At 41.2% G+C, this 144179-nt stretch overlaps 7 protein-coding genes across 13 annotated transcripts in view; 5 read left to right on the plus strand and 2 right to left on the minus strand.

Moving 5' to 3' along the window:
* The first annotated feature begins 9636 nt into the window (after positions 1-9636).
* LOC306939287 (ubiquitin-conjugating enzyme E2 G1-like) lies at positions 9637-15870 on the plus strand. Of its 3 annotated transcripts, XR_013791866.1 has the most exons (7): positions 9639-9938; positions 10758-10860; positions 10964-11061; positions 12205-12383; positions 13160-13268; positions 14717-15118; positions 15158-15870. XR_013791866.1 is itself a non-coding variant. In XM_079523866.1 (6 exons), exons 1-5 carry the CDS (start codon positions 9893-9895, stop codon positions 13244-13246), a joined length of 513 nt encoding a protein of 170 aa, XP_079379992.1. In that variant the 5' UTR covers positions 9637-9892; the 3' UTR covers positions 13247-13268; positions 14713-15870. The 3 variants fall into 3 exon arrangements, 2 of the variants coding, with proteins under 2 accessions (XP_079379992.1, XP_079379991.1); XM_079523866.1 differs by having other exon boundaries at positions 9637-9938; positions 14713-15870; XM_079523865.1 differs by having other exon boundaries at positions 14717-15870.
* A 608-nt stretch (positions 15871-16478) lies between these two features.
* Positions 16479-20369, minus strand: arpc3 (actin related protein 2/3 complex, subunit 3). Its single transcript, XM_079523863.1, has 7 exons — positions 20245-20369; positions 19817-19916; positions 19264-19340; positions 18556-18624; positions 17457-17583; positions 17161-17255; positions 16479-16728 (listed from the first exon to the last, which is right to left on the minus strand). Exons 1-7 carry the CDS (start codon positions 20248-20250, stop codon positions 16666-16668), a joined length of 537 nt encoding a protein of 178 aa, XP_079379989.1. The 5' UTR covers positions 20251-20369; the 3' UTR covers positions 16479-16665.
* A 594-nt stretch (positions 20370-20963) lies between these two features.
* On the plus strand, positions 20964-29706 carry rnf170 (ring finger protein 170). The gene is made up of 7 exons (XM_079524461.1): positions 20964-21153; positions 22391-22552; positions 23739-23814; positions 24305-24419; positions 25610-25683; positions 26142-26273; positions 26956-29706. The coding sequence occupies exons 2-7, from the start codon at positions 22413-22415 to the stop codon at positions 27223-27225; spliced, it is 807 nt and encodes a 268-aa protein (XP_079380587.1). The 5' UTR covers positions 20964-21153; positions 22391-22412; the 3' UTR covers positions 27226-29706.
* A 1033-nt stretch (positions 29707-30739) lies between these two features.
* On the plus strand, positions 30740-75192 carry hook3 (hook microtubule-tethering protein 3; the record flags this gene model as incomplete). Of its 4 annotated transcripts, XM_079525210.1 has the most annotated exons (26): positions 30740-30913; positions 41441-41526; positions 44032-44104; positions 44303-44353; positions 45348-45480; positions 45928-45995; positions 46784-46846; positions 48056-48139; positions 48755-48817; positions 51586-51749; positions 52204-52344; positions 52506-52593; positions 54182-54295; positions 54470-54580; positions 55600-55690; positions 57042-57111; positions 59478-59618; positions 60245-60332; positions 63951-64025; positions 65068-65102; positions 65395-65477; positions 66124-66224; positions 67214-67318; positions 67910-67981; positions 69521-69657; positions 69874-75192. In XM_079525210.1, the coding sequence occupies exons 1-26, from the start codon at positions 30854-30856 to the stop codon at positions 69884-69886; spliced, it is 2310 nt and encodes a 769-aa protein (XP_079381336.1). In that variant the 5' UTR covers positions 30740-30853. The 4 variants fall into 4 exon arrangements, with proteins under 4 accessions (XP_079381336.1, XP_079381337.1, XP_079381338.1 ...); XM_079525211.1 differs by lacking the exon at positions 48755-48817 and having other exon boundaries at positions 72067-75192; XM_079525212.1 differs by lacking the exons at positions 48755-48817; positions 63951-64025 and having other exon boundaries at positions 72067-75192.
* A 369-nt stretch (positions 75193-75561) lies between these two features.
* paqr3b (progestin and adipoQ receptor family member IIIb) lies at positions 75562-86182 on the plus strand. 2 transcript variants are annotated; one of them, XM_079524514.1, is made up of 7 exons: positions 75562-75695; positions 76318-76579; positions 78758-78920; positions 82293-82448; positions 83241-83438; positions 85392-85482; positions 86033-86182. In XM_079524514.1, exons 2-7 carry the CDS (start codon positions 76383-76385, stop codon positions 86173-86175), a joined length of 948 nt encoding a protein of 315 aa, XP_079380640.1. In that variant the 5' UTR covers positions 75562-75695; positions 76318-76382; the 3' UTR covers positions 86176-86182. The 2 variants fall into 2 exon arrangements, with proteins under 2 accessions (XP_079380640.1, XP_079380641.1); XM_079524515.1 differs by lacking the exon at positions 82293-82448.
* Positions 86183-98664: 12482 nt separating this feature from the next.
* slc26a1 (solute carrier family 26 member 1) lies at positions 98665-108938 on the minus strand (the record flags this gene model as incomplete). The annotated part of the gene is made up of 7 exons (XM_079525349.1): positions 98665-99249; positions 99411-99698; positions 102596-102779; positions 103894-104125; positions 105390-105636; positions 107860-108054; positions 108525-108938. The coding sequence occupies 7 exons, from the start codon at positions 108936-108938 to the stop codon at positions 98665-98667; spliced, it is 2145 nt and encodes a 714-aa protein (XP_079381475.1).
* Positions 108939-131308: 22370 nt separating this feature from the next.
* unc13bb (unc-13 homolog Bb (C. elegans)) overlaps positions 131309-144179 on the plus strand; it is a 124744-nt gene continuing 111873 nt past the window's right edge. The window contains exon 1 of the mRNA XM_079524548.1: positions 131309-131527. Coding sequence (XP_079380674.1) covers positions 131506-131527 — 22 coding nt within the window. The 5' untranslated portion in view covers positions 131309-131505. The remainder of the gene's footprint in view (positions 131528-144179) is intronic.

Genomic DNA, 144179 nt, shown 5'->3' on the forward strand with positions numbered 1-144179 from the left:
GATAATCAGAAAAGACCGTGACCATCAACAATCAGTTCAAAACCATGGACAGCGCATTAGTTTCAGAGGAAAAAATAAGAGTGCAAAGGCCGCAAATACCTAATGTGGTTGGTCATACAGACACGGTGCAGGCGGGGCCCTAGCAACGGTGCACACAACCTGATCGGTTAAAAATGGAAAATAGCAAGACAATGTTATAGCAATATCAAATGCCTCAAGACTTCCAAAACAAGTCAACAAGATACTGCACTTGATTGAGGTACTGACGTAATTCCATTGCTGACACACTGCAAAGGACAGGTCTGGGTTGCTATAGGTGTTCCATTGTGCAGAGAGGAAGCTTCTTTTGGGTCAAACAACAGTAGTGTGTTGCCGTTAGAGGCCCATTGGCACTGTGTCACTCCATTTGATGATGTTTGGCTGTAACTCCAATCTATGTATTGGGAATTGAAGTCCCCTGCATAGAAGGCAGGTGCTGGTACCTGTGGGAGTGAGCGAATTCACATCATCATATGTCTTCTGCAGATCAGCTTCCACCAACATGGAAGAATGTGGTGTTAGGAGGTGGTGTTAGGACATGTTAGTAGAAGGTGGTATTAGAAGAAGGTGGTATTAGGAGGTGGTATTAGAAGAAGTTGGTGGAAGCTGATCTCCAGAAGACATGATAATGTGAATTAATTCACTCCTGCTAGTACTTGCTCCTGCAATATATACAGGTCCATCTCAATGAATTAGAATATTGTAAAGGCGCTATATAAATTAAAGTTATTATTATTATTATAATAGTGTGTAAAAGTTCATTTTGTCTCCCCCACTATAATTCAAAAAGTGAAATTTTCATATATTCTCAATTCATTGTGCATAAAGTGAAGTATTTAAAACCTTTTTTGTTTTAATCTTGATGATTATGGCGTACAGCTCATGAAAATAAAAAAATCCTATCACAACAAATTATAATATTTTACGAGACCACTAAAAAAAATGTTTTTTTAAACAAGAAATGTCGGCCATCTGAAAAGTATACTAATGTGTAGAGAGAGCGCTTTGTCTGACGATGTGCATTTTATTATTTAACAGTTTGCAAAAAAAATAGACGGTAGCACATGCTGTTGACTGCCTGTTTCATGGAGGCTCTTGATAATAATGGAGGATTTATATAGCACTTTTCTAAGTAGGCCTCCTCAAAGACGCTTTACATGTTATGTATTGGATTGGTGCTTAAATCCTTTTAATGGGCAGCGACGAGTTGTGATGCGAGTCTAAACTTCACCACTAAACTATGCCCCCCAAATATTTGCAGCTTGGTTAAAAGCTTGGTTAAAAGCACTCGAAATAAAAAATAACCTTTGAGCACCCAAGGTTCTTCCATTAAAACGATAGTTTGGACTATATATAGCTTGAAAATCTGTGCCGAAGCTCGAATCCTAAAAACAGGGCTTGGGGACAGCCTTACGTTACACCCCTAGTCATGATACACCATAAGCCTTGGTGGCTTGGATTGCAGCCTTATGAAGTTTTATGAATTTTTCCAGAAAACTATGGGGAAAATAAATCGACTTTCAATCTGTGGCACTACAAAATGGTCGTCACTAGGCTGTGATGCTATGCTTTATCATTCAAGATGGAAGCCAAAAGCGGACGTGCGTCATAGTGGAATAGTCTAAAAAATAAACAGCACCCAAGCGCCATACCACCTTCGTCCAACAGGCGGCACTCATTGTGTTAACCATACATTGTATTCATATTCGACAAGGTAACTTTTACACAAAACCTGTCTGTCGTTTGATCAGTCACGCCACCATATATGGCCGTCAGTCCCTCACTGTACACTCAAGACACTGTGCATAAACAAACCCACACACTCCCTAAGCCCCCACTGCCACCCTTAGATCTCCATATATCGACCTGTTCTGACATACCATATGTTGATCTGACTTCATCAAACCCTGTACACTCAAGACATGCTCCATATATGCGCCAGTACAGAATAAATAAAAAAAGTACAATTTGTTTTTTTTTCTACTTAACACTTAACTTTTATAGCAACTGTAGGTCACAGTTTCCTACTATGAAAACCTCCAGTCAGTCTGTGAGTCAATTCATTCCATATGTTGATCTGACCTCATCAAATCCGAAGTAAAAGAATAAATACTGCAATATAGAAATACTATGTTAAGTAAAAGTCCGGAATTCAAAATGTACTCTAGTAAAAGTAGCTACAAAAGTATTGACATTAATGTACTTAAAGTACCAAGCATAAAAGTACTCATTATGCAGAATGTCCCATTTCAACTTTTCAAATGCATGCAAATCTTTTGAAAATAGATCTACAGATAAAAATATGGCAAACCAAAAGCACAAAGTAAGTAACCACAGCAAATAAAATCCAAAACACGCAATAATAATATTAATGAATGGCCCAGTATACACCTATATGTCCTCAAACCTATTATTGGCACAAAACTCAATCTCAAATATACATGAAATATGGCACGGGTGGGAAAAACAGTGAATGGTTAGTTAGTCCTACAATAAATCACAAATAAAACATAATGGTTTAGCCCTCCATACATCCTCAATCATCCCAGCAACATTGACAAAAATACAAAACAACAAAATATACGGTACTCAAGGCTCCCTCTGATAGACAATATACAATGTTATAACCCAGGAACGGACGGTATCCAGAGAACTGGCCAGTTTACCAAGTCGGCATAATTTAGTGAATTTTAGTTTTACTTCACCTTCATTTAAATTGCATTGAATTGAGAGAGAGAGAGGATATAGTTGTTTAAAGTTAACACTAGAGAAACTAGGAATGCTAAAAGTACTGAAACAATGTAATTCATTAGTAAACAATTCCTGAAATGGTAGGCCATCATTGGTATTCACATACTCACCTTTTTATCATCATCTAGCTGACCATTTAATTCCACAAAATAATTTGATCACTTTGGAAATGAACTATAACATCTGCGAGTTTGACATACTACACTGATGAAGACAGCATGTTAGCATAACGATGAAGACATTGATGAAGAATTTCCGCAGTGGCGACTCCGGTATCCAAACGGACCTGGAGGCTCTGGAGATACAGCATGCCTAGAATTTTGAAGATTATCAAAAATCCTCATAAAACCTATCCTCCCTACCCTGTATTGATGCCAGTGTCCCAGCTCTGCAAAATAAAACTCTATAGGCTAACAGGGAATATAGTATGCCACCAATTCCAAACATATCCCCATATTGCCAAAATGAATGATGAAAGCATCAACATTATTTGCTCCAGGTTCTCTCACCCTTAGGTTGGTCTTCCAAACAAACACCCAAATCAGGCTTCTGGCAAACAGAAGGCCTCAAACCATGGCCACCCCTTTTATGCACTCCCCTTAAAGGGGCAGCAAGTGCTGTCTTAATGGGTTATGTTGTGTCATTTAGTGTTAAGAGTGATCCTATTGTGTGGCCTGTAAATCTAAGGGGCAAACACTTTAAATGGTGTACTTCAGTGTTCTGGAAACAAATATTAACACAAAATGTACACCTGTGATCTGTTACGGAAAGTCTGAGGACATGGACACCAAGCTTACATTTCCAAACCGACTAAATATAATAAGATTGTAGTCTACTAAATCTACAGTAGATTTTGTGTGACGCGTTGTGAGCTTGTAGATCTGCTATTTTCAGCATGCAACCAAGTGTAAAATGACTTATACTGGATCTCTTGTTGACTAGTCCCTTCCTAACATTTTAGTCTAGTTTTTATTTGTTGACGAAATTGTCAATATATTTAGTCTTAGTTTAGTCATCATAGCTTAGTTTTCATTTAGCTTCCATTTAGTTTTCGTCAGTGAAAAAAGGTAGCAAAGGTAGACTAACATTTTTCGTCTTAGTATTTGTCGACAAAATCAACACTGATCTCCACTCCACACCAGGCCCACATGCAGAGGGGGTGGCTTTTGGGGCTTGAGAACCTGCTTATTTAATTATTAATTAATTATTTTATATTTATAAGTGAATAATGTAAGTCTGAACCAAGACCTTAAATTAAAATATGTACAAGCTCACAACGTGACATGGTGTGACACGTTGTGAGTGTTTGTTTGGATGCGTGAGTGCATACATGTGTCTCACCGTGATCAGATGTAAGAAGGAACCTCCCTTGAGTCCCTTCCAACTCCAAGGAGAAAAAAAAGGCTCAGAATCACTAACATTTCTGAGTGCGTGAGTGAGATCTTTGTGCTCACTGACTGTATAGCTTGTGGATTTCTGATAGGCAGAGACCATTTTTCCAGGAGAACATGAGAACTGCTATAGCGATCAGCCTGTGCTAGCTGAAATCCGCAATGACTCAGCATTTAATGGACTCAGTAATTGAGGGCAGAGTGTAAATGCCTTGCCGATTCAATTAACCCTATAACAGTGGGCAGGGTGTTTTTTCTTTTCTTTTGTTTTTTCTTTCATTCTTTTTTTTTTAGATGTTGGTGTGTCATGTGTGTGTGTGTGTGTGTGTGCGTGCGTGCGTGCGTGCGTGCGTGCGTTCGTGCGTGCGTGCGTGCGTGCGTGCGTGCGCATGCACGTGCGTATGGAAGGGGGTGTTAGGAATATCAAGAGTCAACACTACCAGATGTTAGCCTTCCTTTACCACTGACAGTCTGACACTCACAGACCTGTCATGGCCCTGAAGCTTAGATGAACCCCCATGAACATAGAAATACTTTATGGAGCACATATATCTCTTGAGACAGACTTTGGTTCACACAATTTCCAAATGCTTCTGCCGAATGGTCTGTAGTAGGCTATGGAAATGAGTAGAAAATAAAGTGGATAAGGCTTTTGTTAACTAGTCCAGCAGAGCCAGTGTATCTGCTGCATGGCTATCCAACCTTTGATGAATTGAACATGGTGGACCCTGTTGTAAACAAGTGTAATGCTTAATTGGGTCGTCCACTCACAGTTAACAGCCTTTGTATTGAGTTTGTGCTTGAAATGTACTGTAATTCTGCAAACTGTTAATAGAATTTTCAATCAATCAATCAAACCACCTAACCAGCTTGACCGTCTTACCAGCCGGGCTTCGCTGGTTTGTCCAGCAGACCAGCAGACTCCAGCTTTGCTTACTGGGTGACCAGCCATATAAGTTGACCAATACTGACAAACCAGCAAAACCAACCTGGCCCAGCTTTTCCAGCCTGGTAAAAAAAAAAGAAGAATAAGCCTAACACCAGCTAAAATAAGCAAGCATCCTCAACGCTGGCCTATGCTGTTTTTATTTTACTTTGGCCCCTTTTCCACCGGTTGGGAACCGGTTCAGTTCAGAACCAGTTTTTAGTCCATGAGCCAGACCTTCGAAATTGGAACGTTAATTATTAATTGAGTGGGCAAAACCATATTAAATTGTTTATAGGATCAACTTAAGTAAATAATATATGATAACCCTTCCAACAGGAGTAGCTTTTTCATATTTATCACACATTTTGTAATTTTCACCTATAGGCTACAGTAGGCCTATATGTGATAGGTGACAGGTAAAAAAATATATGTATCACCATGAAACGTCCCCAGTTGATTACTTACACGAAGACAATGATTTATTGTATTACACATTTTCTGAAATTGCACATTTAAATATGCAAATTAGGCATTATGTAGGAAAATATGCAAAAACGTTAATTAACTTATAATGACAATTTAATATCGGTATGGTTTGGCATAATTAACGTTCCAATTTTGGAGGTCTGGCTCATGGACTAAAATCTGGTTCTGAACTGAACCGGTTCCCAACCGGTGGAAAAGGGGTCTTTGAGCATAATGTATGCACCCCAACCCCCCCCCCCCCCCCCCCCCCACCCCCGCCATTGTGACATCATGTGGCAGCAAGTCAATGGCAAAATGGCAAAATAAACCTGTACTGTATGTTTGTCCATTTTTACATGGGCGGAATTACAGTACCATTCAACGATTATGGAAGAGATATCGTCTGGCTTGAGAGACGATAGAGAACTTGGCTGCTCAAGTGCAAAATGTGGAGATAATAATAGATCAGTTCCATTTCGCTAGATGCCTCGGGTAAAGCAGCGGTGGAGAAATGTCATCTTACTAATACAGCTAATGAGAGCGTGAGTGCCTCAAGAGGCCATAACAAACCAGTGTCTAGCCTGCTGAACAAAACAATCAGAAGACCCATAATAGCTCTAAGAGCCCATTTCCAATTAGGGATATTTAGCACCGCACTCTTGGAAGCACTTAATACTAAGCCACATACAGTAGCTATGGATATTATTATTAATGCAAGTGTCCTAAGTCCTCGTAGACCATAACTGTAACTCCTTTGGAAAATATATTCCCACTCCACATTTCCCTGGCTGTCTGGAGGGATGCATTTGGGGGTTTAAACCAGGGTTACTCAGTACAAGGTTCTGACTCATGACCACATGTGCTTGATTGATTGAACATTTTATTTCACAGTATGTAGAATGATATGGCTACATTTCAAACGAAAGCACAGGTCAATACAAAAACTGTTACTCTGGACACACCATGATTAAAGGACCACTTCACCACTTTTCAACCTATCTTCATATAGCTCCTCACTAATAATCATGATAAAATGGCACAATTTTTGTCTACTCAGTCTGTGTCTCATAGGAGGGCTGTGGGCAGTTCAGAAACCTGTCCACCAGCGACATCATCGTTAGGCAGGTTTTTTTTTAATTATTTTTTACAAAAAGGTTTAGATTTGTATTATTGTGAGAACGATGGCTTCCATTTTCGCATTGCAACTTTTCGGGACTAGAAAGCCTGCCGTTTCTATTCGCTTGGATTCCCCATCGATGATGTCACTGCGGTGGACAGGTTTCTGAACTGGCCACATCCCTCCTATGAGACACAGACTGAGTAGAAAACAATTGTGCCATTTTATCATAATTATTAGTGAGGACCTATTATTCATATAGATAGGTTGAAAAGTGGTGAAGTGGTCCTTTAAGCACTCACACTTGTTTACAACATGCAGCTCGTAAGACTTTGTTTTGCGACTCATATACAGTAGATCCAGAATAAGCAAAGAGAATTCTGTCAAGTTGTATGTTGACCCTGGAATTACATTGTTTTCCAGAGTCTAGATCTTCTCCAGATAGTTTTCATTAAAATAATAATGATAATAATAAAACAATCAGGGGTTGTGAGAATGTTGTGTTAAGCTACAACTAGCTGGATGGTTAGAATATGTTTTTGTTTGATCAATTATTAACCACCTCCACATAACGTATTCCACTAGCTCTCATTAGCTCTAATCAATGGCTATAACTGTGACCCCACAAATACTTTTTTACTCAAATGAGTGATGTTGCAACATGGGCTCTTCTTCTTATATAGCCTATAGGAAGTGGCTATTTTGATCTCACTGACAGCATGATAGAAGAATACCCTATTAAAGGTCTACTCTGTGGCTTGCACTGCCATCTACTGCATGGTTCTGTCAAGCACACACACACACACTTGTGAACATACCTGTATTTATATTTCAAGGTTTAGTACTTCTACCACTGTTATACACCTACATTTATAGTAGATTACTATCACTAGTTCTCCATTGTATGAAATTACAGACATAGACGCTACTGAATATTACCAACTAATGTATATCATGCATACAGTATCTAATCACACCTTATTCTGGACGGGAATCCCTTTTGGTGTTTTAAGCATTATGTTATACATTAGCTATTGAAAAATAGCAGATCTACAAGCTCACTTGGTGCCGCGCTACAAGCTTGTAGGTCTGCTATTTTTTTTTATCGTGACAATGTGGCGCAAATCTTTGAATATATATTCTTTCAGAGCGAACATTTTTAATTCAAATCTTTGCTTTTGGGGGGGGGGGGGGGGGGGGGGGGGGGGTCCCTGGAACAACATATTTTCAGATGGGGGTCTGCGGGTCTGCAGCCAAATATATATAATTCTGGGGGTCCTAGACATGAAAAGTTGAGAACCACTGACATAGAAAACTGTCAGGATTCAGGAGATATTTGTAGAATCGATGGTAGGTCTAAATGGGTTAATGCGGCATGCAGGTTAATATCAGAATACTGATATATTAATTAATTTCAGCGGTCACAATTACAAAAATGAAAACATTACTCGCTTTCATGACTTCAGTCTATATATTAGTAGCTAGTTATTACACTTTTATTTGTCTTTTTTGTGTCCAATGTATAGTTTGTAGTTAAGTTCAAAAAGTTAGCATAAGTAGCCTATAACTAAACGATAAAAAAAAATCACTTTTCAGGATTCCACTTCAAAAATAGCAAAAAAAATAATTCAGGATTCTAATTCAAAAAGCCCTTTAGGGCGAGGACCGAGGTCGCTTCTTGCCCTCAGGCGTCTTACTGGTATACTGTATATAGCTCCAAAGAAAAGGAGGGTTGGCAAACCCATCAGTTGATTTTAGGAATCTTCCAGGTGTCCTATGGGTATTGCCACTGAATAAACTGGTGACAACTTGCTAATAGGACAGATTGCAAAACAAAAGGGCATAAGGTCTCAGCTCCACTATGTGACACATTTGAACCATTCTTCTGGGACACTTCTTCTGCTCAATCCATATGAGCTCAACACCTTTTCATGAGAAGAACGACCATAACAGCAGCATATCTTACATGTTTTAAATTAATGATATAGATAGGCATATGGCCAATGCTGTGAGAAGATATGCTATATGGTATGGTCATTTATGGTTAGATTTGCTATTTTATGGCCTGGGCCGTGGCTCAGCAGTCCAGGCACCTTGGCTGCATGGTATTCTGAGTCTGGCAGTGTGCCGTGGGTTCGACTCCCGATCCCGACGGCCTTTAATGCATGTCACCCCCCCATCTCTGTCCCCCATTTCCTGTCAGCCTACTGTCTGTCCCTCTATAAAAAAATATTAAAAAAAAATCACACCTGTGTGAAGTGAGGGGCGCTAATATATTAAAGTCTAACTCATATTGCTATGGTTAGATGATGTAAAACAAACAATGTCAAAATGATGCATGAATTAAGAGAATGGCAGATCGAGTGGCAAAGTGAGTGACAAAGTGAATTTAATGTTGTTTAAAGTCATTTAATGCAATCAGATAGGACTTTTCTGTTTGGATGTATGGGTTGTCAACTCAAGGTTTGCCACTCAGTAGACTTTCCCGCATAACTTCCGGGTATGATGATGATGTCAAACGCATACCCTCTATTCTCTTCATTGTCAATGGCGTTTTTAAAAACAGACATTGAACTAAAACCTGGAGGGCCCTCAATAAAGGCGAAAGCTATATTATTAGGCCTATAGAATTTTCTTCATTTCCCCCACAAATTCATAAAATAGCTGATGTGTACAATGTTCACGAATGTGACACACTGTGAGCTTGTAGATCTGCAATTTTAGTTTTTTGTGGTGGTTGAGAATAACAACAGGGCTCCTTGACAAGACAACCAAGACAGACTGGGAAGGAAGAGACGGCAGACTGCAGTGATATCTGTGAAGTTGCTTCACAAGGAGGATAACCCATATAGAGCCATAGGACCACCTGACCTCTCCTCGTTCAATGTACTCCTTGGCAAGCACCCGGAAGCACTGCTTGAACGTGCGCATGCGCGCTTTGTTTGTTTCAGCTTGAGTTCTTCACACACACACACACACACACACACGCACACAACAACAGTGTGTTAACCTCAGTCTCTCTCTGGTAACTTGAGTTGTTTGCAGAGATTACAGCACCAGCCAACAACAGCAGGGCCTGCAACAAACGTGTTCGACACTGCTGCTGCGGATAGCAACGTTTAGCTCTTTAGTATAACTGGAGGGACATTACTTTAATTTAAAACACGCCTATAACGCTGCTATAGAGAGTCACACAACAACATGGCCAATGATCAATCATCACTGTTACTTCGTAAACAACTTTCAGGTAAGAAGTTCTCTAAATCTCTATTATTAAAGTGTTCATTTTGGCAACAGCTGCCTGCGATGTCATTGTTGTTTTCCTAAAGACGTAGGTAGATCCGTAATGAACTATATGCGAAGTCATAATGCTAAATGTTTGTTAGCCAGTCGTTGCTCAATGCTGTATTTCAGCACTCCCATGTGTCCATTAATGATATTTATAACGTCACGACTGAGCAGCTCTGAGTCGGATATATCCTTTTAGAAGACACGTGTTTCCTCTTCTGACATCGACCGAGACACACTCTTAAACAATGTCAGGTTGGAAGCTCGGACATGATATGGGATTAAACATTGTTTTTGTTGTTTTCAGTTGATAACTCCTGTATAGCATGGTTAATTTCGGACCAAGCCGATTTATGGACAAAATCAAATATCAGGATTTATTTCGACCTCTATCTATATTGGTGTATATTAAAAAATATATAATAATAATAAAAGATATGCTCTACACTACAAGCTTAAGTGGTTAAAATGATTAGACAACAATGTCTTTCACAACATTACAATGTATTACAATATCTCAACTCTCAATATCTAGGCTGTATATGAGCAATATAAAATCCTAAACCAAGTGTTTTGTTCCAGAGTTAGGAAAAGAAAAGAGGAGGCCTTCGTAACCTGAGAAGAAGGCCCCTGAGGCTGAAAACATATTGTTTTCAGCTCGTTGTCAATACATTTGTTTGGGAGCTTTTCTTTTCTTTTCCTAGTTACTTTTTTGGATTCTGCACCCATTGAAATTTGTGGATGTGCGTGCACCTCTTCTTGACCATTGTTGTTCCAGAGTTAAACAAGAACCCTGTGGAGGGCTTCTCTGCTGGTCTCATAGATGACGACGACATCTACCAGTGGGAAGTGGTCATCATCGGTCCACAAGATACAATGTTGTGAGTTGAAATGAAACGGCTGTGAACGATATACTCTGCTATTTCACTGACACTGCTCGCCCTTGTCCTTGGTTACTGTGATCAGTCGTCTTGTCATTTGCAGTGAGGGAGGTTTCTTCAAAGCAAACCTGATCTTCCCCCATGAATACCCTTCGAGACCTCCCAAGATGAAGTTCATCACAGAACTCTGGCATCCCAATGGTAAACCCGGCCTATCCTTCCCTGGCTAGACCATTATGTCATATCCTTCATATGTTAAAAAATATGTTATTGGTTATAACATTAAGACAGCCCACACATAGCTCCCATCCATCACACTAAAGGTGGTTGCACACTGGACGCGTTTTTCGGAAAGCCGATGGAGAAATGCTGCTAAAAATCAGAAAAACGCGCTCTGTGTGCAGGGACCTGCAGGGAGTCTAATAAAATATAAATGTGAAATAAACCCGTAACTTTCCAGGAACACACTGAAGTCGCAATCTGTTCAAGTAATTATCGAGGTTTAATGTGATCATATGAGAGTTATACATTACAGAGACAATCAGGTCTCAGCAGTCTGTCTGTGAAATATATAGTGGTTTACAGCTCCTGTAGTGGTTGGGTATCAAGCAAGTAAGCTGGATTCATGATTCATGGGACATATCCTGAAAACTAGTGAACAGATTGTCTTGAAATATACTGTGCAGTGTGTCCCCTAATCATAACCTCTCTTGTGGCCCAAAATGTAATGAACAACACACATTTTCTCCGCCTAGAAACGAACTTACTAAAAGTCAGGATATCCACTAGGCAGGGAGACATTTGGACAGAAGTTTGGACCGATTTGACTACTGACGCATGCATATCAGAACACATGAGAAATCCTATAGGGAAAGAGAAATGGGCGGAGTTTGGGCAGAGCCTACCTTAGAAGGACTCGTTCTGGGCACCATGTTGTTTGTTGGCTTGCTCTGAGGCTACACAGTGTTTAGTACAGCTAGCGACCAGTGACACCATTGAAAGCTAGACCAAACAATATCGCTGTTAACGTTTTATTTTATTTTGGCTACATAAACACTACAGGGTTCATTTCAAGTACTGATTATTATCATGGGATTATTATCCATGCAGGAGTCACTGAATAAGTAAACGGGACATGAGCTGTCTCATGAGCCACTGTCGTGTAAACAAAGGCTAGAACCACGTTATATGTAAACAGCGTGTAGCATTAACGTTTGGATTCTAACTTACCTGTTTGAAAATGCCATAAACACACAAAAATGTTGTTGAAAGTTATGTTCCAAGCCATACGATACGACGTTTCTTTGATAACACGTCTGATTTTTCCATTTTGCTTGCTATCAGTGGCAAAGAATGGCGACGTATGCATCTCAATTCTGCATGAGCCTGGAGTGGACAAATATGGCTATGAGAAACCAGAGGAGCGTTGGCTGCCAATCCATACAGTGGAGACCATCATGATCAGCGTTATATCCATGTTGGCAGACCCCAATGATGAATCTCCTGCCAATGTAGACGCAGCTGTAAGTGCCTTTTTATGGTTTTTTATTTGGATGCTATGTATGCTGGGGTTAGTCCTGATGTAAAATATCTGCAATTAACCCATTTAGGCCTGACGTCGAAATAAAAAAAAACGTTCGCTCTGAAATAATATATATTCAAAGATTTGTGCCGCATTTTTACGATTTAAAAAAAAATAGCAGACCTACAAGCTCGTAGCGTGCCACTCGGTGGCGCGCTATGAGCTTGTAGATCTGCTATTTTTTTCAATAGCTAAAGTGTAACATAATGCTTAATTAAAACACCATAAGGGGTTCCCGTCCAGAATGGGTTAAAACACAGTGAAATGCCTATAATTCAATTGCGTTGGACACTATACTTTATTTGAAGTGGATTATAAACTATACAAAAAAAGCATTATTCCTTCAACATACTATATTGATGGCACCTTCATAATTGATATGTTGTCACTGTCGGGCAGAAACCTTGTATCTCCATTTTGATCCGTTTCCTGTTTCTTTGTAAATGAATTCCCTTTTCTATACTTGTATATTAGTGTCGCTTTAATGTAGCAAAAATAGCAGATCTACAAGCTCATGTGTCGCATTGCGATGTGTTGGGAGCTTGTAGATCTGTTTTACACTGTGTTTTAAACATTTTGTCTACGATGACATTCCCGTCGTAGGGACGCCAGGTTGAAAGCAGTTTGTTTTGTGGGTTTTTAGAAATATGTAGCCTATGAAAAGAAAAGTGCTTGTGACAACATATCTTTGGGTTTTTTTTGTGCTCTGCTCTGCAGAAAGAATGGAGGGAGGATCCCAGGGGAGAGTTCAAGAAGAAAGTTGCACGCTGTGTACGGAAAAGTCAGGAGATGGCTTTTGACTAGGTTTTCTAATTAACTTGGGAGTGTGAGTACCACCACTTGTCAGGCGATTTGTGTTGACTGATGACATGATGTTCCTGTGAGTTCAGGGTGTTCCACAAGTGAATACAGTCAGTGTCTAGCTGGGTGGAAATGGTAGCCAGTCGAAAACCGGGGTGGGGAAAAGGATAACGGTTGGGTGGATGGGCCCATAATGGATAAAATGGTTTATCACACACTTTAAGGGCCAATTCATACTCCTATTTTACCGCTGTTTCGGCGCTGTAGTGCCGAAATGATTTCGGCTCGTCAGAAACTTTCAGTAGCACCGAAGAGCCGACTTTAGGAAGGTCCCCGCCCCCCCGAACCTCAAATGACGTCACATTGTAGGCTCTACTGAGCCGAACCGACTTTTATTCGGCTCTAAAATAGGAGTATGAATCGGCCCTTAGGCTGGCAGGCGACCATAACCAAATTATAAACACAAGTCTTATTGAACTTTGAGCAGCTTAGATGGAAGGCATATTAGGGTAAGTAAGTAGCTCATAGCAATAAGCGAATAATGTAAAGCCTCGTTTCCATTTTGGTCCGCTGTGTTCTGTTGTAGTGGGGGAAAAAAATGAATGTTTTAACCAGCACAAAAATGCTTTACCTGGTAAATCATTTGACTATCTTTGAGCTCTACTCTATACAAGTGACAGGCACACACAAACAAGCAATGTGTAACGGTTGATCTTTCATTTGTAATTAGTTGGATGCGCGTTGATCCTCAGACGATCAGTCGAGATGAAGCTCGTGAGAAAGAAGAGAAGTAAATAATAAGTAGATGGAAATGTTTAAATACTCTTGCTATTCAGCCGATGCTTGTGGAACACCCTGTGAGTTGCGAAGGGAGTATGAATTTGCATGATCTGTCTTTTGTAAGATTATCTTTGTATAATCTTTTTATCTATGTGGTCATTTTAAATGGTAAATATACAAGTTACCTGGAATGTCTTGGGTAATTTGAGTGGATGATATGTCGTGATCTGGCTTCAGTCAGTCCACATTTTATTCAACGATGCAGAGCGAAGTGTGAATGGATATTGTCCGTACAACCGTCACTCCCAGGAAGTACAAACGTTGACGGATGATAAACTCGCAAGGTTATGATCACAAAACCCAAATTACAGGAAGAAAGAATTGCAATGAATTGACAAGAAATTTCAAATATTTTGTTTACTCGTTTTTACTGGTGATAGTGGATTGCAGACTACACACAATGCACACATCATATTCATCATATTACCCACCCCTACATGAACACGATGTCTTCATGAGGGCAAAGGTTTGCTTTCGAACCACATCAATATTTGGCATTGCATTAACTCATCATAATATTTGGATAAATCAAAATGGTCATTTCAGTATTACCGTATGGAGGCTTTTTCAATATGTAACCAACCAAAATATTTGTTACTGTGATTGATGTTTGTTTTGTTTTTTCCCAGATAGGAATTGAAGGGGACTGAAGTAGTGGTTACACTGAAAGCTCAACCGTTGAATAATAAGATTGCCGGGCAGGACTCAGGGTCCTTACTTTTTGAACATGCGCTTACAGTATGGTCCAGTATAGCAACAAATTAGTTGTTGTCCCTGCCCTCCCCCTTCCCCCTTTTTTATGTTTAAAAAATGTTTGTATGCAGACAAAACTGTACAATGATAAATACATTAGATGGTGGCAGTAGTATGGTCTGATTATGGTGGATTTCTAAACTATTAAAACAATATGTATGGAATTCTGCATAGTATACTACAGTTGTTTTATGGACTGCTGCTAATCGTTGTCCCAAGCCTTTGTGATACAGTAAACTGGTAAACCTTGACACTTGCAAGCAGGGGTGGCTCATTTAAAGGGTATATCTCGTGGCAAAACAAGACACGATAAAAGAAAAGGAAAATCCTTATGTGATTGTTTCCTTATTAAACTTAAATACTTGCTAAGGAACTGACAATCAGAAATCAATGAGGTTATACTAAATCACCCATCTATTACATTGACATTTTAATTGGTTGGAGGCACACCATCCAGAGCTATTAAACAAACATTTAGGAAACAAAATGGAAAAAGTTGACTGGTTTGTTTGGGTTTCTGAACAAAATCAGCACCAGCCGCTACTATCCCACAGGCTTGGCTGCAACAGAGGGAGTTGCCTATCATTTTTGATGTGATCATTTGTAAAACAATCTAGAGAAACGTATACCCACTTATTCTACCTAATTGTCTTGGTGAGTTTACTTTTCATTTATTTTGTTTATATAGCTGCATGTTCTATCTTTTTGAAGATATTTTCATTCAACCTGCAACACTGAGCCATTTACCTTTACAGTGTCCTCACTTATGCAATTTCAGGTTTGCAACATTTGTAGCTTTGAGTGTGATGGAGAGACAAATAAGTGCTCGGCAGTGAAAGTGTTCCTTCTCATCGGGGGGGGAAAACATCACAACACTGCCTTAATTTATCTCCTTGTAAGCAAAAGAAAGTTTACGTGAAACCTGTCAGGATGCTTCCACTTTTTTTTTTGCTCAATGTATTTTTGAGAAACCAAAAATCAAGCATGAGACATGAAGCAGATATTTTTTGTAATATTAAAAGATCTCAGCCCTAGTGTTTGTGTACCGTATGTAAATATGAAGAATTGTATAGAAACGAAGTTACCTGCCTTTGTATTCCCTTGGGGAAGCTCGTGTTTGTTTCTGCAATGTACGATACCATTCAGGTGAATCGTGAATGGTCAAGGTCAGTGGGTCCCAAACGGTGCGAGACACATTTCAATCTAAATTTACTATAACGGTAGTCATTTCTTAATACAGAGGCAAAATCAATATACATAAACAAAGATCTTGCTGTGCACAATTTGGGCATGTTAATCTTGCACAACTGCTAGTATGAATAGTCATGCCATGATATTTTAACTTGCCCATTGATGTGTTTTAGGCAAACGTTTGAAAACCACTGATCTAGGTGATGTCATGTAACGCTCCTTGTATGATATTTTTAGTCTTTAGGTGTGCAATTTCAACCATTTAAAGGGTTTGTGTACATTCTTACAAGCAATAAAGTTCAGTGTGGATATTCACTAACATCGTTACATTTCTATATAAACTATTTAATGACAGTGCTGCATTAAATATGTATTTCCTTAATCAGTTGAAAAACATGATTATACAGTATGACCAACTTTATTATTCACAGGATTAAATATGACAGATTAATTTCCGATCTCTATGATTGCTTTATTAAGCACCAGACAAGTTGAAACATATCCTTGGCCTTGTATTCAATATAAAAATCACATTGACCACACAATCCCAGAAGCACAAAAGATATATATATATTTAAAAAAAAAAAAAAATCCACCCATCTTAATGTGCAGAGTACAAAGTGGACATCATAAGTTGTTTACTGTCCAGGAGCCGACAGACTTTTGTTCATGAACTGCTTCTTGACAAAGCACACCCACCACTGAGAAGAAATAAATCAGAAATATAGAAAGAAGCCACTGTTAAAGACAACTTTCAGCCAGGTCATTCACTGCATTGGTCTGTTAAAAAAGTATGACACAAAAGTATGACACGACTATTTGGAATTTGTACGTTGTATGTTAAGACTAGCTGTTTGTATAGTGTTTCATCAATTCAACAGCTGAGCAGATGGAGAATGTACACTATTTCTTACAAATCACTGATGCAGTATTTTAGAACCAAACCTCAACTAAAAACTCATGTCACTCATTTTGTATATTGATGTAGTGCATGTGCCGATTACTGATCCGATTGTTATTTTTTAAATCGGAAGACAGAATTTTGATTTATGCAGTTATGCAATGCAGTAGAACAACTATTTAGACTTTAGAGGCTTTATTTTATCAATGTTCTGTGTCCAACAATTTCTCACCTTGCTAGGTTTGTCTGTCTGAGGGTCAAACACACGGTCACAGAGCCTCAAACCAGTCTCCTGGCGGATCTGCTGGAGATACGCCCTCATGATTTCTGAAATGAGGAAAAACAGTCATGTTGGCATTATTACGCACCACACCATGACTGTCAAACTTACCTTCAAGACTTCAGAGCTCACAACAGAACAACAATTAACAGCATTTTTGGCTCATAACTTATATACTACAGTACTGTAGTATATCATTCTGCAGAGTGCAGAACAGAAAGGGACAGTGAATATCAAGTTTTACGTACCCTCCTCCTGCTTGTTTACAGGCTTGGCATACATAGCATTGAGGGGGAAACCAGGTTCTCCAGGGATGGGAAAGTTAGTTATGCCCAGAGTATACATCTCCTTCTCTCCCTGGCCCCTGGAGCTGCACTGGAAAGATCAAAGCACCGCAATACGTGAGTGATATCACTAAACAATGTGACTCATTTATTGATTTTTTAAATTTAATTAATTTCTATTCCTAAACTAAGGGTGTATTCACTGCAGTGATTCATAAATTTGCTTTGCACATTCGCCAAATAAGAGGCAATATGCGGTTATTCGAATGCGGTTCATCACAATTGAAGTCCGCAATAGAGCGTTGCAGTCCCGACCCAGACGAAAATTTCCAATTCATTTTTCCCATAGACGTTTCAGAAGGTATTTATTTAAATACCTGTAAGCCACGAACTTACAGGTCTTTAAATAAATACCTTCTGAAACGTCTATGGGAAAGATGAATGGGAAGAGTATATTGCATGGGATCACAGTCACACAATAGAGGGTATGCACGTGACATCATCATCATACCCGGAAGTTATGCGGGAACACCTACAGAGTGGCAAAAAACTACTTTTCTGGCCTTGACAGCCCATGCATCCACACAGAAAAGTCCCATCTGATTGCATTAAACAACGTTAAACGACATTAAACTCACTTTGCCACTCGATATCCCATTCACTTCATGCATGCACATACCCTCTATACAAATTCCACACAATGTAATTCCACTTTACCAGCCCAAGGAGAGCCCAAGGACAAGGAGGCTAATGAACACCCAAGACCTTAACGATAACCCACCAGTTTATTTATTTTAATTCACTATTTAATAACACTTATCAGTCACATTATATTTATTGTACCAATACTTGAAAACGGTGTCCCCCGTTTGGATTATACACATCTTCCTGTTTTGTTTGTTCTGCTAACATATTTTAATTTAGTGTACCAGTAAATTGGACAGATGCATTTGGGTAAATATTTACACACACTCAGAGTTAAATAAACACAGTATTGTGCTGGAAGTAAAATATACTAGGTTCATTGTATACTTATACGTAGATGGATACGTGCGTAGTTTACCTTCTGTAGCTTCTTTAGGCATTCAGATATGTACAATGTGACATAGATCAATGTCCTGTCTGCCTCATTCTGAAACAAAAAACACACTACCGGTTAAAAATCAAGTATTTTGTCCACTGTGTACTCCCTGCAAACTATGACATGAACATGCTTCAAGTGCAGTTCCCATCATGTCTTAACTTCTACAAAACTATGAGAAGATTGCATTGCTGAGGGCAGAATCAAGTTGAGACATGTAGAGAAAGAGCAGAGAAACAGTCTGAGCAAAAGGCGACACCAAGTGGCAGGGTTATGACAAAAGGAAAAAAATAGTGAGAATTCATGACATTGAATGCTAACAGCTACATTCAGTAAAGGGACTGGCAGCAGGTCAGGTGCAACTGCGAGGACACTTCCCTAAACAATGCTCAGAAAAAGCATTGTGCCTCTTTATGGGAAATAATCTTCATTTTAGATTTTTGCATTGGCTATTCAATAATAGCAGATATACACGCTCAAATCGTGTCACTTTGTGCCACGCTGCAAGCTTCTACATCTGCTATTTTTGAAAAACATTTGAAAGTGTGAGAACTACTGATTTAGAATACATTTGGGTTCATGTTTAAAGCGGCTGATATAGGCCTGTTAGGCCCCAGTCAGTCACTTCCCTAAAACATATTGTCACACCAAGTCCACCAATTGCATTGGAACCAAGATTATTGTTCTCACCTTAATTTCATAATTCTTAAAGAAGACATTGGCTTTGAAGTAATAGATAGCCTCATCGATGATATCCTGGTCTTTGGCTGAAATGACAAAACAAGTCATTGAGTGCCAAGAATAACCTTAGAACAGGACTTAAAGTGACACCTTGCAAATCTGTGATCGGTCACCACCTTTAGTGGTCATTATCAAGGAACACGCATTCCTGTTTGCTGATTTGCTGCCCTGTGTGTTAACCCCCCCCCCCCCCCCCCACACACACACACACACACACACACACACACACACACACACTTTGACAGCTCGACATAAAAACTGATGGACTGTGGACACATCAGACCATATATGGAAATAACATCAGCAAACTCCTGTGGCCTCGGACTGTCCAATGACCCAATTCCTGTATTATAGTACAGTACTTATACAGTACTATTATACGTACCAGTGATGTGCACGCATTACTTGACACATGTAGTTGACAGTGACAGCTAGTGGTTTGTTCTCTTTGAATACGAAATATATTAAATAGTTGAATATGAAACGTAGTACAGAAACATACTTTCTTTGGGACCAGGTCCCTTGAACTGTGTCTTGAGTGGAAGCATAGCCATGTTTCCGATCATTTTGGTGTCTGCATCCAACAAGCTGGAATGGTACGCCTGGAACAAAATGCTCAATTTAAATAACGTTACACAGCCCAAGCCACCCATGTATACAACTCGGCCAGTGTACACATGTAAACCCGATTAATTTGTGTTTACATTTGTGAGTCTACAGTTGATAAATAATCCACACATCCTAACGTTAGTTAGTTGGTAAGCTAACCAGGATAGCAAGAGGGCTCGAGTCATTTATTTGCCCACAGTTTATCCAATGTTGCTGCATCATCGACATCCACAGATAGTTAGTTTCAATAAGAATATTATCCCCCCCACCAAATCTCACGGCAAAAACGATGCTTGTTTAGATTTTGAGGCTTTTACTCACCGGCATCTTGAATGATAAATACAAGCGTTTGTGCTCAGTCAGTGAAAGAGAAATGTCTACTCTGCTTCCGCCTCTCCTCCTCCGCCCTAAATAAAATGTAAAGCAGGAAGTATACGGACGTGCAATGCTCTGTAAGAGCCACAGGGCGGCGACATATGACTGATTTATGCATGTCTTCTTACTGAGATTGATTGATTGATTGAACTTGACTTGACTTGACATAAAACTGTTAACTGTGAGTGGACGACCAATAAAGCACTAGACTTGCATACAAGAGGGCCCACCTTGTTCAATTCATCATGACATTTAGACTGAGACATACAAATATACACTTATATATAGCCAAAAAAAAACAGGAAATCATATATGTACCAAGTAGACCGCTGGACCTTGCAGATGATGTAATCTTTATCTTAAATCTGAGTTTTCTGTATACTATTTAAATAGTCCTGAGAAAAATGCTGCCATTTGTCCCAAAGTGACTGCAAAAAAACAAAAAAAAGCTTTATACCCTGTTATAACATGTACATAACGATGCAATGTGACATAGCTCTGTTTACAAAATGCTGTACCCCCTCCAACTGTATATATTTCCCCCGTTTTCAACTGTTTTTAACTTTTTATTGTATTTGTGACACTTGCTTTGGCAATGTAAACGTTTTTTTCCTCATGCCAATAAAGCTCAGTTGAATTGAATTGAGATTACTCCGTAGAGCGATTTGTGGACTCTCCCACAATGCATTGCATTGCATGAGTGCGGAAAACAGTAGCTCCATCGAGTGTTTTGGTTTCGATCCCGATATGTTTTTGTCTTATTCTTCTAAAGTAAACTCTGGTGTGATCGTGTTGTTGTAGAGACAGTACCAAGACAGGTGGTACTGACTGACAGGTGGGCAGCAAGGCTACAAGGTACCGTTAACATTATCACTATAACAACGTGTACGTGACAACATGCCAAACAAATTTCGTGTCGTGTCGTCAATTAATTGGCGTCACTTGCAATCGATAATCTACTGTTGGTCTGATATGAAGGATACAGTATGCTAACATTAGCCCGGGGACCGTGTGTGAGCGTGTAGCGTTCATTAATACTGTCTGTCTGTATTTGACAAAATACAATCAATAGTGAACGCTAATTTCTAACTTGACAATAGTATGGTCGGTTTTAAGATCTTGGTTGGTTGTCCGACGCACTGTTGAATCGATGACAACCAATAACTTCCAAGTTATGCCAAGTTAACTGCTGGAGTGCGGGTTCATTTGGTTATTATTGTGATAATTGTGTAAATTACCTGCCTGTTCAAATAGATTGCTAGATTTCAAAAGACAGTTCTTTTGGCAAGAGCTGTGCACTTATGTAACCGTTCGATGTGTTGTTTCGAAATAATATTATATAATTCACTAAACTTTCTCAGCCACATTGGCTGAGAAATTAATAGTGAAAAAGAGCTTGGAAATAATGTGCAGTATGACGGATACTACACTAGTAATAACAAAATAATATGCACATTGCACATGTGCTGGTCGACCAATGATTCGCAACTCCTTGCAATGTTGCAAGCATTGGTGTGGAAACTGGAGATAGAGAAGAGGCCTGGAAACGGTTATGTTGCAAACTTGCAATGAGTTGTGACTAGTACAGGGGTTGACACTAATGGCTGCCTGACTGCCCGTGGCAAGTAAATAAAACGTTCGAGCAAGTGGAGTTTGCTTCCAGGTTGCCCGACAGGCAAGTGACTGTCGCCACTCAACAGTTATCAATTGGATTTAACATAATGTCTTTTCTAGAAGAGCAAATTTTCCCTATTTTTTATAATGGAAAATATACTTTTTGGGCAAGTGGGCATGAACTTTGGGCAAGTAGAACATGACCTGTACTTGCCCGGCTGGCAAGTGGTTCTGAGACCTTAGTGTCAACCCCTGTAGTAGTTGCATTGGTGTGGACTGGCCTTTAAGTATTGTCAACGTCTGTCCCGGATCTATAAGCTCCAAAATGTATCATAGATAGACTATCTGAATTGTAGACTTTGCATGGGCTTCTGCCATATGTATTTAAACAACTTTATTTGATAGGCCACTATGTTTGTGAAATTGCTTACATTCAGTGCATTTGATTAATATTTGTGTTTGTCCTTTACTGTTGTAGGCTATGAGTGACTGTGTGTGTGATGGAGGAGAGTCACTGCGGGGATTTGGACTACATGATCCAAGATGAGGACACAATCATTGAGGGAGTCAGCAACCAGGTTCTGTTTGTGGTGGTGCTCAGTGTTGCCTTCTTGGGAGGCTTACTGACCCTTCTCTGCAGGTATTGACTTAGATCTATTGCTCTCGCCCACATATAAACAATATTAAAGTTTAAGCATTGATTTTTCTTTTACAAGGAGCTTGTCACAAAGAGCTCGTAGTGATATTATCGCAGAATGCTCACCTATTATGACATTATTATTATTCTCTCAGGCTTATGGCACATATATATTATATATTTCTTTTTCATTGTTTTGTATTAAAGAAAGCGTCCTTGGGCTTATGAAAGGTGCTATATAAATTCAAGCTATCGTTATTAATATGCCCAGGCCCAAGGTGGCCCATGTGGTTAATTGGGAAAGAAATCCCTGTAGTATTGCACAGGACCTCTCATGAGTAGCAATGGGAATAGTGTTGGCAATCCAAGTACTAAAGGGATATTTCACTTTCAAAAATACTTTTGGTCATTTCATCATCTATTCAGGCTTATGTGAACATCCCAGACAGTTTTTAAGTTGCTTCAGTCAGTATTTAGATGTTTGATATTCATTTTAGCTGCCCCGCCCCCTTCCTATACAAATCCATTATAACTAAAAACTCAATTTTAACCATGATAGATTCATCAAAAACACCCAACCTATTTTCTGTTGACTGATATTGTCCTTCTAATACGTGCGGGGGCCGTGGTTTGTCATTTACTGTTTTAATTTATTTTTAATAATTATTTTTGATTTTGTGAGGAGGAGGAGCTGGAGCTTGAGGAGGTTATTTTCCAAAATAAATATTAAAAATAAATGAAAACAGTAAATGACAAACCACGGCCCCCTCACTTATTAGAAGGACAATATCAGTCAACAGAAAAAAGTTTAGGTGTTTTTGATGAATCTATCATGGTTAAAATGGAGTTTTAAGTTATAATGGGTTTGTATAGGAAGGGGGCGGGGCAGCTAAAATGAATATCAAATATCTAATTACTGAATCAAGCAAATTAAGAATGTTAAAATGACCAAACGTTTTTATGAAAGTGAAATTTCCCTTTTATAGTGTCAAAGCAGACATTTGCAGTATAGTTCTGTTTGCTGCTGTGTAAGTCTGCACTGTGGGACAAAAAGTATTGTTTGATAGCAGAGTTTAAATCAAAATGGTATTTGACTAATTACATCAGTATTGTGAGTTTGTTGGCATTCAATTCAGATAGGGAATGAATGCATGCATGCATAATAATCTCTTTCATTTAACCTTTGTAGAGATGACACGCAGAACATTCATCCTGAGAACCAGGAACATGTCCGAGCTGTCCGACAGCAGCTCCAGTCAGAGCAGGTAAGCAGTGACTTAAAACCTTATCCAGGAAAATATAGTAGACTTAAGGCCTAATTCATACTCCAGTTTTAGGTGATAAGGTGACCACCGTTTGGGTTAGTAAAAACAGAGAGATGTGTTTAGGTGAGCGGTGAGTCACTTATCACCGTGGCGTGACCGTGACATCATGTATTTTTATCAACCACCGCGGTGGTCACCTTATCACCTGAAACTGGAGTATGAACAGGCCTTTACTGTAGCTAGGTGGTTATATTATCCTGTCTGGACAAGGCTATGACAAACTTGCAAACTTTGCACGTTACTGTTTTTGTAGTGTGTATATTGGAAAATCCAAATCCGTCCCATATCACCCATGTCGAATAATGTTTAGGGACCAACTAATTCCTATTGTCATGAATTTCTTGTCAGAAGTACTAAACAGATATTTCTAGTACTGTAACCTATACATTAAATGCTCGTATGCATGTTTTTTTCCCCTCCTTCATCCCAGGATGAAAGCACTCCATCAGAGGCTAGACAACAATTTTATACAGACATGTCCTGCCCCGTATGTCTACAGCAGGCTGTGTTGCCGGTGGAGACTAATTGTGGACACCTGTTTTGTGGTAAGACACTACTAGGCTGGACAACACAAATAACCTAAGTTAACCACTTAAACTCTCAGCGCAATACATACTCATTCTGACGTCAGGGTTCGGACAGGCGTTAGGAAGTTCTATAGTTTGGAGAGTCAGGACATCTGGAGGCGCACAGGTTACGAGGAAAGGCTTGAGACCGCCAATCTGAAGTTCGGACAGAACTGTTTGGACGTCGGAAGAAGCATCTATTGGCCTTACAACTGTACTTCGACTGCTTTCTTCCGTCTACCCTACAGGGCCTACATCAAATCCCTTTCGGCAAAAATAGCCGTTCTATTTTTGAAGAAATGTTGGGTGAAAAGCTCACAACGCTTCGCAATGTGACGTGCTGTCACTGCTTTGAGCTTGTACATCACCAATTCGGCACAGAGTTTTGGTGTATTGGGTAAAAAGGAGAAGACCTAGTATAGAATTCTAAGTTCTGGGCGACTCAACAAAGTGACCCAATGCCTCCCTGCTTGGCACTCGGCATCAATGGGTTGGATGGTGGGTCAAATCAACTAATGATTCCCGAGCACGGCGCGTGGCTGCGGCTCACCGCTCCAAAGAGATGGGTCAAATGCGGAGAACAAATGTCACTGCGGTGACGTGTGTGACTAATTGTACGACTTTGACTTTGGGATCGGAATTATCGATTAATTCATTCATCGATAACCTTATCGATCGATTAACCGGTTAGTTGGCATTTTTAAAACAAAATCTGAGAATCTTAATTTCCCTCAATGTCTAACACAAATCTACATTTTGCTGATATACAGAAAGAATACAAAATTAATATTATATTCCTTAATCACATATTTATTTGACCATTTGAGATACAGGGCCAGGCAATGGCATTTCTTTAACCGGCCCACATGTACGTTTCTCGGCTCACCGTGCAGACAGCACTACATTCACAGAAAACCGCCCAATGATAGAACCGCAGAATTTGCGAATTATTAACTGTTAAGTTTAACATCCCTAGTAGGATGATAATTCTTTAAACTACTTCCATTCTAACCAATCACAGAGCAGCCATTCATAAGCACAGAGTTATTTCTATTCACAAAATAATCACCATCTTAGACCTATAAACACATTCCAAATGATGTGAGTATGAACATAGTTTATTTAAGAATACGTTTACTTTAATGGAAACTAATTGTCTTTTTCTACAGGGTCTTGTATTGTAGCGTATTGGAGATTTGGATCTTGGCTGGGAGCTATTAACTGCCCCATCTGCAGACAAATGGTGAGACTACAAGAGTAGAAGTTATTTTGTAGTAAAGCCAAATGTATTTCTTTCCAACCTTGTTTGATTCATCTATGTAACACTGAACAGTGAGTGATTATATTACAAAAGCAAAGTGACAAGTGTTATCACTACAAACCTTGAAAATAGGCCCCTAACTGTAAAACAAAAGTAAGACCATACTAAAGGAGCTTGCAGTGTGAAATTATGTATGTATGTATGTATGTATGTATGTATGTATGTATGTATGTATGTATGTATGTATGTATGTATGTATGTATGTATGTATGTATGTATGTATGCGCCTTTCAACGCAGTTCTGAGCTATACAGCTTGTAAAATATGTAAATTTGTGCTGGGTTTGTACTGCTGAAAAATATTATGTAGGATGCCAACTTTGATATAGATATCCCTGTTATTATTAGTAATAACACTTTTCTAATCATTCTTAATTCCAGGTGACGTTGCTCTTCCCTCTCTTCCATGAGCATGCCGACCCACAGCGTGTCCAGGATGGTGAGGCACAGCCACTACTCATCCTTAGAGACCTCAATGACTACAACCGCAGGTTCTCTGGACAGCCACGATCTGTGAGTGTACTTTTGCCAATTTAAAATGATGTCTGCTTCATTGGCCTGTAGTGTACATCGGGGGAGACTGGGAAGAGAGTAGAGATCCACTATTTAACTTTGCTAATCGATAGTTAGAGCTGTAATTATTCACAATAGTTGCTTGCAGCCCTAATGTTCATCACAAGAGTTCTTTCAGTTGACAGTTATTGTTTACAGGAACGATTGTAGTGTTAATTTAATCCCCAGTGTTTTCAGGACAAAAAGTTCCAGAATTGCCTATATCTCAGGTACTACTATTATATCTATATCTATATATATATAGATTTTTACTAGTAATAGTACATATTTTACTTGGCCAAGGATAATTCAGTTAGTGGGCCTCTTATTACATGGAGCTTGCTCCTCTTCATGTTCTCCTTTCCTTGCCGATCCACACCAAATGCTGTCAGTTCCATCGTGATGATTCTAAACTAAAGGCTCATACTGTACATAGTCTGTATTTTCGGTGGTTAGGTGACCACCGAACTACAACATGACGTCACGAGCCGCGGTGAAGAGCAAACCACCGCCACCCCTACAGCCCTTCTCTCTGTTTTTACTCACCACCGCTCAACGTTATTTCAGCTCCGGTGGTCAGCTCACCACCGGAAATCCAGACTATGAATAGGCCTTAAGTGTTTGTGTCTCCTGTTCCCTCCAGGTGATGGACAGGCTCCGAGATGTTCCCACCCTGCTCCGTCATGCCTTCAGGGAGATGTTTTCAGTGGGCGGGTTGTTCTGGATGTTCAGGATCCGGATCCTCCTGTGTCTGGTCGGTGCACTCACCTACCTAGCTTCACCGCTTGACTTCGTGCCTGAGGCGCTCTTCGGCCTACTGGGCTTCTTGGACGACTTCTTCGTCATCCTTCTCCTGTTTATTTACATCTCCATCATGTATAGAGAGGTGGTAACGCAGAGACTCAATGGCTAACTAATAAAATGTGGACACTTTTTAACTCTTATCAGGACAAAGAGACTCTGGAAGAAGGAGGTGGGCACTGGGCAGTTGATTGATACGTTTATTTGTTCCTCAAATAATTAGTTTTTACAGTCTGGCCATCATTTATGAGTTAAAAGGGGAAAGTCCAATGCTTTTGTATCTTGCACTGTTAATTTTGGTATAGATTGACATAAGACAGTTCCAAGTCTAAGTGGACAAGATATCAAAGAATTACTTGTAAAAGGTTTGGAAACGTAACTTTGGTCCATTGTTTCTCCACTTTAATAATACCAATTGATATTGTATGTTAAATTAGATTAGTTTACAACAAGGTATAGCTTGTAAGGATCGGGTGTTCGTGGGATGAGCAACACAGCTTAAACTTGTGGGTAGCGCCTCCAAGAAAATTACCAAAATCCTTGCTTTGAATTGCTTAGTGGATTGGATGATTGCACTCTCGCACAGTAATAAGGAAAAAAACAATACATATTGGCTATTTTTACACTTTATTAATTTTACACTCAGTGTTAGGGAATTCAGTAGCGGGTGGAATATCCAAACGCAGCTGCGACAGCTTGGCATCACCTCATGCTGGTCACCAACCTAGCCACATTTTGCTGTGGGATGGTTTTGTTGCAAGTCAGCCAATGTGGTTCTGTTTGTCACTAGCATGTGCCCAAGCTGATCCCACAAGTGTTCAATTGGGTTGAGGTCTGGACTCGAGGCAGACCATTCTATCCTCTCCACTCCCAAATTCTGGAGGTAAGTGATGATCTGTGTGTGATGATCTCTGTGGGGGCGAGCGTTTCTGAAGATATGGGATTGCCACTGGTTCCAGAATCTCATCCCTTCAATGATGACAAGTTCTGTCTTGCCTGTGAGAGAGATACTGCCCCATACTAAGCCTATGTGGCTGCGTATGAATGTTCCAGACGCTACTGATTTCCCTAACACTGAGTGTAAAATTAATGTCAAAATGGCCAATATGTGTTGTTTTTTACCTTATTACTGTGTGAGTGCAATCATCCAATCCACTAAGAAACTCAAAGCAAGGGTGAATACCAACCCCTTTCCCATTTTGCCAATTTTTTTTGGAGGTGTTACCCACACGTTTTGCTGTGTTTCTCATCCCACGGACGCCGGATCCTTACAAGCTATACCTCGTTGTAAAGGTGACTAATCACCGATTAAAAGGATATAAAATATAATACCAATTGGTATTACTAAAGTGGAGAAATAATGGACCAAACTTCCGAACCAGTTTATTTTAGATATCCACTTGCTGGGGACAACTTGTGGACAAATGCACTACTGCTCACTGTCCAGGTGTTTTCAGCTAAATAGCTGGCATTTCAAACAGTCTTCATTATTTAATACAAGAACAAACAAAAAGCCAGATGTGTATATTTTCAATTACAAATATAAATGTTATGCTGAATAGAATCTGATATATATCATCAGTTTGGACAATAATCCGACACTCTTTGTCAACTTTTAAAAATGGACCGTCATGAATGTATCACTACAGCCATGTCTTTCCTCAAGCTGGATCTATCGGGGTCATTCATATCTCAAATGTGCATATAATTGTGTGAGGAACTCACGTAGTATGTAAAAGTATACATTATAGTACCTTGTGTATAGGTATTTAAATCTAATGAAAGGTCTCATCAACCTCTCACAAAAATAATTTCTTAAAGGAGCATTCAGTGATTTGGGTGATTTGGAAAACCACCCAGTCCGCCCAGGTAACAAAATGTGCACATGCACGCTCTACAGTGGGGGGAAGTGCAACAGGCCAACAGCATGTGCACCCCACTCGATCATGATTGGAGGAAGGCCCCTCTCATGCTGATTGGATGAAGGCTTTGCCACCCGCCACCAAAACTGAAACTAGGGTTTTTTGACCCCAGGGGCTCACTGGGGACAGGGAGGAACTCACTTTATATGGTCAGCACACTCTATAGTAGGGAGGATTATCCAGAAAAAATAAGTGATATTTGAATTAAGTCAAATCACTGAATATACCTTTAAATAAAGATAAACCTATTGAATCTTCAGGCCCCTTTGACACTTTGGTGGTACTGCTTATGGCTCTCCTCGTCCTCTTTCCTTCCAATGCTCAAATATCTGAAGGCTCTGGCAAAAGAATTGGACTGAGAAGCCCTGCAACGAACCATTTCGGAGACACCTCACTCTTTATTACGTCTGCTGTCAGTTCTGCATACTTGGAAGAGCTTTCAAATATTCCCTTTTCAGTTATGTGAATTATTTATTTTTCAACCACTGGATGGAGACATGCACAGCAGCAGAATTTACAACTGGGGATGCAGCGTTATGGTTACACTTTAAAGCTTGATTGGTTTATTGACATCTTTACTGACAAGAGGCATATACTGTACATAAACATTTTGTACATATCTGTCAAAATGATGAAATGATAATAAAGCACGAAAGCTAATTACCATCATGGACCCTTGTGTTTGTGTGTGTAAACTGTGGTTTGTGCTGGGAGTGGCAGAGATAATTACCGTATTACCTATTATATTATTATTTACATAAGTCGTTTTCTTTTCATGTATAAGATGAGTTTTTAAGCCTAAGTTAATAGCAATACATATTTCCTACTGTTTACACCACTTTAATATCAAGACAATAACAATGTGCTATAATATATATTTTTTTCTTTATTCTTTTTTGGAGCGGTGCCTCCGCTCCATTGCGGAGCTATGTGTGTCCCCGTGTCCGAGCACGGAAAGCTGCATTTCTCGACCGTTTCGGACACGGCGGCGGGAAGGCTCGCCGGAACGGGGCCGGCCCCCATGAGTGCGTTCCTGGGGGTCTGGATGTTCCGCGGACCGCCTAGGGACCCCCCACACGGTAACTGTCATTTCTCAAAGATCTTTTCCAAAAATAATCAAAGTACAGTATTAATATATTCTTTGGGGTTTTATTGATAGGACATTGTGGAGAGAGACAGGAAACAGGGTAGGGAGAGAGAGACGGAATGACACGCAGCAAGGGTCGTGTGCCTAGCCCTATATGTGGTATGCGCCTGGACCGCAAGGCCAGCGGGCGCCCCTGCGATCATGCCCAATGTGCTATATTACAGTTATATTAAAATTAAGGAATTTAACATCAAATAAATTATTATTTAGTAAACACCTTTGAACTCCTTTCAGCTCACTTTTGAGGGGCGCTATATACAGGTTTAATGTTTGTTTTTTGTTCAACATTTGTTTTAAAAACGCCATTGACAATGAAGGGAAAATGTACGTCAAATTGTCCATTACGTCATATTGTCTCTTTATTGTTAATGGCATTTCATGTTTGTGTTGGCACCGTTTGTTTTACATCACCAGTCCATTTATACATCACCTAATCAACATGAGTTAGACTTTAATATATTAGCGCCCCTCACTTCACACGGGTGTGATTTCTAAATCCAACGTAGACTCCGCCTGTTACCAGAGCCAGGCCCCGCCTCCTCTCTACGTCACAATGTTACCAGAGCCGAACAGAACAGAATCATATCGTAGAAAGAAACACCGCATCAGAGCCAGTGGATAAAGCTCTTTCCCCCAAAAAAAATCCCTTTTAGAGTTTACGTGAAGTTACAATGACTACCACGTCGGAGTCTTTGGATCGAATGGAGCTGTGTGAGAGCCTCTTGACATGGGTAAGTTACGAAGATCAGAACATGTTTATGTTGATTTTGTTTGACACATAGTTTTGTCGGGGCGCCCCCGTTGAGCGATGCTAGCATACCAGGCTAAAGTTAGCCTGTATGGGCTACATTAGCCGTTGGGGGCAGACAGACGGATGACCATAAAAAACAACATCAATACTAACAACAATAACAAAAACACTAGCCCACCACGTCCACTATTTTGTCCAGGCCGGGGTCAGTTTTGTGGTGTTGTGGCCTGATGACGTGCTGTTACCATGCCTGCTTTAGCAGTTTAGGAGAAACCAAAGCCTGTTTGCTTTTTTTTGGACTGTTGATACGTTAGCTGTTTAACTTCCCCAGCAAGCAAATGCCACATCTTTTTGTACAGATAGAGAGAGGCGTCGTGGAGACGTCGCGACTTGATCGGCCCTGTCTGTCTGGAGATTATTGTTGACGTATCGGACAATCGCTTTCCTTATCATTGTTGTTTCATAATATGCCCACCTCCATTCCTTTTATCTTTGGTAACTAACAGGCTTGACAACTTACCCCCTCCTTGCCTAAGTTGCCTTGCTAAAATCTCAGCACTCTGAGTAATATGCAGTAATGTGCATGTTGTCTCTTGCCACTGTACTAGTGGCATGAGATGATGAGACAACATGAATCATACTACACAGTTAGCCCCTAGCTGGCTTTCGGGACCCTTGGGACGTTTTCTGTATTTGGGACGTCGCAGAACAGGTTTTGATTGAAGTATTTATTAACAGTTTGCAGAATTACAGTACATTTCAAGCACAACTCGATACAAAAAACTGTTTTGTGACGACCCAATAAAGCACTACACTTGTTTACAAGAGGGTCCACCTTGTTCAATTCATCATAACATTTAGAGACATACAAATATACACTTCTATATAGCCAAAAAACAGGAAATCATCATAAAGGAGGTAACAAGGGAAAAGAAAACCTATACAGTGAGGGGAAAAGGGGGTGGATGGGTAACCAAGGGTCAGAGTGCGCTATAGCATATTATTAAGCGACTAGAGCAGCATAAAACTGCCATTATAAAACATGTAATTTTCGACTGTCTATTAACCAGAGTAATATAGTAAGAGAGTGGCGACACTAGCGTTGACTCCCATTGTAACAATGGAATGTGGAAGTGCTCATTCTATCTCAATGGGATAGTTCCAGCCATAGGAGCAATGTTTGGAACTATAGCCCATACTACCCATATGCACCCGCTTTGCGGCGAGATCAAAGCGTGTCGCTACTCTACACTCTGCTATTAACCACCCAAAGTAGACTGTCTCTTTCAAATAATGTAGAATGAGGTCAAACAGAAGTAGAAATCATGAGAGTGTATATCATTCCAGCAATGTATGTATTTATTTAACACTATACTGAAGAATAGCTCATCCTGTTGCAGCATGTGCTTGTATTGTTTCTGTGTGAACCTTCTGCTCAGAACACAATTATCTCTTTCAGAGGCTAAATGGATATTATATGGAGGGGTGGTACTTATGACAAAGATGTCAGTCCCTTTGACCAGAGTCAGAGATGAGATCCATTCTGTTATGCCACAGTTCATTGCTGATGGAAGTTTGACATAATGGAATGATGTAGGCTGAGTGGAATAAGTGTGCACTACTGCACTTGGGTCTCAACCCCAGTGATTATCAGCTGTCTCTTATTATCGTCAGCACTCTGCGGCTCCGTGCCTGCCTACAAGGGTCACTGATGTGCAGCACAACAGTACTACTCCCTCAGGTGTGGTCTTTTACTTGAAAATAATACGAATTGCGTTATAGCAGGGTAAAGTACCCGGTATAACTATAATGAATTACTGTAACTTTAAGTGTTGTCCTCAGCTCTGAAAGCCCTTGAAATAATAGACATTTCAAGGGCTCATTTAGCACAACTGACATTGCAGTTGAGGTACTGGCCTGGGGTGCAGTGTAGCTCTGGTCCATAGCCTTCTACTGCTTCTACGATTCTGCCCTGCAGTATAAGGCTATGGGACTTTCAGTTTTAAATCTCAAATGGAAATCAGACCAGCCTCTCTTTTGTGGAAATCTCACGAACGTTTGACCTACTCACCAATACAAAGACGGGTTGTGTCAATAGAAAGCCTACTTTCCTTAGTGGACGCAATCTGAGCCCCCCACCACGTACGTATAAACGGTACTTTTTGGCCAGAAAGGGATTTTTTTCACCGGAGGAAAAATATTCTCTATGAGGCAGTTCTCTGGGCAATATCGGTAGAGGGCGCAGCGGAGTAACTAAAAATATTTTTTTTTCGGTGGAAACAAAATCCCTTTTTGGCCAAAAAGTACCGTTTATACGCGTGGTGGGGGGCTCAGAGTGCGTCCACTAAGGAAAGTAGGCTTTCTATTGACACAACCCGTCTTTGTATTGGTGAGTAGGTCAAACGTTCGTGAGATTTCCACAAAAGAGGAGAGGCTGGTCTGATTTCCATTTGAGATTTAAAACTGAAAGTCCCATAGCCTTACGGCCGGGCTCCACCGGGCGCGTCAGCGTCGCGTCTCCGTCACCGTCAGGGAATGTTCCCTTTTTAATCAATGGAGGGTGGCTCCACTGCCCGCGTTGCGTTGCGTTGACGGAGACGCGACGCGTGCATTAAAATTGAACCGGTGCGTTTTTTGACGCACGCGACGGAGACGCAACGCGTCCGGTGGAGCCCTGGCGTTATACTGCAGGGCAGAATCGTAGAAGCAGTAGAAGGCTATGGACCAGAGCTAGGTGCAGTGTAGTATCTTGAGTAGTGTAAACCTTAGACTTTCTGATTTGTTGCATATGAACATATTGATTACTTAAAAAATAAAAACGGAACAAAGCAAACAAAAAACTCCTGACTGCCCCCTTTTCTTTTATCTTGCACTAACTTGAATGAGAAAACTAAAACTAACTTTCCTCAATCCTCACATACCTGTTTTGAATGACTTATTGTGGTGGAGACACTGATGAAACAGAATACCTACTATTTAGTTGCTTTAGGGATGCACCGAATACCGAATATAGGAAACGGTTGGCTGAATAGCCGAATATGATTAATATTATATATCTTCTTTTTTGTACCATTGCTGTCATGGCCGTACCTTAAAGCTACCGAATTATGGAAAAAGACATGATTATGGCAAAACTTAACTATTATCACTATTATGGGTGGGTCCATGAAACATTTATTCAGCACTTTTGAATGCATACATTAATTCCAGACTGACTGCTGAAACATTGTAACAATATCTGTGATATTTGGAAATATTTCCAAGCCGCAGAAGACTGTGACATGGTGAGGCAGCCACGTATATCAACCTACAACATGGTTGATATGTCGATACGTGTTTTGCCAGCCAGGCATGTGTGCTCGGTGCGCCATGCTTTTAGACTTAAAGTTTAGGTTACGTAGTAACTCCGTGTTTTGACTATTCAGTGGTTTCTTTTGCACTGAATGCATTATGAATAGATTTGCACTGCATGCATTTGCATTAAATGCACCTTTAGCCATTTTCGGCCGAATATTTTCTGTGTCCAGACCAGAGTATTCGGTGCATCGCTTTACAGATTGTGGCATACCCAGATTGGAATCAGCTTTTATCAGGTTTGAACAGCAAAAAAAAACAAAAAGAAAGCCCACATGAAACAACATTTTGCTGATCAGTTTTAAACCACACAGCCTGCCTTCTCCGCTGTCACCGGGTTCTGCACTGTGGCTAGAAAGTGTATATGGCATTATTATGTGATATGTAGGGCCAGACCAATATGTCTGCCGAGCTGATATCTATCGGCCATTATTTGACACCCCTGTGTTGGGGCTCTTGCGGTAGCAGGTGGTTAACCTGCTGTTTCCATGGTTTTCAATGGTTTTCAACCATTTTCAATGGTAACACAACAGTCACGTTGCCAGCATTTCAGCCACAACAGGGAGAAGGCAACTGCTATACACAGATAACTGGATGTAGTAACTCATAGTAATTCTCGTAGTAATTCATTTCCATAGGCTGAATTGAACTCATTTGAGGCGCAGATATGACTCCCTGGGACACTTGCTTTAGACAGATGGGAACAACAAGGTTAGGGTTAGAGTTTTGTAAGTCTGTACTTTTTGGGGGTTGCTGGAATCCAGCCATTGATTCAAATTGCTTTAAAGTCAATCTGGTTGATACATTCATGAAAGACTCACCACTGTGGCAGGTGGCCAATACAGTTGACGATGTACCTTGTCAATAATTTTTGGTAAATGGGGCAAGTACTATATATTAATTATGATGAAAGCCTAACGATCAAGTGAATGGACCAAGTGAATGGAGAGAGTCGGAAACTTGAACTGTGCTTAACCTTTAGTCACATGCACTGCGGTGGGAGCTATACTTGCATTAGTAGTTAACGGCTGTTTTTGTGCAAACTGTGAATAAAGGTTTATTTAATTAAGGTGAATAAAGGTTTATTTAATAAAGGCAAAGTTGTTCTTAACTAATCTTGTGATTACAAAAATGATGTAATCTTGAAAGCATGCTACTGTTGTACAGCATACAGTAACTCAGTGCTGTGCTGATTATATAAGATTAATCATCATTAATTCATTTCTCTGAGTCTTTCTTCAACTATCTCTCGCTGTCACTCTGCCATTCCATTCACAGGCCATGCCATGGTCACACAAGCAGGCAAAGGTTGTGTAACTGCATGTGCGAGCTAAATTTAAATCGCCACACTACTGTGGCCAGTCAGCAAGCAGTCTTAAATCTATGGCCCTCAGTGTTTAAAAAAAATGGGTGACGACAAACTAAGGTATACAAAAAGAAAGTCAATCACATTGTCAGACAGTCACGGACTTTGTCACTGTTTAATTACATTGTAATAAAACTATATATATATATATATATATATATATATATATATATTTGCCAGGGAGATCTACAGGAAGCTGTACAAGCTCACAACGCATCACAACATGTTGTGAGCGTGTAGATGTTGTGAGCGTGTAGTTTGACTAGTTCCAAATTGCTGTGTGTGTTCAGTTCACATGGTCTCTAGTCGCTTATTTTAATTGGGCTTATTTTCGTAGACATGGCCACTTGTTTCTTTTACACAATCTGAATCTGGCAACACTGGTGCCATGATGTGTCACAGATCTAGCACGATGATCTTGAGAAGCGGATTCCGTAAAATTACTTATCATTTACTCACCCCACAATCAACCCATGGGAACCCATGGCATTCGGGTTGTTTTTTTTCCTCTGGGGGTACCACCACCTCCTTCTCGGTTTGCCTAGCTAAATCCTTTCATTCATAGTCAACTTCCTCCTGGGTGCTTCTCAATCTGTGTTTATTCCTAGTTCCTACTAACAACAACAACATTGCATGTTTTAGGTCAGTGGTGTGAGAGAGATTGTTGAGAGATTATACTCACTCCATGATGCCTTGAATTCCTTATTTTTTCCTCACATGTCTTCATGCCACGGTTAATGAAGAATCCAAAAACGGGATAAACGGTCTCATACATACACTGTGTGTGTGTGTGTGTGTGTGTGTGTGTGTGTGTGTGTGTGTGTGTGTGTGTGTGTGTGTGTGTGTGTGTGTGTGTGTGTGTGTGTGTGTGTGTGTGTGTGTGTGTGTGTGTGTGTGTGTGTGTGTGTGTGTGTGTGTGTGTGTGTGTGTGTGTGTGTGTGTGTGTGTGTGCGCGCGTGTGAGAGTGTGTGAGAGGTTTTGTAAAGTTTGAGTGAAAATGTGTGTTTTTGAAGTACCTGAGCACACGACTAGATGCATGACAGGTGGGTTATGCTGTGAAAGAAAGTTGTGTGAGAATTTCTAAACGGATGTTTATATATTTAATTATAATTTCTCAAATATTTTCTCTTGTTTTTGGATTCTTCATCATTCCCATAGAGGCATGCCTTAACAGGAACCTAGCATCTACATATCCAGTTGTCCAGAACCGCGGCTAATCCAAACGATATGCCCATATAATATAACCTCTAGTACGGGTGGTAATCATAATAAGCTGACTCATGGGAGATGAATACGATGACACAGGGCCCAGGGGCATGACTAAGAGAAACATCTAACTTATAGGCAAAGCCTGGAAGTTTGTTTGTACCCTATACCCTTCTGCCAAACCCAGAACTATACTGTCGGCAGAATGGGGAAGCCCCGGTGACTTGGGGGCCATGAGGTGTGACTAGAAATTGAATCGGCCAGTAAAACGACAGCCAGGCCAGCAGTTGGGATGTGGGCTTCTAACTTCCTTCCTTTAGTTGCTTTCCCATTAGTCACCGCTTGCAATTTTGCAAGGATGGCAGGGTGCCCTCGGCTAGAGCTGAATTGTAGCCTTTTTTTGCAAACGGTTGGTGTATTCCAAAGCTCTGAATCCATTGTAATTTTACTACTCATTGTCGGAAACAAAGTCTTATGCATACCTGATCGGCTCAGAGTCGGGTGCGTAGGAGGCAGGGATCAACGTATTCAAAACAATGCATGACCCACACACACAACATCTGCATTTGCAATTTGACCACTTTTATTTAAGCAAAGTTTCAGTCAAAGACATTATTCAGGCATCTCTACTATACTCATTGTCGAAATCAGAAAGGTCTCAATAGTTCTCATTGGTCCTGTTTCATGTTCTCCTGCAACATAGAATTTCAAACCTGTTCTTTCTCAGAGAACAGTTTGTGAATTGAAAAATCACACCCGTGTGAACTGAGTGGTGCAATTCCCCCCCCCCCCCCCCCCCCCCCCCCCCCCTCTCTCTGTCTCTCATTAGCAGGCAACAGTGCAGCACTGTCTCTCTCTCTGTTTCTGGCACAACAGCGCCACCTTTTCCCCTACTGCTACTCATAGTCACATAGGTGAACGAACACGGACATTGCTGTTCCTTGGAGTGGTTGCACCACTCAAAAAGGTGTAAAGGCAATATAATTATCAGTTGAATTTCTGGTTAACAACAATTGAACTGACTGGTATTACAGGCAACATGACAAGCACCTATCATAAAACATACATTATTGTTTACCACTTAAACAGTATATACTTAGTTGATCAGAGCCCCCCAGGACCTTACTAGACCCCCTCATCTTTCCACTCTACAGCAACTATCTTTGGTGAAAATCGCTGATCGTGTGAGCTTGTAGATCTGCTATTTTCACCAAATGTTTGTCCAAGAAGAGGGACGCTATTGTACAAGTGGCTATGGACAGGTTATACAAAATTGTAGTACTTGGGGAAAACAGTGAAAACACCTGTCTTGGCCCAGATCCTGGCCTGTGTACTTGCTATCTATATGTCTGTCAGTGTGGTGTGTACTAGTGTGTTTGTGTATTTGCATCTATATGTCTGTCAGTGTGGTGTGTACTAGTGTTGCATCTATATGTCTGACACTGTGGTGTGTACTAGTGTTGCATCTATATGTCTGTCAGTGTGGTGTGTACTAGTGTTGCATCTATTTGTCTGACAGTGTGGTGTGTACTAGTGTTGCATCTATATGTCTGTCAGTGTGGTGTGTACTAGTGTTGCATCTACATGTCTGACAGTGTGGTGTGTACTAGTGTTGCATCTATATGTCTGTCAGTGTGGTGTGTACTAGTGTTGCATCTATATGTCTGTCAGTGTGGTGTGTACTAGTGTTGCATCTATATGTCTGACACTGTGGTGTGTACTAGTGTTGCATCTATATGTCTGTCAGTGTGGTGTGTACTAGTGTTGCATCTATATGTCTGTCAGTGTGGTGTGTACTAGTGTGTTTGTGTAATGGGGTTATTTTGTCTACATCGATTCGATTCCTCCCACTTCCTTTCCGCTAAAGGAAATGGAGCAAACCAAATCTTGTATGGATGGAGACTAACGCCAGGGCTCCACCGGACGCGTTGCGTCTCCGTCGCGTGCGTCAAAAACGCACCGGTTCAATTTTAATGCACGCGTCTCCGTCAACGCAACGCAACGCGGGCAGTGGAGCCACCCTTCATTGATTAAAAAGGGAACATTCCCTGACGGTGACGGAGACGCGACGCTGACGTGCCCGGTGGAGCCCTGGTGTTACAGAGTCAAGTCTTAGAGTCATGACTCATGACTCTGACATGTACAGTACAGTGACACGCACGCACACACACACGTGCGCTAGGCCTATAGTAATAGTTTTAATCTTAGCTTATTGTTATTTTACTGATTTTCTTATTTTCTCTTTTGAAATGTACTAATTTGTATGCTGTCCTCTCGTGTCTTGTTATGTCAGTATTGTTTAGTGTTCAATGTCGGTGGACTACGGATGGAAATTAGCATCTCTGCTAAATCCGCTGTATTTACTCTCCTCGTATTTACTCCCTCCTCGCTTTTTCAATTTCTCTTTATACTACTGTATGTCAATTTATCCATTCTCTCCAACTTCCATTCCAATTTGTCCTATTGGCCACAGTCCAACAAAGGTCCCTGTGTATGCGTTTGTGTACATGCATCTAACTGGGGAAAGTCTCTCGCTCTCTCTTCCTCTCATTGAAATGGTGTTGCATAACATAGTATTGTTTTGGTCTGACCGTAATGACCAGACTGGCCTGCTAAAATACAGAAGAACTCTTGCTGGTGGTTTGACAGACTGAAGGCCTGAAGAAGGTCCGCAGGGACCGAAACGTTGCTTCATTAAATAAGAAAATACTCATGTACCGAGCAAATACACAGTGTGCGGGTGTAGTCTATTGCTTTCACAGACTGAAGGCCTAAAAGATTTGCTGATTGAAATGAGCATGATAGCACAGAGTTGACTATTTGGGTGTATTGATGCTTTTAAATTATACATTTAAAGTATTCATAATCATATCGACCCCACTAGCTAGACTGCTGAAGGGAGGTTTCCGTTTTTTTTCTCTAGGCCAGGGTGCCGGTGCCATATGAGCTATAACCAGCCCTGTGGATAAATATTGTAGTTAATATAATTGCTATTGGTGCAGCAATGCCAATTGACACATCATCATACATTTACTATTGGTAGGCAGACGGCTGGTATACCAGTGAACAGAAACCTTGCTATTACCCATCTTCTGTTCTCAACTGGATTTTGCTCACCCTCACTTCACACAATCTGGGAAACTGGGAAAAGAACACTTTAACACCTGATGAACTTCCTCTTTTTTTCTTTTTACAATAATAATAATATAATTTGTGATACAAAGCTGGAAAATAACCAAAAAGACCATAGTTTATTCTACTATTATTCTGTTCTACATCACCTGTAATCTCAAATAGCAGACAGTTCATTAGGGGGCTGCAACAAATAATTTAGATCCATACATTCCATTAGCTTTGCTTGTTAATTTACAACAGAATCTGAAATTATTCAATAAATCAAAGACAAAAAGGCAAATCAATAATTATAATAACCCTGGTGAGCAGTATGGGTTAGCCGTTAGCGCCCCAGCCTGTGTCCTCCGTGAGGAGGAAGCCCAACAAACCCTCGGTGAGGCCTTTTAGGAGGGCCATTCAAGCCATAAGCGGAGCCTTCGAGAGACCCGAAACCCCGATGACCTTGGGATACATCACTGAGGATAAGTCCCAGATGCATCCATGCCATGTTTTTTGTTATAGTTATAAATTAAATTAATTTCAATTGAGGAAAACACATGAGCAGGCACCACCGTCTCCCCATCACGCCCCAACATTCCTTCTCCCTTCAGTCTCCTCCTACTCTGGCATGCTGGTGCTTCAACGGAAAATAATTCCCTTCTGTCTGTCTTTACGAGAGTCTTTCAGAATAGTCTAGGGACTGATGTGCAGAGAGAGAGGGAGGTTGCAAGGGAAAGACAGAGGACAGATGGAGAAGAACGCCCTGTGTAGTGAAATGGTTGCACTGAGATGAGAATAGTTTGAGTGAGAGAAGAGAAGAGTTATTGGCAAAATAAGGATACAATTCCTTTTGTTAGAGAATCCAGGCCAAGAAAACGGTCTAAAAATGGCCTCAATGCAATCCTGTGTGAAGTTCTTCTTGAGCAAACATTTAGTGTATAAAGTACAAAGGCAACAGCTCATTGATATTCCACAATAGAGGTATCACAGAATGCACACACAATCCAGCCAGTTTAGATCCACAAAACACAGTTAAACAGGTATTGTTTCCACACCTTGAGAACTACGCATGCCTTACATAAGCAATGTTATTCTTTTAGGACTTGGCTTTTAAAAAAAAAAAACATAATAGTTTTATGATAAAGTTCTAAACACTGACATGCACCTCACCATGTATGTGTTGATCTGCTATACTTCCTGCCTCCTGGTAATTCGGTGTTGTTGTGTTGTGGGCCTGGCAGACTTTTAGTGCTACCAAGATAAAGCAAAGTTAAAAACCAAACTATGCTTTTGTATAAACATGACTTGTGTGGTTTATCTTTCTCGTGTCTTTGTTGTGTATCTCCCAAACAAATCACTGCCAGTGCAGTCTTCAGGTCGTGGCTGTGACATGTTACAATCTTCTTGTTCTTTTCACTGCTTTATTCTGCACCCACAACTAACTAATGTATCTGTTTTGTTGTTTAGATCCAGACATTTGGAGTGGAGGCTCCCTGCAAAATAGTAGAAGACCTTACCACTGGTGTCGTCATGGCCCAAACTCTACAGAAAATGTATGTTATTTTTATTTGTTTTGTCCAATGTGTCTGGAAACTAAGTTAACAGGATTTGCATGTTTATGTGCACATTTGAGGTTGACTTACACTGACTGCGATGTTATAAGATGCTTTTTATTAGTGTCGAGTCGGTCAGACCCACGGTTGTCCAGAAACGCCCCAAAACGCCTCTGCCTGGGTCAGGACAGGGCCCCTGCCCAGTGTCCATATATGGAGCTGGCCCTGTTCTGACATCATTCTGACGTCTGCATATAGACTCCATATTTGGTTATGCCTGACAAAGAACTCCATAAAAGGGACACAGACATATCTGGCATTTCCAACTTGCATCGTTCCAAGTAGGCCAGTGCCCGACGGGCACCGCTGTAGAGGCCCCACGGGCACCGTTCTAGTATTATATCAATGACACTAATAGTCGAAGTGGCAATACTTATATTTCCACAAATTGGTACCACCCAACTTGACAAAACCAGTTTGCATCCCTGATTAATGTTTTCATGTTTACCCTATTAATATTATGGTAATGTGTGGCCAGTCTAACATTAGGTAAAAGTATAAAATAAGGTAAAAGTACATTTATCTGTTGAGTAATGTAACTGGTCAAGTTGTCAATACCGTCTATTGATGATCATCTGCAAAATAATTCCCTTTGTACTTTGTTGTCAATCCGGTCTTTTCAGGGAAGCTGTAACTTTACTCCTGCTGTCCCTTCCTGTTTCATTCACTGTAATTCCCATGTAGCTGTAATTGTAGGCTTTGATGTAAAATGCACTTGGCTAGCTCCACTTCTCCCATCTGTCTATATGCAGTCGAATAGACCTTCGCAGTCCCGCCCCCTCCCGAGGACCAGAAGTGAATTCCCCGTTCATTTTCCTCATAGACTTTTCAAAATGTATAGACGTTTACACCGCGGACAAAGCCAACTCGAGTTGTGACGACAAATTATATTAACACAATGTTTTGGGCCGATCAAATAATTTGTAAGAAGAAATACATGGCAGGAATCAGGATACAACACTTTTTGTTTTGTTTTTCTTCTTACAAATTATTTGATCAGCGAAAAACATTGTGTTTATTGTCATGATGTGTCACAACTCGAGTTGGCTTTGTCCGTGGCGTAATCGTCTTTAAATAAATACTTTTTAAAAAGTCTATGAGGAAAATGAATGAGGAATTCACTTCTGGTTCCAGCGTCGTCATGAAAGGGGGCGGGACTGCGATGCTCTATAGAGCCCGACTGATAGTAGTTCCATACAGATCTTGGTACAGCAGCTGGACTGATATTTTGTGGAAAAAGTGCACTATTTTCTAATGATCTAATTGATTAAAAAAAACATACATGGAAAAACATTATGGTATTAATGCCGTTTGTTTCAGTAGAGCTTAGGGGGAAATCACCTTCAAAGCTATTACCAATTATATGGGAATATTTTACCACCACAACAACAACGTAATCCAATGTAGCTTTAATTTCTACCTCTAAAAAACCAAAACAATTTCCTCAGTACTTATTGTATGAGAAATGGTCAGTCATCAACTTTCTTAAGGTGCGTTCAGACTTTAATTTAAATATTCAAATCAAATCAAACTTTATTTATAAAGCACGTTTTAGAAACAAGAAACACAATCAGAAATGATGACATGATGCAGGGAACAAATATACGGTAAGCAAGAAAGGTTAAAATAAGCAAAAAAAAGAGAAAAGCTAAGATAAAACAAACGCTAAATGGACTCAACAGCCAGGGAGAAAAGATGAGTCTTAAGGTGAGACTTAAAAACATTAATAGACGGGGCAGATCTAATATAAAGGGGCAGGCTCTTCCAGAGCCTGGGAGCTGCTGCTGCAAAAGAGCATGCGCCCCGCCCCCTAGTGCTCTTCTTGGTTATTATATATAAAGAGCATGCGCCCCTAGTGCTCTTCTTGGTTATTATATATAAAGAGCATGTGCCCCTAGTGCTCTTCTTGGTTATTATATATAAAGAGCATGCGCCCCTAGTGCTCTTCTTGGTTATTATATATAAAGAGCATGCGCCCCTAGTGCTCTTCTTGGTTATTATATATAAAGAGCATGCGCCCCTAGTGCTCTTCTTGGTTATTATATATAAAGAGCATGCGCCCCTAGTGCTCTTCTTGGTTATTATATATAAAGAGCATGCGCCCCTAGTGCTCCTCTTGGTTATTATATATAAAGAGCATGCGCCCCTAGTGCTCTTCTTGGTTATTATATATAAAGAGCATGCGCCCCTAGTGCTCTTCTTGGTTATTCGGCCCTCTAGCAGCATTCGCCTCGGTTCGTCCCGTTTGTGCTGCGCCAGGGCGCTCGCGCAACTTCTCGTCTTTGCATTGACTTTGTATGTAATCGCGTCGCTCTAACCATAAAAGTCTGAACGTACCTTTTTCATCCAGAGTGTTCTTGGGAAATACAGAGCACATGTGTCTATTCTTCTATTCATACGTACAGTGGTTTTTTGTTAATATTCTTGTTTTATTGTATTTTCCAGAGATGCAGTATATTTTAACGACAGTTGGATCACTAGGGTGAAGCCTGAGGTTGGAGACAACTGGAGGTTAAAGGTGAGAATCACATATATAGACAATGTCTAGTGTCTGTGCTATCACAATCAGTACTTAAAGCCGACATGTACTCTGTCTCTAGCTAGTCACTTGAAACAGTTGCAATCTATTCTGGGAATGATTTATTTCTTGTGTTTCGAAATGGGTGGTGTTGGTAATATACAATGTCCTAAATAACCATCTCTCTCCTAATTTCAGATCAGCAATCTAAAGAAAGTTTTGAAAGGTATTTTAGACTATAACCAAGAGGTAAGAATAAACTGTTCTATTCATTTAGAAATGTATATCGGCTTGCACATGTTCAAGAACATGATGCGTTGTTGTCAAGTTGCCGGTGTTTTTAATGACAATCTGGACCTGTTCTTCTACGGTCCCCGTCTCTATCCGAAACAAATGTACTGATCTTATTAATGTTACGTTTTCACAACTCTGTTGCAAGTCAAGGGCTTTGCAGCGGCCTAGTATAGTATTTGCTTTGAACCTTTAAAGGTATATTCAGTGATTTCACTTAATTCAAATATCACTTATTATTTCTTATTTTTTGGATAATCCTCCCTACTATAAAGTGTGCTGACCATATAAGGAGTTCCTCCCTGTCCCCAGTGAGCCCCTGGGGTCAAAAAACCCTAGTTTCGGTTTGGGCTTTGGGTGGCAAAGCCTTCATCCAATCAGGATGAGAGGGGCCTTCCTCCAATCATGATCGAGTGGGGCGGGCATTGGTGCACGTGCTGTTGGTCTGTTGTACTTCCCCCACTGTAGAGCGTGTGCATGTGCACATCTTGTTACCGGGTGGACCGGGTTTTTTTCCAAATCACCCAAATCACTGAATGCTCCTTTAACAAAAACCTTGGTTTGCATCCATTATTAACTTGGACAAAATTGACTTTAATGATCACAGTCCTTTTTGCTCTTGTGTCATACTCTTGCGTCACCCCACCATCAACCGTCCCCACATAAACTAAACCATACTGCATTATGAAAAAGCAAATGTAGCATGTGTTTGAAGCTTTCATGAACATCTAGATAGCTAAATGACTGTCCTTATTAGGTTATATTCTTTTTTTTTTTACCATACTCAATTCCTCTCATATTCAAAAACACACCGCAAGACTTTGTTAAAAGAAACGTGTCTTATATAACCAAATGGTACATTTGTATGGTAAAGTTGCTGCAACATACTCATTTTGCAAGCTGTGATGCACCATATTATAATGACATGCATTGTCCCTCTTACTTTGTGTAGGTCCTAGGCCAGCAGATAAATGACTTCACACTGCCAGATGTTAATCTTATTGGGGAACACTCGGATGCAGCAGAGCTCGGCAGGATGCTACAACTCATACTCGGCTGTGCCGTTAACTGCGAACAGAAACAAGGTGTGTGCTGTCTGTCTGTCTGTATCTGGTAGTGTAGGGCAGGCGTGGGCAACTTTGTTGCCGTGAAAATCTTCTCTTATGGGTGTCCCTGGCATATCTTTTCAATTGGGGGTCCGTGGGCAAATTGGTGTCAATTTGGGGGTACCTTCCTTGACATGAAAATGTTTGGGAAACACTGCCCTAGAGTATGACAGAGGACAATTTCACCATAAATTAAGATCTCTTCGATACGATTATTATGCCCTCCCTAATCTGTGCACATAATATGTTGGATCAGAAGTTCTGATCCAACATATTATGTGCACAGATTAGGGAGGGCACAATAATTACAAAAACTATCAATTGTTCTGATTCAGAACAAGTTTTTGTAACTAAATACTGGCCTGTAACACAACACTGCCTTATTTATTCACTGCTCATTTGTCTCTTTTTTTGTTGTTGCTCCAGAGTACATCCAGACCATAATGATGATGGAGGAATCGGTGCAACATGTCGTCATGACAGCCATCCAAGAGGCATGCCAATAGTTGCAGATCTGACTTGTATTTGCATATACTTTTTAGGGCTACTTTTACATGGGGGTGCATAGGGTTCCCATCTTAAATCCCAGAACATTTCAACATCTCCGGTTTCGGATATAGGACAGGAGGACTAGAGTGTTCTAATAAAAAAGCATAATTAATAATAACAATGAGTGACTCCACCATTAATTAACGTGACTGGAGTCCCCCAGGGGTTTAAACTAGGCCCCCTCCTGTTTTCCCTCTACACAATAGCTTCACCGAAATTCTTGCTGAATGTTCACCCATAGAACAGGGATGCTAGGGCTCATGTGGTTTAAGTATTTCTCGAGTTATAAACTAAATTAGGTTGCGTAACTTGCGTTGGTCTAGTGACAAGTCTGTAAAACCCTATAACGACTTGGCTTTTCAAGCTAAAATGCAGTCCAACTAGTCCGACGTTGAAGCACTCTGCCCTAGCTGGGACTGCAGGCGGGCCCCTTCATTTACCACGAGGAACATGGTATAACATTGAGCACTTCCGCATTTTGGACACCACATTTTGGTGTCCAAAATTGTCCAAATGTTGGTGTTCCATCAGGGGTAGTTAGGCGGTTCTTGCTCAAGGACTATGATGACACACAGCCAGGAGGAGCCAGGGATTGAACCGATTCCAAGACGGCCACTCTATCGCCTTAGCCACTGACGCCCCTCATGTTAGATTACATTTATTTTAATGATTTTTCATACATTTTTCGTAAAGAAACATTTTAGAAACTATTTTCTGTGGGGTTTTTTTCTAGCTGATGAGTAAAGAAACTCCAGTCACAGGAACAACTGAATCGTATGTGGATCTGGACAGACAGGTATGTAAATAAAATATATAAAATGTGTATTTTCTTGCAATAGAACTATATAATGCAAATGTCTCAGGTTTCCCATTGTCAGTATATTACTGACACTTTTGTGTTCGGGTTAGGCTGATCACAGCTAAACAGCTGAAATATGACCCTAAAGGTGTTTGCACACTGGTGTGTTTTTTCGGACGAATATCGGAACAAATTTCGGAGGACGTTAAAAAAAAATCGACCTGACTTCATGTCAATCACGTTTGCACACTGCCGCCGAATATTTCGTTTTTTCGGACCGGGGTTGATTTTATACATTTTCCCGCAGCTGTCTAGTGGGGTGTTGGTGACAGGCTGATATCTAGTGATATCCTACTACTTTCGGATCCGCAAATCACAGCAAAGAAACGCACGCAGTGTGCAACCACCTTAAAAGGATCCCTGGCTAATGAGACAAATATGCCTTAAAACATTATACTTGCCCTCTACAACTAAAATAAATAAATAAATAAAAACACCATAAATAAAGAATCTTTCACTCAATAGGAACTGCTCCTGTCACAAGTTGATGATGTCATATGTCCATAATATGGTCTAGCTAGCCCAAGCCCCCAGCAAGGCTGGCCGGTGTTGAAGCTGCGAGACATAGTGGTGAGAGTTGGTACTGCAGGCGGGCCCCTGAATTTATGACGCAGAAACACTGTGTAGCTGGGGTTAAACTCGTTTGCACTTCCGCATTTGACCACCAAAATTTGGAGGTCAAAGGCCAAAGTAGACCGTTCTTCCGGGTGCTTCAAAACGCCACTGAGCAACTTCCACTGAAATGAATAGCGGGGTGTGGGGCTGTCGCTCCGGTCCTCCCTCTATCCTTGTATTACTCTATGGTCTAGCCCTAGGGAATGCATATGCTAATAAAAAACAACTTAATACTTCCTAGAAATCCTTCCTAGCAATATTATAAATACCTTTTATTAGCACGTGCGTTCCATACATTCCATAGGGCTGGACCACACATGGACATAATGACATATCATCAACTTGCGGCGGGAATAGTTCCTGTTGAGTAAAAGATTCTCTATTTATGAAAGAAATAAAATAAAATACATTAGCCAGGGATTTTAGTGTAAATACAGTATGTTTTATCGTTAGGGAAACAGAGCTTGGTCACCCATTCTGCAGTATAATGTTAACCGCCTTGTGTTCATGTGTTGATTCCTGTGTTCTCAGCTAAAGAAGACTGTGGAGGAGCTCAGTGAGGCTTTGTCCACAAAGGATGAGATCTCTCAGAGATGCCGTGAGCTAGATATGCAGGTTGGTACTGGTGTGTATACAGACGAGATGATCCTGTGGGGTTATTTTTTGTTTTTGTTAGATGTTGTTAATGTAAAATTTGAAACCATGACTCATGCGAAACCTTAATATAGATTTGAACTTTCCTTAGTGAACGATATGTTATTTTGAACCTGTTGTCAGGTAGGAACACTGGTTGACGAGAGGTATTGCAGGAAGCTCGGAAGCAAAGAAATAACTGAGATTTTTGCAGTTGGTTCACCTTAAGTTGAAAAACAAAAAATTCTTCTTAATACAGAAAACTCTGTTGCATCGTCTGCATCTCTCATACAGTTTGCTCTTAACTAATTATTGGTATTTGATTTGATTTACGAAGTCAGTTCTCTCTGATGGAGCCCGACCGATGTATTGGTTTGGCTGTTAACATCTGCCACTATTTTACTTTTTGACACCATCGGTGTCTGCAATAATTCAGCCCATGCGTCCCAAATGTCAAGCATTTCCAAGCTGATGCCCCTATTTAGGTGAAAATGTTCAAAATCCAGATTCCCGAGCCAAACCTATGGCATCGGACGGGGCTCTAATCTTTCTAATGCTCTGACTGATTCTTTCAATACTGTGTGCCTTGCTTTGAAGGCCCTCCAAGTCCAAGAGGAACGAGATAGACTGAGGTTAGAGTTTAATGAACTAGAAGAAAGGGTAAATCTACTTTTCTTTTTTGTTTTTCTTTGTTCCTTTCCATCTGTCGTGTGTGGCGTGTGTAATGAGCCCCTGGATCTTTTGCACTTTTGCTTGCAACAGCATCCCTTTTCTGGAATCCAGACTCCCCTCTCCCAAACTGTGTGTCGCGTGCGTGTGCACGCTTGTCACCACCACACACACATGCACATGGTGTGGACACGACAGCCACCCCCCAGCACCAGCAGTACTGTGTGTGTGTGTGTGTATGGCGTGACGTGGGTGTCCGTCCTGACTCCTCAGTGGTTCTCAACCTTTTCAGGCCGCGACCCCCCCCCCCCCCTCCAAAATAAGCTCATTTTAACTGGGGGACCCTCCCACCTCATGCATTTGGAATTGTAGGAGTTGAGGTATTGCATTTAGTTTGACTCGGTTCCACACAGATAAAAACCTTGTGATGCAGATTGGCTATTTTTTTTTTATATAATTTTTTTATCCCACAACCCATTTTTCACCCCTGTGTCAATTATCTAATGTGATCCTGGGCTCTACACACCCTCCACCAACCTGGGGTGCGGACTGACCTCATTCCTTCTATGCATGAGGAGTCCAAGCTGCTTCTTTTCACCTGACAGGGAGGATTTTCCCTGGTTGGACGTAGCGCGTGGAAGGAACACGTTATTCCAACCAGTTCCTTTCCCCTCCATCAGGCGCCCCGGCTGGCCAGGACGAGGCAGTTTAGAGACCAGGATTACTGCATGTTTTTTTTGTGAGGGTATACCTACCCTAGGGGACACAGGGAGAACATGCAAACTCCACACAGAAAGGCCATTTCGCCATATTGGCTATTTTAAAGTTTTTGTCTCTTATTTGACAATTTGGCCAATGTTTGACCAGATTTTATAATCACGTAGGGACTGACCCACAGATTGAGAACCACTGCTTTAACTAATAACGTCCTGCCTTGTTAACCCTAGTGTGTTTCATAATGGTTTCCCAAAATTCCCATTGGCAGCAGTAGACAGGAAGGGGATGAGCTTGGCTTTTAGACCCAGGAAGTAGCCACCAGAAAAGCCATATTTGCTGCAGACAGATAGGACAAAAGGATAGTTAAAATATTTCCCATAATTTGAAAAAAAACAAACATGAGGACCTTTCTGCCATCTTGTGAATGGCGTTGCGGTTTGTCAATGGGCCAGGAGAAGAATCAAGCACATGTACTAAGTATTTCAAATATTATTTTCAAACATTCTCTAAAAGGCTTTTGGTAGGGAACTAAGAGCCGATTCATACTCCTATTTTAGAGCCGAATAAAAGTCGGTTCGGCTCTGTAGAGCTTACAATGTGATGTCATTTGAGGTTCGGGGGGGGGGGGGGGCGGGTATCGTCCTAAAGTCGGCTCTTCGGTGCTACTGAAAACATCTGACGAGCCGAAATCATTTCGGCACTAGAGCGCCGAAACAGCGGTAAAATAGGAGTATGAATCGGCCCTAATTGTCAGCAGCTGAGAAACACGACTTTTTATTGTTGAATGCTCAAGGCCTCACTGCCCGTTGGACCGGTAGAGATTTCATGCTTTTTTTTTAATACCCAGATGTGAGGCTTTTTAAACGCATTACCAATCCTATCCATTATAGTTTTGCACATTTTCCTTGTGAGAAGATGACTTCAGATAAACCTAGTAGCTTTCATAAAGATAATAGATTACATTATACATCAGCTACATTCCAGACTGTTTAAAGGGATATTAAAAGGAGGTTAATCTTTTTATTCAGGACTAAGAAACCCTTTGACAAATTACTATATTCTTCACATTGTCTGCCTAAGTCTTATTGATCATTCATTGCTACAGTGTTTACATGGTCTTTGGTTATCTCTTGTGTGCCAGTCACCAAGATAATAATGATTGTGCAAATCTCCAGAGATGTTGTTCAACAATTGGGAGGAAATAAATACTATTGAAAGGAGTTGTTAATCATACATTTTTAACACGTGGTAAACTCACTTCTCATGGTTTTATTGTACATTTAACATATCACTGTTTATCAAAAAAAAAAGCTGCTGCTTTGCTTTGTGTGAAAGTTTGACATTCTGCCCATCGTGTTGAAAAGGCCACGTCAAACAGCATGTAGCCCTGTCGGCTATGTCAGAGTTTGTTGGTTTGCTTTGTTGAAGTGTGATGATGTGTCTTTGTTTGGTTACGCACTTGGATTACCCTGCGATTGATTGTGAACACCTAATGAATTGGAGTTAAAACTCTTTGAAAACGCTTTTGGAAACTACATGGAAGATTAAAGTCACCTCCTAATACACATTTTTCTTCTTCATGTCTCCTCTTTGTTCAATCATATCCCTCCTCCCTCCTTCGGTGTGTTCTTCCCTGCTCCTCCTGTACTCTGTCCTACAACCACCATGTCTCCCTCCTTCGGTGTGTTCTTCCCTGCTCCTCCTGTACTCTGTCCTACAACCACCATGTCTCCCTGCTCCTCCTGTACTCTGTCCTACAACCACCATGTCTCCCTGCTCCTCCTGTACTCTGTCCTACAACCACCATGTCTCCATGCCACACCTTTCCTTCTCTTTCGCTCCACTTCCCGTTCTCTCTGAAAACCCTTTCTGCCCCGTCTTCTTCCATTCTCTTCTCCATTTTGGCTTCTTTCCTTCTCTCCCGAATGCTTTTCACACCTGCACCCCATCATTCTATTCCTCTTGTCCTCTCTGCCCCATCCTTTTTCCCCGCCCGTTCTTCTTTCTTGTCTTGCTACTGTGTTTGACCTTTCACCGTCTAGGTGGCAGCCCTTCAGGAGGAAAAGGGCAGTTTGCTATGTGAGAACCAGATCCTTATGGAAAGACTCAACCAGTCTGACTCAATAGAAGATGTCAATAGCCCAGCTGGACGCAGACACCTCCAGCTGCAGACACAACTTGAGCAGCTACAGGAAGAGACTTTCAGGTGAGGGGTGGAAAGGAGGAATGAATGATTTGGTATTGATGAGTGACGATTCATAACCCATAACCCCTATCTTAAGCTGATCCAGAGAATGACAATATCTCCCCGTATTCACCTATATCTACACACTGAAAGGGTTGAGAGCCCGCCTGGGACGTAGAAGGTCTCGGTTTCGATTCCCGGCCCCCGGCAATGTGTCGATGTTCTCCCCGAGCAAACCCCACCCCAATAACATAACTATACATATACAAGTTGTTTGTCCCACTAACGTGATATCTGAGGCCATGGAAAGCTAGAAGCACACTGCCCATTCACATTCCTGTAACATGTCAATGATTCACACCCTCATTGCAATTTGTATGCTTTAATCGTGCATGTATGCCGTAGAATGCCTAGATATAGATAGTTGTCATGGTTCCTTTTTAGTTTGAAAACTGATGTTTGGCGTTTCCTCTAGGCTGGAGGCGGCTAAGGATGACTACCGTATCCGTTGCGAGGAACTGGACAAAGAGCTTGTAGATGTCCGGTCTCAGAATGAAGAGCTCACATCATTGGCTGAAGAAGCACAGTCCCTCAAAGATGAGATGGATGTCCTAAGGTTTGATACATTGCTGAGTCCTAGATACAAACTCCAAGTATCTCCAATGCAAATATTAGTGTCACAGAGACCAGATCAGACCAGTTTTAACAATTTTGTTTCAGATGGCAGTTAAAGAGCCCTACAGGTTTATAAACCTGTGTGTTGTCCCCTTCATTCAGGCATTCATCAGACAAAGTGTCAAAGCTAGAAGGCATGGTGGAATACTATAAGAAAAAATTAGAGGACCTGGGAATTCTTCGGAAGCAGGTACAGACACACACACACACACACACACACACACACACACACACACACACACACACCGATTGTTTGTGCCTACCTTGTTATGTGTAACACTGGATAGGTACAGTAACTTTAATAAAACACTGGGCAATATATTTAAATTATATCGACAATGTGATATGAGAAATATATTGTATTGTCTAGGAATTTGGATAACGTGATACCGTGGTATGGCAAAAGTGTTCTTTTCCTGGTTTTAATCACTCAAGGCCTATACGTTTGAGCTTGTAGATCGACTATTTTGTGAAAATTAAGAAACATACATACATTTTTAGACTATCCTCACAATATGATATTGTTGTCTGGTTGTGGATATCAAAGTATTTGGCCATAAATATGGTGATATTTGACCGCCCACACATTCTAAACATATAGTCCCCATATTCGCCAAATTCTGTCCTCGTGCTGCACTCTTTGTTCAGAGGGTTTCAGCAGTATTGTTGCTAGGAGAACCCTGTGGAAACCTTTGTCAGCGTCCAGTCAGCTGTTTGACAACCATGAAAGCATAGACAGCGTCTGCATTGCTGAAAACAACCTCGGCTCGTAAAAGATTCATACGAAATCAGACGTTTTTTTGTCTGCAAACTGGCATTCTTTCTGATACTGTAGTTTGTTATTTCCTATGGCAATGGTTAAACGCAAATGCTCACAAAGGCTGGAATGTTCAGGACAGCAGTGTAATTGTTTACAGCCTCAAAAAAAGAACAGTTGAAGAAAATAAATGTTCCCAATAGGTCAGAGAACACAAATAGCAGAATGTTGGAATCCGTGTAATTGTAATGGACTGAACAAGAAATGTATTGGCTACAGCCATGCTAACCCAACATGCACTAAAACAAGCAGTACTATGAACACAAAAAAGGCTTGGTATAGCAGCTGCTCAATCGCATTTCAAGTTTGGTGCTCTTTCTCTATATCGAGGACCATCCACACCAAGAACTATAACGATAACCAGATATGTATTGTTTTAAAAATCGCTAAAACTCAAGTGAATTATTTGGAGTCCACACACTACAACTATAACAACAATGACTGACATCGGGGGACAATATCTTATTTTCAAAGCGATTTGATGAATGATGGAAAAAGTGACAGCCAATCAAATTCCATCTGAATTCACACTTCAATTTGTCATGTTCAACACTATCTCATCATGGTTATAGAACGTTATTGTTAATCAGACCCTTTATCCATTCAGGACGGGAACCCCTTTTGGTGTTTTAAGCATTATGTTATACTTTAGCTATTGAAAAATAGAAGATCTATAAGCTCATAGTCCACTTGATCTGCTATTATTGAAAATGTTGCACAAATCCTTTAATATATTCTTTCAGAGCGAACGTTTTTAACTCAAATCTTTGCTTCTGGGGGGGTCCCTGGAACAACATATTTTCAGATGGTAGCCAATTTCATATAGCTTTTGGCTTTTGAGAACGACTGACATAGAAACATAGTTTTTTTTTTCTTCTTCAGAATACTGTCATGATTTAGAAGACATTTTGTAGAATCTGGTCTCGGGTTTAAATGGGTTAAATGTCCGATCTTGTTCCAGGTAAAGCTCCTGGAAGAAAAGAACAATGTGTACATGGAAAACACAGTTAGTCTGGAGGAGGAGCTACGTAAAGCTAACGCTGCCAAGGGACAGCTGGAGACGTACAAGCGACAGGTAGTCCATTCATAAACACTTGACGGTCACCAAGCGGTTGTTTGGTGGCTGTTTATTCGAAAACATCATGAGCGCACGCACGGGCACACACACACACACACGCTCACTCACACACGCTCACACTCATGTTAACATGTCCAGTCCTGCTCAACCTGTCCTTTCTCCCTTCCACAGGTTGTTGAACTTCAAAACAAGCTGTCAGAAGAGTCTAAAAAGGCAGACAAGATGGAGTTTGAGTACAAACGTGTCAAAGAGAAAGTGGACTCTCTGCAAAAAGAAAAAGATGTAAACTTAACTCTTATTAATTCATTTGTAAATTGATCAGGAATGCAGCTTTTCTTTTTATGTACAATTCACTCTTCAGTTTAGACCTGGTTTACATTGGGGTTTTTTCTTCTGCTCTCCACGTCTGCTGCTCTTGCTTCTATTACTGTCTTTGTTTTGTTCAAAGTAATCCCTTGTGAGTTTGCCCATTATCTAAAATGAAAGAATATACAAGTTTAAAACATGATGCATCCCAGTAGTAAGAGAAATCTATGAAAATCTGGGAACTAAATCGTTACCAAGAAATTTCTTCACCAATGTGTTTCTAAAGGTGTCTAATAACATGTACTAAAAGTTTGAAATTCAACTCCCGTGGGAAAATTGAGTTATTAGCATAATATGTGACCATACCCATAACATCCTATATAAGGCAAAAAAGTCCAAATTTCATCATTCTTTAAGTAGCATGTGACATATGAAACTAGGGTGATTTCATGATTCTGAATCCATTCCAAGCATTAGTTTTGCACAAAAAACACTCCTTGGGAGGAAAACGGCCACACAAACGTGATGAGGTCAGCACATTTGGTCAACTGGATATGGCCTAATTTAGCGCAAGGAGTGTTTTTTGTGCAAAACTAATGCTTGGAATGGATTCAGAATCATGAAATCACCCTAGTTTCATATGTCACATGCTACTTAAAGAATGATGAAATTTGGACTTTTTTGCCTTATATAGGATGTTATGGGTATGGTCACATATTATGCTAATAACTCAATTTTCCCACGGGAGTTGAATTTCAAACTTTTAGTACATGTTATTAGACACCTTTAGAAACACATTGGTGAAGACATTTCTTGGTAATGATTTAGTTCCCAGATTTGGTCAAATACCTGATAAAATGCCCTTACTACAGTGCAATGTGGGCAGGAAAAAAAATACTTTCCCGCCAAATTTTATAAAACAATGTATTTTATAATGGATTAATAATGATTAGTTAACTGTTGGAACCCTAATCTTAGTGTCTCTGTATTCATAGCGTATGAGGACCGAGAGAGACTCTCTGAAGGAGACCATCGAGGAGCTCCATTGTGTTCAGGCCCAGGAAGGACTCGGAGGTCTAACCTCAGGTAACATTAATGTGGCCCATCATGGAACTGAGATTGGGCTGTTCCTGTTGATGCTCATAAATGATAAAATCTCAGAATTTGAGGGGTCACGGTGGCACAGTCGGTAGTGCTGTCGCCTCACAGCTAGAAGGTCCTGGGTTCGATTCCCGCCTGGGGACGCTGGGGGCGTGTTCCCTCCTCCGTGTCATCAGTGCCCATACCCGAGGCGGGGTTGGCGAAAGGGCCTTTCTGTGTGGAGTTTGCATGTTCTCCCTGTGCCCTTTCTGTGTGGAGTTTGCATGTTCTCCCCGTGTACCCTAGGGTAGGTACCCTCACAAAAACATGCAGTAATCCTGGTCTCTAAACTACCTCCCCCTGGCCAGCCGGGGCGCCTAATGGAGGGGAAAGGAACTGGTCGGAATAACGTGTTCCTTCCACTCACTACGTTCGGCCGGGGAAACTCTCCCCTGTCAGGTGAAAAGAAGCAGCTTGGACTACTCATGCATAGAAGGAAGCATGAGGTCAGTCTGCTGCCCCCCCAGGTTGGCAGAGGAAGTGTAGTGCCCAGGATTACATTAGATAATTGACACTGGGTGAAAAAATGGGTTACAAAATTGTGGGATAAAAAAATAATAAAAAAAAAAAGAAAGAAAAAAATCTCAGAATTTGGAGGTTAAATTACTTGCACACCAAATCATTACATGACAAAATATGTCATTAGGTCAATATGTGCCTTAAAATGCAAGCAAACTGCTTTTTGAATAGATGCCAGGGAATTGTCCAAGGCACTGGCATCCAGACTCCGTCGGCATAACGGTGCTTTTATCCAGTGCCACCCAGCCAGGGTATTGAACTTGGGTTCAAAAATGTATAAAAATATGAAAAACTGTAAAATAAAGTTTATAAAAAATATATATGTTATTATGATAGCAGTAAAGTGTCTCAGTCGGATCGACCAACTTAATAACGGTCTAGGTAAAGCCTCAGGCTTGTTCCCTTGTTCTCTCCACCTGTTGTTTCTTGTTTACTTAACATATCCGATTAACTGGTTTGTCATTGAGTAGAGTTAAATTAATTAGAACTGATATGTTCGCGTAGTGTGACGAGTGTGCGAGTGCATTGAAAGAAAAGACAAAACTGTGTTGGATTGTTGTTGGTGGACTGAATATGCCGTAATATAACCAACATTCCAGCAGAGTGATTCATCCGGTCGGCTCACCTGTTATCTACACAGCCTGGAAATGTATATTATCAGTGAAAACATTAGACCGTTTGTCCCTAGGAAAACACGTGTCAGCATTCCGATCAAATATGTCTTATCTGCCCTGCACATTTTGTTTCCCTTCTAATGCAACTGTCTCTATTTGACCAGGTATTTTCCCAATGGTTGGTACCGAGGGCTCTGATTCCCTGGCTGCTGAGATCACCACTCCTGAGATTCGGTATGTATCTGTTGACTTCATTAAAAAACTGAGGGAGTGGTAGGGGTTATTGGCTGATCCCAATTTTGCTTGATTCTTCCCAAATGTCATTCTTTCCTCAAGCACCTATTTGATAAAAGGTTGCTTTTTCGCATCACAAAGTGCATAACAAATGCTCTTCTTCAGAAACAAAACGACAAGGATCAAAGCGGAAAGCTATGAGGCTGTACTCGTGTCTTTTATTTATAAGGATAAGAAAGAAAATCAGAGATAAGAAAGTATAGATCAGCCGCACATGCGAGTGATACACTTAACAGACCTACACTCTCTCTTTCCATTCCTCCTCTCTTCCAGCAGTCTATAATTCACATTCTGTTCCTTCTGTAGCCCATGATTTCAAATTTCAATGTCAGTTGTGAATAGACGATCACATGTATTGATGCCGGAATGGTCCTGTGAGGTTGGTTACGAAACCTTGAGTTGTTTTCAAAGTTTTCTGCTTGACCATAACGCAGGTAATTAGACAGCATGTTCTCTCCAGACTGTTGCTGCGTACACTGTGTACGCTGTCAGGCTGTAACTCCTCATTCCGAAAGCTTCCAGCCTCTCCCTGTTTTTCTGCCTCCACTGTGCTTTAAAGTCAGCTGAGAAATCTGGCAAGCGTGCCGAGTGTGTGTCATGTGTGCATGTGGGTTATGTAACAGTCAGACTCCAGATGCTTGAGTTGCATCAGCCAAGCCGTAGCGTTCCAGAGGTAGCTGTTTTTCTACTGGTATCGCAGCACAGCAGAATATCTTAAGACAAGCCATGAGTGCATAGGCCTACAGTAGTGTCCGTGCACTATTGAAACCTGCACAGTGAAGTTGTAAGTAGTGGGATTTGACCCTCTAACCTTCAAGAAGGCTTAAAGTAGAACATTCTTCACATTCACTTCGGCAAGCGAAGCGACATATGGCCTAACTTATAGCAGACTCAGGGCTCCATTTTCGTCACCGCTAAACCCCTTCTTTGCCTTTTTTTTTTTTTTTTACTATTTTGCAAAACATTTTTGAATAGTTAAAATGGCCAGTCTACAAGCTCACAAAGTGTCAATGTAAATTGGCTAGTTGAACTATTCAAAAATGTTTTTCAAAATAGTACAAAAAAAGGCAAAGAAGTTTAGGGATAAGGGGTTTAGTGGTGATGGAAATGGAGCCCTCAGTCTTTCATAGGTCTGTTAAGTTGCGGCCTACACAAGCTCAGCGTGTGCTAGTGTAGTTAGCAACAGAGAGTACTATATGTCTGGAAAAAGTTACATTAGTTGGTGAGCCCCACCCTTAAAGGGAGAGCACTGAACACAACAATGGAAACTCTTGGTATCTTTTCTAATTATGTTAGAAAAGTTATGTTCGTTGTATCTACACACATACTGTACATCTGCAGTCATTTCTAGACCCAAGATTTCACATTGTGGAATATTTAAGAATGCTTTGCCTCAGTCAGTTCAGTACACTCTCTTGACTTTGTCTTCAACCATTGCAATGAAAAGTGCACTTTTAATTTTGCATTTACACCGAACACCACAGAGAACTATTCTAGTATTAATAATATGTGATGTACTGTATATCTTTGCCATGTTCTTCTACTGTACATTGTGTCTAGTACAAAGTAGGAAACTTTTGAAGCGTAACCACTTAAATCATAGCCTACACTTAGTTGGTCTATAGTTGGTCCGCTCCTTTTTTCCCCCTCAACACCAAATCTCTTTGGTGTGTAGAGGGATATCCACTCTAAGCTTACATGCATTGTGAGCTTGTAAATCTGTTATTCTTGTAGAATGTTCACCCCACAATTGGGACTCCTATACACTGACACCACGGCGTAAACAGCGCCTCAAACTGTGACTCCGCCCACAAACGGGGGAAGTTGTGATTTTCGCTCGTTCACTGCAATGCAATTTGCGGCATTTTCAAAACAATATTGAGCAGAGTAGCGATTATCAAACGTATTTGCAATGCCATACGTTGAAAGATCTGTTGCCCGTGGACAAGGCACGCTACCTCCGCAAGTTAGATAGCATCGGCATAGATGTTTGTCCGTATGTGATTAAGGATTGGACCAAGTTGCATTGGCAGCCATAGGGTAAATTCTTACCCCGGATGTGACGTTTTTGGGCGTTCTTGTCTAGCGTGGTGTCAGTTACATAGGGTTCAAGTAGTTAATGAAGTCTTGGACGAATATATCCATGATGGTGGATCCAATTTCTTTTGAAATGCTGAACGGAACTGTATCATTTTCAGATTTAGAAATAAATGAATGATTTGCTTATGAAACCCTATATGGACGCTAAAGCACTGTGCCAATCCAGATGAAATGCAACCCTGTGACTGTCCTCTTCTTCATTTCAGAGAGCATTTGATCCGTCTTCAGCATGAGAACAAGATGTTGAAGCTAGCTCAGGAGGGATCCGACAATGAAAAGATTGCTCTGCTCCAGAGTCTATTGGAAGATGCCAACCGCAGGAAGAATGAACTTGAGACAGAGAATAGGTCTGAATTATCTCACTCACACACACACACACACACACACACTCACACTCACACACTCACACACTCACACACACACTCTCTCTCTCTCTCTCTCTGTCTCTCTCTCTCACACTATCATGACAGATTTGGACAGATTACATGAATTTCAGTGAAACATCGTTCATTTCTTTTGAGAAACGTGGTTTGTAAGTGTACATTAGCCTGAAGCGTTGATGGGCACACAGGATGTGAGTCTGCCAATTGATACCTGTTGATATGATGGTGTTTTACCAAGTGGGAAGCTGTCTGAAAAGTGAAGCCAGTGCGGAAATAACGCAAACCTCCTTTCAATCTAATGGCCACCAGGGGCAACTTCAGTCATTGCAAATGTTACCCTAATAAACTATGTGTTACCTCAGTAAACATTTTGTGTTTACTGTAGTCGCTAGTTTCAAGTATTGTTCAATACAACATGATGTACATATTGTATTAATGGTCCCCTTTTAGAGCAAATAGACAAAGTAGGGTATGTTTTGATCGATATGGCACTACTATAGATTAGAACAGCGAGCAGGATATTAGAGACAACAATGTGTCTCCCCGGCTCCTTTATCCGAATATGATCATTTCCAGTTCTGTTTTAATAGGTTAATAAACCAACGTGTGATGGAGGGACAGGGCCAGGTAGAGGAGCTACAGAAAAGCCTTCAAGAGGAGGGAACCAAATCAGAAGATGTGAGTAGTCTGGCTCACTATATATGTGCTCTTTACCGTTTACCAGTGTTGTTTTCGTCGACTACCTTTTTTCACTGAGGAAAACTAAATGAAAACTAAGCTATGGTGAGTAAAACTATGACTAAATATACTGTTGATTTTGTCAACAAATAAAAACTAGACCTAAAATGTTATGAAGGGACTAGTGGAGTAGTGGACAAGAGATCCAGTACAAGTCATTTTACACTTGGTTGCATGCTGAAAATGGCAGATCGGCTATTTTCAGCAAGTGTAAAATCTGCCATTATGACGTCAAGGCCCGCCAAAATACATTTTAGTCGACTCAATCAACTGTAGATTTAGTCGACAAAAATCGTATGGTATTTAGTTGACTAAAACTAGACTAAACACAAACATTCCAAGTAACTACAATGTGACTAAAACTAAATGCAAACGTTTCAAGGGACTATGACTAAAACTAAAATAGAAATTTGCTACCAAAAACAACACTGCGGTTTACTTTGTGTGCATGTTTTGGTATAGGTTGATCATGTACCATGGGTCAGCACCAACACCAATCCGACCACTTGTCGGATTGGTGTTGGACCACTTATCGGATTCATCTCACCCAGGTCACCACCTGCTGCAACTTATGCCCTCAGGGGGGCGCTATAAGGTCATCAATGCAAGGACGAACAGATATAGCTTTTTTAAACACTGACACTTGAACTCTGACACTTGACACTTTATGGACTAAAGGGACTATGTCTTAATGTATGTTTTTTTTTTTATATAGAGTAGTATTATGTGTTTTTGTTTTAAATTGCAAATCAATTTCGTTGTCTTGTACAATGACAATAAAGATATTCTGATTTTGGATCAGAATGAGGATTTTGGCACAGCGGTGCGCATGATAGGAGCAATTATTCTAGAATAAATTATACATGTTGTTTTATATAGGCCTAATGTACGTATATTTAAATATGATCAATATATAAATACAATCAGATAGAAACACTTAATCTAGCTATATATTGTCTTACAATTGTTTATAAGAACATGTTTGCTTAACAACAGACAATTGCTACCATAGTTTGCTCTCTAGGCTCTGGCCGATACGACATTAAGCCTCTCCGACCTACTAATATCAAAGACTACATTAAATATTAATAGCCGTTACTGAGCTAAATTAAAATAGTTCATGCCTAGACCAAGATCCCTAGTTGTTAATTGGAGCCGTTATGAACCTTTCTCAGAACCATTGTGCCATGGAAAAGCTCTATTTAAAGGAGACGTCCATGCTAGAAGGCTTTCTTACCTTTATTTGTAGTTGTTACGTCCCCACCAAAGAGAGTCCAGGTGTTATTTTGTGCAAAAGTGCATTATTGGCCCTAATATTAGTCCCCAATGGGGGTTGGGTTTTTGTGCTAATTTGCTTATTTCCATCTAAATAAGTAGTAAAGTGTGCCGCTGGATACTATTTACATTATGAAGAGAGGATATATACAAAAAAAATAATTGAGCGATGGAAATAAGCAAATTAGCACAACACCCCAATGCCCCATTCAATGCAATTCAATTCATTGCCAATGCCCCATTCAATGCAATTCAATTCATTGAGGGCTTATGGTAGGAGAAATGGCCAATAATGTGCTTTTGCACAAAATATCACCTGGACCTCTTTGGTGGGGACGTAACGACTACAAATAAAGGTAAGAAAGCCTTCTAGTATGGAATTATCCTTTTAATACAAGACAGTGGTGATAAACAAAAGAAACCTAGTGGACAGTAGGGCCTTTACTTTGACTTTCTTTACTTACTATACCGTTCCTATTCTAGATGCCTGTTTGTTGTGAGATGTCTTGACTAACTCATTCTGACACTAACCCTAACACCCATGTCATGTCATCCATGTTGTGGTGATCCTCTTCTGTGTTTTCTCCTTCTGTGTGCATGGGTATTTGTGTTACAGTTGGGTGCCACCGATATTGTCCCTTATCATTTGACCCATTTAGGCCTGACCTCAAAACTTTTAAAAATCCTTCTAAATCCTGAAAAAATCCTTCTAAATTGTCACGATTTTTCAAAAATAGCAGACCTACAAGCTCGTAGCGCGCCACTCGGTGGCGCGCTATGAGCTTGTAGATCTGCTATTTTTCAATAGCTAAATTATAACATAATGTTTAAAACACCAAAAGGGGTTCCCGCCCAAAATGGGTTAACTGTCCTTTTGCGCAGATCACGCAAACCTCAGCAAAAAGAAAAGGACAATATCGATGGCCTCCAACTGTATGTCACTTGTGTGTTTCTAGCCTTGGATAGGTAGTTGTTTTCTTATGATGGCTACAAGGCCTTGTTTGTTGAAGACCTCCCGGGGATTTGGGTGGCCTCAAATCAACGATGACATTGCCAGGAAGTAGCCATATTTGTCATGGCATCACCATGGGTGCGTCCCCCAAACCTTAAAAAAATCACTTCTCCCTTACCTGTGCTCTACCGCCTATTTTTTCTGTGACCTTGAGAATTATGTTTATGCCACCATGATACCTGCTGGTTAAATAGTGGAAGGTTAGTACTTAAAGCCTCTCCTGTAGTTTAATTTCATGGTGGTCTATCTCCTAAATTACTGTATATGTGTGGCCACAATCACCTGATAGAAGTTTGTAAACTTTACACGTTTTTAAGTTATGAGTTATGAGACACAGCTTGTGGTGAAAATATGCTTGCAATTTTCAAAGTATGTTTTGCTATCAACTTGCAAAAATGCTTTTATGCAACATCTACTATAATGTGTTCATCAACTACTATGTAGTAAGTGTGTGCGTGTGTGTGTGTGTGTGTGTGTGTGTGTGGTTTATGCATGCTCATCGCCGTTTCCAACCAGCTGCTATTTGTCTTTGCTGCATGACCAACCTATCTAAAACACTTAAGAAATCTTGTTTTTTTTTCTGTGGGTGTCTGGTGTCTGCCATAAATATATAGAAATCAATGTATTTGTTTGGCCCGCTGTTGATTGATATTCAAACTTTGAATGGTTTGGCCAGGGCATTTAGAAAGCAAGGTTGATGGACCGTGTTCCTTCTCTCAAGCACTCAGTTTTACACTGTACCTCATCATCATTGTCAATCTGCAAGTGTGATGGACAAATATGTACGTTCAATACTTCTTATTAAATTAGTTTGAGGCCCTTTTTGATTAATTATTTGCTTAGCCTTATTTTGCACAGAAAGGCAGGGGAGACACCCAATGAGTCTAATGCTATCTAATCAAATCTATCTACTCTAACCAAACATACAAGATTGACATTTGACAAGTCTGTGTCTTTACATTTAGCACCCCTAGCCTCATATATCGGCCTATAGTAAATGTAGATGGTGACCCCCTATCTGCCTCCTCTATGGAGATTATTTATACACCTTAATGCCGGTGTGGCTAAATAATCTTTCCTAGCGCTTCTTATATGCCTCAACTCAATAATGTGCATACTACATATAGTAAAAAAGCATTTTTAAGTAAAGTGTCTATACAGTATATCTATTGATTGATGTTGGCGAGTTTGCCTTCTGAGCTGCCAAACTGGTGAAAATAAATGAATAAGTTGTCACATGAACCAAAACAAGCATCCCTTTGCAATCACAGTCATGGGAGGAGAGTTTTGAGGCCGATTCGCTTGGGAATGGTGTACCGCCGGCGGAAGGTTCTGTTTTTTCCAATGTAATAATCACCTTCTTTTGGATTCATGACGTCTCTTTCTTCTATCAGAATGTTTTTTTGCACTTTTTTTCCCTCTTTTGCTATTGATGCATCTCTACAGTATTATGTCTTCTGGATCTAGGGTCTGTCTTCCCTTCCCTGGCCACAGTGGAGTCATGATTATTATTTATTTTCCTCAACAACCCTGTTTCCTACTGATTCCTCTATGCTTTTAGCTGCTGGTTTAGATGCAATCTCAGCGTGTAATCCTGTCTCCAATGCTGTGTGTGTACTGTGTAGATATCTTGTTTTCCCATGACACTGTGGCATACCACATCAAATATCACGTTGGATGGGAATACAGCCTACAAGTCCCCCCTTTCATAAGCTCAAAATGCAACAGCATGAAAAAGCTTATATTTTTATTCTATCATTTCGATTTTCTTCATGGTAATCAAATCCAGAAAAAATTATATCAGCCACATTGTTTGTCACGGTGGGCACAAATCAAATTATTTTGTTAAGAGAAAACCAATGTCAACACTGAAGTTTGTAATCTTAAGTCTTTCTTATGGGAACAACATTTGTATGAAACTGGCACAGTGGTGCTCTCCTCTAAACATTCTGTGTTATACAGTACTCTCTGTTGGATGCCAAGGGAAATGTACAGTATTTCCATAAAATCAAAGATTTTCTTTTTTTGTCTTTCCCTACAAGGGGTCCACTTGTCATGATACTTATAGTTGTACATTTGTAAAAAGTTGTAAAAAATAATCACACCATGGGCTTTCCTCTACTCCATAGTGCATTGTAACAGGATAAAGGCACATAGATGTCTAAGATCTGGCAGCAATCATATATGTATATCGAATTGGGCAAAAATCTACATTCTTTGTGTATGTGTTAAATTAAACAGTTTAAAGTTATTAAATCGTTTATTTAAATTCCCGTGTTCATCCAGCAGAGTGGCTATTGAAACACTTTTGGGGATAATCTTCTAGCTTTGATTTTGGGTTAAATTGACTAAGTAATGATGAGTTTACGTTGCTTTTGTCTCTTTCAGTCATCCATTCTGAAGAAGAAATACGAAGAGCACATGTAAGTCTATACTTCGTCGTGAATACATTTTTGAGTCACACCTTGTGCAAGGCTTTACTCAAACATGAAAAAAGATTATGAACTTGATTTGAAATCATTTGAAATAATTTGAAGCACACACCTAAAGTTTACGGCTAGACGGCTCAGAAGGGGGCTCGTGCCTAACCTAGCGTGTTGTGCGCTATGCCACATAACCACAACGGTCCTCCTGGTTACAATTCCAGGTTGAGGCCATTGAATACTACGCCCTGTGTGTTCTCCTGTTAATAATCTGATCTGCTTACTCTGCCAGGTCGAAGCTGCGGGAGTTGAACGAAGATGTGTTGAAGAAAAATGCCCTTATTGACGACATGGAGCCCAAGTACAATGCTAGCTGTGAGTTCTGAGCTGTCATTGAGAGTGTAATCGGGTACCGTCCGTTGTCTTTCATGAATATTGTGCATGGCAGACATCACAGTACATACAGTTGGGTGCCACCGATATTGTCCCTTATTATTTGACCCATTTAGGCCTGACCTCAACATTTTAAAAAATCCTTCTAAATCCTCCAGTTTTCTGAAATAAATATTTTCACGATTTTTCAAAAATAGCAGACCTACAAGCTCGTACTTGTAGATCTGCTATTTTTCAATAGCTAAATTATAACATAATGTTTAAAACACCAAAAGGGGTTCCCGCCCAAAATGGGTTAACTGTCCTTTTGCGCAGATCACGCAAACCTCAGCAAAAAGAAAAGGACAATATCGATGGCCTCCAACTGTACATACATCGTGGTATACGATACATGCACCCACAGCCACCCAGTCATACAAAACAACATATTACACAGTAAATACTGTATTGTAGAAACAATAAAGTAAATGTAATGTATAAAAGAAAATGCAATCGGAACATATCAATTATAATAACTTGAAAAGCATTGATAGTTGGAAAAAGGTCAAACTCGCTTATGAAGTTAATAGAATCAATCGGTAAACCTTTGGCTAATTAATGTGCAATCTTTCCTGTCCCATCCCTTCAGCCCAACGTGTGGAAGAGCTGGAGGAGGCCTTGAAGAAGAAAGACGATGATATGAAACAAATGGAGGAGAGATATAAGAAATATTTGGAAAAGGCCAAGAGTGTAAGTAATAATAAATAATTTCCAAAGACAAGGAGCTAAGAATGCAAGCCTATTATGACAAAAATACATAAGATATAATATAAGACACTCTTTCCCAAGAAGTTAATATTGATAGAGGTAGGACCAAAATTGTAACTGAGAATTTTCAGCCACTTAAAGATTTTCCGTTCTGAAAGGATTGAGAAATATGAACTAAGTAAGGGATAATATCTGGCTAGGTGGTCATTATCGGGAGATAATTCACCGACAGGGAGTTTAACCACCGCTTATTACATGGCTAACTAACATAAATTAATACATTGACCCAAAACACAACAAAAAAAGTATTCCATAAGTTCGCGCTGGCTGCGTCTGCAGCTGCAGGACTGTCGGAAAACAAGGTAGTGAGTTGATCAAATAGAATCCATTTTCGGGTCCTGCTTCGTCTATTTCTAGCTCAAATGTTTTCAAAAACATTTTTAAGAGCAATGTTTAGCTGTAAATTACATTGTGTGTCACTAGTGTGTGTGTGTGTTTACATGGCTGTCATGTTGGAAACAGCAGTAAATCAAGCGGGGCGCAGCCGCGCAGCCGGTGCTCAGAGGGTTTGATTAGGCAGCGGTCATTATCGACACATAATTCACAGCTGAATTAAGCGATTGACCAATCAGAATCAAGCATTCAACCAAGCCATGTAATAAGTTGTTAATAACACAGGCTGTGGTGGAAGAAGTACTTCAGACACCACCATGTAGAAATACTATGTTTTAAGGTAAAAATTAACATTTGGTTGAGTAAATGTGCAAAGGTATTGTCATGGAAATATACTTTTAAGTATTAGAAGTAAAAAAAAATATGTATTCTGCAGAATGGGAACCTACCAGTTGGTAGGCCAATACTCCAAATATTAACATACCAACTGGTAGGTTCCTATTGTGCTGCTTTATATAGTCTTTGACTAATAATATAAATGTGCTCTAATATAATCTGTGGGCTTATTGCTCTTCTAGGTGATTCGGACCTTGGACCCCAAACAGAACCAGGGCACAGGCCCAGAGGTGCAGGCCCTGAAAAACCAGCTGCAAGAGAAGGTCAGAATGCTGCACTCACTGGAGGTAATCTATTTGTCTTTTTGGGCGGGAACCCCTTTTGGTGTTTTAAGCATTATGTTATACTTTAGCTATTGAAAAATAGCAGATCTACAAGCTCATAGCGCGGCACCGAGTGCCGCGCTACGAGCTTGTAGGTCTGCTATTTTTGAAAAATCGTGAAAATGTAGTGCAAATCTTTGAATATATATTCTTTCACAGTGAACGTTTTTAACTCAAATCTTTGCTTCTGGGACGTTCCTTGAACAACATATTTTCAGATGGGGGTCGGCGGCCAATTTCATATATTTTTGGGGGTCCTTGACATGAAAATGTTTGAGAACGACTGACGTAGAAACATGAGGTTTTTCAGAACTGTCAGGATTTAGAAGACATTTGTAGAATCGTTCTCAGGTCAAGTGTGTGGCTGTCTATTTGTCTGTCTGTCTATGCCCATTCTAGTCTATTTCTAGACTCGGTGTGTCACTCTGTCACTCTCAAATTCCAGCCTACGGTTGATTTCAGCCTACTTCTATCCCACCCTGTACAAAAGAGAATGTAGGTTTAAACTTTGCAATTTTATTTGAACTTTTGTTGAACTTTATTTCCTCCAAACAGAAAGAGATGGACAAGACAAAGACCCAGAGAGATTACGAGGAGAAGCTGATTGTTTCGGCCTGGTACAACATGGTATGGATAAACTTTTTTTTATTTTTTATTGGTTTTAATGCTATCCTATACAGATGAACACTGCCAAGTGCTAAGCAGAAGAAAGGAAATGAATATAGAAAACAGGCAAAACGGTTTACACGCTCAACGCGTTCAAAGAATTCCTCATCATGCATAGGTCATATGATACTAGTATAACATTAATTTAGGCTAAAGAAATCCATCAATTCGTGCAATTATGCCTTGAACAGTGTATTGATTGATTTATTGATGAATTTATTAACAGATTGGAGAATTACAGTACATTTCAAGCAAAACTCAATGCAAAACTGTGGACGACACCATCAAGTATTACACTTGTTTACAATAGGGCCCACCATGTTCAATTCATCATAACAATTAGACGTACAAATACAGTGTTAAAATATTCTATTTGGTCATGACCACTGATATTCAAGATCATTATCCATTATCTTGTAATGGGCAGTGGTTTCAGATTGTATTGGATTTTAAAAGTCTAAGGCTTCGTACACACATAAAGAACAACTGTGTCACGTGGTTGGACCAAACACTTGTGTTTGATTGCCCCCCTCCCCCCATCACACACAACTGTTTGGTCAAACCACGTGACTTCCATTGGAAAAGCATTGAGGCGGCCATAAAACACGGACAGCACAGAGCATGTTCGTCTGATATGTGTGTACGAAGCCTAATGTGTTTGAGTTGTTACACACACAAGCTTGGATTAGGACTGCATTTTGGCCACTAGGGGGTAATATAGGCTTTTGTATGGTTGTAATATGTGTGGACCACGTTCCCTTTTTTGCATTAATTTAACACCTACTGTTGCTAAGTTGCTGCAGTGCATAATGTATTTTATTAATGCATGTATCTGATAATCACAATGAAACCGTATATTACCCCTTTTTTCCTCCTCAGTATTGTTTATTGGATTTTCCCCAAGTCCTGTTGAATTTTGCAGATCACTTTTTTTTTAAAGATTTGTTTTGGGGCTTTTATATCTTTTTTTTATTTTTTTATTTTTTTTAAGATATTTTTTTTGCGGCTTACGCCTTTTATTGTTTTTTTTTTTTTTTGAAGGGACAGACAGTAGGCTGACAGGAAACGGGAGAGAGATGGGGGAAGACGTGCAGTAAAGGCCGTGTCGGGCTCGGGAGTCGAACCCGCGGCACACTGCGACTGGATTACCAGTCGGGTGCCCAGACGGTTACGCCACCGCCTGGGCTTTTATATCTTTATTTATAGGACGGTAGACTGACAAGAAATGGGGAGAGAGAGATGGAGAGTAAAGTTAGTTGGCTGCTTTGCAGCCTATAGGTGCCCTGTACTGCTACGCGTCGCGTGCCACTGACACCAGCAGCCCGGGCCACACCTAAGATTTTCTAAACCTTTCCCACGTCGTACAACATGCAGATCTTTGGTGTTTCCATTTTTTTTTTAAATTTAACTCTGGCCCATTTTCACACTTTCAGGGTGAACACAGACGATTTTATGTAAGTTTCCTTAATCTTCTGTTCAATGTGTTTTGTCATTTTCCAGGGCATGTCTCTGCAGAAGAAGGCGGCTGAAGACAGGCTCGCTAGCACTGGTTCTGGTCAGTCCTTCCTGGCTCGGCAGAGGCAGGCCACCAGCACGCGCCGTAGCTGCTCCGGTCACGTCCAATCGGCTACCGCAAGGTAGACTACACCATGGCGCCAGAGAGCATCATTGCGCTACCAATAGTACCATACAATTCTCCCAAACGTAGTTAGATGTCAGGTTTTTGTTTTGGGACACTCATGCTTCCAATTCATATCAAAATAGTGGTTTCCCGTTTCCCTTCTTTCTCTGAATTAATTCTTCTTTCCTTTTTCTTTTCTTTTTTTTCTTTTTCTTTTTCTTTTTCTGATCAGATCCTTGAGGTAGAGATGACATGCCATGTATTCCCTGAAGCCCTTTATTTTTTCTGAGTATGCATCCCTTTGATGGTAGACATTCATCCTTAATGTCTTTTGTTCAACGTGTCCTAACATTTCCGTGATGTTAGACATGGTGAACATGGTGAAACATGGTCAAAAAACAATTCAACCCCCCCTCCCCCCGGACAACACTGACCCCTCCTCAACTCTGTGGTGCACCCACAGGCAAGCAGAACAAAGCTGAAACAACAGCATAAAGAGTAAACCACTCCACTACTCTGTCTCCCTGCTCTACTCCTCTTGGGAACACAGTGTTCTCATGTTCTCATTAAAGAGAAACTTCTCTACCTGTTCATGCAGTATTTATGCAGCCGACATTATTTACTTTTTGCTTTTTTTCCCACTTTTTGACTGGAGATGGTGTTTGGTTTTCTGTGAATGTATTGTTTTACCTGGCTGAAGCAAAAAGAAAAAGTAATTTTCAGATATATTTGTCGATGAATGTCTTTGAATATTTGTATACAAATGGTTGATATTTTCGTAAAATGGCTCTACAGCAGTGTCTAATTTATTACATGTACTGTCCTGTGGAATGAGGTCAGTGTTGAGGTTAGTAATCGACAGATATAGAAGTTGTAAGTACTAGCAACCTGGTGATAACAGTATTCTCATGTCAAGTGTTAATTTTGATGGTGTTGTTAACTATGTGTCGTGGGTCTTCAGATCGTTTTAGAATTATTGGAAATCTACAGTCAGCTATCAGTCATTTGGTAACACAAAACACTTCAAAACAGCAGAAAGCCAATGCTATGCATACTGCTTTCTCTATGCTGTGTCTGCAATGCAGTGACAATATTTCCGTCACTTGCCAAAAATATACGACTTTCAACTAAACAACAATTACCGGTAGTCATTACACTATAAGCATCCTAACTCCTTGCTTCCTGTCCTGATTATCTAGCTGCCAGTTGGATTAAGTTGCGCTCCCTCACTATATGAGTAAAGATAGATTTGATTCAGTGTAGCTGGAGGACATTCTTAAATAGCAGAACAGGTTTTATCATTGGAAGTGTGGTTTTGGTTATAAACTAGTATTCCTAATACAGACGGATGAGAGCGTAAGAACTTTGCATAGTTTATGGATTATGTGTGTGTCAGTATTGTGTTTTTGTCCATGCCAACTAGCCCTCTTGATCTTGCCAGATAATCCCAAATAATCTCAATTAGAATACTCTTGACTCATCCATCAATTAACATTGTATGTTGTTCAGTCTCCGTTGCCCCGTGTAGTCTGTTGATTGTTTTATCTGGTACATGAGTGATTTCCCATAGCAGGGTTCCTACGCAAGTATGGAAAATCATGGAATTTAATTTCATACTTTTCCAGGTCTGGAAACAAAAAAATATTTATGTTTCCAGACGATTACTGCTGTTCTGTTTTCCCAGGTAGGGGAAAGGGGGCTCCTGGTCGCTGCCCGGTCGGTGATTGCAGCTCGTGCTGTCTCCTATTCATACTCCAGTTTTAGGTGATAAGGTGACCACTGAAAGGGTGGTTACCGGTAGTAAAAACGGAGAGATGTGTTTGGGTGAGCGGTGAGTCTCTTACCACCGTGGCATGACGTCATATTGTAGTATTCGGGGTGGTCACCTTATCAGCTAAAACTGGAGTATGAAGGCCTTTAGGTGCGTGGGATGTCCGTACTCCCAGGCCTCCATACATACATTCTGGCACCAGTGGGCCTTTGCAGTCACATGGAGGGAAATTCTCTTTTTGCTGTTTTTCAAGCTGGAATCACTGACCGGGCATGCCCCCCGAGTCCCATGCCCCGGGAAGAGCGCCACCTGGCAGCCACAGAAGTTGTAGGAACGCTGCCATAGGCTAAAAGAGCTCTTGTATTAACCCTGCTGTTGGTCTCAGTAGCCAGGTGATCAGAGATCTCCATCCACCTACTGATCCATCTCGTGACGTCTACATTTCAAGAAATCGGCTAAAGGTGAATGGAAACCGCTCAGAAATGTAATGAAACGACGGCATTGCCGAAAGACAGTAGGTCGGAAATCCCTGGTCATCTGGCTACTCGAGTTTACCCTGCTGTAAGCCTGCCTAAATAAGGACCCAAATACTACACTGAAAAATGCCATCTGACGGGTCTCCTTTCTCTCTCTCTCTCTCTCCTCCCTCAACAGCAATGTCACTGCATGACCACGCCGCCAATGAGTTTACCAAATCTGGTTTGGCCTGGCTTGGGTTGAACTGGGCTGGGCTCTGGCATGTCCTGCATGATCTACCTGCCTGTCTACCGTTTGCATGACTTAGGCCTCACTCAGACCTTTACTGCATTGCTGTATGCTTGTTGGATGAATGTTGTGTAGTGTCATGGCCGCCCCAATGCATTTCCAATGGGAGTCACATGGTTTGACACAACATTTGTGTTGTATGAGGGGGAGGGGCGCAGTCGAAACACAGCCGAAAGCCATACAACAGCTTGTAGTCCAAATGTGGACTACAAACCATGTGACTTCCATTGGAAATGCATTGGGGCGGCCATGACACTACACAACATTCATCCAACAAGCATACAGCAATGCAGTAAAGGTCTGAGTGAGGCCTTATTGTTGAGTTGAGCCTGCAAAATGATCACGCTGCCACCAGCAGTATGAGTTACTTACAACTCTCCGTAACAAACTGATGCGGTGGAGGGGAATGGTTGTACCTCCACCACTCTGACTCTTCTCTTCCCTGCTTTCAATCCAGCTCTCCTATCACCTCTCCTTTCCAGAACACTCTTTTCGTCCATCTACTCTTTTTTTCCTCCCTTATTCCTCATGGACATAACTGCTTTTGCTTCCACTCTGCGGCTACTCTAGTCTGATTCAACCCAAGGCACATTGGGGGGGAGGGATAGATATAAGCCACTTTCTGGTCTAAAATGTATCAAACATTACATTGACCAAACGGCGTATAGTATTGGTTCGTACCTCACTTATGTGTTTCTCCATGGGTGTGCTCCCTCCGTTCAGAACACTGGTGGTAGGAAGGATATTGTATTCACCAGAGGGAAAACTATAAGGAAGTAGATTTTTATGTTTTGTTTTGTTTTTTTGTTGGGTTTGACAATGACTTAATGATCAATGGTTGGCAAACGGTTTTTATATCTAATCATTTCGTTGCTGTTCATAGTGTGACTGTGTATATAGCTTGCAGAGCAGTTCAATTAGCGATGCATTTGTCACCGTGTTACTTTTTTATAAAACGGCACATGGCAAAACGGATAACGCAACCCTTCTCATGAAGTACTCTGCAACATTTTAAAAGTGCTTTTACCTCAACTTAGAGAGTGTACCATATTCAGGAGCAATTGGAGAGTATGTGTGGTAGTGTAATTGATAGACTTTGACCTCCTGGCCCCAAGGGTTTGTAATGCCATCCCCGAGGAGCACAGGCTGGCTAGATTCCATCATTAACCAGCTCTTTTTTTTTTAAAATACATTTTAACAGACATGGTATTATAGTGGAAATAAGTCCTCGTTAAGCCCATGAGTCCATTAAGCTCATAAAAAAATAGGATGTAGTTGAATAATTGTTTTGGAAATGTGCAGTGCCTTGTAGTCAAAAAGCCTGTTCAAATAGATTCTCTAAACAAAATAAACGAATTATTGCATCCGCCAATTAACTTGAATGTAATCGTTCTAGTTTCTGAGGTTTATTGCTGATCATTTTCAAAAAGAAACCTTTCACTGTAAAGTTCTGAGTTTATGGAACCAAATTCAGGGCTGTTTGGTTCTGTTTGTATACTCAGTCTGATAGTTAAATTAACACTATGGATTTTACTGTGTACTGTCCATGTGCTCTTTAGATGTAGACGGCTTAACGAGGACATTCCACCTAATTCACTTGTTTTTGTTCCATTTGCCTGTTTTGTTATAACTTTTTTTAAAGTGCTATTTATTATTTATTATTTTACCCCTCATTAGTTTACTGTGAATGTAGGGTTTCACTGCATTAACAGTTCATGTCAATACTTTGCTAAATATGGATGATGTTAATAGCTCGTTTTGTATGATAATGTAAGTCTCCTCATGTGTCTAAATTCGCTTCCATATTCCCTGTTACATCAATAAACAGTAGTTTGCATATAATGGCATTAAAGGAAATGCCTTCATGTGTTGCCATGGTTGGATAGCAGAGAAATGATAAGGCTTTCCCATAACATACAACTGAAATTAATCGCGGTGTTGTCAAAGCAGTACGCACAAGAGGAGACTCCTTTTCAAAGTGTCTTCTTGCCATCTGTCCGTAGTTGGAGATGTTATGTCCCAAGTGAAAAGACAAAAGAGCTAGTTTGTAAGCCACTTGCCATTAAACGCCACAGCCTATAGGCTAAGTAAAGTAAAGTTATACTGGTCGTCTAACCGTCCATCCCCATTACGTGTAGGTCTTAGTAGCAGTATGGCTGAGTGGTTAAATGAAACGCTGTTTTAAAAATATTTCCCTTTAAAGAAGTAGTAAACTGTGATAATTTCTGCCACAACTCGGCTGAAGCAAATGAGGCACTCTCGTTTTTGCTTATAAGTGTATACATAATGATAATGTATACTGGATTAGCTCCGTTTTGGGGTTGTTACATTTAGCCTATGGAAAGCAATGTCTTGTCTGTCTCTCCAATTTAATTTACATTTATTGGGTGGTAGAGTAGAAAAAAAGATATTGTTACCCAACATAAATTATTAATATATAAAACATAAATCACAATGTACCGCCTAATTTATACTTTATTGTATAATGGTGCCACGTTGCCTAAATCTAGCCCTAGTTGATTTTCAGGCAAAAGTAGGAATTTGGCTTAAATATTAACAATCCCAATTTGTTTGTATTCAACAATACATTTGCATATTACCCACACATGTAAGACAAAAAGGGTGCCTGAGTTCTGTGTAGGGTGGTCTAATAATGTGTATTTGAGATTTAAAAATGACTAAAGGCTAACAGGGCAGAATCTTATCACCACCACACGTGTAAATGATTGCTGTATTTTATACTCACAGGAAGATGTTTTTTCCTTTTTTGTCTTATTTTAATTTAACTGAATTGGTAAATGAGTAGTAAATAACCTTTCCATTTGCCAAGTTTTATATTGCTTGTATACAAATACTCTGTACATATTATACTGTATGTGAGAAACTGTGGAAGGTTGGTCATTTTTGACGAGGAGAAAAGAAAAGGATTGGCAGGATTTCATAGTCTGTTACAAACAATGCTTCCTATACTGCAAAACTTGGAAATAAAAATGTAAATAAAGCTTGTATAAAACAGTGTCTTTGTTATTGTAGTCATTCCACGAAAAGTCCCTCTGACCTTTTCAGGGTGTATTTTATCCATTGAGTCACAAATGTATTTTTTTTTTTTTTTTTTATCAATTCAAATGTTCCCTTTAATATGGTCTAAATTATATGCATTTTATCTTCATATAAGAAATGATCTTCAATAGACACCCCCTAATCTGTCCATTTTTTTCATGTCCCCAATGGCCTTTATTATTATGGCGACTATTTAATTTTGTATCAAGATGGGGAAATGTATTTTTGTGTCTGGAGTGGACCAAACAGCGACCCCTGTGGTTACAGAATGCGATAAGACCATTTTCAGTGCAACATCCCGTGGTCACCCGGATGAGGGTTATTAATGTTTTGCAGCTTTCGACGGCTAGGTTAGCTGGGATATATTCCAGCTAATAGTTAAACTGGCCGCTATGTTGTCGTTCTGCCATCCGGATAGGTGCGCATTGAGCACGGCGATAGTGGGACTACTATAAATGGTAAGGCTACTGAATATATATATTTCCCTTTTGGATAGCATCGCAAATCGATATATATAGCTGCCGGTATGTTAGCACTCTGGGTTGTAGGGCTAGGGTTAGCAAGTATAGTAGAGACTAGTCTCGATTCCAAGATCTTTATTTATATATTTTGTGTACATCTTATTGTGTGTGTGTGTGTGTGTGTGTTTGCGCGCGTGCGTGACTACATTTGCAAATGCCCCTAGTATGTACTGTCTGTTATGTATGCACATGTATTCAATTGTAGTACAGTTTGACCCACAAATGACGTCCTTACTCATTACACCTATAAAATGAATGAAGGCGGGTGGTATGTGTGTGCTTATGAAAACAAACACTCCCCATCCCATTGTAGCATGTCACTGCATGTCACATCACATGCTGTGATTGTATTGGTGCAATGCACCAGCAAGCCCAAGTTTACCCTGGGGCTTACAATAATAGTATTAATGTAAGCTGGTAAAAGTTTCAGTTGAATTTGTTATTGTATTAAAAATTATGATGATGATAGGTGCTGCATCCATTGAGAGCACCTTCTGTTCTGAGACTATGAGTGCACTTTGAACTGAGTTTAATAAGTCACCCTTATCACTTCACTCAGCCTTGAAACCTCCCAGTGTGTTGAGTTGTACACTTTGCACAAAAAACGTGGGCCCCACGAACACAATGTTGCTGAAGATGCCTCAGAAACTGGTTAAGGGACACTACATGCAGCTGGACAGCTACCAGCAGCACTGGCCTGTGCTGATTCCTCAGAGGATCCGACTGTACACCTACGAGCAGATCCCGCTCTTCCTTCGAGAGAACCCGTTCATTACAGATGGCTACAGGGCTCACCTGCCATCCACACTCTGCCTGAAGAGGTAGGTCGACTCGTCTGTTTGGTTTGTCATAATGTCCACATTGACTAAAGCAGTTGTTCCCAAGTTTGCCTTGCATCAGGGCCAACTTGTGTTGTTCACGGCCCACCCATGTGACCGCAGCGCCTACCCCCATTTTATCAAATGTATTTCTATTCCAACCTGTACATGTTGGTCCACTTGCCAGAATGTGAACCCAGACATGTTGAGTACACCTACAGTTTTATGTTAGAAATGTTGAGTATGGGTCCCCAGCATGTAGAAACTGCCGGATGCTGACTTGCATATGTTGAGCAATGTTCATAATTGGCAATTGGCATAATATGTGACCATATCATTAACAACCTATAGAAGGCAAAAAATGCAAAATTTCATCATGCTTTATGTAGCATGTAATGTGTCAATAGGGGGTTTTCATTAGCCTGGTATCCAGCCTGCTTCGCTACGTTCGGCGGATTTTTTTTTCTCTCTTCGCTTATCAGTCTGGAAAGCCTCCCATTGGGAGGTTTTGCAGAACTACACTAGAACTACATATGTTACGTAGTCAACGTCGTTGCTGATTGGATGTTGTTCCAACGAATGAGAGTAGCGTTAGGCAACCTACGTCATCAGCCAGCGCCACCCTCCATGCACCCTCCATGCAGTAGCTGCGCTTTGCTATGACGTCTCACTGGTGCTTTGTCCCGCCCCGCACCACAGACCAATCAGAAGCCACGGTAGGTTTCGAAGCTTTTGGCATGTCCCGCCTCCCTTGGAGATAGGAGGCTTTCCAGACTGATAAGCGAAGAGAGAAAAAAAAATCCGCCGAACGTAGCGAAGCAGGCTGGATACCAGGCTAGGTTTTCATGATGCTTAATCCATTCCAATCATTAGTTTTGCACAAAAAACATTCATTGGGCTAAAACGGCCCAGTGGCTATGGCCATTTTTAACCCTTTTTTTTTTGCAAAACTAATGCTTGGAATGTATTCAGCTTTCAGCATCATGAAAACCCCCTAGTTTGACGTCACATGCTACATAAAGCCGATGAATTTTTTTTTGCCTTCTATAGGTTGTTAATGGTATTTAATTTAAGGTTGTTGGTGTAGATGTAGATTTAATGTGTTTGAGAAATCTTATTTGTTTGTCATTGTGAAAGAATGCATGGGACCCAAATGGAAACAAAGACCGCAAGGTCTTTCTTCGGTGCTGTCCTTTTGGACCAATGCTGTGCTTGACTGTACCCTGTACTGTTTGCATCTTATAGAGCGTCGCAGTCCTGCCCCCTACCAGGGCCCAGGACATGATTCCCTGTTCATTTTCCTCATAGACTTTTCAAAAAGTATTTATTTAAAGACCTTTTAAGCCTCGTACAAAGCCAATTCGAGTTGTGACAAATCATGACAACAAACACAATTTGTTGGGCCGAACAAAGAATTAGAAAGAAGAAGAAAACAGAAGGTTACAACACTTTTTTTGTTGTTTTTCTTCTGTGTAATTATTTGTTTGGTCCAAAATATTGTTTGTTATCATGATTTGTCACGACTCGAGTTGGCTTTGTCCGCGGCGTAACCGTCTTTAAATAAATACTTTTTGAAATGTCTGGGAAAAATGCATTGGGAATTATTTCCTGGGCCTGTTGTCGTCATGAACAGGGACTGCAACACTCTATTGTCTAATAAAATGATCAATCAATCAAGAAGGTAATGTCTCACACAGGATCTGACCTGGAATTTTGACCCAGCAAGATTCAATTTATCCCCCAAGTATTAAAGCAAGCACTGGAATTTTCAGCGCAGGAAGCCAGGTTCAAATCTGGGGCAGAACAGGAAAGTCACATAGTGCTACTTTAGCTTAGCCTGGCTAATAAGCCAGACCGAATCAGCCGTTGGCAAAATAAAATTGCCTGCCGGCGGATTACACGACAGTGTGATTTGAGTCTGGCTTATTAGCCAGGCTAACTTTAGCTAACAACGGGCCATGCTTCTTCAATTTATAATCATGTGGGATTCATTGTTTTTGTTTTTTTTAGCACATGTGGGCAAGAGTAGATTTGGAGGTTTAAGATTGGGATCTGGAGTTGTCTTAATCTTTTCTCTGACAGTATAATATTGTATAACAGAAAATACAGTATAAGAAAAATATGAAATGTGTGTGTGTGTGTGTGCGTGCGTGTGTGCGCGCACGCCCCTCCTCATTCCAGTATCTTCATGTTGTCCAATGAGACTGTGAATATCTGGACCCACCTGCTTGGCTTCCTGTTATTCTTCTCTCTTGGGGTCAACGACCTTTCCACGGTGCTGCCAGTCTCTGGGGCCCACAGGGAGGACTATGTCATCTACTCAATAGGACTGTTCTGCTTCCAGGTAACCTTCACGTGTTTCGACAGCACACACACACACCTGCGTGCGTGCATGCACATCAGTGTTGTTTTTGGCAGCATTTTTTTGTCTCTTCAATAGTTTTTCATTTAGTTTCAGTCACATTCTGGTCACCTGGAATGTTTGAGTGTTAGTCTAGTTTTAGTCGACTAAATGTCATGAGATTTTAAGTCGACTAAATCTACAGTTGATTTAGTCGACTGAAATGTATTTTGTTGGGCGTTGATGCCGTCGTAATGGCTCATTTTACACTTGCTGAAAATAGCCGATCTACAAGCCCACTAGATCGGCTATTTTCAGCAAGCAACTAATTGTAAAATGACTTACTTACTGGATCTCTTGTCCATTAGTTCATTCCTAACATTTTAGTCTAGTTTTCATTTGTTGACGAAATTGTCATTATATTTAGTCTAGTTTAGTTTAGTAGTTTTAGTCATCGTAGCTTAGTTTTCATTTAGTTTCCATTTAGTTTTCGTCAGTGAAAAAAGGTAGTCAACAAACATTTTTCGTCTTGGTTTTAGTCGACGAAAACAACACTGGTGCACGTCATGTGTGTTGTTATTATTATTATTGGATCATATTATGATCCATGCCTGAGTGAATTAATAATGTAACCTACACATCATATAAAAACCCTCCATCCAATGTGATCCAGCTGGATAGTATCCAGCTGTGGATACCCTTTGTTCTTGGATGTTGTTATTGTTTTCCCAGTACTGTCATATCATCCCATGTTTTACAAATGGGATGATATGATAAGATTTTGGCTTGTGAACAATCCACCATCTTGCGGCTAACTTTGCCCTACAAAGTGGCGACATGGCTGGGCCACTCTATTGTTCCCTCATTAAATAGCCATTATTTTCATTAGCATTCATGGGTGTGTATTCTTGATCAAAACAATCTTTGTCAATCGTGTCATTTGAGTATTACAGTACAGTATCTTCAATCATAATTGTCATCAGTTGTGTCTGCAGACCAATTCCGTAGATCAGTTGCGCTTGTACTTTGTGTACCCTTAGGTTACGTGTTTACATATCCCATACAGTATGTTCACCTCAAAATATTCAGGTTTGTAAGAAATGTAATGTACAGTTGGGTGCCACCGATATTGTCCCTTATCATTTGACCCATTTAGGCCTGACCTCAACATTTTAAAAAATCCTTCTAAATCCTCCAGTTTTCTGAAATAAATATTTTCACGATTTTTCAAAAATAGCAGACCTACAAGTTTGTAGATCTGCTATTTTTCAATAGCTAAATTATAACAATGTTTAAAACACCAAAGGGGGTTCCCGCCCAAAATGGGTTAACTGTCCTTTTGCGCAGATCACGCAAACCTCAGCAAAAAGAAAAGGACAATATCGATGGCCTCCAACTGTATGTTCACCTCAAAATATTCAGGTTTGTAAGAAATGTAATGTATACAGTAGGACTAGCTTGTGTAGCCTACAATAGCCTGGTACAATATCATATGTCAATAGTACTTGTTGTAGCATGAAAATGTCTGGGTGACCTACTTTTGCTTTATTTAGAACAATGCAGTAGTAGACCTGCCTGCCTACCGTAGGGACATATTTTGAGTACCACAAGCGTGTAACAACACTCGCATTCGCAGAATCGCAACACACTTTTTTTAATACGGCCATTTCCCCACTCACTACCCAGGGGGCAGACCACCCTTTTTTTAGGAAACCTGCATTTGTCATAACATACAAAGTTGTCCACCAGAAATAATATCTATGACCCCATAGGATCACAACCTATATGGACAACCCGGTAAATTTTTGGGCCAAAGTCCAATATGGCCGCCCCAATATTAGCCCCTATTAGTTATAATGGGGGGTGAATAGGGCAACATTTTAAACGGAGAGATATTTCCACAAAACTTCTCAGGTTGATCAATGATATGAATACGAACATTTTTTGTATTGAAAGTTTCCATGAAATCCAATATGGCCACCACAATATGGCCGCCACAATATTAGCACCAAGAAAATAGGTTTTGGCTCTAACTTCTGAACCAGATGAGCTAGAAATGCAAACTTGGTGTCTATTTCATGGTTTCTGACCATGAGAGACTCAATGGAATACCTATTTTCATTATTGGGTGTGTCTGGACCCTTATTGTGCATATTTACAAGATGGTGGCTACCCGAAATAGTGCTTTACCATGATTTTTACCATGATTGTTGACTGTTTTGGCAAACACAAGCAATATTATTTTTGGTGGACAACTTTGTATGTTATGACAAATGCAGGCCAACCCCCCTTGCCCCCTGGGTACACCTCCAATATCATCAAGTAATTCAAGATATAAATCAGCTATTTATTCTGAGTAATTGGAGGCTGTACAAGTTCATTCACTGTTGGTCTGCTGACTGATATATATTTTTTATTGACTCAAACTACAGCTGATTGCCTTGCTGACTTGCTGTGTCATAATAAGTTGTTCTTTAATGTCATCAATCAGTTTTACATAGTCTCTAAATATGCTTTGATGGATCACAGCTCTTGTTTAAATAAGTTGCAGAATTAGACCAAATCTGTCCCAATAAGCATTATTTAACAGGGACAAAACAGGTGTACAGATGTCCCTCAAACCACTGGTGCTCATGCAAGGGAGAGAGGAAGAGAAATGGCATGAATAATCCAGGTCCAAATAAATAACCAACCGTGCGTTCGGGTGGCACCTTCAGGGTGTATAGGCAGTACAAACTTTAATGGTTGTGTACTGTAACAAATGTATTTGTAAGATGGCATAAAACAGCTGACTACACCCTAAATTGTAATTAGGTACCAAAGCAGTTTTTCCCCCTGAATATCCAGTAACGCTTATAAGCGGAACCTCTCCATAATGTTTGCTTCTATTTGTTCCACAGCTGGCATATATGTAGTAGTAGGGTATACCTTTTGCGTCACACTCTCATGACAATAATTGGCAGGGCTACCTACTGTAGCTCAAAATAGGTCTTAAGTGGTGACCTGGCAACTCCATGAGTCATCTCCCTATATTTATATTTGGAATTTAATGTCTCATTGCTTTGAAACATATACAATAAAACCTGATTAATGAGATTTTGGACAACAGAGGTATTTCCGGTAATCTTAACTACTTGAACCCGAGCATCCCCATTCTAAGAGCGAGCATTCAGTTAACATAGCTTGTACCTTATTAGATCTGCTATTTGGCAAAGATATTTGGTATTAGTGGGGGACAAAAGAGAGGAGCAAGTACAGACTCAACTCTGTGTCAAATTGACCGAAGTATACAGGGATTTAAGTGTTTAACGCAAGGCTGACATCGAATGTCAGATCGTAAACATAAACTGTATAACTGACATGTCTTCCTTTAAGGTGTGTATGCTGTGTTCGGTTGGCTACCACATGTTCTCATGTCATCGGTCAGAGAATACATGTCGTCGTTGGTTAGCACTGGACTATGCAGGCATCTCTGTTGGCATCCTGGGCTGCTATGTACCTGGGATCTTCTATGCTTTCTACTGCAATACTGTAAGCAAGCATGGCTAAATGTGTCCTGTACTGTGTCTTTATTCAGATGGTCGCTTTGGCTGTAGCTTATATGTATTCTGGAGAATTTACGTCATATGTGCCTGAAATATGGCGTAAATTTGTGGCAACACAAACATTAAATGCCATTGACGATGAAAGGAACATTTACGTCGTATGTATCGCATAAATTCAGTTGTCATCTTACATGATCATGGTGAAAAGATTCGTTTTTTTAAACATTGTATCATGGTTAAAATAATAATATAAGTTGACAAATTAATTCACAAAGAAGTATATTCATTTTTTTTATCTGACGATGTACGACGACAAGAGCAGCCCTCACTTCACACGGGTGTGATTTCTTTTAACCCATTCTGGGCGGGAACCCCTTTTGGTGTTTTAAGCATTATGTTATGCTTTAGCTATTGAAAAATAGCAGATCTACAAGCTTGTAGCGCGGCACCGAGTGCCGCGCTACGAGCTTGTAGATCTGCTATTTTTGAAAAGTCGTGAAAATCTGGCACAAATCATTGAATATTCTTTCAGAGTGAACATTTTTAACTCAGCTTCTGGGGGGGTTCCTGGAACAACATCAGATGGGGGTCGGCGGCCAATTACATATAATGTCGGGGTTCCTTGACATGAACATGTTTGAGAACCACTGACGGAAACATGAGGTTTTTCAGAAAACTGGCAGGATTTAGAAGGCATTTGTAGAATCGTTCTCAGGCCTAAATGGGTTAAACAAGTTTTGACGGAATCTCCTCTACCCTCTGTCCCTCCCTCATATAGGTCTGGCGGCAGGTGTACCTGGTGATTATCCTCTCTCTGATCCTGGCGGTCTTCTGCGTCCAGGTGCACCCGCACTACCTCAGCAACGACTGGCGGCGGCTGCGCACGGCCATCTTCTGCGCCGTGGCCGGCATCAGCATCATACCTGCCTGTCACTGGGTCTGGCTCAATGGAGGCTTCACCTCCTACGTCATACAGGTGAGGAATTTGAACACTGCACAGTGGTGGAAAGTACTTTTACTTAAGTACTGTACTTAAGTACAATTATGAGGTGTTTGTACTTTACTTGAGTATTTCCAATTTCCAGTACTTTTACTTCTACTCCACTACATCTCAGAGCCAGAATTTGTACTTTTACTCCACTACAATTATTTGAAAACTTTAGTTACTTTGGCGATTTTACTTTTGATTAGAAAACATACATTAACTACTTCAACCCTACACATTTCGGCCATTTGAAAGTAGCCGATCTACAAGCTCACAATGCGTCGCGTTGCAATAGATTTGAACTTGTGAAATGGGACATTCTGCAATACGAGTACTTTTACAAGTACATTTTGATGCCGATACTTTTGTACTTTCACTCAAGTACATTTTCTATTCCGTACTTTTACTTCTAACGAAGTAGTTCTAAATTGCAGTATTGGTACTTTTACTTAAGTAAAACAATTGAGTACTTTTTCCACCACTGACACTGCATGTCCGTCTCTGTCGCACACGGCTGGTGGAATCACCCCTCAACGTCTTCTGACAGACATACTAGGGGTTGGAACATGCATCCAGGAAGCCCAACCCAGTAGTCACTTTGAGTGGCACCACACAAAGCCACGGGTGAACATGTACTGTATGTCGGACATTACTATTACTAACCCCAAACCTAAACATAACCGCATAACCTAAACATAACCTAAACATAACCGCATAACCTAAACATAACCTAAACATAACCGCAAGCACGTTCGCAACACATGTCGGACCAAAGCAAACTTTCACTTTATCCGCAAAAAAAAGTTTGTTTGCGGTCGACACAAACATTATATGAGCAGGATTCGAACCCACTCAACCCAGGAGGTATGGTTTGAAAGTCTATTGCCTGACTAAGGCCTCACTCAGACCTTTACTGCATTGCTGTATGCTTGTTGGATGAATGTTGTGTAGTGTCATGGCCGCCCCAATGCATTTCCAATGGAAGTCACATGGTTTGTAGTCCACATTTTGGACTACAAGCTGTTGTATGGCTTTCGGCTGTGTTTCGACTGCGCCCCTCCCCCTCATACAACACAAATGTTGTGTCAAACCATGTGACTCCTATTGGAAATGCATTGGGGCGGCCATGACACTACACAACATTCATCCAACAAGCATACAGCAATGCAGTAAAGGTCTGAGTGAGGCCAAAGCATGCTATGAGCTGGCTGCTGGAATGCTTTTCTAGGGTCTACTTCGTTACAACACGCCCAAGTCATGTAAAAGAAAAGGAAAAACCCTGCCCAGTAAGGAAAAAACCCGCCCAGTAGGGGAGGGGTTGAGGGAGGGGAAGCATCCCCAACCCCTTCCATATGTCTGTCAGAAGACGTTGAGGGTTGATTTCACCCAACAACGTCTCTGTTGTGGTGAAAGCTTGTATGTCCAGTTACGTTTCGGGAAAAAGAACCGGCTGTGATCCAATGTGGTTATTTAGTCACAATACAAGTCAATTATTTGTATTGGTTCAATATTTATAAAACGGATGCAATGAAACACTTCCACTTTCCCAAATCTTTGAGAAATAGTAAAAATCTACAGGGCGACACATTGTGAGCTTGGAGATCAGTTAATTTACCAAAAACAATCCATTAATAAATGCATGAATGCAAAATCATTACATTAAAATAATCAAATGCATAAAATAATTGTTCTCTCATAGAAACTAAAGTCTCCAACTTACTTACTGCTAATGATGTTTGACTCAGTCATTCGGCTACATTTGATAACATTGTAATGACTTTTCTTTGGAGAAAATTAAACAAAATGGTCTATAGAAGCCTTGGTTGAAAATGAATGAATCTCCGTAGGTTGTGTAATTGTGGAGGTTGTGTAATTGTTCTGTGTTGTTGTTGTTGTTGTTTCTCCGTGAAAATGGCTTTGTAAACCTCCATTCTTTTGGTGCAGATCTTCTTCCCTCGTGTATTGGTGATGTACCTGATAGCAGGATCCGCTTTCTTGTTCTACGTCACCAAGGTCCCTGAACGCTACTTCCCCGGTGAGTATCCGTCTGTCTTTCTTGGGAGATAGATAGTAGGGCTGCAACTATATTGGTTATTTTCTTAGCTCTTAGCGATTACTCCTTATCGATTACTTTTTTTTAAATTAATCAAATAATGCATGCAATGCAATTATTTTATTAAAATTGTCCATTTTTATAATGAGTTGAATTGACAACTACAAGCCCACAACGCGTCGCGCTGCGACGCGTTGTGAGCTTGTAGATCGGCTATTTTCAGCATGCAACCAAGTGTAAAATGACTTATACTGGATCGCTTGTCCACTAGTCCCTTCCTAACATTTTAGTCTAGTTTTTATTTGTTGACGAAATTGTCAGTATATTTTGTCTCAGTTTTAGTCATCGTAGCTTAGTTTTCATTTAGTTTCCATTTACTTTTCGTCGGTGAAAAAAGGTTGTCGACGAGCATTTTTGGTCTTAGTTTTAGTCGACGAAAACAACACTGCACCAGGCGTCAATGGGCTAGTAAGCCTATGAAGGCTGATATAATAATAATAGCAGCCGCTGTCTCTCCCTCTCTCTCGTCTAGGCCAAGTGAACTACGTGGGCGCCAGCCACCAGGTATGGCATGTCTTGGTGGTAATGATGTTTTATTGGTGGCACCAGACCGCCATATACTTCATGCGCTTCAGGCACACCCATCCATGCTCAGACAAACTCTACAGTGGATAGAAGAGAAACACAAAAAAAACTGGGGACAATATGACCGAATTATTTGGGTCTCTAGACCACTACTAGGCAAAAATTCTCAAACCTTTTTATTTCATGGACTTCACTCTTGAGAGTGTACAAACTACAAATGTATTCCAAATGGACCCTTACAGACCTGTAATGGTCCATTTGGAAGTGGAACCCTGAGCCCTGAAAGGTCCCTGGACCCCACTTTGAGAACCACTGCTCTAAACAATTGGCTACTGTTTTGAAGGTGCTACATGTTGTTAAGGCTAATATCTAATGGTTACTGCTGAACTGCTTAGCGAAGTTTTCCAATTGTGAGTTTACCTGGCTGACATGGTCAGTTTTTCTCTATAGTGGACTAAAACTGTCCTAAATTGTTTAGTAGCTAAGTTAAAACGGCAGACCAGTGCACTTTGTCACTATGGGCTAGTAGCCAGAGCTGTAGACGTGGGACTTGTACTCGACTCGTGAAAGTTGCAAAAGTCAGGACTTGAAAGCTTGACTTGAACTCCTCTGCTGAGGGATTTGGTGTAGCCTACTTGTGACGTCACTGTTTTCAGACTTGACTCAATACCTAAAAACAAAAATGTTATCAGATTAGTAGATCCCTGTAGCAAACAGCTTACTCGTAGAGCGATTTAACTATCTCTATCACAGCCTCCCTACTGTACTATACTGTAGTCCTCAGTAAGTGGCTGAGCACTGCCAAAACTTGAGTGAGGCGTGCTGCCACCGGCAAATTGACAATTTCCTGGGGAACAGTGGTTAGTTATTTTCCCCGCCTGCATGCATTTGGCATTTTGGTAACTTGCCATGTTGGAGGAGAAGCACCTGCCTTTGCAAAGTCTCGTGTTGTTCCCAATACAAAGACTTTAGGATGGTCCTACATATTGGGACAGCGTCAGGATTGGTTTTCAAAGCAGTAGGCATAGGTTTTTTTTCTCGCAGCGGTTCTCGCTGCTGTCCAGATTCAGCGGTTCTCACACACGTATTGGTAGGCTGAGGGCTACTTGAGACTAGCTTGTATCAGTCTGTTGCATCGTATGAATACCTCAAGATTTCCATACAGTACATTCTAACATTATTTTTATTATTTATTATAAGATTACTGTACCAGTAATTAAGATGTTGTTCGTTACGTTACAGGATTGCCTATTGAGAAAAGTAAGTTCTTAGAGTACTTTTGCATTACGTAAAATGAACACCCCTTTTCTATGCACAATATTGTCCATAGGAAGCGTGTACGTCTACCTCAAATGTATTGACTCTAGCGTCATTGTATGGCCTAATCGACATTTATCTTTGAAGGCTAATAACAGGAATGAGATGCGCAATTTCCCCTTAAAGCTCAATAATTATGTTTGATGAGTGAGCATTAAATCAGGAGTCTACTGGAGATACCACCACCAGCTCTTTGAAGCAGACACACTCTTGTCACTCGGTCACAGGCATCATTTAATTTGCATTTCACTATGATGCTCTCACGCCTTTCAAAGGTTGTTTTGCCTTCTGCAATCTTCCTAGCTGCAAATGTGACAAATTCCAAATGTACTTTGTCAATGAATTTAGCTTTCTCTCTCCATTCTGTCATGCACTATAGTAAAACCAAACCAAAACAGGGCGGCGGTGGCTCAGGCGGTAGAGTGGCTGGATGGTAACTGCAAGGTTGCCAGTTCGAACCCGGGCTCCCCCAGAGTTGGTGTCGAAGTGTCCTTGCACTATATATTTCTAAAACTATGAAACATTTCAAAGATTTATTTTCAGGCAAACATGTCCACCGTAAGATTAACCTAAATAGGTTTGAATGGGGTTTCTAGGTGTAAGTATGTAGGACTAGTAGCATGCCAACGTTTGTGCTATTGCCATTGAGAATGCATTGGGCGTTTAAGTTAAATACAGGGGTGACATATTTTGACAGCAGAAACTGCCTGTCATAATTTCTCCCCCCTCCCTATTCCCCCCAGGTACATTATATATTTAAACTATTTTCAGCAATGGTACACTTGTTTTTTCAGTGGGTAGATCTTGTTGAGCTGGTCATTTTGAAAGTAGATCTCACGTCATAAATGTGTGGGCACCCCTGCCCTAGGGAAACTTCTACCGTGTGCCTTGTCAAGAAGTAGGAACTAAGTAGAAATAATGCAATTGTGGATTGTGGGCTTTCTTTGTGGCAACAAAAGGAACAGGAAGATATATTTTTGTAAGTGATTGCTTATTTGGAACCGTATCTACGGTAAGTACCGTAACTGAACCGATTGATCTATAATTGCATATGAGCATATTGACCAGTCTAGTATACCAATACCGACTGATCACAAATTCATGTTGCTTACAGTAGAGGTCAATGCAGAGAAGATGTTTGGTGGAGAGGTTTGTGAGCCCCAATAGACCTGAGAGCTGTATATGTAGTCTGGAGCTCCTGGTAGGGCCTCCCATGGAAAACTGGTCTTGGGTGAGGTGCCAGATTAAGTGTGGTTCGAGAGGATTCCATGGAAAAGCAACTAAGTAGTATAGCTAGTAGCTACCCTAACTGGACTAAGTTAAAAAATAATAGAGGGGGCTCTGGTTCAAGTTTATAGTCTGCTTATCATGTCCGCTTATCATGTACATGCAGTCCATACTTGTTCTGTGTCATCTTGTGAGCTTTTTCTTTTGAGCGTGTCCAAGCCATGTGCAATCACTTGTGCCAAGTCATCTTCATGGCCAAGTGCATATCCCACCAGTTTTCTGTTTAGTTATATTTAACATTTATTAGAACGGAACAGAATGAAAAGCAACACACGACGAGCATGAGCACAAGTTGGACTTTGTATAATGTGAATGTTCCATTCTGATGAATTCTTCAGGGTATGCTGCTGGTACAAAGTACAAAGGCTCAGGCTGAAGCTACACTCGACAATGTCAGGAATGGACCACACCCTATTAACTCAATGTCACAACAACACTATTGTCCGTATCCAGGCCAAAGCACATCATGTGTGCGTTCGTTGGCGGCCAGGTATCGGCGTCCAACTGTTGCAGACCCCGCCCCCATCTAGGGAAATGGTAACCCCTATTATCCAAGCCTGATCCCAGTTCCCGGCATGGTTATTAATGGCATCAGCTGCCTCATCTGGCAGACTGGCCAATTTTCTCAGAGATGCAGTGGCTAATGCATTGTGGACGAAGTCTTCTTTGGTCGTCGTGGCATTATTGACGCTAATTGGCATTTGGCCTCACCAGTTTGCCTCTTCAGTCTCAACGGTTTCACGCCCTGTTGAACTCTCTCTTCAAATTACTTTTCAACTTTCCCTCACGGTACTTGTCCGCTATCGGTCTCACGCCTGTATTTAGCCTCAGATGGAGTTTACCACCAGCGTTGGGCTTTGAGGCCCAAACACTGTAGATGGCCTTCTCCTTCGCGTGTCAGAAGCACTCCTCTGCTTCCTCTGCTGTTTTTAAACAAGGCCAGAAGCGTGTTTGGTCTTAACACTGTAGATGGCCTTCTCCTTCGCGTGTCAGAAGCACTCCTCTGCTTCCTCTGCTGTTTTTAAACAAGGCCAGAAGCGTGTTTGGTCTTAACACTGTAGTTGGCCTTCTCCTTCGCTTGTGTCTTCCTGTGTCTTACCTCCTCCTGCTGCGCCATGTGGGACACCCGCTTCGGGTGGAGCACGTCCTCTTCTGTGACGGCGTCTTGGGCATGAGGTCCAGCTCTGTGCTGACCTCCCCTGAGAGCGCTGCCTCCTGCTCCATCTTGTCCCGCCGCCACACCATGTGGACGCTGTCCACCTCCAGAGTTGAACTCCTGAAGCTTCAGTTCGTCCACGAAGGCTTGCTGTCTGGAGACCCATCAGCTGGAGAGAGAAGACAGAAGGGTGGTTCTGGGTCAGGGTGTGGAATGAGTTCCACCCAACAGAGGTAATACAGCAGCAGTCGGTCACATTAGAAGCAGAAACGGAACGAATGATCGTCCTCACCCATTCATATGCATTTCTCCTTAGTGGACTGATCTTAAATCGCACATTTTGGCATATTCCCCGATATTTGGCAGTAGAGGTCACTGTGGCTCCTCTCCATGTGTTTGCCGGAGGAAGTCCTGAGACGTGAAGGCGTACATATATCCTAGTCAACTTCGTTCAAGGGATGTTAATGTAAATTCTTATAAATATATTACTTTTGACAAAATATTTCAGTGATCCTGCATAATAAATGTTGGATCGATTCAGGCTTCTTTTTATTCAAACTGCCCAAGATGGAGGTCTCCGTCTCCGGCTCTGGTCCCGCCAGTCCACAATGTGGCCCAGGACGGTCCATGCTGACCAGGTGGTCATGCAGCTCTGGGGCATCCACACCTTGAATGAGATTTTAGAGATCTTGCAGGCCGTTTTACGCCGGGACCGGAGAAGCTTGTGACTCTTTTTGTTGAGTGGAGAAAGGGATGTCGGGCGAAAGGCACATAAAATGTCAATTATGACTGTGGTAACTGTGGTGTTTTTTCACGCCCAGGCAGGCCGGCTGGGGAGCGGCGGACAGACTCGAACCGTTCGGGCACTATCGCCGTTTTAAGATGGCTCTGAGGAGTGGTGTGTACGGCCACTGTGCATCAGATTGCTTCGTAGCACACTAGCATTGCGTCACTTGTTTAACGTGCTAAAGCTATACAGGCACACATTCCTGACATACAACGTTTTGGAAGGTCTGCAGACAATCTTCCCTCATCTCATGACATCATTTCTGCTGTTTTCCTGTTCAGTGAAATGTGCAACATTTTTCAACAATTGTTTCGCGAAGAAAAGCCCCTTTGTTGCCAGCTAAATGTAGGACTTGACCCAGTCAAAAAGGATGTGATAGTCCTGAGAGAGTAACGGAGAGTCTCTGGTGGTCAGTGTGAGAATGACTTGGATGCCAGTGTGGCAAAAGAAGTAGAGGTGTTTGTAAGAGTTGCCGAGCGGTCAAGGCTCCAAGAATAGACGAAGTCCAAGAATGTAGATCTTTTGTTGTATTTATTTACCTCCAAAACTGATGAACAGCCCATATGACGGATTGTCACAGCCCGGGTCTGAGGCAAAACAAAATACTGCACAAATAATACTGGCCACAATACACTTTCAAAAACCAAAAGTAAGAAATAAACACTTGTTAACTAACAAAGACAAAAACAACAAACCAAGAACTAAAGACACTGAAAACAGGCTATGCCTTCCCTGAAGACCCTGGCAGCTCTCCCTTGGTGTTGTCTCTTTGCTGTCTCAAGCCAACCCTCCCTTATATACCAGGTGAGACCCACCCACAATGATTAGTAATTGGACAATCTACTCAAACAAGGTAAAACATGACCAATGTTAACTATACAATTACACATTTCCTTAACAGACTCTGAATGTATTTCAAGGCATCAAAATAAATCACAAAACAATTACAATAGAATTAGGCAACACAGATAAGGGTATATGATGCTACACATAGCCACACCTCCAAGGAGCTTGATGACCGTCAATTAATGGAAGCAGCTGTGCAGTGTGTGTTTGTAATGATCAGTTTTATATTGTGGAGTCTTCTAGTGTCTATAGGGCACGGGTTGCCCCGTGACAGTGTTAATGATCAATTCCCCCACTAAGTAAGTAAGTAACCCAGCACGGCAGTATAGACTTGGCACATCAATATAAAGCGCCGAAGTCCTGACGTTACACGCTCATCCCCTGGTTCCAAGGCGTTCGCAGATGTGTTTCTCTATGGAGAATAACATGGGGTCATCTTAAAATCGTCTCATATAAGAATTGTGGTCCAAAAATAAACAAACTGTCTCTGTGATATTTTCGGGGAGGTGTCTCTGTATCGTTTATGACAGTCAGTCAGTCATATTTGGTACCGTCTGTTTCTAGCGAAAATGTAACTAATTCGGCAGCTGTAACATTCATGTTTTCTCCCAGTCAGTGGATTCTTCATAACCATTTGAGTGAAACCGCTGGGATTTATTTTTCAACACAGTTCTTATATGAGGCGAGCTAAGATCCCCCTGTAGAGGGATTATAATACAAATTAAAAAGCACACAAACCCGTGGACACATCCAATGTATTTAGCCACTGCACCACTAGGGTACGCCACCGTTAATTTATGTTCTTTAGCGCGACAGCATGGCTTACTGATAATAGCAGATGTACAAGTCCACCCACAACACAAGCGTTATGAGCTTATATATTGTCCTTTTTTGCCTCGTCTCTGTCCTGTATGACTCGGCATTTATTGTGCCCGTTTACCCAAATGGAGCCCTTTTGACTTGAGTCAGATTTAAGTACAAAAGAAAATTCAGGGTTTGGGACTTGACGTGTCTCGAATGACTTGAGACTTGACTTGGACTCACCTTTGATGACTGTGGGTGACAGACAGTGACTAAGCTGTTTGGAAAGCGGGAAGGAAGGTTCCTGGTTTTATCCTCGAGCAGGTTGATGCCTTGCATGGTTGCCGTCAGTTTTGAACGGGTGAGTGTAACTCGCGTTGCACAGCGCTTTGGATAATGGCACTATAGCAGACGTTTTATTTGATTTGACTTGGACTTAAAGCAGCTCTGCTACTAGCATAGCTTGGACTTAAAGCAGCTCTGCTACTAGCATAGCTTGGACTTAAAGCAGCTCTGCTACTAGCGTGCAGGACTTAACAGTGGTTCTACACATGGCCAGAAAAGCCTATTTGGGGTCATAGGGCAAATCCTTATGAAAGGCCCATGGAACTAGAATTCTAGTCCTATGGAATAGTCATTAAATAGATCACATCACACACACACACATGTCGGCACAGTTCAGATCTAAGATCAGTCAAAGTTACATTTAAGACCATCAACGTCTCATTTCAGAGAGAAGGGACTCGGTAGGCAAAGATCCTATTGCCGGCTTGTTCTTTTTTTAACTCTATGCTATGATGTCCTGATGTCTAGAGAGGATTCCTTTTTTTTTAACCCATTTTGACCTGAGATCAGATTCTAAAAATGTCTTCTACATCCTGACAGTTTTCTGAAAAAGCTATGTTTCTATGTCAGTCGTTCTTCGATTTTTCAAAAATAGCAGACCTACAAGCTCGTAGCGCGCCACTCGGTGGCGCGCTATGAGCTTGTAGATCTGCTATTTTTCAAAAGCTAAAGCATAACATAATGCTAACACCAAAAGGGGTTCCCGCCCAAAATGGGTTAAGGAGCGACCCTCCTATGTCCAGCTTTGAGGGTTTGTGTAAACACAAACATTGAAGACAAAAGTGAGGACGCAAATTGTGATTGGCCAGAAAGAGATGATGTATGATGATAAGAGTGCCCCTCACTTCACAGGGGTGTGATTCCCCCCCTCCCTCATTATGAATCTTAGATCTGAACTGGCCTTTGTATTTCCCATAGAACTATAATTATGTTAATGACATAACATTCAGTTGGTGTTGCATGGAAATGTTTTTAATTGCCTAGCAGGTAGGAGAGAGAATTCTGTAGTGGCCTACGAGACCAGGGGTGGTATTTTGTTTTTGAAATGGTCAGTGGGAAGTACACATTGACTTGTGTACTGGCCAGTCATAGGAGATTAAACCGGAGCTACATCATGTCATCTCTATTAGAGCCCAACTGATACATTTGTCTGGTCGATATCCGAGTGGAATAAAATGAGAGTGGCGACACTAGCGTTGACTCCCATTGTAACAATGGAATGCGGAAGTGCTCATTCTATCTCAATGGAATAGTTCCAATGTTTGGAACTATAGCCCATAGGCACCAGCTTTGCGGCGAGATCAAAGAGTGTCTCCACTCTCTTACTATTCCACTCGGGTCGATATAAAGTCCATTATATGACTTTTTTTACAATGTCTGTATCAGCAATTATACAGCCATTGTCCCCGGTGTTGTGTTTAGGTTTTTGTTTTCTTTAAAAAAGAAAATGGCCATTCTACAAGCTCAAAGTGTCACAACACAAGACATTGTGAGCTTATAGATCAGCTATTTTACTGGTTAAAATGTAATACATTTAATTTTGTTTATTTAAAAAAAAGGTATATGTAAATGTTCACAGGTCTTCAAATTGTTAAAAAATAATTGGACAATATCGGTCAAAACATTGGTAATGATGAGTGGTCTGGGACTCCAGAATCGTGATTGTATTGGACTCAAAACCCTGGCATTGGTCTGGTGATTGTATTGGACTCAAAACCCTGGCATCTCTATATTCTTCAAGTTACCTCACAATTATCAATGCATGAGGCCAGCTAAATTGATTTCCTTTAAGTGTATCAGTATCACAATGTTTAGACAATACAAGTCTTGAGCTATGTTTGTATTATCTATCATCTAACCTTTTTCACATTGTCAAATTAACAAAATAGGGCTGTGCCTCATAGTCGAATAATCAATTTTGGTCAGTTCAATCGCTTTGTTAGTTGATTATTCCATTTTTTTGCTTTTTTTTTTTTCTTCTGATGAGCACATCTCTTGTAATGTGTATAAACCTTTAATTCTACCAGTCTTTTGGCCAATCACCAGCAGACATAAGCCCTTATATACTTTGTTCTACGTCAAATAGTACAATGAAGCACATCCAATAGTTTATATATTTTAAATAATTCAAAATAAGACATTTTGAGACATTTTGGTAAATCTTCCCAAAATGGGGACCCCAGAGTTAATGTGAACAATAAACTAACCGATACACTGACACCACGGCGCGTAAACAGCCATAGAAAATTCTTACCCCAGGCTAAAACCGGATGTGACGTTTTTGGGCGTTCCTGTCTAGCGTGGTGTCAGTGTATTAGTCGACAAATTCCAATGCCTATTAGTAGACTAAGTTGACTATATTTAGTCGAGGACAGCCCTGTAGTGAACAACAATGATGGGTATTTTTTTTGTTTGTTGCCTCTACTTTTGCCTTTATATCCAGGCTTCTCTGGAATGTACTGTATGTATGGGATTCATATATGTATGGAAATGCAAAAACAAATCATGAGGCAGGTTTTTTGAAACAGCTGGAAATTCACCACCACCACACTGTGAAACAATGATCACTGGGAAAAAACTATTTATGCCATGAAGTGTTGTGTGAATTTATATCAGGTAAAAAGCTGTAAGAATGATAAAGAAGTAATTTAATATTGGAATGTGTATATATATTATATAAGAGGAACCCTGCTGTTATTTTATGTACTTTTATTTCCATTTGTGTGGCATGTTTTACCTCCCAGGATAAATGTAATCAAATATATGTTCTTTATTCCATAACGTTTTAATGCTTTGGAGGGGAGGGGGGGGTTAAGTTCCCCCCCACCTTATGACTATGATTTACAGTTGCCTTGTTGTTTGACCACTCGAGCGTAAAGGACAAAAACCTTAACTTGTATCCATTCATCCATCTTCTCTGTGACGAAGAGCTCTCTGGATATAGACTGCTTAAAGGACCACTTTCAACCTATCTTCATATAATGGGTCCTCACTAATAATCATGATAAAATGGCACAATTCTTTTCCTACTCGGTCTGTGTCTCATATAGGAGGGCCGTGGGCAGTTCAGAAACCCCGTCCACCAGTGACATCATCGATGGGGAATCCAAGCTAATAGAAACTGCAGGCTTTCTATAGTCCTGAAAAGTTGCAATGAAAAAATGGAAGCCATCGTTATCACGATAATAAAAATCAAAATTTTGTAAAATTGTAAAATGTTGTAAAAATATTGTTTAAAAAAAATCTGCCTAACTGATGTCACTGGTGGACGGGTTTCTGAACTGCCCACTGCCCTCCTATGAGACAGACTGAGTATTAAAAAGATTTTTTTCCCATTGTATCATGATTATTAATGCGGACCTAATATATGAAGATAGGTTGAAAAGTGGTGAAGTGGTCCTTTAACCACTTAAACTTGGTTGACCGGAATCCCTCAGGACTCTGTACTAGTGACTTTTTTTGTTTGTTTAAATATCTTCGCTGAAAGTAGCCTACAAGCTCACAACAACGCATTGCGAGCTTGCAGATCTGCTGTTTCTCGTGTGAAGGTTTTCCCCAGACTGGATGCTGCTGGGGTTTAAGTGGTTAACCCTTTGTTATGAGGGTGCATGTGCTGTTTTTGTAACCCGACTCCGCCAGCTGGTGGCAGCAGTGAGTTCCTCCTCCTGCTCCCATCTGGTCTCTCGGGCAGAGAGTACGATGTACTCCGAACAAAATCTGATCGGAGCGATATGTGGCCGTATGCGGCCGCTAGAGGCACGATCAACGTGAGACTGGTGACGTATTGTAGCTGTGCCACAGCTACAACAGGACTACAAGTCGAAATTATTATGGAGATATCAGATTTTTGTCCCCGCTGCTTCCAGTTCATCGTTTCTGCTTGAGAGAAACCAGATCAAGGTAGGAGGAGGGAACCTGTGTGAACTCAATACTGCCGCAATCTGGCGGAGTCAGGTTACTGTTTTTGGTGCGTGGAACCAAATCGGGCATTACACGTTAATGAGGATCTGTCAGAAGGAAGCTCTTTGTACCGTTACTCCATAATGCCAGTGTATACCTGTATTATTTGATGGTATGGTTTGTTTTGTTTTACTCCATAATGCCAGTGTATACCTGTATTCTTTGATGGTATGGTTTGTTGTTTTGTTTCTTTCTTTTCTTATATCTGTGAGCAATGCTGCATGACTGCCACAGACAAGTTCAGAGCACTTGTACTGCACTTTGCAGAACTGTAATATGCACCATACTAGTGCTGCGAGATCTGATATGTTTGCCTTTGGAGTGTGTGTTACATTTGATTCTTGGAACATTTTGCCTTTTAATTATACCCTGGTTTGTGGTTAATTTTTTTGAATGACCTTTTTATGACCGTTTGTATGTCATCGTTTGGTTTCAGAGCATGGTGGACCATTGTGGTGTTTATTTCGTTGCCTGTTTATAAAACGGTTGAATTAATCAAGAATGGTGTAAATAAACTAACCCTGCAGGCCTTTTTAATAACTTGAAAGAAGCTCACTTTATTTTGTACACACAATGCACATGCAGAATGAAGTTATGCTGCCCTCTATTGGCTATTTTAAAAAGGACAATTTAAGGTAAGGTATCCATTACAGCATTATTTTGGTCTTTTTAAATTCGTTTATGGTAATGAGCAGAGATTAGGGGAGTCATGAACAGATTTATTTTGTTACATAGTATGTACAGTATATAAAAAAATATACAATCATTTTTAAAATATTGTAAAAGCAGTTAGAAAGACACAGACCACTTGTTCAAATAGAATTAGGACACAAATTAAATAAATAAAAAGGTATAAAATATAATCTTTCAAGTGGAGGAGAGATGCTGATCATATAAGTATAATCCTAAATTAAATGGTTGAATAATCACAATCTTCCAGTTCCAGATGACATTGCAAACAGAACATCAATTTGTCATTTTCAAAGTATACAAAAATGGCCAAAACAATATAATTTTTTAATAATAATTTACATTGAAACTTACACTTTGAGGCAAGTTAAGGATTTCTCTATTACCAATGAATACGTGAGATTTATATCATTAGTTATGTTTCTTGCTCAGTCACAATAAAATGTAACAAGTTATTCAAGTATCAGTATTAAGGCAGTGTTTTAATACATTCCTGCAAGTAAGAATCAAAGGAATGACCCCATCTACATTTTTATTCCATAGCATGTTTCCAAATCAAGCTAGTTTTCCGAAATGTAAAGTATGAAAATATTTTTTAAAAAAAGTAATTCCTTGAGATTCACAAAGGGCTAAATGTATTTTATGTACATAAAAAACATTGTTTTTCAATTATAACCCAGATACAGTGATATCATATACTACTTGAAATGATTTGATATTAATTTCCCTTTTCAGTGCATATTCTTTTGTTTTGTATCGTTTAGACCAGGCAGACCATATCTTAACAGGGAATCACAGCCATTTTAAAAGAAAGGAATGTTTGCTCACTGTTTAGCTGCACTTTTTCTTATATGAAATAAACTGGTGACAGTGAAACATATCATTTAAAAGAAGGAGCAGGTCCATTACACATGATCTAATAATTGATTTGCCCGTCTGGCTTCATCGCAGCATTCAGCCTGTGCTATAGTATAACCATGCTCTGGGGGCTTATTGAAAAATGAGATCATGGATGTAGGTTGAAGAAACGAGGCTTCCCTCAATCCCTCTAGAGAACCATGGAGAACCTCCGTCAGAGAACTATACTGCTGCTCTGGACCCGACAGGAGTCCATTGAGGAGGTTCTGATACCAGGTGTGCGTGCGTGTGTGCGTTTGCGTGTATTTATATATATTTCATTTTTTTATTCAATTAACTTGAACCCTAGCATCCCTATTCTGGAGCCAACATTTGGCAAACATAGGTCTGCAAGCTCACAAGGAGCCATGCTTGCGACACATCGTGAGCTTGTAGATCGGCTATGTTGGGTCAAGATATTCAGTATGAGTGAAAAGAAACAAGAGGTGGCCTAGTAGTACAGAGCCCTTCATCGTCTTCTTCAGTTATACTACTATACTGTGGAATCCTCTGTGGTTCTCGCCACTGCTGCTGCCATGTTTGCGTGCATGACTGCCGCATGAATGGTATAAAACAGCATACTGTCCATATCTCCGTCGTCCTTCCCGAAGAAGGCCCCTCTCCTTAGGGTGTCGATGACCGAAGTGTTGCAACAGGCGACGAGCACGCTCACCCCTACCTCTTTGTAATCCTTGAGCAGCCCTTTGAAGGCGACCGTGCCCGCCGAGTCCACGAAGGGAATGGCCGAGCAGTCTAAGACGATAGTGTGGAAATCCAGTTCTCTTCGAACTAGCGCAATACTGACCTCTCCGTTGGTTTTATCTGGTACAGCTGCAGCGTTTTGTTTAGCGACCAACTCTTTGGCCTTCCTCTTTTCAGCCTTTCTCTTTCGCGTCAACTCCAAGAAAGGGTCCACTCCGACAGCCTTGTAGAGGGACTTGAGGAACGAGTCCTTGTTTGCGTAGTACAGGGGAGACTGGAAGCGGAACACCTGGACACGAGACGGGGCTGTGAGGTTCTTGTACTCCTCCATGTCCTCGTAAAAGTCTGTATCATCCGCCCGGCCAAGGAGAGAAACCTTTAAGAGAGACGGATTAGATCATATGTTTGACCTTTACAAGGATCTTACATTAATGAATTATATAGTTTACACTACAGTACTTGTTTTACAATGCTTTCTTTGGTTTATGAGCATGAGGAAAGACAGAAAGTGAAGTCTAAATAACTTATTAAAATTACCTTAGCATTCTGGGTCTGATAGATGACACAGAGCATGGAAAACACGATTCCGACCAAGAGGCCCAACTCCACGCTGATGAGTGCCGACGCCACCATGGTGACCAGCCAGACGATGGCGTCGATCTTGCTTGTGCGCCACTTTGACGGGACGTCCCGGAACTTCCTGAGAGCTCCCCTCAGGCTGACGATGATGATGCAGGCGAGGACGCACTTCTGGAGGGCGTAGAAGTAAGGAGCAAAAAACAGGAGGACGAGGAGGACGACGAGAGCACTGACCAAGCTGGATACCTATACGAGAGAGAAGGTTTGAAACATGCTTTCATTGGTCAACAAGGCAAGGTACTGTACCACACACATAATTCATAACCTCAGTAAACCCATACTCTTTACCCATTTAGACCTGAGGACGATTCTACAAATGTCTTCTAAAACATGAAAAACCTAAGTTTCTATGTCGGCGGTTCTCAAACTATTTCTTGTCAAGGACCCCCAGAATTATATGTAATTGGCCGCCAACGCCCATCTGAAAATATGTAGTTACAGGGACCCCACAGAAGCAAGGCTTTGAGTTAAAAACGTTCACTTTGAAAGAATATATATTCAAAGATTTGCACCACATTTTCACGATTAAAAAAAAAATAGCAGACCTACAAGTTCATAGAGCGGCACTCGGTGCTGCGCTATGAGCTTGTAGATCTGAGATTTTTCAATAGCTAAAGTATAACATAATGCTTAAAACACCAAAAGGGGTTCCCGCCAAGAATGGGTTAAAATGTGGGAAAATCATTACTGTAATATTTAATTCTGGTTTCAGTATCCAACCCCAAACACCAGTGGAGAATCGTCGGCACCCAGCGGACACAGTGGACAGTAAAATAAAAGTGACACAGGAAACTATGAGGCAACTCGTTAATTTTAGAGACCAGGATTACTGCATGTTTTTGTGAGGGTACCTACCCTCGGGGACACGGGGAGAACATGCAAACTCCACACAGAAAGGCCCTTTCGCCAACCCCGCCTCGGGTATGGGCACTGATGAACGCGCCCACAGCGCCCCCATTACTTTTCTAATATTGTGATACATATCACAATTTGAATACTGTCGGTGATAATTCTACCATTTTAACTTTAAAAACCTCTTAAGCCCCAATTCCCCGCCGGCGGGGGCAGCGCTGTCCACCTCATGAACAGCTCTCAGCGGGTAAATGGGGCTGGTCAAGGTCAGGTTCCAACTCCGATATTTTTTATTTCCCCCCCTGGACCCCCCTGTTAAACCTGGCATCCCTATTTTGGGCATGTTATTATAGACAAACATTTCACGTATTTTCTAGATTTAGCTAATAGTTTCCATCATTTTCCAAAATAGATGGCTCACAAGTTAACACACTATTTGCATTTTTCTTTAAAGTATCAAATATGTATTTCTAGATTTTCTACATATTTATATTGTGTGCTACCTTTGTATTGATATAAGCTTGTACATCTGCTTTTTTCACGGCTATTTTGCCCAACAACGACGTACCAGCTATATACTGTATAAACAAATCACCAATAACAATGAAATCAATAACGAATCAACGATGAACAAATCAGGTAACAAAAAAAAGGTCTGGGGTGCATGTGGGTTTTAATAGGGAGAGCTTGTGGACAGCCATACAGATATTGTGGCATAAATAACAGACGAGATAAAATTCCTATGAATGACCATCAGCTGATGGTCAGCAAGGCGTGATTAATTGCTTTTTATGTGGATGCATGTCTATATGTTTATTCTATTTTTAGCTACATGAGAACGGAATTTCCCTCTGCTATCAAGTCATTATTAATAATAATTATTAACCTTATCTTACTTTATCATACTTTTATTACTCTGTAATAAACTTGATCGGTAATAAAAACTGCCTGATAGTTACAGTAGCCCAGTATGATAGAGACATGGGGTTAAATTACTAAACTGCTTAGTTCACACTCACAATTCACCCTGTAATATAAGAGTGTGAATTGGTAGCTGAAACTTCGATCACATTTTCACCGATGTTCGATTCTGGCCTAAACGTTTGCCTGCATTTGTCAAATGTTCACCTATTATGACACCTCCACAACGCTAGGATGCGTAAAATTAAGAAAAGAAAAACAAAACACCTAAGAAGAATCATCTTTAACCCATTTAGACCTGACGTCGACATTTTTTAAATGTATTCTAAATCCTGACAGTTTTCTGAAATACCTTTCAGTGGTGCTCAATATTTCATGTCAAGAACCCCAAAAATTATATGTATTTGGCCGCCGACCCCCATCTGAAAATATGTTGTTCCAGTGACCCCCCCCCCCCCCCCCCAGAAGCAAAGATTTGAGTTTAAAACATTCACTCTGAAAGAATATATATCCAAAGATTTGTAACACATTTTCACGATATTTAAAAAAAATAGCAGATCTACAAGCTCGTAGCTATGAGCTATGAGCTTGTAGATCTGCTATTTTTAAATCGCGTCGCAGCGTGACACGTTGTGGACGTGTAGATCGGCTATTTTCAGCATGCAACTAATTGTAAAATGACTTCAGGCTACTGGATCTCTTGTCCACTAGTCCCTTCCTAACATTTTAGTCTAGTTTTTATTTGTTGACGAAATTGTCACCATATTTAGTCTTAGTCTTAGTCATCATAGCTTAGTTTTCATTTAGTTTCCATTTCCGTTTTGGCCAGTGAAAAAAGATAGTCGACGAACATTTTTCGTCATAGTTTTATAGTCATGTTTTGCTGTGTGTATCACCTGTGTTTGGCAGCATGTGGAGTCCTTCACCATGGTTTTGGCTCACCTGTGTTTGGCAGCCCGTGGAGTCCTTCACCATGGTTTTGGCTCACCAGTGTTTGGCAGCATGTGGAGTCCTTCACCATGGTTTTGGCTCACCTGTGTTTGGCAGCCCGTGGAGTCCTTCACCATGGTTTTGGCTCACCTGTGTTTGGCAGCCCGTGGAGTCCTTCACCATGGTTTTGGCTCACCAGTGTTTGGCAGCCTGTGGAGTCCTTCACCATGGTTTTGGCTCACCAGTGTTTGGCAGCCCGTGGAGTCCTTCACCATGGTTTTGGCTCACCTGTGTTTGGCAGCCTGTGGAGTCCTTCACCATGGTTTTGGCTCACCTGTGTTTGGCAGCCCGTGGAGTCCTTCACCATGGTTTTGGCTCACCTGTGTTTGGCAGCCCGTGGAGTCCTTCACCATGGTTTTGGCCAGCGCTGCACTGGTGGTGAAACAGTGGAAGAAGGACGGGATGATGTTGCAGCAGCCGATGGCCAGCATCTCCTGGTTGGGACGAACCGAGTAGCCGTTCTTCTTAGCGAACATCTCCGACAGCGACACGGTGAAGGCAAAGCTGAGGGCAAAGAAATAAAAGAGTGAGTACATGTGCCATGTATATTATCAGTGGTTCCCAAAGTGGGGTCCGGGGACCCCTAGGGGTCCTTGAGGGAGTTCCAGGGGCAGCTAAATGATAGTTATAATAGAAACCAAATGGACCCTTATGGGTCTTATGGGTCTGTAACTTTGAGAGTGTACAAATGGAACCACATGGAGCCTGAGTCTATCAAATTCAATGTTCTCTTTCAAGTGTCTTTTGAAATCACACTTACAGACTTTATCCAAGGCGCTTTACAGAGATTGTGCATTACATTCACACACACATTCACACAACGACTCCGGAGACACCATGCAAGGCACCAACCTGCACATCGGGAGAAATTAGGGGTTCAGTGTCTTGCTCTAGGACACTTCGACACTGCATGACTCTGGGGGAGCCCACAGGGTTCGAACTGGGAACCTTTCGGTTTCTATCCGGTCACTCTACCCCTGAGCCACTGCTGCCCTGTGTGACTTTTCCAGGTTTACATCAACAATAGAAATCCATAGTTGATACTAAACACTATTGAATATATATATATTATATATATATTTTTTTTAATCATAAAACCACTGAGGCAGTATGTGTGGTGGTTGCGATTAACCGCTAACATATTTTTTAGCAGAATTGCAATGGCTGATAACCAACCACAGTTGTCTTTGAATTTGGTTTTGCCCAGATCAATCTTTTGTTGTTTGTTACCAGAACTAAGAAGGACACTCCCACATAATATGTAAATATGTTACTATTTCATTTAAATCACATATACTGTAGGATACAGTTTGGAGAAGTAGTTAATCATAAAACGCCATTTTGGTGTCCGATAAGTTTGTTAAATTGAAGTACAGGCTAATTAATTTATGATTTCGATTATCTTCTCGTGTCCTGTTTGAAATGTTTCTCACACAGTCTTTACACACGCTTTCTTTCTTATCTGTTGACTGTTCTTATCCTGTCTATTATTCAGATTTCCCACATGGGGCTGAACTGAACACACACACACACACACACACACACACACACACACACACACACACACACACACACACACACACACACACTGATAACTGGACATACCGGTGTACCATACCTAATAACTGCCAGAGGAATGGCATCCAGTGCCACACGTGGCATCAGGGTGAAATCAGGCACCTGTGGGGGGATGAAACCTGTTGGGATGTGCCCGGAAACGCTGGAGCTGTATTGGCCGTTCAGATCCCCAAAATGACTGGCCAGGGTGGCTCCTGCCACTACGACCAACTCGGTGGGTAGTGGGATCTTTAGACGGTCCTTGTAGCGCTCCTGGATCTCCTTCCCTGCCACTATAGGACACAGTGGTGGAAAGTAATTAAGTACTTTTACTTAAGTACTGTACTTAAGTACAATTTTGAGGTATTTGTACTTTACTTGAGTATTTCCAATTTCCAGTACATTTACTTCTACTCTCCAGTCTCCACTACATCTCGGAGCCAAAATTTGTACTTTTACTTCACTACAATTATTTGAAAACTTTAGTTACTTTGGATATTTAAATTTTGATTTAGAAAACGTACATTAACAATTTCGACCCTATACGCATTGTGAGCTTGTAGATCGTCTCTTTTCAAATGGCCGAAATGGCCATTTGAAAAGAGACGATCTACAAGCTCACAATGCGTCGCGTTGCAACGCATTGAGAGCTTTTTTCAATATATTTTCTACACATTTTGAACTTGTGAAATGGGACATTCTGCAATATAAATAGGCCTACTTTAATTTTAGTACTTTAAGTACATTTTGATGCCGATACTTTTATACTTTTGTATGTACTTTTACTCAAGTACATTTTCAATTCCGTACTTTTACTTGTAACGAAGTAGTTATAAATTGCAGTATTGGTACTTTTACTTAAGTAAAACAATTGAGTACTTTTTCCACCACTGCTAGGACAATAAATAAAGTGCTTCATGCTCTAGGTCTAGGACATACACGGGCAACTGGCGGCCCCCGGGGGCCACATGCGGCCCCCCACCTTCACTTAATGTGGCCCTCAGGTCAATATCAGAATACTGATATATTATTGATTTGCAAACATGGCCCGCTTCAATTACTTCAGTCTAAATTAGTAGCTTACTGAGTTAGTATTAAAATGTCATTATCTTTTTTTTATGTCCCAATGTTGCATTTAGTTTATAAAGTTAACATAACTATAATTAAAGGCATTTGAAATTAAATAAAAAATGTTACTTTTCAGGATTTAAATTCAAATAATAGCAAAAAATTGCTGATCTACAACACAAAGAACCTCCTTTGTGTCTCCATATTTGAGTTAACCCTACTCCACTTTAACCCTATACATCAGCAATTTGAAAGTAGCCTAGCTGGTCTACACTCTATTTCCTCTGAGGTGGAAGGTCTGGTGATGTGCGTTATGCACAAACTTGGAGATCTGCTTGTAGAGCGGTTAAAACATTTTAATAACCCAAATCGGCTCCCTGGTACAACATATTTTCAGATTGCTGTCTTTGGCCAAATACATATACGAGAATAATTTGGGGTCCTTGACATGAAAAGGTTTCGGAAACCAGTGCTTTAGTATTTATTTACCCAAGATGAAGATACAGATTGCACTGGTGATGAGGTCACAGAAGTTGGTCGTGTGAATGTTGGCGAAGATGTTGTACCAGGTAAAGATGACTGTTCCGTAGCCCTGGTGGCGGGGAATCTTCAGACCCAAAAGGTACTTGGCCTGTACGGTCAAGATGGTGAAGGAAGCGCCAGTGGCGAAGCCATCCAGCATGGGGGCAGAGAGGTAAATGGAGACGAAGCCTAACCTGAACACGGCCATCATGATCTGGAGAGACGGTGGGGTTGGTGGTTAAAGTTATCACTGTATTAAATATACGAAATCAACCGTTATCAGGACGTTGGAATATGGCTAATATGGCCATACTGGCATACTAGACATTGTGGTGTTTGGCTGTATTCCCCCGGCCTGCACGCAGCCACGCATGCAGGGTGTGGTGCAGAACTGCAGACATAGCCTGGTCAAGGACTCCCCCTGCTGAACGTGTCATTTCCAACTATTGTCGGGGCATGGAAACTAGGGGCTACTAATATTTACTATTCTCTGCCTATCGGGACGTAACTCGGACGGTGCTGAGTCGGGTCTGGTGGCCTTCACAACGCTCGGCACGGCGACTCGCTCGGCACGGCGACTCGCTCGGCTATAGCGCCTCGCTCGGCGGTGCCCCATATATATACTCTATGGGTGCCCCACGTGGCTCAAGGCCACCAGACGCGGCGCGTCTCCGTCATTGACACAAAAAGCAAAACGCTCCCATAGTTTCAGTTCCGGATTTCCCAGTATGTTGATTATCACATACTGGGGGTATTTCTAAGGTGCTGATTACAAACATTCTCTTGATTATCGGGTGATAACATCCGAAGCGGGTGACATATGAGATGTGGACATGGGGGAGGAATATTAAGGACATACAGAAAGTTGAACCAGCAGTGAACCTACAATATTTCTAATATCCTAGCTCCTTAAGAAATGTTTAGCTCAAACAATCATGGTTTCTTTGACTAGTGAAACATCACCTTATAGTCTTCTACACCCACAACACCAGAGGGAGTGCAACGAACCATGTACAACCCAGATTCGGCACAAACAAGGGACTAAATTATTTTCGCTCCTATGCCACCAAAATGTGGAACGCCCTACCAACTGTCATTAAGACATGCGAATCCCTTGACTCCTTCAAAACCGCTCTCAAAGGGCACCTACGGATGGCTGCAATTCGAAACTGGCCCCCGTAAAATCTGAATCCCCCCCCCCCCCCCCTTTTTTCCCCTCACTGTATATATTTCTTTTCCCTTTTTACCTCCTTTATGATGAATTCCTGTTCTGTCTATAGAAGTATCTATTTGTACGTCTCTAAATGTTTTGATGATTTGAACATGGTGGACCCTATTGGAAACAAGTGTAATGCTTAATTGGGTCGTCCACTCACAGTTAACAGCCTTTGTATTGAGTTTGTGCTTGAAATGTACTGTAATTCTGCAAACTGTTAATAAATTCTTCAATCAATCAATCAATCAATTCTTGCCAGCCCATAGAGCCCCATTGTGAACCCGGACATTTTGGAGTACCCTAAAGTTTTATGTTATGAAATGTTGAGTATGGGTCCCCAAGCATGGATGCTAACTTGCATATATTTCATTATTATTTCATAATTAACATAATAAGCTGGGGTACCATTAACATCCAATATAAGGCAACATTTTCAAAGTCTCATTATGCTTTAAGTAGCATGGCACGGGTCAAACTAGGGGTTTTTCATGATTCTGAATCCATTGTCACAGGAATGGGGCATAAACCAGCTGATAGGTCTGTGTTATTGTATGTCATTGCTCATCCAGTATCTTAAATGGATTTGGCATTAAACAGAGTTTTATTCTACTTGAGAGTCCTGCCTGTTGTTCATTGTTTTTTGGGCGTCATCTAGTCCAACCCTAACCTCAATAATCAGCGTCATTACTAGTGTTGCCAAACTCTCGAGAAATAACCCACAACCTACTCTTAACTAATGCAGACAGTAAAGAAAAATCACACCTGTGTGAACTGAGTGGTGCAACTCCCCTCTCCCCCCTCCCCCTGCCCCCTCTCTCTCTCTCTCATTAGCAGGCAACAGTGCAGCACTATCTCTCTCTCTCTCTGTTTCTGGCACAACAGCGCCACTTTTGCCCCTACTTGTACTCTAAACATAGTAACATGGTAACGTCACATAGTCACATAGGTTAGGACGGACATTGCTGTTCCTTGGAGTGGTTGCACCACTCAAAAAACAGTCCACAAGCAGGAGACCTAGTGTTGAGTACAGACGATTAGAGGTATTTATGTATGTATGTTGTGGTGCTGCTCGGCTCCATTGCTTGCTATGCCTAGAGATTGTAAACACAGATAAGCGGAAGTGCTTAACAGTTTACTCCACTAGAGGGGGGGAGTGGCCTCTACCCAGTACTCGGCCAAAATACCCCTCTATAAGCTACAGTCTGTACAGTAGGGCCATACCTGGTAAATGCCGGCTAGGAATGTGACGGCCACTGCTACAGAGATGGCATAACATTCCTTGCCGCACTCCGACCCCTGTCCCAGGTCACTGGCGAAGACATCGGTACCCTCAGTGCTGTTCAACATGCCAGGATCCATGGCGTTAGTGCTGGAATCCACATTGGGAAAGGCCAGATCCACCTCCCTGTACACCACCTATAGAGGCAAAGGGAATCATCGTCGGTCATGAATCCAAATAGACCTGAATTAACCATTTAGACCTGACATCAACATTTAAAAAATGTCTTCAAAATCCTGACAGTTTTCTGACAAACCTTATGTTTCTGTATCAGTGGTTCTCAATATTTCATGTCAAAGACCATCCCTGCATCCTGGGACTCATTACATTGGAAACCTATTTACATCACTTCTACTCAGGAGCAGTTATGGGTACATCATCTTGCTCAGGAGACCTTGACACCCAGAATTGAAACAGGTTCCCAAACAGGCTCTAGTATATACCTTCTGTGCCACAGCTACCCCTAAAGCTGACCATAAAAGCTGCACTTATTTTTAATTAATATAAAATCTGATCAATGCAGAGCTTCAGTTACACAGCTGTCAAATATGAGATCACAATTCTCCCACTCCAACTTTCTCTTGTCCATGCAGAGCAATGACTGTACCTGGCCGACCATGAGACTCATGAGGCTGAAGATCCCCACAGACACATGTCTGGACGTCCCCATGAAGAAGTAGATGATGTTGGCAAAGAACGAGGTGTACAAGCCATAGATGGGGTCGACGCCAGCCAGAAGACAGTAGGCGATAGCCTGGGGCACCAGGATGATGCCCACGATCAACCCGGACATCAGATCTCCCCACACGTATTCCCGAAGCTTGTACTTTGGCAGCCAGCGCACCACGGGGAAGAACCCCGTCAAAGTTGCTCGAACTCTGGGCACGGAGCACGTCACGCCCTGCTTGAGCCTGGATCTCAGGGTGGAGAGTGGAGTATGGCGCTGGCGAACATGGCGTTCCAGGTGAGGATGAGGTGGAGGTGAGTTGGCTTCTGTGTCCTTGTTGGTGGTGTCCTCCATGACCTAGTGGAGGTGGCGCAGGTCGGGTAGATGTAGGGGTTGTGTGGAGAGTTGATTACAGGGTGGTTTAGCCGTGCTCCTGTGAGATCATAATAGAAAGAAGATTATTACTGTTAAGATAGAATTGAGAATGGGGTTAGACAGGCAGTTAGTGAGTAGTGCAAGAGTTAGAAAGTTAATGGTGCTGAGAAACGTTGATGACATGTTGTCCTCATGTCCTTTACTCCTGAAGGAAAACAATAATTAAACAAACGGGCCCTGTGATAGCTTTCACCTCAACATAACCATATGGTTACACCAACCAAATACCTTTTTGGTTCAACTTCTAATAGATACACTGATTCGTCAGGCCCAGGATGAATGTCTGCAGTATTGAAGTTCTAGCATTCAATTCTAATGGCTATTACAAAATGCAGTTGTCCAAGTCAGATTGTCTGAGGCATTCTCCAGCAAAGCAAGCATTTCCCATAGAGCAAAGCTACAGTGTCTTATTGGTTACAGTTTGTAATTCTACTGTGAAACCTGGACATTATTAGGCAATGAGGTTAATTTGCCAGATTTGTCCCCATAGGATTAAAAATGTCTGGGAGAAACCCCCACAAAATAACACCTGTAATATTGCAACTGTGAAGTCGTTATTATGTTGTTGTCGTTGTTGTTTTTACTTTATTATATTGTTCACTAGAGACCATGCCTTCAAATAATATACATAATTTTGTTTTTGTTATTTAATGTGAAATAGAAAAGCCATACAAAGCACAAATGACAGCTAGACAAACATGGCAAGCTACTGTATAAATACACCTCACTGATTGGCAAGCAGGGTGGAAAAGGGAGTAGTTATCTATCAAAAGGTGACTATGGAGGCCGAGGCGGGAGGAGCTATGATCAGATTCCCTTTAAGCATTATGTTATGCTTTAGCTATTGAAAAATAGCAGATCTACAAGCTCATAGCGTGGCACCGAGTGCCACGCTACGAGCTTGTAGGTCTGCTATTTTTGAAAAATCGTGAAAATGTGGTCGATATCTTTGAATATATATTCTTTCAGAGCGAACGTTTTCAACTCAAATCGTTGCTTCTGGGGGGTCCCTGGAACAACATATTTTCAGATGGGGGTCGGTGGCCAATTAAATATAATTCTGGGGGTCCTTGACATGAAATAAGTTGAGAACCACTGACATAGAAACATGGGTTTTTCAGAAAACTGTCAGGATTTAGAATCATTAATTTAGAATCATTAATTTAGAATTTAGAATCATTCCCAGGTCAAAATGGGGCATCAAGAAATGCCTAGACCAGGAGTCTCTTCCGGGTTTTTAAACAGCTGGTGGATGGAAATGACGCTAGTAGCGCACGGCTTCAACTTGTAGAGTCGGAGAAAAGACGGAAACTCTTTGCCGACGCTTTTCTTGTCGCCTATTGGCGCTTAAGTGTGACTGTGCAGGCTTACAGACTGTCTGTAAGGGAGGGGAGGAGTTGTTATCAGGTGAGATTGATATCAGGTGTAGGGATAGTGTTATCAGTTTACTGTCTTCCCTAAATGATGTTCCAACTCCGTAACGAAATGTAGGAATGTCATGAGTCTATTTTTGCTAAAGTTTTCTTAATGCATCCCAACTGCCTATTGCAAAGATTCCATTAAAATTGGAGGAGGGAACCCATGGTGCAGGTAACTTCTGCCAAAGTGCAATAACTATGAAAAAACTATAAAAACTGATCCTCTTGAGCCCCATTGCCCCCGCCGGCAGGGGCAGCGGCTGTCCACCTCATGAACAGCTCTCAGTGGGTAAATGGAGACCCAATTGGTCTCCGGTTCCAACTCCAATGTTTTTGATTTTCCCCCCTGGACCCCCCTGGGGTTTAAGTAAGGCAGCGGTGGCCTAAGGGTTAGAGGAGCACCCTTGTTGCCGAAAGGTTGCCGGTTCGATTCCCCGGACGGGCAGGAAAAATCTGGGTGGGGAAGTGATTGTCATCACTCACCCAACACCGCTGAAGTGCCCTTGAGCAAGGCACTGAACCCCCAACTGCTCCCCCTGGAGCTGCTTAGTGGCCAACAGTATAAGACTGGTTGTACTGGTCAGCTCCCAGGTTTTAGTGTGTGTGTGTTTCTATGTGCAGGGCGTTGCTGAAAATGAGCACCTGTGCTCAGCTACTTCCCTGGGTAAATAAAGAATAATTAAAAATAAACAAATTAAGAGGTTAAGGGGTTTAAAAGTGTTTCAACTGGTCAGCCAAATTACATATGGGCATATAAGTGATATTACACTAATTGTTCTTGACGTAATTATTTATCCCCCAAGATAATTTGACCTTTGGCCTTTGGGATACACAAATAGGTCGGTGTGTCCAAAGACGTAGATACTGCACGTTGGCTTTTTGGGGCTGTATAAGTCAATAAGTCCATAATAAGCCTATCACAGGAAAAAAAGCACATTTTAGAACAGATTAGCATGTGGCAAAGAAGAACTGATTAACTTTTCATGCTGACTGGTCAAAAAAATCAATCCACCATTCATCAATGTACTGTAACACTGTGAACTTTGTTTTTTCATGAGACAATGAATAACTGATTAACTTTTCACAAAGGTTTGTCCACAATGGGACATGGCCACTTCTGTGGGTTTTTAGCTTTTGTTTTTTTTAAATGCTACTCTACACGTTCACATCTAATAAATGAATAATACAATGCTCTAATATACATGCTTAGTAATGTAGATATTTAACCTTTTCTCAAAAGGGGATGTCACAGTCAGTGTTGTTTTTGGCAGCAAGTTTTGATTTTAGTTTTAGTCATAGTCTCTTGAATAGTGTTAATTTAGTTTTAGTCACATTTTAGTCAACTGGAATGTTTTAGTGTTAGTCTAGTTTTAGTCGAGTAAATATCATAAGACTTTAGTCGACTAATTCTGCAGTTGATTTAGTCGACTAAAATGTATTTTGACGGGTCTTGATGCCGTTTTTACACTTGCTGAAAATAGCAGATCTACAAGTTCACATGGCGTTGCGCTGCAACACGTGAGCTTGTAGATCTCCTATTTTCAGCATGCAACCAAGTGTAAAATGACTTATGCTGGATCTCTTGTCCACTAGTCCCTTCCTAACATATTTGTTGATGAAATTGTCAGTATATTTAGTTTTTGTCAGTGGAAAAAGGTAGTCGACGAACATTTTTTGTCTTAGTTTTAGTCGACGAAATCAACACTGGACATATGCTTTTATAGCATCATAAAACTTATAGCACTACAGCGATCTAAGTATGCCAATTTTGGTCGGTCGGTTCAAACCATAAGGAGCAACACAACAGCTCAAAGGGCCGTTAGCAGGGTGTACAGACTCTGATCCTTGTTCCCTTCAAAATCTTGTATAGGCTAGGTGTATTAGCCTACTACTACTTTCAACAAAATCTTTTCATTGAGTAATAAACCATTCCATCAAACCAATAAAAAAATAACTGTCTGTGTTCTGTACAATTTCCGTCATAATAATATTTTGGCCAAGTGCCGTTTCTATCAAACTGGTGCAGAAGTAGCCAAGCCTGTGCTGAAGTCAGTGACTACTTTAGAATGAAAGAGTGCCCTGCAAGGTCTCAATGTGATGGACATTTATGGAATGTGCTTGTTAATAGTTGACTTTTTGGAGAAGTAATGGTTATGGATCAGTTATAGAGTTAATAGCGAAGTACTGTATGGTTTGGTATTATTAATTACAGTATACTGAACTAGTTATGTTGTACAATGCTTTGTTTCCAATGTATCCATCTGTTACTTATGCATACATATTTACAGATGTAAAACTGTTTTAAAGCAATAGATTTAGCTTCCTAATACATAGTCTATGCATTATTAAACCACAATTACCCTTGTGTTTAATGTAAGGCAGTTATCCCATGTAAGAAATCTCAATATAATTTTTCTAAGACATACCGGTAACTTATCTCAAAATCTCTCAATACATTGAAAAAAGATATTGTATTTGTTTGAACAGTTTGACTGCCAAAGAAAATCTGTGAAAGACAAAATAGTCAGCAAAGCATAATATGTTGTGCGTCCCTATAATCATTTTATATTTGCCTGATAGACAATTAGGGCTGGGCAATATGTTTTCAAAAGAAACACGATTATCTCAAACTTTTGCCTCGATTACGATTAACGATTTTAAGTGAAAAGCGTGGTGAGCTTGTAGATCAGCTATTTTCACTATGTTTTTGTATGCCACCATTGCACAATGATGTAAATGATGTCACGGTTAACTGGTTAATCAAACCAATCTATTTAGTCGATCATAAAAAAGTGTATTTGAATTTATTTCGTGTTGATTCGTTGAGAAATGTAAAAAAAAAAAAAGTCAAAAGATTATTATTTTGATTAACCTGACCATGACTAAAATCAAGTCAGTTATTGGTTCTAAATATAATTTTCGATATATTTTCAGACCAGGACGGTTGTGACCATTCAACATTTGGTACCATGGCAACTGCTCTGCACCATGAATACCTTTTTGCACCATGGCAATAAAATCACTTTGCCCAAGCCTGGTGTGGGTTGGAGGGATCGCTGATTCAAAGCAGTCATACTGGCCTGAGTCAAACTAATTGGGCTCAATGCTAGCCGTGACTGCACCTGTTGTGCATTGATGCACACAGAATAAATCAGGTGTCAGAGGAGAGACGGGTCTCCTTGTGGCCATCTACCATATTATACACCAAAGCAGCATGCGGTCGCACAGAAATAAAGACAAAACCTTGGCTGTTGTCTGTCCTGCAATTGAGTATGTTACACCTGGATTTAAAAAAAATAGCAAATACAAAGCTATTGATACAAAACTGTCAAATGTTTGTAGTTACCAGCATCACACTGCAAGTCAGATGATCGTATTTTATTCCATTGCATGTGTGCAGTGCACATTGTACAATGTATAATATTGTATATTATGGATTTTCTTTCATTTAAATTTTACTTAAATAAAAAAATTCTTTCCACAAAATGTGGACTCGACTAGTTTTTTTAATCCATGGCGAAATTATTTTTCCTTGAAAGACTATTTAAAGGACAACTTTAGTTTTTTTCAACCAAGGTTCATGTTTTAGGTTGTTATTAGAGAAAGTAAAAGATGAGTGTTAATTCTTTTTCATTTGCTGCTTTCTTTCGTTCTTTCGGGGGCATTCGAGCATGGGGATAAATATGTATTTCTTTACAAAGTTTTATAGCGATTTCTTTTTTTATTATTTACTATAGTCCTACTAGACCCCAAGAAATTACATCTGGCCACAAAAGATCACGGGATCTACTGAATGTGTCAAACTGACATATTGAGTTACAGTGTGGCTTCCCCCCAGTATAGGCTACCTTCATATTCAGTAGATCCTGTGAACTTTTGTGGCCAGATGCAATTTCTTGGGGTCTAGTAGGACTATAGTAAATGATAAAAAAAGAAATCGCTATAAAATTATGTAAAATAATACATATTTAGCCCCATGCTCGAATGCCCCCGCCCCCCTGTCAAAAACAGCTAAAATCCCTAAAACGAAAGAAAGCAGCAAATGAAAAAAGTTTAACACTCATCTTTTACTTTCTCTAATAACAACCTAAAACATGAACCTTGGTTGAAATAACTAAAGTTGTCCTTTAACTCCGGACCAAATGGCCTTAGAAAACCTTCCATCTGCGGTTTATCATTGTCTAAGTCCAATATTACAAAAGCCACTATAGAAGAGGACAGCTGAGCTCAAAGAGAGGGAGAGGAAAGTTTAGTCAAGATCTCTTAATGGGTTCATAGTCCCTACAGGTCAATACTGCAATGCCTGACATTCATGACATTTTAGAGACTATCATTATGGGTTCGGGTTATCATAAACACACTGATCATTTAGATAACAAACACATCAAACTATCAATAATTGAAAGTTTACATAGAACACACAGTAAAATAATCCGTGTTCATTTATCCATCTGTAACTCTAATAGTGCAGACATTGGAACCAAATGGACCTATTTTTAAGGATTTAAGGACTGGATAATTATACTAGGGATGCACGATTAATCGGTAGCATAATCGGAATTGGCCATATCGGCCATAAAAATGCCACTTCGGTATCGGAATGGTCTCAAAATAATACAGATTATTTAATCGGTTTTCACCAGTAAAACATTAATTAAATTAAAAAAAGAATCTGCATTTAATTTGTGTACTCATCTCATTCAGTAGTCAATCAGTTGTGAAATCAGACACTTGGAAAAGTATTATGCTATTTATTGATTGATTGAATACTTTGGGCCAAGCCCTTAGGGCCTAGGCTTGTTTCCATTGTGGTCTTCTGTATAATATTGGAATCGGTCAGAATCGGTATCGGCAGATATAATCAGAGATCGGATATCGGTCATAATTTCATAATCATGCACCCCTAATTTATCCAGAGCGAAGTAGAATGACTGAAGAGGTGCAGGGTGTTCAATGTCTTGCTCAAGGACAGTAAAAGTTGGACACACAGTGACATTTATGTGACTAAAACACTGGGCTCCATTTTCGTCACCGCTAAACCTTACCCCTAAACTTCTTTGCCTTTTTTTACTAATTTGAAAAACATTTTTGAATAGTTCAACTAGCCAATCTACATTGACACGTTGTGAGCTTGTAGACTGGCAATTGTAACTATTCAAAAATGTTTTGCAAAATAATACAAAAAAAGGAAAAGAGTTTAGGGATAAGGGGTTTAGCGGTGACGAAAATGGAGCCCATAGTGCCATCATGCTCCCCCAAAGCCTTTGGAGTCTGTTGCTATGGTTTGCATGGTTTGCACCTTGACATATCAATTCACCCACTCTCAGTCAGTAGCAGCTCTGTCTCAGGAGATAACCAGGTCACAACCAAAGCCACAAAAGGCCTTAGATCTTATCAGTCTCTGCCATCATAACTACGTTAAATCACCATGATGTGAGCACACCGTATACACTTTACTGCATCTTATGGTTAGGACGGTAGCAAGAAGTAACAACTGCATGTCTTATAGATCAGTCGGTTCTCTAAAGTGGGGTCTAGGGGGTCCTTGAAGGGGTTCTGAGCCTCACACTGTCCATTAGGCCATATGATATAAAACACAGGACACAAAGTACTATTATCATTAAAGGGTACAATATGTGCAAGAAATCTACTGCATGCCATATACAACAAAGTGACATAAATGGACATTGAAAAGGTGACAAAATAGTAGTAGCCTACACTAGGCTTTAAAGTGCATCACATAAACCGGGGCCTATTTGTCAGGCATACTGTATATATATATAGTGTCAGTAAACATGAAAGACCTTTTAAAAACGGCACAATGCTCTTGAAGAGTGAAAAGGCACTTCAGCTCACCACATGGTCAGACACTAAGCGCAGCTTCCTTTGAGATAATATAACAAACACCTGATTAACTGTATCACAGCGCAAAGCTTTCAGCAACAAAGAAACAAAAACTCTATATGTAACCGTGACCGTATCTAATTGAAATTCGCTCTCTTCCATCATGTGATATATAACATCCCATCGCTGCTGTAGACTTCGGCCATAAAAAGTTAGGAATTGGCTGTTAATTTAACGCCTTTGTCCAGATTCTTTGTGACGCTGCTGAAGCTGCTGGGCTCATTTGGAGTGCCATTGAGTGGTGTTTATACAAAGACCACATGGCGACCAATATTTATTGGTCGCCACATGATGTGGTCTTTGTATAAACATGTGCTCCAAGCATGTGCTCCAAGTGCAAGTTTTATCAGTGAATTGAGCAAATTGTGAAATCAGAACTTCAAACAAAGATACAGCACATCAATACAGCCTACTCTACAAACGTGACATTAATATAAAAGCAGTCACAAGTTGCTGCCCGAGGATCTTGTCTATAGTGCTTAAGAGTCAGCAAATACAATTATTCACATTTAAAGCCAACTTGGTGTGTGTTATTGATCTTATGAACAAAAATTCAAATTATTATCTGAAACTTTTTGAGATTAGCAACAACACAAACACGATTGTATGTTGACAAACATAATTATATACTGTGTAAATATATGTGTATATGAGAGAGAGAGAGAGAGAGAGAGAGAGAGAGAGCGAGAGAGAGTTTTATTGATGAGGGGAAGTTCAGTCACCATGGAAATTACAGTGGTCATAAAAACACAAGAACACATAATAAAAAAGCCAGACAGATAAAAGGGATTAGAATAAAAACGATATGGAGGGCCAAAAAAACGAGGCCAAGAGCATAGGTCAAGACAGACAGTCACATTGGTCCACGCCGGACGCCTGGCAGAAGAGCGACCGTTGTACAGAATCATTGTACAGCTTCATGGCAAATGGCGCGCGCGCACGCGCACACACACACACACACACACACACACACACACACACACACACACACACACACACACACACACACACACACACACACACACACACACACACACACACACTGTATATTTAGTTACTATTACTGTCCCATGCTCTACATACAATAGTGCCAAATAAACACAGCGTACTCACCAACACAGCCGATGTCACAGAGAAGTAGTGCCGTTACAATCTGGCTCTGATCACATCTCTCTATACTCTCCCTCTCTCACACTGTCAACACTTTATAGCTGCTGGTCACCTATTGATGCTCCACTTGATTTGTACTTCTGACTATTCCAGCTCATAAGAGAGTCTCTCTCTCTCTCTCTCTCTCTCTCTCTCTCTCTCTCTCTCTCTGTGCGTGTCTGTCTGTCTGTCTGGCTGTCTGTCTGTCTGGCTGGCTGGCTCACTGTCTCTCTCTCTGAGACTCAGTCAACTGAGTGGACAGCCAGAGAGAGTTGTGAGGCTGATGATCTATGTTGGATAAACAGAAAGATAAGTGTGGCTCTTTGACCCAACTCATGCTCTTTCCAGTTGGTTGAATCACCACGAGTAGGCGGGACCGGCTATCACCTTTAGGGTTAATATCCGAGCTTGTCTGTGACTGTGTGCGCCTGTGTGTCTGTGTGTGTGTGTGTGTGTGTGTGTGTGTGTGTGTGTGTGTGTGTGTGTGTGTGTGTGTGTGTGTGTGCGTGTGCGCGCATGTGCGTGCGTGCGTGCTTGGCTGGAGAGTAGTACTCCCTTGGGAATACTATGGTATTTGGGCAAGAGGGTAACACAAGTCAATCTTTGACTGAATGATGAAGCTTATCTGCTCCGTTATAGTGTTACTCCTGTTGAACCTGCGATCCTGCTTTGCAAACCGAAACAGAAGAAGATATCCCTGCACAATGCACATGGATATACCTGTAGTAATGTCACACTGTTTACATACACCCCCTAGCTATTGAGTGACCTACATAGGTTGTGGGAAGATATGGGCTTATCCCAGGTGCAATAAACACAGAAACTTCACTCTTATCTATATACGACTAACATTTTCACCTAATGGGTGAAGACAAAATGTTTCAGGGGTCCCGGGAGATGTCAGTTGCCTCCCCCTAGTGTTTGCATTTAAGCTCAAATTCTGTTATTGTATGTATATTGTCTCATATATATATATATATATATATATATATATATATATATATATATTAGTATTAGTATTAGAGTTTTTCCCTTTTTATTTCTTTCCGGTTTTAGTGCAGCATTGACTAAATCCACACCCATCTATCCACTGTAGGTTACAGGCAGGTTTTCTTGTCTTTCAGCCACACATTTATTAGCCATCTTTAACATGACAACATTTTCAAACATTTTCTTTTCTTTTCTTTTCTTTATATTGAAAGTGGCAGATCTGCATGTTCACAACGCATCGTGATACGATACGTTGTGAGCTTGTATAGATCGTAGATTGTTGTGAGCTTGTTGTGTGCTTGTACATTTTTGGAATAGGGCTAACTTTTTTGCCACCCTCTAGGTTTTTCTGAAATTATGCTTCTGCCGTAGCATGATTTCTGAACTGCTGAGTGTATAATTTCAAGGTGCCAGGGTCAGCACGAGAAACCTGTTGCGGTTGAGATTAATGATTAGTGATTTGGGAAATTGTTGGTTGACAAGAAAGCTAAGTGTACAGTAAGTGCAGGTTGAGTATGGCGTAGTAGTGTGATGTAAGTCACTGCAACGTTTGTCAAGTGCTCTGAGCATCTATCAGTGTTTTCAGCATTTTGTTTCTGTCTATACTCTATACTAGTATGGTGCAAGCCATATGAACTTTGATTATATTGCCTGGAAACAGAATTAAACTAAACATTGGTGGTCAACGCTTGGCTTAGCTAATTACTGTACATATCTCTGCTGTCGGGAGGAAACCTCATAACTCCAAAATGTTCATTTTTCAGCAAATGAAAAATATACATTTTTCAGGAAATTAAGAAAACCTTATATTTTTAAAACAAAGCAATACAGCCTCATCAAAGTTGGTGTTGTAACTTTATATATTGTCAATTACTTCCATGAGAGGGGGAGAGGTGGTGGAGTTAGTTGCTTTAGCAGACATTTTGAGGGTCCAATGTAGTTGCACTTTTTACTACTTTCCATTGGTTCAATATTTTCGAAACAACAAAAATGGAGTTATGAGGTTTCCTCCCGACAGCAACGATATCCAATAGATACTATCCAGAGAAAATGAGATGGGCCTACAGAGAGGAATTCTCCTCACCCCTTCAGTCTTACTGTAGCATCACGTTTGACTGGATGGTGTTGGTCACAGTAGTAGCTTTTTGCACTGCAGGATGTGTGGTCTGAGGCAGTTCTAAGTATATTCAGTGTGGTATAGAAACCAATTTAGGAAGAACTTATTGATTAACCCCCCCAAGATTTGTAGGACAGTGCCCGTTACCATTAGCACTTATTGTAAGCACAAATGTGTGCATAAGCATATGCACTGTCTTGCACATATACATGACCAGACAGTGGCCTTGTGGTTAGAGTGTCCGCCCTGAAACTGGGAGGTCGGGATTCGATCCCCGGCCGGGTCATACCAAAGACTGTAAAAATGGGACCCAATGTCTCCCTGCTAGGCACTCAGCATCAATGGGTTGGATTGGGGGTCAAATCAACTAATGATTCCAGAGCGCACGGCTGCAGCTCACCGCTCCAAGAGATGGGTCAAATGCGGAGAACAAATTTCACTGCGGTAACGTGTGTGACTAATCGTACGACTTTGACTTTGACTGTTATCTATTATATATATATATATACTGTAGCAAGTACATCTAGTTAGGGAAGTATAAACATCTACTTATACCTTAAGTGTAAGTAAATATAATTAGGGGCATCACATCTTTTCTGTTGGTAAAGTTTGTTTACTGTGCTGATTTCACAAGATCTCTCTCATCTATGGATTATTATAAAGGGAGTGGGTTGTAGTGTCCTATACACTATTGATTTCTAGAGATGAATGGAGAACAATGTTTGGGCAGAGGAAACTAGGCTGATTCTTCATGATGAGAGAGTTTGTCACATATCTTGCATGTGCCTGTCATGACTGTGTGTATTGTGTAGCAGTGCGCTGGGGTGAATGCCACCATTGTTGACATTGCTATGACGATGTGGCAGTCCTCTCATTTCTATAGGCTATCCGCCCCTTTAATACACTTACTCAGATAGTTCACACAGTGTATTAGCATTTATTCACACGGCTACACACAATGAAGAAATGCAGCAAGGTCTGCTTCTTCAGTGTGTTTGTGACGTGGCATCCAGCACAATAATGTCCAACTCTCCACTCACATTCTGTACACAGAGGTTGGACCATTGCAACTTCACTATGCTCTCTCTCTCTCTCTCTCTCTCTCTCTCTCTCTCTCTCTCTCTCTCTCTCTCTCTCTCTCTCTCTCTCTCTCTCTCTCTCTCTCTCTCTCTCTCTCTCTCGTATAGAAGTGACAAAACCCCACACAAAGGACGCTAATGTCTGTTACAGTACATTTGGTTAATCTCTTACTATAGTGTGAAGATACTCAAACTGTTACCACTCCAGTACACCTGAGTGGATCAGCAAACCCTTTAAATCCACCCATCCATCTGCCTGCCTGTCTGGCACGCTGTCTGTCTATAACCCACATTAGCATTAGATTGCAATCAGGATATCGGGGGTGGTTGCCTGGATGAAGAGAAGAGAACAGTCTGAAAATGCTACAGCCAAAGCAGATGCAATACCTGGAAAGGATGAGGGTGGCGGGGAGAGGAGTCAAAGAACATAATTAAGTGACTCACCCAAGCAGAAGGAGCAGCGTGTGTGCACTTTGGAGGCAACATCAGCCATGTTACCGTGACTGACACCTCCACAACCTGCCATCTATCTGCCCATCAGTCCTGCTACCAGCATCCACCCTGCTTCCTTACGTTACTAGTACTGGCTGCATACTGCTCCTCATCCTGATGTAGATTCTCACTGCTTCCTGCTGCAAAGCATCATGGGAGCAGCTGCCCCCCCAGTTGCTCGACTCATCATTGGCCACCAATGAGAACAGAGCAAAGGAGGAGGGAGATGTGAGAGGAGGGGGGTGGTGGTTGCCATGGTGACTAATACCCCCGCTGATCTGTGCATTGTGTGCTATGATTGCTCGGGTAGAAACAGTTCAATATTATACGCACTATTTGCGTGGAGATAAGGATCAAGTTGATGTTGACCTTCATCAGTGATTTATACCATATATTATCAAATATATAGTTCTCATATAGCCTATTGTATGATGCTGTATCAATAATGATGAATATGAGAACTATAGCCTATACAAGGGACATACATAGGCTATATTAAATTACTCAGAGTCATTTAGAGAATAAATAAAACTTGAATGAATGAATGAATATTAAATTTAAAGGCAATATGTTTGTTAAAATGTATTTTTTTGTCATGTTGTAGTCAATGAGCCAGGCAAGATTTCATTACGAAAGCCATACCTATATTATATTGTTTAGGTCAATATAAGTAAATGAATATATGACAAGGTCCCTTCCACGGTAGTAACTTTTTCATATTTATCAAATATTTTATTTTCACCTATGATAGGAAAAGGATGAAATCAATAAATGAGTTATCACCATGAATGAGTTATCACCTTCCGCAGTTGATTACCTACATAATAATAATAATAATAATAATAATAATAATAATAATAATAATAATAAATATAGCTGCAAGCAGCTATAAAGTGGGACCAAGATAGAAGAAGAACAATGCGCAATAAGAACAACATGCACAAATGAGACTGACGAGCTGAGTTGTCGGTACCGGGATTTGAACTCACAACCTTGTGGACCGAAGGTGGGACAATCAGTGACTATATTGTAAACAGTAAAACCATTCAGTGATTTGGTAACAAGTGTGTGTGTGTGTGTCAGGGGCGCCTAACTTTGTTTCCAGGTGGGGGAGCACAGATTTGGACTCATGCGCGTAGCGTGCGCGCAAAAATGCGCGTGCATGTGCCTCGTGCACGCGCGTTTTCGCGCATTTTCACACGGAAAAGTGGCTTTTACTTTCCCTCTCCACACGCAAGTTATATGAACAAACTGACAAAATGCATCATAAAAAGGAATAGGCCTATTTAGGCTACACATGACATTGGCAAGGCGCCGATATCAAAACAAAACATATAAATTATAGCCCTATTATACAACAGACGAGCTGACAGCGCAGCGCGCTTGGGCTCGGCGACCCCGGTGTTGTATCGTCATCATTCATCATAGATCCCTCCCCGTCAGAATCTAATATCTAACATTAAATTGCAGCAGCATTCAGCAGTTCAGTTGGCACGGCGGCCATAGTAATTAGTAAATACTATATTATTTCTCACTGCAATAGTGACTATTAGAGAAATAATATAGTTAAATTGTAAATGCTTTACCTTAAACCCCAAATGTGCTCTTGCGCTCCGGGGTGGTTAATTCCCTCATCATGGCATTTACTGTATATCCAACGTGAGTTACGTGTCCAGAATGTCATTATGTAGGCTACGTGAGATGGACACTGCTGCTTGTGCTGCTGCTGCTGCTGCTGTTGTTGTTTTTATTATTGTCCTCCTTCTCCGACGACAAAGGACTCAACGTTAGCACTCGGACTCGTTACCTGCTGAACACTGCTGCTGGTGCTCATGAAGGCCAAGGGTTCATGAACTAGACTTGATTTGGGCTTGGACCCACCAAATAAATCACTCATTCTCTTCTGAGCCATGTTGACAACAACAACACACACATTCAGGCTGACCGGAGAAATTCAAATCCGTGCGCCCCGTGCGTAAAGGTAACCGGAAATAGCGTCAGCAGCAGAGCAGTAGCCTCGGAAACCCAGACGTTTTTATTTCCAGGGAGAAAAAGCAGAGCAGAGACGATGATAAAAAAAACCCCCAAAAAAGTCACACAAATGTAGTTTAAGAATATCATTTATTTTATCCTCCAACCAGTCCACTTTTTATTTATATAAATAATAACGTGACATTATATCTTTTTTTAAATTTCCTTTTTTTTTGGTAGGCTACTGCACATTCATGTCATGAATAATAATTTAAGAAATCATAGCAGATTATATGAGTTAAAAAAAAAGGATCTCAATTCCACAGCTGTGGAAAAAACTTCCAGCTGTAGTACAGTCATGGCCGGCCTGTAGATGGCCACCAAAAAAAAGAAAAAGCTTATTCTGGTATTTCACACAGGTGTTGCCAAATAACTAATTAACTTGCCAGTCAGATGCGGATGCGCATATGACATATCTAGGTCATATCAATTTAATCAGCAGAGCAGTGCTGCTTCTCTCTATGAGTCTGCACACACTGACTGACCAGCTAAAATGTATGCCTACTTTAAAACATAATATGACAAACCTTGGATTAATTCTTCTGAAAACTAGCAGCAAGCACAAAGTAAGTGATTCACACAGGTGGGCAAGCCGGGCATTATTGGATGCAATGCGCGAATTAGTAGCCTATTTATTTTTTAACACGCAGCATCCCTCTCTCTCTCCCTCTCTCTCTCCGCGCGTGCCGCGCTCACACACACATAGACAAACACCCTCTCCTCCTCTCTCTCTCTCTCTCTCTCTCTCTCTCGCTGTCGCGCACTGTGCGCTTCGAGCGTGGCGGCGGCCGGGTGTCGCCGGCTGCGACACCTTTTTAATCTGGTGTCGCAGCTGCTCCGTTTGCTCCATGGCTCAGGCGCGCCTGGTGTGTGTGTGTGTGTGTGCAGTGTGTGTGTGTGTGTGTGTGTGTGTGTGTGTGTGTGTGTGTGTGTGTGTGTGTGTGTGTGTGTGTGTGTGTGTGTGTGTGTGTGTGTGTGTGTGTGTGTGTGTGTGTGTGTGTGTGTGTGTGTGTGTGTGCGTGCCTGTTTTTCTGTCTGTCTGTCTGTCTGTCTGCGGTCCTCTGTCTGCAGCTAATCTCGCATACTACTGTAAGTATATGCAAGAATTATGACATTTTTGTGAATTCAAAGGCAGGCAGCAATGAGGCTGATTGATTCTGGACACCACATTTCTGTCGCCCTAAACAAGGGGACAACTGGTGTCCGGACAACTGGTCTCCGCGCGTGCCGCGCTCACACACACATAGACAAACACCCTCTCCTCCTCTCTCTCTCTCTCTCTCTCTCGCTGTCGCGCACTGTGCGCTTCGAGCGTGGCGGCGGCCGGGTGTCGCCGGCTGCGACACCTTTTTAATCTGGTGTCGCAGCTGCTCCGTTTGCGCCATGGCTCAGGCGCGCCTGGTGTGTGTGTGTGTGTGTGTGTGTGTGTGTGTGTGTGTGTGTGTGTGTGTGTGTGTGTGTGTGTGTGTGTGTGTGTGTGTGTGTGTGTGTGTGTGTGTGTGTGTGTGTGTGTGTGTGTGCGTGCGTGCGTGCGTGCGTGCGTGCGTGCGTGCGTGCGTGCGTGCGTGCGTGCGTGCGTGCGTGCGTGCGTGCGTGCGTGCGTGCGTGCGTGCGTGCGTGCGTGCGTGCGTGCGTGCGTGCGTGCGTGCGTGCGTGCGTGCGTGCGTGCGTGCGTGCGTGCGTGCGTGCGTGCGTGCGTGCGTGCGTGCGTGCGTGCGTGCGTGCGTACAAACTTATCTTTGTACGCTTTCAGTGCTATTTGGCATGACAGTACAGCACAGTATGGTACAGTACAGTACCATATGGTACAGTACGGTACAGCACTGTATGGTACAGTACAGTACGGTATTACACATTGCACTTATTACACTATTACTACACTATTACACTTATTACACTATTACACTTATTACACTATTACACTACTATTACACTATTACACTGTTATACTATTACACTATTACACTACTATTACACTAAACACACTTATTACAAAATTAGACTTATTACACTATTTCAGTTACTAGTATCTCTATTATTGTGATGCCATGTCCTAGTGCCTGATGGGTCAAATGTAATCTACTTCAATATTTCTATAGTTGAGTCATCACAAATCTTGCAGCACACAATGCATACACTGAGTTGTCTTTACCCGGATTTGAACACACAACCTTGTGGTCCAACGGCGAGAGCTCTACCAACTGAGCTAAGGGGACACAGTCAGTTGACTCATTCTAAACTGTAACATCATTCAGTATTCATATAGGTATTAGGTGCAGAAGAAGTTTCACAAAACCGCAATTTTCATTGGTTCATAAAAACATTTTTTCACTTAGAAAAAATGTGCTACGATTATTTGTCCGTATAGGTCCAAAGTTCACGTGTAGAAGTTTTCGTGCATTTTGAGCAAAGATTCTGGGAGGAGTTACATTTGAACTGTTTTTCATATAATTCAAAATGGCGGGTTATCTAAAGGTCAGAGGTCAAAAGTCAGAACACGAAAGTTGTTTGGCATGAGGAGACACATATGTGTATCAAAGTGTCATTGCCAACGGTCAAACGGTTCATGAGATATGCACGTTCAAAGTTTGCAAGTTTGCAAGTTTTGCATCAATTGAGTGCTATAGCGCCACCATTTGGCCAATCATGATGGGCTTCGCATAGTCACCGTTTGGCATGGTCCTCTATCATGTTGACAAGTTTTGCGAAAACCGACTGCACGGTTCAGTCAGAACAGCTATTTTTGGCAGAAGGAGAAGAAGTACTGATCATATAATTCAAAATGGCGGGTGATCTAAAGGTCAGAGGTCAAAAGTCAGAACACGAAAGTTGTTCAGCATGAGGAGACGCATATGGGTATCAAAGTGTCATTGCCAACGGTCAAACGGTTCATGAGCTATGCACGTTCAAAGTTAGCATTTTCAATTGAGCGCTATAGCGCCACCATTTGGCCAATCGTCTTGGGCTTCGCATATTCACCGTTTGGCATGGCCCTCTACCAGATTACCGCGTTTCGCGAAAACCGACTGCACCATTCAGTCAGAACAGCTATTTTTGGCGGAAGGAGAAGAAGAAGGAGAAGAAGAAGGAGAAGAAAAATAAACACAAAAACAATAAGTGACCAAAGTCACTACGTGACTTCTTGGTCCCTAATAATAATAATAATAATAATAAACTTTATTTATATAGCACCTTTCATACATAAATGCAGCTCAAAGTGCTTCACAGGTCAGAACATAAAAATAGCAATAAAACACAAGCAAATAGTTAAAATGATAAAACGATGGCAATTAAAGAACATAAAAAATAAAAGCGTAAAAACATAGAAGAAAATAAAACATAACATGCAGCAAATCAGTCAGGGCAGAGTAGAAACTCGGATATTAAAACTCAACTAAAAGCAAGAGTGAAGAGGTGAGTCTTGAGTTGAGCTTTAAAAATCTCTACAGAGGGTGCATGTGAGTGTCTGAGCTGCCTGTAATGGTAGTTTTAGTTTATTCCAGGCCGTTGGCCCATAAAAGCAGAAAGCTGCCTCGCCATATGTTTTTGTGGACATTTTTTTTGGCACTTCCAAGCAGTGGAGGACCTGAGGGGGCGGTTAGGAACATATCTAGGTAGGCAGTCACAGAAGTAAGAAGGTGCAAGACCATTTAGGGATTTATAAACAAGTAAAATAATTTTAAACCACTGGGAGCAAATGCAGTGATGATACAACTGGAGTAATATGTTCTCTCATCTTAGTTCTAGTTAACAATCTAGCAGCCACCTGCACGGTCGGGTGTGGAGGTCTTTATGCCTGCAGCGAGCCTAGCTAGAGGTGTTGTTTTTGTTTCATGTCTCTATGAGACTATCCCCCGCAGAGACCCGGGTTTGGATAAGATTAGGACTGGCTGGGAGGCCGAATTGGGGATCACATTTTCAGACGAGTGGTGGGAGCAGGCAACGGAGAGGGTTAATTCCTCCTCCTCCTGTGCTAGGCTTAGCCTCATTCAGTTCAAAGTTCTCCACAGAACTCATTACAGTAAAGCAAAATTATCTAAAATATATCCGGGCGTGACGGACAGTTGCGATAGATGTTCACAATCACCAGGAAATCTGTCCCATATGTTCTGGTCTTGCCCCAAGTTGTCATTTCTGAGGTGCTGGAGGGGTGGTGGTGGGGGGATTCAGATTTTACGGGGGCCAGTTTCGAATTGCAGCCATCCGTAGGTGCCCTTTGAGAGCGGTTTTGAAGGAGTCAAGGGATTCGCATGTCTTAATGACTGTTATCACCGGAAAGATTAGCCTCCAGGATGGAACCTAGGTAGGTAATTTCATCTTTACGTGTGATAACATTGTCACCCACTCTAACCAAGAAGCCATTTGCCTTGCTGAGATTACAATTAGATCCAAAGAGAATGGATTCAGTTTTTCCCAGGTGTAAAGATAGTTTGTTATCAGCGAGCCAGGTGCAGATTCTACCGAGTTCAGAGCTGAGGGCATTTTCAACCTGCAGTTTGTCCCTGTCCGAGACCAGCAGTGCCGAGTCATCTGCAAACAGGAACAAGTTGCAGTCACAAGCTGAAGTCATGTCGTACATATATTAGGAACAGTAGAGGCCCTAGTATGCTTCCTTGTGGAACGCCACAGCTCACTGGGAGGGGGGGGACAGTGTTCCGTTCACTTCCACCATCTGTTCTCTCCCCTCCAGGTAGGATTGCATCCAGCTCACTGATGTGCTATCGAAACCAATTGCTTTTAGCTTGTTAACCAGTATGGAGTGGTTCACGGTGTCAAAAGCCTTTTGGAGGTCCAGCTATGACCATGCCGCAGTATTTGCCAGCGTCCACCTCTTGTTTGATGTGGTCGCTCAAATAGAGAAGGCATGTGTCAGTGGAGTGGGATGTTCTGAAGCCAGATTGGAACTCGTACAATAATTTATTAGTGGCAAGATACTTTTCAACCTGTTCATAGACTATTTTTTCCATCACTTTCGAGATGGAGCTTAGAATAGAAATAGGGCGGTAGTTGCCGGGGTCTAATTTACTCCCTTTCTTGTGCAGGGGGGTTACTTTGGCCAGTTTGAAATCTAGGGGGACCTGTCCCTGTTTGATGGAGAGGTTTACTATGTGGGTGATGATTGGAGCTATAGAGATGGCTGAGTCTCTGAGAAATGTGGAGGGAATATTGTCATGGCCAGTGGCCTTGTGGGGTTGGAGGGCACTCAGTTTCATAAGTACCTCATCAGTTGTTACCATAACTAGTTTAAAATCGTCTTTACAAACACCTAGGTTTCTGTAGAAGGTGTTAATGTGCTCTACACCAAAGTGGGAGGGCAGATTGTTAACCAGCGTTGTTGCTATGTTTGTAAAGAAGATGTTCAAGTAGTTGGCCACATCAAGCTTGTCAGTGATGAGAGTGTTGTTCGCTTTAATGTTTATGTTTGAAAACCTGGTTTTCAGTTTCTGACTACAGCCTAGTTGGTTGTTGAGTAGCTTCCAGAGCTCTCGAGGATTGTTTTTGTTTTCCTCAGCTTTATTATTAATAAAGTTACTTTTGGCGGATTTGATCATGGCACTAACATTATTTCTTAGCCTGTTTCGTTGGGTTTTTAGGTTGTCCAGCTGAGGTTGGAGACCCCTGTTGAAGCGCTTGGCAAGCTTTGACTTGCATTTTAGAAATTCAGAGCATTTTTTGTCTCTGGCATTCGTTGCAGTCATTATGTCCGAATTCATCCATGGCTCCGAGCGGGTTTTGACCCTGATGGTTCTCAGAGGAGCCATGTTGTTCAGTACTGATGTAAATTTGGTTTTGAAGCCAAGCCAATAGCCAAGCTTCTTCGACAAGTGTGCTGTTAAGCTCATCAGGACCAATCCAGACTGAGACCTCACTAGAGTAGGTTTTGAGGTCCCTTGATATGACTGCTTTGTGGCAGCCAGACTTTGTTTTTTGTTTTTTGCGGGTACAGAATATCATGAAATGATCACTAAGCCCGCATACAATAACACCTTTCTTGGAGATTCTGGATTTGTCCGAGGTCAGAATGAGATCAATGACAGTTTGAGTAGAAACACACACTCTAGTGGGTTGGGTAATAAGCTGGCTAATACTATGCAGATCACAAAACCTACTAAATGATTTGAAAACAGGCGCCTCTTTACGCTGTACGTCTGTATTCAGATCGCCCATCATGGAGTTGGTGTGCTCTGGTGGTGCAGATCTCTACTTGGTGCAAGATATATAGCCTAATATATTGGAAATCATTACACATGAGGGTCAAGAAATGAGCCAATTAAGCTCTTACAAGCTTTATCTCTTTATATATAAGTATTTGAATTATTTATTTATTTATTTATTTTTTTTTTTTGTTTTTAAAAAATAATAATTTTATGTCTCTTATTTTACCCCCTTTTAAGTTGTTTATTAATTATTTCTGTGAACGTAACCATGTGATCCCTTTCTTTGTATCTTAGTTATGTACTCAACCTATTGGTTTTATACCTGTATATATGTTGTGTGTATCTTAGTTATGTACTCAACTTATTGGTTTTATACCTGTATATAATTTATGTTGTTTGTATGTCTGGCCTCGTGGGGAAAGATGGTGGGTGGGTGGGGAGGATTGGGAGAGTTGTGGGAGAAAATATAAAAACAAAGAGTTGTATTTTCTTTCTGTGAAACTTGCATAATATGATGTCATACTCTTTGAATAAAATTTGTTTTAAAAAAAACAACAATCTAGCAGCCGCATTTTGAACAAGTTGGAGTCTGTCCATTGATTTCTTTGAAGACAATGATTTATTGTATTACACGTTTTCTGAAATTGTACATTGAAAAATTTGCAAATAAAATTGAGGCTACATAACTTTCCAGAATGAAAATGGAATTAAATTAAAAAAGTCAACATTCTTATTTCATTTTGTTTATTATGTTAGTCTCTCTCACACACACACACACACACACACACACACACACACACTCACACACACACACACACACACACACACACACACACACACACACACACACACACACACACACACACACACACACACACACACACACACACACACACACACTCTTTGAGTGAGGGTACTTTACTTAATTTGAGTGTGCCATGCAGGGACTCATTGAATACTCATGGGGGTGCTGTTGGTGTTGTTATGACACGGCTATGACCGCTCCTCGAGATTAGTCGCCGTCCGTGACGTCCACTGACTTTTGTGTTGTTATTGTAAGGTGACCCACTGACTCCCTCCTCCACTTCTTGTGCCAGTGCCACTTGTGTGACCCTCTAAAAAAAGTTCTGTAGTCTGATTTACGTACGAAGGACATTAAACGTAAACTGCCTAAAATAAGCCAAGGTTTGTTTGTAAGAGTAAAAAAATGCATAGCCATGTGCACAACAAAAGGCGCAGATGGCGCTTTTTAATGCAAACAACTAGCCTACCCTCCTACACAGCAGGACAGAGAACCAGGCCCAGAGCAAACACTGGATATAAATGTAAAAAGGACACTAGGACAGTACCCCAGTCAGAGAGTGTGCGTGTGTGTGTGTGTGTGTGTGTGTGCGCGTGTTCGTGCGTGTGTGCGCGCGCGTGTGTGTGTGTGTGGGGGGGGGGCATGAGGGGAAGAAGCCATGGCAATTAAATTAATCCTTACAATATCTATCGGCCTAATGTATTAGAAACAGTGTCCCATTGATTGATGAAATATGATTAGCTTCTGAACATTCCAACTTTTTTACACTTTTAGGTCCGGTCTGACTCTGGGAGGGTCCGGGAGTCGTGCGTCATCCATCTCCAATGTGGTTATGGGAAGAAAAAAACAGAAGAAAGAGAAAAAGTGGTCAACACTCCATCATCACCACCAGACAGTCCTGCTGTGTGTTGTCCAGGAGGAGTAGGAGGTCACCACCACCTGTTCGCTTCAGTTTCCTGTATTCTGATTGGCGAGAGGCTTTCGCATGCTCCGCCCCGCTCACAGAAAGACGCAACCTCAGTGGACGCGTTGCACGCCACTCACAAGTGATTCGGTAACGCCCCTCTCATCAGTGCCCCGGCCCCCGCCCCCCCCAGCAGGTTGTTAGTCCAATTTGATCATGGCGTGCCCGCGGCAGGGGGCTTGCTTTCTGCTGCCCAGTGTTTATAATACGGCTTCCGACGTCCAAAGACCACCAGTAACGCAGCGGAATAGTCGAGAACGAGTCAAAAGTTGACGGGAACTTTATAATGTCAACGGACACGGACCTGTACTGGATGTCATGATAAGAGCCTTTGCAACATTTTAAAACTGCTGGGTTGTTGTCACTGGAAGAGCTTACCATCATGTCTTTGCTGTGCGTAAGGGGTAAGTTTTATTTTAATGTCATTTACTTTTGCATCAAGTGCGACGACCCTACAAGTGGGTTGTCGTGGTTTAAATGAAGTGAAGTTTGCGTGAGTTTAGAGTGTTAAAATCAGTGCAATCTCACAAAACAGGTTATGGACTGACTGTGCGAGCTACACCCCTATATGGAATTAAATAATATTTGTTTTGCGTGATTTATTGGTTTTCAAAACGTTGTTCTGTTCTACCGTATAATTGCAACCGTCAGATAAACATAGGACGACTGTTATCTTATTTATCATAAAAGCACCAACCCCGCAGTCAAACCTACCAGCTGTTAACTGTGCATGGCAGCAGGGTTTTAAGAAAGATTATGTTAGCGAATATAGCGACCGAACCTAACTGTAATTCTACAGGATAACAGTAATAATAATAATACAAATAATAAACGACATTGAATTGCCATAAAAGCTCAATTTCTGCCTGACCAGATAAGACCAACAGCTTTTCTATTAACTGACATAAAACGTTAAAAAAAAGAAACATCAAAAAGGAAAAATGGCAAGACCCTCACAAACAGTCAGTGGACCTGTGAATGAATGTTCTCTCAACTTATTTGGGTCATTATGGCTATTTTAATAAAGTTGTAGGCTTGCAGCTTCTTCATCACACATATTGTGTAGCTGTGAAGTACAGTTTCCAACACATGTATTGCTCCAGTTTTAACAGAAACAGACAAGAGATACCAACACTTCCTTTGAAAGTGTCCCATAGGAGGCCTCAAACACAGTAAACGTGTTGGCCGTTATCCTCTTCCATACCTTCCATAATTTCTGGGCAGTGGTATGAAACGTCCTTTCATTTATGTCGTGTACAGGTTTATATAATGTGGAGTGAAGTGTGTTTTTGATTGAAAAATGTATTAACAGTTTGCAGAATTACAGTACATTTCAAGCACAAACTCAATACAAAGGCTGTTAACTGTGAGTGGACGACCCAATTAAGCATTACACTTGTTTCCAATAGGGTCCACAATGTTCAATTCATCAAAAACATTTAGAGACGTACAAATAGACACTTCTATATAGACAGAACAGGAATTCATCATACATACTGCATAGCCATGTTTATGGCAGACCAACAGGTAGGCCTACAGGACAGGTTAGCATCTTCATTGTAACCACTTTCAACCTATTTTGGGCATGGCAAAATGTTTGAAATTATTTCAAAGATTTTAGATCTTTGACTAAATCAATAGCAGCATATCTATTTGGCATTTTGGCTAATAGATTTTTTGCTATTTGTCGTACAAGCCTTCCTTTTATCTTTTAAGTAAATTGTTGTTCTACAGCATTTCCATTTTTCCAAAATTAATCTACATACTGTAGATTAATGAACATCTTAACTTACACCTTTTATATTCTCATTCCGCACTTCCCAGTCTGTTAAAGGGTGTAAAAAGCACAATTAATTCATTTCATTTATGTTTATGAATTGCTGTACATTCCAGTAATAAACCTGATAGCAGGCATGTGCACTGCAGCATGCTGCTTACCTGGATTTGGGAAAATCACCAGAATGTATTGTTTGTTTTACTCCCAAATTTCAATGTAGATAATATCCACTGTGCGATTGGCTGATCGACAGGTGGCGTCCAATTGTCTTGAGTGTATAGCTAGCTACAGTAATTCTCAAATAACAGAATAGGGGGGAAAAGGGCATTAGTCCTCTCCTGAGACCAGCCTCTCCTGAGACCTGGTCTCAGGAGAGGACTAGATCTTTGTCAGACTTGTTTTTTTCAACCGCAAATTGGACTCCGTCTTGATTCTTGGCTTGTTCTTCCTTTCTTGACTCTTAAACTCAACTGAAATGGTCTTGACTACAGCCTTGGCTTATAGGAGTCAGAAGGCAAAGAGACAAGTCAGGCGGCTGGATGCAAAATTCTGCTGCACAAAGCGGAGTTTAATAGCAACATATTAATTAGGAGTCAGTCATTGTGCTGAATGGGATCCTCCACCAGAGAGCTTGCACGTAAAACATCAATTTATTGATTACTATCATGCCAACTGAAAGCAGTTGGGCTGTGTTTGTTAGGCAGCCTAAACATAACAGTAGACCTCAGCACAGCTCAGACGGGCTTTTGCGATTGGCTCATATGACTCATCCCTTCCACCTGTATCACCGTGACAATGTTGTTTATTTATTGGTAGTAGTAGGGGGGACAGGCTGATCGCCATGGTGATGTCTTTATCTGGATGCCCCTCCAGTAGTACACGTGTGGGAGAATCCCCCCCCCCACGCACACACACAAACACACACTGTTGATCAGGGCAGGGCTGAGTGGAGTCGGTGGACAGATCCTGTGCTTGCATGGATCACACACACCGATGCACCAGTAGGGACACTGGTGTTACCTGGTGTTGTATATTGTTGCTGTCGGGTGCAAATCTTGTATGTCCAGATCTGTTAAATATATGAATATTTTTCTATTTCTGCTGAATGTTCACTATCATGCAATGCATGACATGCCCAGAAAAGAGAATACTAGGTTTCATGTGGTTCTTCATGTGGTTTTATATCGTTTACAAACTTGCGCGGCTAAGAGCCCGAGCCGTTGTGTGACGGGGGTCTTAGTCAGAGCGAAACATCTTTCTGGTGAAAATGTTTGCCCAAGTTGGGCCCAGGCACTTCTGCCCAGCTATTGGAAGTGGCATTTGGTTTCTTTATTGAAGGCAGCCGAAGGCCATAATGCAGCCAACCAGTGTTGTCAGTGGTCAACACTCTGAGAGTAGGAGGCAGAGCAAAATCAGGATACGGTGTGGGTGCGGTGTGAAATATTTACTCGCATTGGACATATGTCTTGCAGTCTACACTACAGTACATATGAGGATATTAATATCAGTCTAATGGAACACAGCTGTGTATTTCACCAAAGGTTGTTTGGTTTCACCAAAAGCTATGGTTTTCACTTCAGTGCTCCTAATCTCTACTGCAGCAGGTTTCTTGGGACTTATATTAAATTTCAGCAACTGACGATGGATCAGTCCATCTTTAGGAAGACAATGCAGAGTTTGTCTGCTGGCTGTCCGACAGTCAACAGTGGCACACCTCCAATGACCGGATGAACTAGTCATTTCACTTAACATCACATCACAACACAACCCAAACAGTAGTAGCGCTAGTTAGTTAAACTAGAAATGAGCCTTATGCAAATAATTCCCAGTGTGACTTGACTTGACAGGAGGAAAATTCTGTGTGGCTTCTTCTTCAAAAGCTGGAGAAATGGTGGGGAGTTCCAGTCTCATACTTGAATCACTTTTTTTGTCGTTGCCTTTTACCCCTTTTTCTTGACAATTTAGTCATACCAATTAATTCCTCACCACCCACATTTGTGTGTTGTCACTTCTGTTGTATCCTACTGACTCACCTGCCAGCGAGGAGCCACACAGGGAGGATGTAGAGCCTTCGTCCTACTCCCCCCGCCCAACACTCCCTGCTGACAGGTGCCCCCCCCCCCCCAAGCCCATAGGAGTATGTGCAGTGCCGGTGACAGATATATTTTTCATGGTGGAGCCTTTTCAACTGACAAGTTGACAACTGAGACTCGCACAGTGTGTGTCATAAAAAAAACATTTTGAAATTGGGTGAGAGAGAGACAAGTTCACTACAGTTCTAAAATAATTGAGACTGAGAGATAAGCTTTGAACAAATGCCAGAATAGTGGTTGAGCCTAGTAGTAGTAGGCACTAGGCAGGCAGTAGTAGTGGAATTATGAGGGTAGAGCGAGAGAGAGAGAGAGGGAGGTGGAGAGAGGTGACGCTTAGAGATTGTAGCAGTAATTCCCTGGCCATCTGTTGCATCCTCCTTGGCTCTCTGACCACAGGCTCCACCTCATCAGGCCCAATGGCCTACTGCACATGCAGTAATACATGCACACCATTTGCCTGGCATGGCCAGACTATTATCACTGCGTGTAGATTATTAGTCTGGAACTTCGGTGTGGGAGATTTATTTCCAAGTGTCGGTACTCGGTTACCAACCGATTCCAACATCACAGCAAAAAAAAGTCTCACTTTGAATAAAGTAGGCTCTGTTTGGTCACCCAAAACTCTCTGGTGAGTGAAATGTAATTCAAACTGAGGAGTACTGCCAGACCCATCTCCCAGGCTAACACAGTAAACACACCATTGTCAACATGAGGAATGTGACCTCACTTCCTAGTACTGTTCCCGCTTCCTGCATTTTGGGCAAATGTGCCCAAAATGTGCTGACCTCATCACATTTGTGATGACTGCTTTGGGCGTTTTTCGTGCAAAACTAATGCTTGGAATGGATTCAGAATCATGAACACACACTAGTTTGACATGTCACATGCTACTTAAAGCATGATTAAATTTGGAAAAGTTTGCCAAACGGTGCCAACACAAACATTAAACGCCATTAACAATAAAGAGACGATATGACGTAATGAGGCACATTATGACGTAACAGTTCCCTTCATTGTCAATGGCGTTTACAAAACAAACATTGAACTAAAGACACATTAAACCTGTGTATAGGAGGGGCTGGCTCCCCTCAATAACACAAAAGCACGGCATGACATCATGGGTCCTGTCCAATTCTGGGTGACTGGCTCCCCGGCTAAGATGAGGGGTTGCGTGTACCGGTGGAAAAGTGATACATGTGCATACTCTCTATTTCCTGCAGCACTCACAGTATATTTAAGCACATTATGATGATATTACCATCAGCAGCACAAATATAATAATGAATGAGGTTTTGTTATAGAAATAGTGGTGAGTCACCTGTTGCTTACACAGTGATTTTGATAAGGAAACAACCACCTGACGGCCGGGGAAAGTGTGCAACTTAACTTAAGATAAGCATCAGTTTCCATAATGGCCCCTGCTTAATTTATTGCCCTCCGTGCTGTTTGCTGCTGCCTCCCTGGATAACGTCATGCAAGCTGGGACAAATAGGCCATCGGGCCAACTCGTACGTCCCAGTGACTACGAGTGAGCCAAGTGGCTGGAAAGCCCTCGATGGAAACACTGAAAACTCACACGCTCACACTGTCCTCTCTCCCCATTTACAATGGCTGATTTTCCACTTCACATTGAGGCATGTGTAAGCGGGAAGTTCCTAGGTCCTAGAAGTGCAAGTCTTTTTTTCCTGTTCTTTTTATGCACACACGCAGATTAGACACACCAACGGACCGACATGCAGAAACAACGGGCGAACATGCGCTGTCCCTGTGCTTGCGGTTAGGGTTAGGTTAGGGTTTGGTTAGGGTTTGAGGTATAGAGCGTCGCAGTCCCGCCCCTTACCATGGACCAGGAAGTGATTCTCCGTTCATTTTCCTCAGACATTTCAGAAAGTATTTATTTAAAGACGTTTACGCCGCGGACAAAGCCAACTCGAGTCGTGACAAATCATGACAACAAACACAATTTTTGGGGCCGAAAAAATTATTAGAAAGAAGAGAAAAACGGCAGGTTACAACACTTTTTGTTGTTGTTCTTCTTTGTAATTATTTGTTTGGTCCAAAATATTGTTTGTGTTGTCACGACTCGAGTTGGCTTTGTCCGTGGCGTAACCACGGTAACCGTCTTTAAATAAATACTTTTGCAAATGTCTATGGGAAAAATGCATTGGGATTCATTTCCTGGTCCATGGTAGGGGGAGGGACTGCGACGCTCTATAGGTTCTCGGTCTAATGACAGTCGGGCCAATTTTATGTCTAAACTAAAGCCTGTACCCCACCTCTAATGGTCCTGACACACCATTGACACCAAGTTATTGTTGGTACATCGATATCCTTCATGAGCCTTCATGCTCACTGGAGGTCAGTGGAGGATGGATGACACCTATTGATTTTTCAGCTCCCTCGTGTCCTGATAGTTGACAGCTGATAGCTGACCCATAAACGACACATTCCTGGTACTGTAGGTAGGCAACCCAGCCTGGTGAAGATCTGCGTGGAAGTCGGGAATGATGCCAGAACAATGCTGACCGTTATACCAGTCAGACTATACCCACTGTAATCGTCTGTCTGTCTGTGTCCCTTTTTATGCGCTGTGGAGAATGTCTGAAGAGTGCAATCTGACTCTGGAAAATGGAGTGATTAAAGGCCACGTCCACACAGACATTTTCAGGTCTATCTGCAATCGTTTTTAATCGTATTGACATTTTGTCCAAAACGGAACCGGAGTTTTGGGTTTTCCGAATATGCTACTGGTATCTTCTGGCTGTTTCCCTAGAGCTTGATGTACAAGTACACCACCTGGACATGATTAACCCTAGTTTAACCTAGACTAACCCTAACCCTAAATGCTGACTGCAGACAGTGCAGAGAAGGGAGGCAGACGGCAGTATTTCTTATGCATCAGCCAGGGATTTAACCCATTTAGGCCCGACTAAAAAAAATGTCTTCTAAATGCTGACAGTTTTCTGAAATACCTATGTTTCGTTATCAGTGGTGCTCAATATTTCATGTCATTCCATGACATTCCCCAAAAAAACATGTAATTGGCCACCGACCTCCATCTGAAAATACGTTGTTCCAGGAACCCCCCCAGAAGCAAAGATTTGAGTTAAAAACATTCGCTCTGAAAGAATATATATTCAAAGATTTGTGCCGCATTTTCACGATAAAAAAAAGAAATAGCAGATCTACAAGCTCGTAGCGCGGCACTCGGTGCCGCGCTACGAGCTTGTAGATCTGCTATTTTTCAATAGCTAAAGTATAACATAAGGCCTAAAACACCAAAAGGGGTTCCCGTTCTGTTAACCCCCAGCCTCCCAGTCTCAGGCCAGACACTCTTAACCACAAGGCCACTGAGCTATAGGGCTGAAAAGTCTCAACAATCGGTCTAATCGGTGCACCCCAGAAAAAAACATTACGAATTAATTAACGTTATGAATGTATGCATTATGCACTGTGGCTTCAAACAGCTCATGCATGACACCATCTTCTTCACACATGTTTAAACTTTAACCGATTTTGACCTGAGATCAGATTCTAAAAATGTCTTCTAAATCCTGACAGTTTTTTCAAAAATAGCAGACCTACAAGCTTGTAGCGCGCCATATATATATATATATATATATATGCGCGCGCACGCTTGGCTTTCCGTACTTTCCGTATCAGAAATGTTCGTTATAATTGATAGTGAATTTAATGTTGTTGAGGAATGTAACTTAAGACGAGAATCTACAATATAGCTGAATATAGGAGGGACTTGAGCTCTTCAAAAATCCTAAAAACAGCTCATGCATGGAGCTGCATGCCATGAACAGACTCTTTAGTGTCTGTCACTGATGTTTGCCATGGATAAATGGATACATCAGTACCCTGATCTCAAGAGAAACAAAGGAGGGAACAAGAAAACTGAGGCTTCCTCCTATATTCTCACTCATGTTTCTGTTTGTATGGCGTGACTCTGTAGGGCAGTAGTAGGAGCAGAGCCGTCTAGAAGGTGTGTCTGTTGTTTGTCCGGGGCTAATCTCACAAACTGCTCAGCCAACAAGGGCCACAGTTTTATAACTAGTGCACCGGCCTACTCGAGAAGTCAAGAATGACGCAAACGCATGTCCCGGCCACCCGTTTATGCAATACCCGTTGTCAGAGTACCCGTTGGAACCATCTGTATATGGTCTAGGCCAGTGGTTCCCAAAGTGGGGTCTGGGGACCCCCAGGGGTCCTTGAGGGAGTTCAAGGGGTCCCCAGCTAAATGGACCCTTATGGGTCTGTAACTCTGAGAGTGTACAAATGGACCATAACGGGTCCATTTGGTTCCATTTGTACACTCTCAGAGTTAAATTAGCATTGATTTTACAATATAAATTGGAGGTCTCAGAGATAACAATGCCATTGAATGGGGGTCCGTAGCCTAATTCAGGTCAAACCGGGAGACCTAGAGCCGTAGAAATCTTCTCATGGGGGTCCTTGGCATATATTAATTTCAAATGGGGGGGGTCTGCAGGTTAACATTATCATTTTGGGGGTCCTTGACATGAAAAGGTTTGGGAACCACTGGTCTAGGGTCTCGGCTAGTCTATGGCATCATATTGATGACATCAGCGTGCTCTGGGTGAATATGGCGTTTGCGTTATCTTTAACTTTTTGTTTTATAATCGAAATGAAAGGTGTTGCCAAAATATGGAATCATACTTTACCTGATTTGACATCATAGATGACTGATGATGTCATAGACTGGCCACATGACAGAGAACCAGACATGACTTTTGGTGTTTTAAAGCATTATGTTATACTTTAGCTATTGAAAAATAGCAGATCTACAAGCTCATAGCGCAGCACCAAGTGCCGCGCTACGAGCTTGTAGGTCTGCTATTTTTGAAAAATCGTGAAAATGCGGCACAAATCTTTGAATATATATTCTTTCAGAGCGAACGTTTTTAACTCAAATCTTTGCTTCTGGAGGGTCCCTGGAACAACATATTTTCAGATGGGGGTCGGCGGCCAATTACATATAATTCTGGGGGTCCTTGACATGAAATAGTTTGAGAACCACTGACATAGAAAAACATAGGGTTTTTCAGAAAACTGTCATGATTTAGAAGACATTTATAGAATCGTCCTCAGGTCTAAATGGGCTAGACGCTGTTTTGATTTAGTTGTCTGCAGAGGGACGATAAATAGACATGAGATGTAGGTAATGGAAATCATGTCGTTTGTGAGCTCCAGCCATCCAATCCACTCCATCTGCCGTTTCACTGGTTTAGTATACATGCCTGTAACACTGTCATAATGCTGGAGCAGCAATAGCAATTAATCCCCTCCAAAGCACCTCACAATCCCAGAACCATTATTGTATTGTATAGACGCAGAAAAAGGGCTAAAGTCTGAGTAATCTAAAAATCACACCCGTGTGAAGTGAGTGGCGCTCTTATCGTCGTACATCATCATGACTTAACCCATTTAGATCTGAGGACAATTCTACAAATGTCTTCTAAATCCTGACAGTTTTCTGAAAAACCCATGTTTCTATGTCAGTCGTTCTCAAACATGTTCATGTCAAGGACCCTCAAACATGTAATTGGCCACTGACCCCCATCTGAAAATAGGTTGTCCCCAGAAGCAAGGCTTTGAGTTAAAAACGTTCGCTTTGAAAGAATATATATTATTCAAAGATTTGTGCCACGTTTTCACGTTTTTTCAAAAATAGCAGACCTACAAGCTCGTAGCTCGTAGCTATGAGCTTGTAGATCTGCTATTTTTCAATAGCTAAAGTATAACATAATGCTTACAACACCAAAAGGGGTTCCAGCCCAGAATGGCTTAAAATCAAGTTAATCAACACTGTCTATTTGCTCAGACACTGGCGTAAAATTGTCCATTCATTGTCGATGGGAATTTAATGTTTGTGTAGGACAAAGTATATGTACACACACACCATAAGCTGACCAGCTCAGTGGCCTTGTGGTTAGAGTGTCCGCCCTGTGACTGGGAGGTCGGGGTTCAATCCCCGGCCGGGTCATACCAAAGACTCAAAATGGGACTCAAAATGGGACCCAGTGCCTCCCTGCTTGACACTCAGCATCAAGGGTTGGATTGGGGGTAAGTCCCTGCGACATACTAGCGTCATGTCCAGGGGGTGTACTTGTACATCAAGCTGCCTCACGCTACAGAAACAGGAGATAGGCTCCTGCCCTATGGGCCTCATGGCTCGGCAAGGCTACTTACTACACCATAAGCTGGACATAGGGAGGGCCAGCGCACCTCAAAAATGATCGCCACCTCCCAGTTAGCATATTAGCGTTTTTAATGCTGGAGATCGGTGATCCATTGTGTCACGAAAATGGCCGATTTATTACTACTTCCCGGTTCTTCGTGGCCTTTTTTTGGTCATTTTGTTAGCACTGCCGACCATAGCGCTGGAGTCAATGGTGGCATGGAACCGGTTAAACGGGAGACAATAATGTGTGTCTAGGACAGTAAGCATATGCGGAACGTGGGGTCTGAAACAATGAATCTCTTCAGAAAGTCAAATCAATATTCTAAACATTTTAGCCAGAGTTCAATGGTCACTGAACTGACGTTTTGGACTCTACTATAATTACATCATCATCAGTCATCACACAGCGACATCACAATGTCGTCGTCACAACCACGTCCTTTAAAATGAATAGCTGAACACACTGTCTGTCTGCTGTGTAGCTGAACACACTGTCTGTCTGCTGTACTGTCTGTCTTCTGTGTAGCTGAACACACTGTCTGTCTGTCTGCTGTACTGTCTGTCTGTTGTGTAGCTGAACACACTGTCTGTCTGCTGTGTAGCCTGAACACACTGTCTGTCCGCTGTGTAGCTGAACACACTGTCTGTCCGCTGTGTAGCTGAACACACTGTCTGTCCGCTGTGTAGCTGAACACACTGTCTGTCTGCTGTGTAGCTGAACATACTGTTGAACACACTGTCTGTCCGCTGTGTAGCAATCAATTTGCCATATTTGGGGGATCAACAGTCATCGGCATTGCAGATTGGTCAAGCCTTACGTGACATTTGTGTGCATCTGAACCAATAAGTAGCATACACATCGCACAATTGGACTCGTACTTTATAACAGATCGAGACAATTTAACTTGATCTACGGTGTGAGAAATGGTCTGCTGGACGGCACATCTGGAAGGAGGACTGTGGAGACACGGTCATGCTGCAGTAGTAGTGAGGAACGAGGTGTACTGCTTTGGAGGACACAGCGAAGGCAACAAGACTCAGATCGGTGTGAACGTTTTCGACCCAGCGTCTTTATGCTGGAGGAAGTTGCCTCCGGTGACAACCGGGTCGGGAGAACGTCACCTTGAGGTTCCCTCCAGGCGTGAGGACCACACGGCTGTGCTGATCGAATACACCGTCTACCTCTGGGGAGGGAGTCCCATCTGCAACGTGCTTTATGCCTTTGATGTCGACGCTCACAGATGGTTTAGACCACAGGTTTCTGGGGATGTTCCAAAGGCGAGGTACAACCACTCGGCCTGTGTCTTGGGGAAGGTCATGTTTATTCACGGAGGATGGACCCAGCATAATAATAATGACATCTACAAGTTGGACACCACCACGATGGTCTGGTCTTTAATCAACGTCAGAGCAACTCCACCTTATTCAGAGCGTCACTCTGCCACCATCATCGGGACAAAGATGTTTGTATTTGGGGGCTATGGATTGCAGTGGTCTCGAGTTCACCCGGGGTCCTGGTTGGTGGGGTTTCACCACCGGATCAGAGTGTTTGACACAGAGACCAACCTCTGGCTGCACACACATTCTGCATGTAATCATCCTGATGGACGCTGGTGGCATTCAGCCTTTACCCACAATGGAGAACTGTACATATTTGGTGGCCGCAACGATAAGAAGGACTTCAATGATATGTGGAAATTCAATCCTAAAACATCCAATCATAAGACCGCCTGGAATCAGGTTGAGCCCAAGGGGAAAGGCCCGTCTCGGACGTGTAGCAGGTGGTGTTGCATGGTGGGAGATCGTGTCACCTTCTTTGGAGGAGACTCTGATGACCTGTGTGTCTTAGACTTCAGTCTTAGCCTCAAGACGTTATGCAAGCTAGCGGTTATTCAGTACGGTCTGGAGCAGTCTGAACTCCCACACAACATCAGGTGGGAACTGGCAGCCATGGCTAGCAACAGCAAAACAGTGCACTAATAACCATAAAACAAAAACAAAACAAAACAAATAAAATAGTCCATTAAAACAATAACAATCTCTTATCGTACATCATCATGACGTAACATGTCAATTTGCTCGTATACATATGAGGTAAATTCTCCATTCATTGTCAATGGGAATTTAATCTTTATAGGACAAAAATAGGCGATTTGCTCGTATACATATGACGTAAATTCTCCATTCATTGTCAATGGGAATTGAATCTTTGTGTAGGACAAAAATCACACCCGTGTGAAGTGAGGGGCGCTCTTGTCGTCGTACGTCATCCGATTTAAAAAAAAAAGAATATACTTCATGAATTAATTTGTCAACTTACGTTATCTTTTAACTATGATACAATGTTTAAAAAATCACACCCGTGTGAACTGAGTGGTGTAAGGCCTGTCTGACGTAATGAAATCATGTCTGACGTAATGAAATCACACCCGGGTGAACAGGGTGAACATAGCAACCATGCTCATTTTTTCTGCACAGACTAACAAAGCCAGTTGTAGGAGTGGTTTACACCACTCAAAAACCCCTCATCTTTTCACCATGATCATGTAAGATGACAACTGAATTTATGTGATCTGTATATACTGTATATATGCCCCGAGCTGAATTTGTTCAGACACGCATGACGTAAATTCTCCTTTCATTGTCAACTTGTGTGTCGTGTCACATTTGCCTTAATGTTTGTGTAAGACGATAATCTACACTATAGCTGAATATAGGAGGGGCTAGCGCCCCTCAAAAACCTGGATGATATTTTACTCTTGGTTACCTGTTCCTCTACTAAAGTCTGTTTTTAGCACTGTTCTTATTAGGCACACAACGGTGTCGAAAAAAACGTTTCAGATGCAACGTGCTGTGAACTTTACAATGAGGCATAAATTATGCTGCACACATAATGTGCGTCAGTACTATGGAAAATCAATGGGGCATAAATTTGGCTCTACGCATCAGTACTATGGAAAATCTGTTTAAAAATT

This window comes from Electrona antarctica (genome assembly GCF_951216825.1).
Source record: "Electrona antarctica genome assembly, chromosome: 16".
NCBI lineage: Eukaryota > Metazoa > Chordata > Actinopteri > Myctophiformes > Myctophidae > Electrona > Electrona antarctica.

Bases quoted from the DNA above. Each gene is read 5' to 3' on its own strand.
- rnf170 (XM_079524461.1), top strand. From the start codon at position 22,413: ATGGAGGAGAGTCACTGCGGGGATTTGGACTACATGATCCAAGATGAG. The intron at 25,684-26,141 runs GTGAGACTACAA...TCTTAATTCCAG, and splicing joins GCCCCATCTGCAGACAAATG to GTGACGTTGCTCTTCCCTCT. The intron at 26,274-26,955 runs GTGAGTGTACTT...TGTTCCCTCCAG, and splicing joins TCTCTGGACAGCCACGATCT to GTGATGGACAGGCTCCGAGA.
- arpc3 (XM_079523863.1), bottom strand. The intron at 19,341-19,816 runs GTATGTTTCTGT...TTGTCATTTCAG, and splicing joins GGGACCTGGTCCCAAAGAAA to CCAAAGACCAGGATATCATC. The intron at 18,625-19,263 runs GTGAGAACAATA...TTTTTGTTTCAG, and splicing joins TTAAGAATTATGAAATTAAG to AATGAGGCAGACAGGACATT.
- LOC306939287 (XM_079523866.1), top strand. From the start codon at position 9,893: ATGGCCAATGATCAATCATCACTGTTACTTCGTAAACAACTTTCAG. The intron at 10,861-10,963 runs GTGAGTTGAAAT...TGTCATTTGCAG, and splicing joins GGTCCACAAGATACAATGTT to TGAGGGAGGTTTCTTCAAAG. The intron at 11,062-12,204 runs GTAAACCCGGCC...GCTTGCTATCAG, and splicing joins AGAACTCTGGCATCCCAATG to TGGCAAAGAATGGCGACGTA.
- paqr3b (XM_079524514.1), top strand. From the start codon at position 76,383: ATGTTGCTGAAGATGCCTCAGAAACTGGTTAAGGGACACTACATGCAG. The intron at 76,580-78,757 runs GTAGGTCGACTC...TCCTCATTCCAG, and splicing joins TCCACACTCTGCCTGAAGAG to TATCTTCATGTTGTCCAATG. The intron at 78,921-82,292 runs GTAACCTTCACG...TCTTCCTTTAAG, and splicing joins TAGGACTGTTCTGCTTCCAG to GTGTGTATGCTGTGTTCGGT.